The sequence below is a fragment of the Corylus avellana genome, chromosome 8 (assembly GCF_965113065.1).
Source record: "Corylus avellana chromosome 8, dhCorAvel1.hap1.2, whole genome shotgun sequence".
In the NCBI taxonomy this organism is placed as follows: Eukaryota; Viridiplantae; Streptophyta; class Magnoliopsida; order Fagales; family Betulaceae; genus Corylus; species Corylus avellana.
This window is the reverse complement of record NC_142497.1, coordinates 22038362-22178149: the sequence shown is the minus strand read 5'-3', so window position 1 is coordinate 22178149 and position 139788 is coordinate 22038362. Positions and strand designations below refer to the sequence as shown.

The 139788-nt window shown below is 35.5% G+C and overlaps 15 protein-coding genes and 5 pseudogenes across 28 annotated transcripts; 10 read left to right on the top strand and 10 right to left on the bottom strand.

Moving 5' to 3' along the window:
- Nucleotides 1–4975: 4975 nt before the first annotated feature.
- Nucleotides 4976–10136, bottom strand: LOC132163509 (Double Clp-N motif-containing P-loop nucleoside triphosphate hydrolases superfamily protein). Its single transcript, XM_059573819.2, has 3 exons — nt 8428–10136; nt 7233–7479; nt 4976–7031 (listed from the first exon to the last, which is right to left on the bottom strand). The coding sequence occupies exons 1-3, from the start codon at nt 9579–9581 to the stop codon at nt 5148–5150; spliced, it is 3285 nt and encodes a 1094-aa protein (XP_059429802.2). The 5' UTR covers nt 9582–10136; the 3' UTR covers nt 4976–5147.
- Nucleotides 10137–21254: 11118 nt separating this feature from the next.
- LOC132163648 (Ribosomal protein S18) lies at nt 21255–24361 on the top strand. Its single transcript, XM_059574017.1, has 5 exons — nt 21255–21415; nt 21774–22291; nt 22772–22867; nt 23859–23918; nt 24098–24361. The coding sequence occupies exons 1-5, from the start codon at nt 21313–21315 to the stop codon at nt 24314–24316; spliced, it is 996 nt and encodes a 331-aa protein (XP_059430000.1). The 5' UTR covers nt 21255–21312; the 3' UTR covers nt 24317–24361.
- A 2435-nt stretch (nt 24362–26796) lies between these two features.
- On the top strand, nt 26797–29180 carry LOC132164549 (putative serine/threonine-protein kinase-like protein CCR3 pseudogene; annotated as a pseudogene).
- Nucleotides 29181–31254: 2074 nt separating this feature from the next.
- LOC132163152 (phosphoinositide phospholipase C 1-like) lies at nt 31255–35993 on the bottom strand (annotated as a pseudogene).
- A 3492-nt stretch (nt 35994–39485) lies between these two features.
- Nucleotides 39486–45700, bottom strand: LOC132163151 (phosphoinositide phospholipase C 2-like). Of its 4 annotated transcripts, none has more exons than XM_088518987.1 (9): nt 45392–45700; nt 44278–44474; nt 43851–43986; nt 43534–43746; nt 43171–43373; nt 42288–42405; nt 41096–41251; nt 40704–40790; nt 39486–39782 (listed from the first exon to the last, which is right to left on the bottom strand). In XM_088518987.1, exons 1-9 carry the CDS (start codon nt 45698–45700, stop codon nt 39486–39488), a joined length of 1716 nt encoding a protein of 571 aa, XP_088375113.1. The 4 variants fall into 4 exon arrangements, with proteins under 4 accessions (XP_088375113.1, XP_088375114.1, XP_088375116.1 ...); XM_088518988.1 differs by having other exon boundaries at nt 43171–43364; XM_088518990.1 differs by having other exon boundaries at nt 43546–43746.
- Nucleotides 45701–47873: 2173 nt separating this feature from the next.
- Nucleotides 47874–53554, bottom strand: LOC132163482 (phosphoinositide phospholipase C 4). Its single transcript, XM_059573785.2, has 9 exons — nt 52801–53554; nt 51675–51874; nt 51028–51163; nt 50739–50939; nt 50402–50637; nt 50147–50264; nt 48826–48978; nt 48649–48735; nt 47874–48403 (listed from the first exon to the last, which is right to left on the bottom strand). The coding sequence occupies exons 1-9, from the start codon at nt 53116–53118 to the stop codon at nt 48107–48109; spliced, it is 1746 nt and encodes a 581-aa protein (XP_059429768.2). The 5' UTR covers nt 53119–53554; the 3' UTR covers nt 47874–48106.
- A 2585-nt stretch (nt 53555–56139) lies between these two features.
- Nucleotides 56140–58061, top strand: LOC132164254 (Pentatricopeptide repeat (PPR) superfamily protein). Its single transcript, XM_059574724.2, has one exon. It carries the CDS (start codon nt 56155–56157, stop codon nt 57976–57978), a length of 1824 nt encoding a protein of 607 aa, XP_059430707.2. The 5' UTR covers nt 56140–56154; the 3' UTR covers nt 57979–58061.
- A 1331-nt stretch (nt 58062–59392) lies between these two features.
- On the bottom strand, nt 59393–60671 carry LOC132163898 (putative pyridoxal 5'-phosphate synthase subunit PDX1). Its single transcript, XM_059574275.2, has one exon. The coding sequence runs from the start codon at nt 60544–60546 to the stop codon at nt 59611–59613; it is 936 nt and encodes a 311-aa protein (XP_059430258.1). The 5' UTR covers nt 60547–60671; the 3' UTR covers nt 59393–59610.
- A 1562-nt stretch (nt 60672–62233) lies between these two features.
- On the bottom strand, nt 62234–66346 carry LOC132163790 (O-glucosyltransferase rumi-like protein (DUF821)). Its single transcript, XM_059574161.2, has 6 exons — nt 66009–66346; nt 65310–65890; nt 64612–64801; nt 64435–64499; nt 63752–63962; nt 62234–62786 (listed from the first exon to the last, which is right to left on the bottom strand). The coding sequence occupies exons 1-6, from the start codon at nt 66108–66110 to the stop codon at nt 62439–62441; spliced, it is 1497 nt and encodes a 498-aa protein (XP_059430144.1). The 5' UTR covers nt 66111–66346; the 3' UTR covers nt 62234–62438.
- A 943-nt stretch (nt 66347–67289) lies between these two features.
- Nucleotides 67290–72740, bottom strand: LOC132164806 (E3 ubiquitin-protein ligase APD2). 9 transcript variants are annotated; one of them, XM_088518993.1, is made up of 12 exons: nt 72505–72740; nt 72024–72255; nt 71297–71406; nt 71039–71164; nt 70756–70852; nt 70046–70120; nt 69860–69942; nt 69040–69093; nt 68737–68883; nt 68527–68596; nt 68088–68442; nt 67290–67674 (listed from the first exon to the last, which is right to left on the bottom strand). In XM_088518993.1, the coding sequence occupies exons 1-12, from the start codon at nt 72673–72675 to the stop codon at nt 67599–67601; spliced, it is 1596 nt and encodes a 531-aa protein (XP_088375119.1). In that variant the 5' UTR covers nt 72676–72740; the 3' UTR covers nt 67290–67598. The 9 variants fall into 9 exon arrangements, with proteins under 9 accessions (XP_088375119.1, XP_088375120.1, XP_088375122.1 ...); XM_088518994.1 differs by having other exon boundaries at nt 71297–71403; XM_088518996.1 differs by having other exon boundaries at nt 67291–67674; nt 72024–72370; nt 72505–72607.
- Nucleotides 72741–74714: 1974 nt separating this feature from the next.
- On the top strand, nt 74715–77862 carry ROC7 (rotamase CYP 7). The gene is made up of 7 exons (XM_059575373.2): nt 74715–74828; nt 75018–75096; nt 75956–76003; nt 76116–76139; nt 76611–76793; nt 76890–76965; nt 77587–77862. The coding sequence occupies exons 1-7, from the start codon at nt 74763–74765 to the stop codon at nt 77723–77725; spliced, it is 615 nt and encodes a 204-aa protein (XP_059431356.1). The 5' UTR covers nt 74715–74762; the 3' UTR covers nt 77726–77862.
- A 2354-nt stretch (nt 77863–80216) lies between these two features.
- LOC132164805 (cytochrome P450 71D9-like) lies at nt 80217–82479 on the top strand. Its single transcript, XM_059575366.2, has 2 exons — nt 80217–81185; nt 81751–82479. Exons 1-2 carry the CDS (start codon nt 80217–80219, stop codon nt 82375–82377), a joined length of 1596 nt encoding a protein of 531 aa, XP_059431349.2. The 3' UTR covers nt 82378–82479.
- Nucleotides 82480–83320: 841 nt separating this feature from the next.
- LOC132164696 (disease resistance protein RPV1-like) lies at nt 83321–88851 on the top strand (annotated as a pseudogene). Its single transcript, XR_015912972.1, has 6 exons — nt 83321–83486; nt 83857–84359; nt 85083–86181; nt 86550–86827; nt 86959–87865; nt 87996–88851. The product of XR_015912972.1 is annotated as a disease resistance protein RPV1-like (transcript).
- A 3390-nt stretch (nt 88852–92241) lies between these two features.
- LOC132164283 (cytochrome P450 71D9) lies at nt 92242–94113 on the top strand. Its single transcript, XM_059574769.2, has 2 exons — nt 92242–93204; nt 93373–94113. The coding sequence occupies exons 1-2, from the start codon at nt 92290–92292 to the stop codon at nt 93997–93999; spliced, it is 1542 nt and encodes a 513-aa protein (XP_059430752.2). The 5' UTR covers nt 92242–92289; the 3' UTR covers nt 94000–94113.
- Nucleotides 94114–99833: 5720 nt separating this feature from the next.
- LOC132163398 (smr (Small MutS Related) domain-containing protein) lies at nt 99834–107306 on the bottom strand. Its single transcript, XM_059573682.2, has 11 exons — nt 106542–107306; nt 105395–105420; nt 104559–104681; nt 103835–103920; nt 102954–103186; nt 102467–102543; nt 102289–102345; nt 101568–101635; nt 101361–101467; nt 101174–101244; nt 99834–100212 (listed from the first exon to the last, which is right to left on the bottom strand). The coding sequence occupies exons 1-11, from the start codon at nt 107080–107082 to the stop codon at nt 100090–100092; spliced, it is 1512 nt and encodes a 503-aa protein (XP_059429665.2). The 5' UTR covers nt 107083–107306; the 3' UTR covers nt 99834–100089.
- A 4713-nt stretch (nt 107307–112019) lies between these two features.
- LOC132163149 (mitogen-activated protein kinase kinase kinase 20 pseudogene) lies at nt 112020–112946 on the top strand (annotated as a pseudogene).
- A 2817-nt stretch (nt 112947–115763) lies between these two features.
- Nucleotides 115764–117194, top strand: LOC132163148 (uncharacterized; annotated as a pseudogene).
- A 1466-nt stretch (nt 117195–118660) lies between these two features.
- Nucleotides 118661–122291, bottom strand: MIK (pfkB-like carbohydrate kinase family protein). The gene is made up of 2 exons (XM_059574124.2): nt 121170–122291; nt 118661–119107 (listed from the first exon to the last, which is right to left on the bottom strand). Exons 1-2 carry the CDS (start codon nt 122040–122042, stop codon nt 118856–118858), a joined length of 1125 nt encoding a protein of 374 aa, XP_059430107.2. The 5' UTR covers nt 122043–122291; the 3' UTR covers nt 118661–118855.
- On the bottom strand, nt 119019–126719 carry LOC132163753 (HSP20-like chaperones superfamily protein). 2 transcript variants are annotated; one of them, XM_088518848.1, is made up of 6 exons: nt 126527–126719; nt 126293–126441; nt 126146–126194; nt 125651–125793; nt 124454–124561; nt 119019–119107 (listed from the first exon to the last, which is right to left on the bottom strand). In XM_088518848.1, exons 1-5 carry the CDS (start codon nt 126573–126575, stop codon nt 124475–124477), a joined length of 477 nt encoding a protein of 158 aa, XP_088374974.1. In that variant the 5' UTR covers nt 126576–126719; the 3' UTR covers nt 119019–119107; nt 124454–124474. The 2 variants fall into 2 exon arrangements, with proteins under 2 accessions (XP_088374974.1, XP_059430108.2); XM_059574125.2 differs by lacking the exon at nt 119019–119107 and having other exon boundaries at nt 124316–124561.
- A 6770-nt stretch (nt 126720–133489) lies between these two features.
- Nucleotides 133490–138126, top strand: LOC132164237 (vacuolar cation/proton exchanger 3). The gene is made up of 11 exons (XM_059574703.2): nt 133490–133875; nt 134363–134430; nt 134555–134583; nt 134698–134894; nt 135016–135231; nt 135913–136026; nt 136288–136404; nt 136480–136533; nt 136828–136944; nt 137064–137160; nt 137553–138126. Exons 1-11 carry the CDS (start codon nt 133615–133617, stop codon nt 137609–137611), a joined length of 1329 nt encoding a protein of 442 aa, XP_059430686.2. The 5' UTR covers nt 133490–133614; the 3' UTR covers nt 137612–138126.
- Nucleotides 138127–139788: the final 1662 nt, after the last annotated feature.

The window sequence follows — 139788 nt, the reverse complement described above, 5'->3', positions numbered from 1 at the left end:
TGTTCTAAGATTATATGTTAGTATAATATAGTGAATTAATAGAATTTCTTTCCTACTCATTTAAAGAAAAACCTTGCCTAAAGGGAAAAAAAAAAAAAACAACTTCCCATCTAAGATTTTGCAGTTAATTCAAAAAAAAAAAATCCAATAATAAGCATTAATTGAGATGGGTTTGGTGGATTTTCACACATCATTTTTGGATTTGGTGGATTTTCTCATATCCAGTGCCCCAATTAATAGATACACTAACCTATCAGATTAGATTGTGTAATTAGATATCGCGATACAATCACATCACACCTCAATTTTATTATTATTTTTTTTGAATAAAGACAGATCTTATTTAAATAAACTTGAGAATAATAAAACATCTAGAGCCAAAGCTTTAAACAACAAGAGCAGATTGCTCTAAAGAAACTACATCATGAATAATATCTGGAACCTCTTCCATCCAAATTCTAAAAACACCAACATTCTCCGGTACTCCTACCAAGCTATGAGCCGCTTCAATTAGGTAATATACAAGTTCAAATATAATGAAAATAACTATTTAGGATAAAAACATCATCGTCAGGTTCATGACACATTTTTCTTCTCAATCTATTAAATTGGCATCTATTTTTAGTCTATTAAATTGACTAATGTATTTAGAGCATGTGATTTTCATATGATTGAAAAACAAAGAAATTATAGGGACGAACTTGAAAATTGTAATTGGAGAGAGAGAGAGAGAGAGAGGGATTTGAAGTTTAGCTCAAAGACAAAGACTAAATGGATAAGCATAAATACTTCAAAGGACGCTCCCCTTTCTTGTCCCCTTCTCTCCGTTTTTCTGAGCTATTGGGGCCATTGTGATGTATGATTGAAAATCGCAACGGGTCAAACATTTTGAACGGTTGAGATTACATGTCACAAAAGGCCAATTGACTCCGACCCTGTCAAGCTTTAGAAAAGTCGACGGTGTGCGATCCGTTCCAATACCATCCCACAGAAAACACAAAACGACATTGAAGATGGCATATAAGATATGGTGGAGTCACTGGAGTGGGACATGTGAAAATAACACTCACGCAGAATAGAGGTGTTTGGTGTCGTTTTCATGGTAGGAAAAGAAGGCATTCGGTGTCGTTTTCGTGGGTAGAAAAAAGAGGCATTTGATTTCCCACGAGTCGCACGACCATATGACACCCTATTCGGCCATCACTAGACTCTCATTAGTCATTAAATGTTTGGAAAAAATAAAATAAAAGGTGTTTGGCCCGTCTAATGGAGAAAAAAATCAAGTAGGTGTTTACCCTAATTCGATTGAATAGCTCATACGTTTAAAATCGCACTTTGGACCTACAAAACCAATATGTCTTGTCCCCGCTTTCTATTTTTCGGAAAGCGATTTCTTTTCATTCATTGATTGATTCAAGGTAGTTGTAACTTGCTTCCCATTTCAAGCGCTAGTGGTAGAAGATAGTCGCCGAAAGCAAACTTCCGGGCCGGGAAGGAGCCAAAAACAGTGAGTCCCCTTGCAATCTTTCTAAACCCTATATTATAATATTAATAAAGACACCTTAGCCTAGAAATGGATAACCCTGATTAGGGTTTGGAGCTTGTAATGAATACACTTCATTAAGTTTTCTAAATATAGGCTGCATTTCCTTCATCTCTACATTTTTTTTCTTGCAATCCCTATTCAATCAAATCAAAAGGAATTGCTTTTGCATGTATTTTGAATTAAGCAAATTACTAAATTATTATCATAATCTTCTTCATTAAACCTCTGTGAAAAATGAGCATTTAAAAGCTTAAACCTTGAGACAGGCAAGTGTACAGCTGAAAGAATAGAAAATTCCACCTTTTTTGGGTTGTAGATTGTAGTGGAATGGAACCAAACCACTAGGAATCCATATACTGAGTATAAACAGGAACCACCCCAGGAATCCATGAAAAGCTAGCTGTTCCAAGTGGTATGTGATAGCAACCCCACTATCAAAAGCAATTGGTTTTTTTTAAAAATTTTCTCTTCAAGATTCTTAAAATCGATATAAAAGGAATTATTATATATATATATCCTATGAAGAAATAGTGGCATATAGGCTCAGCAAAAACAAAAAATAGTGACCAAGAATAAACTAAATTGACTATTTGAGCTGTCTTACTCAGACACGTGGATCTCATTTAGATTTTCTCACAATGTGCTAACCAGACAACAAATTGTTAGAGTTCTCGATCCAAACTCTTGAGCTCTATTTAATATCATGATAAATCACTAGTTATCAGAGGCATAATCATTCTTGCCTTTTGGGGTCTTGGCTCGACTAAATTTTAGAAATACTGCAAAAAATTGAAAATTTCTCCTAAATTTTATGTATTTTTATAAAATAGACCCTACAAATTAATTTTTTAAGAGAAACTTCATTTAACCATCATGAACTTTCATCACATTAATTTACAATTATCTTCTTAAACTTCAAAAACTCTCAATTTAGTGTATTCATCTTTCAATTTTTTTCAATTTCACCCCTCCATTAGAATTTTTCGTTAAATCCTAATAGAGAATCATCAAAAATTTCAAAATAATTGTTTTTTCTTTTTCTTTTTTTTTTAAATGTAAGAATTTAGGCTTTGCCTAAAGTCGTTCAACCAGATTCTCATGGTCTTTGTCACAACTGGATAAATCTTATTGTTAATATCGTCGTTGTTGGCATCATTGTATGACTAACTCCAGCACATGAGACATGAGTGCCCCACTGACAACCCCATTGCCTACTTACTTTAAATCTCCATCTTTGAAGCTGTTATATCTGTTCCACTCAAACTCTAACCCTAAAAACATTTCTCTAAATTACCTTATTTGATCTAAATTGTTTCTTTTACTTTTGACTACTTTGTTTGTACGAAGTACAATATTAGCTTTGCTTTCTAGATACCGACTGCTAAAGAGAAAGAAAATAGTTTAAACTTGGCCAGGCTAAACCCAAAGGCAGCCCATTAGCCTCGAAGCCCATTAGCCTCGACGCATGGGAGCTCCCGAGAAATGGTGTTGTAGGAGATAATTGTCTTGACACCTCACCTTAATTGTTTTTTACATTCTCGACCGGACATCAAGGAACAACTACACCATAGCTACAATACCCAATTCACAACTCGACATACAATAATATAATTCGATACTATTACCTTATTCAAGCTGTATTATATCAGCAGACGACACCTGACAAGAGACATACCCCCATCAAATTTAGTAATCAAACATCACACCCAACGAAGATGCTGAAAAAAAAAGTTTATAATCAAACGTATTTCCTAGAAGCTCCCCGGACAAGTCTTTTTACTTACCCAATTCCTTTAATTGCTGGATTTCGATGTGTCATCAAAACTAAACCTAATCCAACGTGGTAAACGAGGACATAGAGTAGAAAAAGAAGAAGAGGAAACTTGATGGAAATCACCAGATGCACGAGGCAAGGGAGACAAGACATTTCTAGTAGTACTAGAAATGATGATGTTGCACGATCAAGCTTTGGTTGATCCTACTTGATTCGTACAGTATAGCCAATCTTTTTTGTGCTGCATTAAAAATGTGTTTGTTTAACCTTTAAGGCAGGCAATAGGCCGGCGGTGTAGGATACCTGACCATTATTGTCATCTCTGGTTTTGGCAATAAACCTACAAAATAAGAAGGGACTAAATTGGAAAATAGAGCAAGAACAGCTACAGCACCAGGACGTGCAAGGTTTGGGATATGACATTTTACATGCCCAAAACAGCAATGACATCATTGCTTAGTTCAGCACTTCGGTTGGGTTATGAGCCATTACTGTAACACCCTTTAACTAGAACTCGCAATCTTTTTAAAGTAGGAGAAACTTCACTAAGGATCTCAAAACTTTCACCCATTTTAAAATATCTCTCATAAACTTTAAAATCTCTCAATTTAGTCCCCTGAACTTTCAATTGCTCTCAATTTGGACCCTTCTGTTAATTTTAGCCGTTAAAAATTTTAAAAAAAAAGACCAAAATATCCCTGATTTTTGTTTTTTTTTTTTAAATAAAAAAACGTTTTAGAAGTTGAAATTTTATACAAAAATCAGGAGTATAAACGTCATGTGACTTTTAAAATCTGACGGAGGAGTCCAAATTGAAAGCAATTAAAAGTTCAGGGGACTAAATTGAGAGATTTTGAAGTTTAGAGGGGTATTTCAAAACGGGTGAAAGTTTGAGGGTCCTTAGTGAAGTTTCTCCTTTAAAGTACTAATACATATATGACTAGACATTTTTTTAAATTGTTACAAATTATGTCAAATTTATCTAATAATGTCGTGTGGTACTTGAATCCCGCATTATAAATGACTTATTAAGTGGCAAAAGGATTTTCTCCCGTTCAAAATGAATAGAAGAATATTCGGTTATATTATATCACAAGGGTAACATTGTCATTTTACATTAAAAAAAAATTGATACTCTTCTGTTCATTGCATGGGAAAAAATATTAGTCATACTCAACTTTATATGTGATTTTATAAAATATTAATTATAATTTAACTAATATTTTAGAAATATAGTACATTAGTCAACCAAAGTCTGCCCTTCCCTCACCTACTCCCCCCCCCCCCAACTTGTTTTTTATTTTCCTAAGCAAAGTCTGATTTCTCTACGACCTTTAGTCCTTATCCAAAAAGCCCCTTGGACCAAAAAGCAAGAGATAAATAAATGTTGTCTTCACACGACACGTGGTTTCATTGTTGAGAAACATCAGGCCCAACAGCAATGCAGACCCCCACAAATACAATGGTGGTTTGGGATACCTGCAAATTTTAAGAAGCCAATAGGCTTCGTCATGGGCAGCTAGGTCAACTGATCCATAATTGTTTTGGGTGCAAAGTGAATTGTTTCAAGAATGGAGAGAAACTATGGGTGAAAAGGATATGTAAATTTTGTGAAGAGATTGAGTACCCCAAGCATTTTTCCATTATAAACTGTATTGTTTGTAGAACAAGTAGAAAATTATACATTCTGCCATACATGATAGAATACAACACAATGGTTGCACAAAAAATTTACTTGGATTGCCAAACAAGGCCCACTTTCAAATGCCAAAAGCTATATGCTAAAAGCTACAGTATACATATACTTACAGGAAGAGAGCAAAAAAATTATTTTAAATTAATTCTAGCAGGAAGGCACACTCCTGAAGAGTGGTCTTCCAGAAAAGAGCCTTCACAAGTGACTAGTTTAACAACAGACTGAGCAGAGGGGTGGTACTTCTGCTGGGCTTCGGCAAAGCTCCTGCAGAGGACCTGTTCAACCCATTCCTCCACTGTTCTATTCTTCTCTGATAACCAAGCAGCTGCAAGTATTTGCACCATAACTTTGTAATCAATCTCCAGCATAACCTCTGATCCAAATGTCCTCTGAAATTGGAGGCTAATATCTTTCATTATTTTTCCAGCATGTGCATCAAAATCAAATGGTTTAAAGACCACTTTTTCGTCTACTTGATCAAACAACTCTTCCAACCAAGCTTCCGAGTTTTCGGAGATGGAGTCACTGTCACAGTCTCCATAATTGATGTTCTCCTCCAGCTCCTCCTCCTCTACAGGCAGATTCAAATCCAAATAGGATCTGGACACCTTTTGCGCTCGTTTCTGTGCCCAAAAGGTTTCCATATCCCCCTCAGAGTCACAGGTCTCAATCAGCTTCCTTTTATTTACAGAGCCAGCATTTGGTGTTCCATTTTTAATTGTTACTCTGACATTCATGCCATTGCTTCTGCTGCCATCCCCAGCAACACGTTCAATTAGTATCTGCATTTGATATCTTTTGGCTTTGAGTATTCTTTCCTCAGAAAATTCCATAGGTTCCTTACTAGGAAGGACAGTTCTGTTGCCCTTCGTGATAGTTGAGGTTATCACAAAGATCGTATTGTTGATGCTGATTTCTCTCCCATGTGAGTCTGCCAATTTACCGGTCTTAATGGCCTGGGATAACCTAGTTTGGGCCAAAGGATCAGCCTTATCTACGTTTTGAAGGAAGACAACTGAATGGGGCTTCTTGCTCAACTCCCCAGCGATGTAATCAACAACAGTCTTTGCTCTAAACTTCACATCATAACCGTCAAGTTCTTGGTGTCCAAACATTGAGTTTGATTGGCAGACCCCGTCTTGGGAGCCAAAATCCGCACAGATCAGGCTGCCAAACATTATCTCAGCTAGTGCTGAAGCAATTCTCCTCTTTCCAACTTTGTCAGGTCCAAGGAAAGTAAGCCAAATGTGTCCTTTGAGACTTGAGCCACCACGCCTTCCATTACCAGATCTGCAGCAGGATACAACTTCACTAATAGAACATATGGCTTCATCTTGCCAACAAACCTTTTCTGTGAGAAATCTCCTAAGGGACTTAAAATCTCTTGGATCAGACTGCCCTCCCATATTAGCACCGAAGCAGGAAGAGGAATGGGCAATACGGCGTGAAGTATTTTCACTCACTGCATCAACCTCATTCGAAATGGAACCTGAAAAGTGCTGAAGACGCTCTTTGCGACCTGGTAATTTTGGACTGTCTGGCTCCTGACTGGTAGATGCATATAGTGTTCCCAGCCCCAAATCTGTGGTAACAGAAGTTACAGATGAAGATGATGTGTGGTCAGGGGGCGGACTCACATTGGGCATAGAGTTTGTAGAAAGCCAGGGGTGCTCCATCTCAATTTGCCGACTCCTTGAAACTTTTCCTAATAGCTTAGATTGAATATTAGCATTTTCGGCATCAGAATCCACTGGTAGTTGTATGTTCTGATTTAATGGGACAGGTTTTTTCAAGTCGGTGGGTGTACGATGGCTTGGATCTGCACATTGGCTTCCATTTGGAGATGTATGCGCAGATCCAAAAGGAAAGCCCTCCGCAGATGGAACTTGGGACCAGGCATGGGAAATATCTAATTTAGGAAACTGTTGTACTTGATGGAGATGTTGGCAGATATCGTTCCATTTCTTTTGCAGCCCCAAAATTTTGGCATTCAACATTGTTTCATCATCTTTGGTCTGCACTGAATGAAACACACTCTTACATGAATATTGTCACCACCTAGTTAATGGAATACAGCAAATAGATAAAAAAAAAAAAAAATTAACCAGCAATGCAACACACGTGTTAAACTCTCTGTTCTGAGTGTTCGTTTGTGAGCATACACACGTATGTAACACACGTGAGTCATAGAAATTTAATTTTGAAGAGTTACACACCTTTGCCACATTCACTCCCTCGCCTGTGTCAAGTTCAGCCATTCGTAACCACGAAGGAATGCTTTCTGAATGCTGATCAGCGACAGAAATAGTTGATCCTCCCTTCTGAATAACAGCAACATCTTGCTCATACTTTTCAGTGCAAAGTTTACAACGACTAAATGGTTGCTTTGTGCTACTAAATGGATATTTGAAATCTGATGGTGTTGAAAAGAACCCACCCAATGGAACAAAGGAACCCAGCAAGCTGCAAGTATATCATGAGCAGGGAACTGTGAGATCCAATAGGCACCGAAAAGTCAGAAGCTAAATTGTTCATGTTAACTAATACATGTGAGCATTTATATAGCATGAGTTTTAATAGCACTAGCAACTTAAACGCCCCATACACCCTGCATGTGACATATCTACAGTAACTCTGATCTAGCCTTCCCAATAGGAGTTGTAAAAATAAAATCTAAGTATTATTCCTTTAAGCATCATCATACTCATAACATGACCTCACCTAGGGGCTGCTTCAGCTTGGAAACCAGACACTTATCTCTAGCTAGAGGCAAAAGACAAGTAGAAACAATGGCTACTGTAACAAAATCAAATTGGCTTGACAGAAGCTGGAAACAAGTGCAATGTAACTAATCTCTTATTTGTCATGAAATTTATGGACTGAAGCCCGCTTTATAGGATTGAAAAAGGAGAACACAGTATCTTTAAGCAAGAACAATTATCGAAGTATGGCTGAGCTTTGATACTTAGTACCAATACACAGTGCAACAGTATAATATAGGACTCCATCCAAATTAACCTTGCATGTAAAGTTTACCATGAGCTCATGCTTCTCTGTTCTTCCCCCCTCCCTTCCCCCCTTTTTTTATATCAAGTATTGTTTTAAAGTGAGAGAAAAGCAAGCCTCTTAAGATCTCAACTACAAACATAGGAATGAATTTCATCTCAAACATAAAAGTTTCGAACATATAGAAAGATGAGTTACTTACAAGACATATAAATAATGTATCTAAAAAGCAGCAACAACAACCTAAGGAACATAACCTCTTTATTTCCTAGCATGACACATCTCAAATATACAATAAGAAATCTCACAATATGGTACAAAACAGAGAAAAGTTGCATTCAGTTATTTAAATTGCAAGCCGTGAATCCTGAAATCAATTATAAAGAACAAGGGCAGTGTACCCACCTGGACTTAGAGCAAAACCCATCACTGGAAGGCTTCGAAGAAGTGATGGTCAAAGGATGCAAATCCCAGTCCTTCTCTATACTCGGAAACCGACCCAAAAGCTTCAAATAAGTCTCGTCCGTCCCCGCCGCACCCATCAACCACAATTTCTCACCGTGAAGCTCCACCAACCTCGTCAACTGCGAGACCACAAAGCTCACAGCCTCACCAAACGCACCGTCTTCGCTCAACGCCTTCAAGTCCCCCAAGCTCACCACAATCCCAGGCCCCAAGCATTGCTCACCCAGCTCCTTAAACCTCAAGCCCATCTTCTCCTCGGTCCCACTGCCCTTAACAAACTCTGAAATCTCACTCTCTACGCAGATTACGCTCAGCCCAGAGAGTTCATTAGGCAGAGCACTGCCTCCACCTTTGTTCACACACTCTACGAAGCTCCGAAGCGCATCGACTGCATAGACTCCGACTAGCACGGGGTTCTTCCCACTCTTTCTGAGCAAAACCTGGGCGATTCTTCGAGAATTCTCGTCCCCGGAGACCTCCAATCCGAAACTGCGTCGTAAGGGGTCCGAGTCCGTCAAGTTACAGAGGAAAACGGGGGGGCATCGGTTCCGGGGGAACCGAGACACCATAGGCGGGTGGATAATCGCCAGCTTGATATCGCAGCTCCGAAAACCCGCTTCCCCTAATACCCGACTCACGATCGGGTCGTCAAGAATGGAGAGAATGAAGTGCTTGAGCTCGACCTTCAAAAGCGAAGTCGTTTGCTGTGGGTTGTTCTGAAGGATTTGATGGTGCAAGTGAAAGCTCTCCGGGTGGCGCCTCTGGTTGGCCTGGGACCGCTTGATCGCGGCCATGAGTGAGTTCGACACCGGCGGCTCGTCCAGGGACCGGGACGACGATGGCAACCGGTCAAGTGAGACTCCGACCGAGAGCTCTAGTGCTCGGAACTGAAGCCGTGGCGAGTACGCGCTGCAGCGCGCGCGTGCGCATGCCTCCCGGAGAGTCGACGATGGCAAACCCAGTAGCGCCGAGACCGCGTGCAACGACGTAGTCTGCGCGTGACTCCTCCTACGCGCCACCGCCACCGCGTCATCAAGCGCACGCGCCGCCTCCTCCGTCAAGCATTGCCTCGCTGAGCTAACCGGCGTCGGCATCGCCGGCGAGCATATAATAAATATCCTTCACACCACTCTCTCTCTCTCTCTCTCTCTCTATATATATATATATATAAATATAAATATAAATATATATCTCCCTTATCTCCCCCGAATATAATATAGACAAATAAAAATTTCCAAAGATGGGTTTATTTCAGAAACTTTTGGATAGTTTATTTATTCAGTAGGCCAAGACAAGAGCTAGGCAGTTAAGTTAAAAAAAGAAAAACTCAACTATAAAAAGCGAGAGAGAAAGAGAGAGAGAGAGACACAGAGAGAGAGAGAAACATCGTTTAGTGTTGTAGTTGTTGTCGTCGTCGTCTTCGTCGTGCTTGTTTGGTTTTTGAGTGAAGTGGGTCCGGTGTCATTGGCAATCGAACAAACACATGGCGAGCAGGCACAGATTCTCTAATCTTCGGCTCTATAAAGAAAGATCTCCCTGCTTCTTTGGGTTGGGGCTTTATACTTTTATTGCTCCGGCTGTGTAGACCTTTTTGGAGAGAGAGAGATGCCGTGTCCACTGAACGCAAATGGGCCAACGAGGGCGGTCCCTGTTGGTGTGGGGTCTCAATATTTGAGTTTTTTTTTTTTTTTTTTTCTTTAGAAAGAAATGCCTGCGATAAGGTGGAGGAAAATGGCGCAACTAAATATACATCGTTGGTTGGGTCTCCCGCTCACCCACCACCACACGTATTACGTATTGAGAAATGCTTTGTCTGTCACCATCGGGAACCAAATGGCGTTATCACATATTTTGTTATCGCTAGCTTTTTGTGAGCACTGTTCAAATAATCTCTGAAACTATTTTTTTTATTCAAAAAAATCCCAATAATAAACACTATTTGCTCTTTCAGAGATAAAACATGGAAGAACAGAGGTGTCAAATGTCAGTGCATGTCTTTCTCACTCTTCTATAATAATTATGATAAGCGGCCTATTTGACAACTACATGAACTCTGAGATTAACTTTTCTAGAAACCTTGGTTACAGACTTACGGAAGATTAAGATAAATAACATCTTCAATGTTAATTAACGTGTGAAGTATTAGTTGGTTGTATACGAACCCCAAGCCAAGAGAGCTTGTAAAAAAAAAAAAAAAAAGGAAAATGATCAAACATATAAGAACTTTTTGGGTGTATTAGCAGAAAATCACTTTGATGCTTGAGTCAATATTTGGTTCAAGTGAATGGAGTGTTCAAATGAGGCTCAAGGAAAACGTTATGTACCTTGATGCTTCTCTATGGATCTTCGTTCATGCTCATAGCTTGCACCTTAATTTGTTTTTATTCCATAAACCATTATCAAACCATGTCATGAGCCTTTAATCAAAAAGTTTAAGCTTATAAGTTTGTGTTCAACAATGTTATATTAATCACTCATACTTCTTATATCTTTTTACTATGAGATTGTCATGACTATGATTTCTCATGAATGTAATTTTTCTGAGACTCATGGATCTGCTTTCCTAGGTCGGTGTGGCATGTCCACGTTATTAGGTAGGCCTACATTGTTTAGCATCCTATCATTAAGTGGGGGTTATTTTTGAGTTAATCAACATGTTTTGAGGATGCTTTTTTATTTTTGGTTTGAATAAGTGTTTTGACGTGATATAATTTATGATGAATATTGATTTGGTATTTTTACGTACGAGTGTCTAGTGTTTGTTTGAATTAGTTGTTAATATTTTTGTTTGTTATTCAAGAAAATGGTTTAGTGCTTTTTAGGTTTCATCTTTTATCAAACTACTCATAGCCTCATATAACTTATCAAACGACTCCTAAAGGGTCCCATTGTTATCAAATAACTCATTCTATGCCGGTTCCATTAACTCTTTAATTATACTGAGTGATATGCTACTATTAAACCATAAAATATCTAATAAAAAACAAACATGCATGCAGAATGCATGTACCATGTCAATGACACATCAATTATTGAACTTTATAAAATGCTATCAAAGGAGTAGTTGCACATTTATTTGTTCTCAGAACACATGGAAATGGCCACCCCTCTTCACAATATAGGGGTGGTCGCGACCACCTCTCTCACAAAAGATGATTAGAATGGCACGTGGCCACCATCCTCAAGAAATGGATGAGGTGACTACACCCTTTCACATCGAAGGGTGAGTGATCATGTGGCCCTTCTACATTATAGGATGATATAACATGTGTGCTATTAAATTTGTATACTATGAAATAAATTAAGAAATAGATCTTCTCTATTTATTAGAATTAAGATGAAATAAAAATGTTTCAATTCAATTTATTAAACTAAAACTTGCACTCATAGTACGTGATGAACGGTTCAAATTATATTTCTATCAGCTGCTGCCACCTTTATTAATTAATTAATTACTTAATTAATTAGTAGTAACTAAGCTCTTGTCGAAGCCTTGGGAGGCTTTTGATGGAATTGACGTTATAGTACCACAAAAATTAAAACTATATATATATATGTGCTGCCACGCAACAATCTAGACAGCTTTCAAAAGGAGGTCCACGTCTTTGAATGCCTTTTGTGCGATTGGACATGTCGTGACAGGCGGGTGGCTGTAAACAAAGCGGGAACAAAACTTTAGGGGAAGAAATACAAAACTTTGTTATTTAAAAGATCAAATATGTTCTTACAAAAAAAAAAAAAAAAAAAAGATCAAATATGTATATGTCAATTAACAAAATAATATTTTAAATTAATACGAAATTTAATAAAAACTGTTAATAATCATAAAACTGAATGTTTGTGGTAAAAATTTTTGACATTAAATGTCATAAAATAATTATTCTTATCTTTTTTTGTTTGAAGTGATAAAAGAATTGCAAAGATGTTATTTTTATAAAAAATAAATAAATAAATAACGCTTGAATTTTTATAATTTTGTATTTTATATTTTTATAATAAAAAATAGGTAATATTTAACAGAAATTTTTAACCGAAAGAAATTGAAAGTTGAATACATTTAATTGATAATTTATGAACTTTAAAAGTGTATGTAAAAGTTGATAAGAGTTTTGTGAGATTTTTCCTAAAATATCAATAATATAATGCTCTTGCATCACAAAGCGTAAATCATAGCAAAAAATTACGAGATTATAAAATCATAAATACAATCAAAATTTTTTTACAATCAAGTATTATTTATGACTTCAGCTTCCACTAAACCATGTATTATAGTGATAAAACAGATCTGCTCTCGACAGACTAGATTTAAGACATGAGTAACCCAAATTTTTAAATTTTATTTTTTGGCCGTGAGAGATAATTTTCGCACCGATCTACTCGTCATCGGCCTAAAAGGTCAAGAAAATAACTCACGTCATCGACCCAATGACCAAGACAAAAATGACAAAAAATGAAAACTAAAAAAAAATAAAAAAAAATAAAAAATTTCCAATACAAGTAGTAGCGGGAGAATACGACATCGTAGACATTCCTGAAAAAACACATCTTGGTTGGTGAAGACAAATATAACTAAGTTTAAAAAATTAGATCTACAAATTATATGTAAAACAAAGCTGTCAAAAACAAAGCCTGAAAGATACTTCAGAAAAAAACACAGAGAAAAGGGGGACAGGGGGGAAGGCCTCATCTTTTATTAAAAAAAAATAAAAAAAAAATCATACAAGTCTTTAAAGTCCAACTAATGAATTGTCATTTGGACCCAATAAAATGAAGACATATATACAACATGACACCAGGCATATCTCAAATGATTACTATGTTTAGAATTAGTGTTCCAAATCTTCTATTAACCTAAAATTAATAAAAACAAAATTGACTTGTAAATTGTAACTAAGGATAACTCCAAAGCAACAGAGAATCGTCTGTAGCTCAACAAATGGCAGTCGGATGATTAGACCGAAGCCAAATTGGCTTCTTTCTCTCCAACTTCAAAAGAGTGATGGAAAAGAAAGCGTTTGATTTGACTGCCCTTTTCCTTGTCTATTCCCTCAACAATTCATCATCTTTTGCCTCCCCCAATCAAAAAAGTAGATATTTACTGCTTAGCAATAATGACCGAATATTTTTTATTGGAGGAGCTCCACATTTTCCATCCCCCTTTAAAAAGTTTGATATTGCTAACAAAAAAGGAAAAACCAATTAGATATTACATCCTATCAATCACAGCAAAAATGCTCGTCACTTTCCTTTTGTTCCTATTTCACCAAAAATGTAAACAGTCTTTGATTCTTTCTTTTAAACAAAATTTAAAGCTGATTGAAACCATCTAATGGAGGAATCAGCTTTTTTCACGTTTATAAAAAGAAAAATGCTAGATATTTTTTTAGTGTCTTAATTGTAATTTGAATTTTAAAATTATTGTTAAATTTGAGATTATTATTACTTACTTTTAATTTATTGATGATTTTAAAAGTCATATCACAATTGAAAAGATATTAAGAAAACACTAGAAAAACTCCTTATAAAAAGTAGTAAAATAAAAGGGTAAATCATCTAACCATCTAGGAAATGACGAGATCATTATTGACGGGACTAGATATATAAAATACTTTTTTTATAATAATTTTTTTAAAAGAAAAAAAAAAATTAGGGTTACCGAAGAGCTCCCAACCGTATTAGTAGGTGATGTAGGTCCACCCCTAACATTACCTGCCATTTTAACGGAGTGTAATAATTGCGAGATAAAAATATAGTTTTTAGCATTACTCTATCAATAACGATTCAATATGATTTTTGTTTTGAGAAAGAGTAATACTAAGAATTACAGTTTTATCTCGTAAATATCTCACAATGCTGATGTGGCTGCCATAACCGACCATTGGGCCGGTCATTATTGTAAGAAAAAGAAAAAAAAAAGAATAAAGGATTAGTTAGAATGGTCGCTTCATTATTATAAGATATTAATGAGATAAAAGTATAATTTTTAACGTTTTTAAAAGTGGTAACTACTAATAATGACCGAATATGAGATTGAAACTAGACATCATATTCCCATATCTAAAAATAAAGCACCCTATGTAAAGGCAATATTGACTTTTAAGTATGAATGCATCCTTCTTAAGAATATATCCCCTTTTTGGGCACCTCTCATTATTTGATCCATTGGAATAATACTGCGCACATCTTTATCTTTCAAAGTTTGAATCTTTGAAAGCTTGGTCATTGTTGTTCAAGTTTTTTATTTTGTTGTCTATTGTTCTTGTTCTTCAAATGAAAATAAAAATATTAACAAATAATTCTAAAAATGAAAACACAAAATACTCTTAAAAATACTAATATAGTTTTTATCTTTACGTCACATTATAACACTTTTTTTTTAACTTAAAAGAAAAAAAAAAAAAAAAAATCTCTAAAACACATAGACAAACACACCCTTTGGAACATATTTGTTAAAACATTAATTTAACGGACTAAATTCATCATTTTCGTAGTAGTTTAAATTTTTTAAAAAATTTGTGTTTTAACATGATATCACTTGTTAATAAAGAGTTCAAACTTACACAATAGTAAAAGTATTAAAATATTAATTAATTAATTAATTATATATATATAATGAATTTCATTTGCCAAAAAAAAAAAAATCTTTGGACTCATACTATATGATTATTATTATTATTATTATTATTGTAAGAGCATACTATATTATTGGACTAGTGCTATTTTGTAAGATTCTAAGTAATATATAGTTTCAGATGGTTAAATAGACCGGATGGGAGCTAGTTCTTGTTAAAGTAGAAGCAAAATTGTCTCTCTTTTTTTTTTTGACAATTCTACCCCTATGCTAGAGATAACCGATTTCCCTTCGGTCCATTTAGACTAAAGAAGATCCAGTCATGAATGAACGGCTATACATATTAAACCCTAAACAAAGACCCGCTTAGAAAAGAAAAAAAATTATTAGTATAATGCTCTCACTTTGCATTAAACAAATTTTATAAGAGAAATCCACCACAAATAAATAAAAAAATAATAATTCCCAATACTTTATTAATTGTGCGTCATCTTTATCACATGAGTGAAGGGCTCGAGACATAAGGACTCCTTCCTTAGGGTCCAATAAATAAATCATTTTAAAAGTCAAATGTGTCTTCGGATAAGCATTTTTTGTTATAAGGCTGGCTGAATTTAATAGCATAAAAACTCAGCATACCTCACTGTTTGACAGCTTAGAATGCGAGACTTAGAGCTTGTTTGAGTGTGTGTTTAAAGAGTTTAAAACTGCATTTAACACTCAAAAAGTTTGTTTGAAGAAAGTATGCGTTTGATAAAAAAAAATTAAAAGCGTTTTTAAGGGTCCAAAAAATCTAAAAATAATCGAAACGCATTTTTGGCAAAAACTTAAAAATGAAGTTTTTGTCCGAAAATATTTTTTTTAACTTAAAAGCTTTATTTCTCAAACGCAATTCTAAACATACACTTACTTGTTTGAATCAAGTGGTTCTACAACTTTTTCTTAAAAACTTTTCAAATTTTTGTATTATTTGAGCAGCTTAATAATACGAGTACTACAATTTATATTATAAACTAATACGACAATTTTTGATCGGTGAAACAAAATTTATTTCCTAAAGCAATTTTAAACAGATTCTAAGCAAAATATGTGACTAACTTGTAAATAATACAGTCTTAATTATTTTATCAATTATTAGCTATTACACTAATTTTGTATGAAAATTGTAATAACCCAAATATTTTTCTTATTTAAAACATCATGGTATTGGTGATTCTATATATGCCCATTTAGATTAATCTCTTACTTTTATCAAATAGTGTTTGACTTTGTTTATTGAACCATTCTCATCCTCACTTTTGCTTTTTATTTAAAAAATAAAAATCTTGACAAATAACCCAAATCAAAATTATTCTTACCTTTATATCACATCACACCATTTTTTTTTTTTAAAAAAACATCATTCAAGATAAAACAAGTTAACAAACATAATCACCATATCTTAATCTCAAAGCTTTGTGTAAATATAATAAAAAATAAAGTTGACCACTTTCCAATCTCTCTCTCTCCTATAATGCCATGTTTGGATGGCTATGGATCTTGGGCTAAATCTTACATCGCTTTCACCCACGATTGCCTTCTCAACGTCCCTAAAGGCCGAACGCCACTCTCCCAAAAGCTTTTTGCTCGTGACAGCTTATTTGGACTTGCCCGAATCAACTTGCAAAAATTAAGCACTCCCACCTGCCAGACGCCTAATGGCCCGTGTAATGCACGTACGGATGCGCTGCACAAATAGCCAAATAAGGCAACTAGCAGTAAGGGGGCATGAGCGCGTGCGTTACTGATGCGCGAGTGGTACCGAACTTTCCGTATCTTGGATGCCAAATTTCTTGAAAAGCAGCTTTTGCTTGAAATTATTTCATTCCAATGCCCCTCCCCAAATCTAGTACCCTTCTCTTTTAAGGCCAGACCAAATGGCCTACACTTCGGGTCAATGATCTTGCAAGTTTTATGCTCTAATTCTATTATATTTATTTATTTTAGATCCAATTTATTGATTTCAAATTTAAGTGTTAAATTTTGATCATTTTTAAGGTCTGTTTGGAATTGCGTTTGAAATGCCTAAAAGTGTTTTTAACACTCAAAAAGTGAATTTGAAGAAAAAAAATATTCGTTTGGTAAAAAAATTAAAAGCGTTTTTAATGGTTAAAAAGCTTAAAAATTGTTAAAACCCACTTTTGACAAAAGCTTTAAAATTATGTTTTTGCCTAAAAATTCTTTTTGACTTAAAAACTATATTTCTCAAATGCAATTCCAAACAGACTCTTAAAATATAATAAATATTGAATTTGCGAAATTGTTTGATAGCGTATGGATCTACCTACAAAGAAAAAACTTATTAAATTTTTATTGACTTAAATTTTTAGTTTTTAAATCCGACTACTAACTCTCTCTTTTATATTTTTATTTTTATGGTATTTTACTCCGCTATTTTCGTCCAAAATTGCCTAACACTATTTAGGTGACATTAACCCTGTTTTAGTGCCACTTAAACAGTTTTGCTACTTTGAGGGGTAGCAGCCCACAAAGGGGAGCAACCACCTTTGTTTTGGGTGGCTATGCGAGCCACCAATCTATTTGGGGTGGTCGTGCTGCCCTTCTGCTAGAGTGTTGTCTCCCTTCATAGTCACTCTTCCCATATGATTTTTTTTTTTTTTAAAAAAAAAGAATTATTTTGTTGAGATGTATTTTTTAATTAACAAATTACTTTTTAACCGATGTTCTTTTTTTTTTTTTTTTGAAATTAACCGATGTTCTAAAACCACTTACGTAGTATTAATTTCATTAATGCTATCTAAGTAGTTTTAGATGGAAGATATTCGTGAAAAAATATGAAAAATTTAAGGAGTTAAAAATCGGATTTAAAAATCAGAGGAGTAAACTGAAATTGCATGAATACTAAGGGAATTATTTTGTATTTTCATTCTATTTTTACTCTAATTTCCATACAAAGGAGTGGATTGATTGGTTGAATTAGTGGGTGATTATGTTAATTTCAATAAAAGTAATTCTATAAATTATATTTTTATTCATTTTTAGTGAAATAGAATAGACTAATGCTATAAATTACATTTTCATCTCATAATAGTAATGTAATAATTTCGACAAGCCTTTGGATTCATTGCATTGTAAAATTAATAATAATTATGATATAAAAATATGGTGCATACCATTTCTCTTTCCCAGATAGAATAGGACTCCACCTCTAGCTTTGACCAAGTACTCAATGAGACAAAAACTACATAGAATAATTTTTAAGCTTTTGTAAAAAGTGTCTTTTGATAATTTTTAAACTTTTTTATCATTAAAAGCGTTTTGAATCTTTTTTTTTTTTATTATCAAACATGTGTTTTTTTCTTCAAACAAGCTTTTTGAGTGTTAAACGTATTTTTAAGCCCTCAAACGCACACCCAAACCGGCCCTAAGTGAACTCTGTAAAGGCTTTGCCATTTTTATTGTTTAAATTATTAACGGTCTAAATAAATAAATTATTGAGAATCCAAACATTTGTTGTTGCAAAAACTATGGTAAATTATTGAGTAACCATTAAAGGGGAAACAAATTAATCAATTATGAATAAGATAGGGCACTTGGTAATGACGTGACACCATTCCTTGTAAAAGGGACTTGAACGGTGAGATAAAGTTGAGAGAAATTATGAATGGGTCGGCCTGTGGGGGACCGATCACCATTCTATTTTGTAAGATTCTTGATGAACATATTCATCCTTCCACTCACTTTCCCATTGAAAACTACTCATCAACTTGCATATATTGCTTAATCGAATTCCACCCTATCTACAACATATTCAACCAACATCAAATATTATTGACAAAATTAATAGAATAATCTCTCTAGAATATCATTCATTTAATCCATATATATATATATGATTTTCAATAAGAATTTTGCTTATTTTAAAAATTAAGATTAGTGTAAGAATATGAATAAATGAGTGTACTTTTCATAGAAAATGGGTGTTTCTTTTTAGACTTTTATTTTATTTTATTTTTTTAAAAAAAAAGGCTATATTTGTTAATGTGTTTTGGATGTTATTTTTTGTTTTTCAAGTTTTTGAGTGTTTTGTGAATGTTTTCGGTTCTAGGTTGTTTGTTAATAATGTTTTTGTTTTGAAAATATAAAACCAAAGAGAGAATAAAATTTTTTTAACAAATGAGAAATGGTAGGTGTCAATATTTTTTCAATCTCATCTTAAAAATCAATTATTAGATTTGTAGACTTATATGGACCCCACAAATGTAATGGTTGATCTATTGAATTTGTAGAAGAATATGGATCAAATATAGAGAACTTATTGACCCCTAACATTTTTCTTAATAAATAGAGCCAAGATATTTAATTTATGATTGAGAACGGGTTTTTCAGATCATATAATTCCAATTTTAAAAGACTCGGAGATCAAAGAAAATAAGTAGATTTTACTTTTTTTTTTTCCGTTATTTATTTGCTTACAAATTTGAAATGGTTCAATATAGTTTTATTTTAGGGTAAAGTCCATATACCCCCCTCAAACTATCATCAAATTGATAATATACCATCCAAATTTTTAATTGTGATAATGTCCCTCGCTAACTACCAAAGCATTGTAAAGTCCCTCCTAAAGCTAGCAAAAAGATAAAAATGCCCCTATATATTTCTCAATAAGACAAAAATACTCCTATAAATTCAAAAAAATAAAAAATAAAATAAAATTTTCATTAAAGAAAAATAATTAATTTTTTATTTTTTTAAATGGAAATTTTTATTTTAAAAAAAAGTTTTTCTTTTTTTAAAATTTGTTGTTAAAAACGAAAATTTTGATTTTTTAAAACGAAATTAAAAAAAAATGAAATTTTTATTTAAATAAAATTTTTAAAAAACGAAATTTTTTCAATTTGTATTAAGAAAAAATCTAAATTTTTAAATTTTTTTCCTTATAAAACGGATTTTTTTCGTTTCAATTTTCTATAAGTAAGTTTTAGTGTATATATATATTTAATTTTACTAAGGTTAGTTTCGTCATTGAGGGGACATTGTCAATTATATGATAGTTTGAGAGAAGCATGTGGACTTTTCTCTATATTTTACTTATATGGCATTGTCATTATCATAAACTTTTATTATAAATAAATCACAATATCATGTTGATAGATGTATTACAAGCCTCTCATAAATGAGAAATGATTCATTTTCTCTCTCGATCTTTTTCTCACCTTCTCAATTTTCAAAACTATCGTAACATGTGGCCTGATACTTGCATTCTATATATTCAACACGAGTTTTGAAAATTAGGAAGATGGGTGGAGGACGGAGGAGGATGTATAGCACATCACCTTATAAATTGATATGACGGCTAACTAATTGACCTTACATGTCAATCTATTTTTTTCACCCATATGAGCATTAGCAACAGCTTTCCTTTGATTTTTCATAAGTTGAAGGTACAAAACTACTTTTTGCTTCCCTATGAAAATATATTTCATAATAGCTTCACTTACCTTTATCTATACCATTTAAATATTATTTATTTACAAAATACAAGTTTCCTACATACTCTCACTTTTTTTTTCACAAAATCTCAACACAATCCCAAATTAAAGAGAAAAAGATAAAGAAAAAGAAGAAAGACAAATGTTTATATTAAAATAATATATAGGAAACCATTTTTGGTTCCCTACACATTGGAAAACACTGTAGCAACCATTGAGAGTTAGTTAAATGTAGGGAATATGATATGAGTAGTTTTTTTTATTTTTTATTTTGAAATTTTTCCTAAATATAAGGAAGAGAATGACATATATGACATTTGCTCTGACATGACTATCATGCGAAGTTTAGAAGAGGGTTGCAATTAAAGTCGTTGTACACTAAGCTTTTTTTGATGATAAAATTCAATTGAGTAATGTTACTCTTTACACCTATTTATTATATTTATTTTATATTAAGACTAATATAATGGGTTTTAAGTGACTTAAAAAAAAAAAAAAACACTTTTGTCAAAGATTGAATACAAAGCATTAAAAAAAGGAAGCTATTTCAGGCTTTTGTCCGTAAATCATAATCTTAGCCTTCTCTCTTGGGCCAAAGAAGACACATTGAGAGGCCCTAAAAAGGCCTTAAGCCCAATTAACAATTTCATGCCAAGTGGTTCCCTTTCCACCTAAAACCCTAAAAAAGCGTTTCATTTCTAAATCCCGGATTTGAGAGAACACTTCCAGAAGTAGTAGAGCGCGCAAAGCTCAAAACCAGAAATGAAAATCGTCTCTTTCGCGCTGCGTTCATGTCAAAATGGCTTATCGCGCCGATCTCCGCGACCCCATGTTGTCCGAACTCTCTCTACAGATGCAACTTCAGGTGTTCTCTTTGTATATTTCACTTCTAGATTCGCATATTGCTTGATCCTTTTGTTGGATGATGAGATTAATGTGTGTATGTAAAGGAGAAAATTTATGAAGACTTTCGTGATGGGTTATGTTGTTCCAAGGTGTATTGCTTGTTACTGTTTTATTTTTGGGCAAATCGTTATGAAATTAATGTGTGCGTGTGTGTATTATGGAGAAATTTTGTGAAGGTTTTCGTGATGGGGTTATGTTGTTTCGAGGTTTAGCATAATGGGTTGTTTTCTGTATGCTATGTTCTACTAGAGTTTTGGTGGTACGACCGTGTGAGCTTCTGAATTTATTGTTTTGATTGTCTTCGACCTTTTGAACAGGTAGTGGTGGGGTTGATGATTATAAGCAAACAAACTCATTTGAGCCAACTGATGAGTCTGAGAGGCGGATGTTTGGTGACTCTTCTGGGGGCAATGCTAAGTCCGATGCCTTTTTCCAAAAGTTGGATAGATTAGGGGGTCGCAACAGATTGGGTCCGAGAACAGGTGGTGGTGGGGTTGATGATTATAAGCAAACAAACTCATTTGAGCCAACTGATGAGTTTGAGAGGTCGATTTTTGGTGACTCTTCTGGGGGCAATGCTAAGTCCGATTCCTTTTTCCAAAAGCTTGATAGACCAGGGGGTCACTACAGATTGGGTCCGAGAGTGAGTGAAGGAAGTAATTCCCAGACACTGGATGGCCTAGACGAAAGTTTCAACACTTTGTCCGATGGATTGGATGGGAGGTTGAAGGAAGCAGCCGCATATTTTCAGTTTGATTCGGACGAAATAATGCAAGACAATTACTCGTTTAGAGCGGATATCAATGCTGATCATGGAATGACTTATGAGACAAAGGTATTGTAGTGCACGCAGCTGAGGCCTCTATTATTCTGCCTTTCCAGTATTCCATAACAATGGTTTTGGGTTTATTTTGGAAATGCTAAAGATTGCCTTTTGAGCTGATCCTGTTTGTTTGGAGTGTATAATGTATTCTATGAGGATGTAAGGATTGAGCACCATGGAATTCACATGTGCCATTTGTTCAAGATTTATATATATTAAAAATTATTTACAAATTGAGTCAAATGAATTGATGCTCTGATTCTTGATTCATGAGATGATTGTCCTGGAAAATCCCGTGCTCATTTCTTTTTATCAGTTAAATAGGGAATTCTTAACAGCTATATGCTAGTGAATATTACAATTGTGTTTACTGTATATGTTTTTCATTCCAGTTTACTGTGTAACCTTTATTACTGGTGCTATGATGGTGTTTTCTTTTTCCATTAACCTATTTTTATTTTTCTCATTTAAGCACTGCATGACCTTATGCAGGATCTTGATCTTAGACGGCCAGGAGTGTGGAAACCTTCCAAAAAGTATGAATTTGAAACTACTACAAAGGAGGTTCTACAAAAAGCTGATTTTAGGGTGAGCTTATCTGTATTTAATACATACCTCCACATATGATGACTATCGATGTACTTTGTGGAAAGATTTTACATTCTTTTGAATGCGGTCATTGAAGTAGGATTACTGTTGCTTTGGATTACTAGTTGCAATCACATCCCATGCTTATGACTTATATTGATCGATATCTAAATAAGAGTGATGACTTTATAATGATTAGGATTTTCAATTCCTGATCTTGTAAGAGCTGCCCCATCAGTGGTTGTGATCACTGAATTGGAAGGATAGTGCATTTCACAATTTGAGGTCTTTAAAGTTGGGTTTTTTGTCCATTGTTTTTTCTATCAATTTTAATTAATTGTTTATGGTCATTGGATCAAATGACATCTCCTCCCATAAACAAGAGTGGGGACCTATTACTCTTGGATAGTTTAAACCTTTTGGAGTACGGTGTAGGATAATTTTGAAGTACTGACTGGTTGGATATTGATTGATACAGCCAAGATACTTTCAGGGATCTGGATGGGATACTTTTAGGGTTAAAACTAATGTCTTTAATAAAAAAAAAATGGGGCTTCTTTGGCAATGTAATGTCATTGGGCAATAATTGAAAAAAGAAAAAATAACTGATGAATTATGTATTGTTGTCCTAGACTCCTGAACGGTAAAAGGATATATGGAGGTGGGTGTAAACAAATCGTGGCCAGATTATGTTGTATTTTGATGTCATGATTTTTCTTGTCTGCTACCAGACTGTTCAAAAGTGGATTTTACCCTTTGTTTTTGGTCCAAGGGCTATTTGAGAGTCGACTATGCTGCTGCCCTTTGAAGTGGGCTTACGCTTATAGTATTCATATGGCATACTGCAGTATTTTTAATATCAGATAAAGTATGTCTATCCTTCTTGATCTTTCTTACCTATTCTATGCAGAATGTTAGATTCCTCGCAAACTTCATAACTGTGGCTGGAATATGTCTATCCTTCTTGATCTTTCTTATCTATTCTATGCAGAATGTTAGATTCCTCGCAAACTTCATAACGGAGGCTGGGATTATTATCAAGAGGAGCAAGGTAAAAATGAGACCGTATACAAGGATTAATGCGCGTGTGGAATTCATGTAGCATGTAGCTTCAATAGATTGGATTTGATAGAACTGATGTTTACACACGAATCTTCCTTCTGTTTTCCTTGTTTATTGAGCCAAATTTACGGGTAAATCTTCCCTTTATTTTCTTTGTTCATCGAACAGACTCGCATTAGTGCCAAGGCCCAGAGGAAGGTTGCCAGAGAGATCAAAACAGCCCGAGCTTTTGGTTTAATGCCTTTCACAACCATGGGGACAAAATCGTTTGTTTTTGGAAAAACCATGGAAAATCTTGATGGGGATTTCGAATATGAAAGTTATGATAGCCAGATGATTGCTGATGCAGATGGTAGGGACCCTCTGGAAGCTTTTGGTAGGAGGTGAATGTTACATTTCTATCATCTTTTTGTCAACAGCCCACATTGAGTACCCTTGGCAAAAGAAAAATATGAAGAAAAAAAAATCTTGATAATTGGTTGTGTTGAATTCTCTCTTTCCTGTAACTCAATGGTCTTGTTGGTATGTCATGTAAATCAATGTTTTTGTTACCATACATCAACTGCAATCACAACATTATCATTAGCCCGAGTGACTCGTGGATGTGAGGATTCTTCATTTTGATTAAGTGAACATAATTTATTCTGTTACTTAGTGTTGTTTTACTTGGTATGTAGTATATTCACTGCAGTAAAAATTGTCAACATTGTCTTGACTATTTATGCCTTTGGTGATTCATCTTTTTGATTTTATAGTCATTTTAGCATATTTATTTTGTTTTTCTTTTTTGGTTATTCTTGTCTGGGAAACTATACTTACCCTTCTTAATCTACCATGTCCCGTCAATCTTTTAATTAGTTTTATTTTTATATCACATAAATTTTTATTCAATATTAAAAAATATTAACACACAAAACCTTTGTCTTACCCTTTATGTTTGGAATTTTTCTGTGGGGGGTTCACGGTTTCAAGCTCATTCTAAGTTTTTAGCTTGGGTTCCCACATATTAATTAACTAATTATCAATCATAATTATCATTAAAAAGAATCTATTGTTTATGAGTCAATGTGACAGCCCATCTAATCAAATTATAATTGTCTACTCGCTACTGTCTCATTAGAGCAAATGATTAGTGGTAGACCCTTAAAAAAATTCGTCATTTTTTTAGTCAAATTTTTGTTATTTAATTTTTTTTTACCATTAAAATACTGTCGCATAAATTTGTACGGAGATTGTAGTACTTCAAATGTTTATTACAATCCTAAGGGGCTTCAATAGTTTAAGTGCAATTTTAACTATATAAACATAAGATCTTAGTTACCTTTCCCTTGTAAACTAGTTTTTAGGAGTGAGTTTCACTCAAAGTTTGTACCATTTGGTATTTGTAGAGTCGCCAACACGTTGAGTATGAGATTAGACGCAACTCATAAAGTATGGAACCGAATGTGTTGCGGCTTTGTGGTCGCCCGGAGGCTGATTAAAATATCGTACTACTATATATGAGTATATTATTAAGTCATTGAATATTGATAGATGAATGAAGCCACCAAAAACAAAATAGTTACTATCGGGTCAGTGTTGATAAATTAGGCTATTGTAAACATCGACTGCTGATAATATGTTATAATACCTAATAAATTTTTAAAAGTAAATTCTACCTAAATAAATTTGTATCAACATTTTCTTCCTCCTAATTTCACAGACCTTCCCAAAAATAAGGAAAAGAAACAAGAAAAAAAAAAAAACTAAAAACAGCACAAATTCTTTGCACAAATATTTATTCAGCTTTCATGTTTATGGACTCTAAATTTTTTAAACTATATATAGATAATATTTTGTTGGAAGCAGCAACCATTGCAAGTGTCGTTGTTCCTACGGCTAATAAATAGCTCCAAGGGGTTGAGCTGTGAGCTTTTTGCTGGCATTGAATCTCCTTAAAACTCCTTAATTAAGGCTCAACGCAATTACTTAACCAATCCAAACTATATACGTCACTTTCCTTGCTTTTCATGCAACGACTTCTTAACTACCCACTTCATTGACTATTGCCACTCACTTTTTGCTCCACAAGTAGCAAATTAGTTTTACATCCTATACGTCAAAAAAAAAAAAAAGTTTTACATCCTATAGCTTATTAGGCCCCTAAACATCACCAATATTTGTTTGGGAAAAATTAAATTTAGTCCTTAGGGTTTTACGCAATTTGAATATTGTCTTTCGGTTTTTTAATTTTGACAATTAGGTCTTTTAGTTTTTCGTTAATTTTAAATAGGTAACTTTATTAATCTACCATATAATGTCACATTAGACTAATCAACCAATGTCATGTGACTCTTGTTTGAAACGCCATGTGCCAACGGTATGTGTCACGTGGCATAGTTATTTTCAATAACCAGAGAGGGCAGCTGACTACCACTAATTAGTGAGGGGGGCCGCCTTTCACCACATAATAGATTCATCTCAATTTCAAATGAAATAGATAGTAATAATTTCATGATCAGAATTTAAAGTTGATGCATCTATTAATATATATGAAGTAATTGTTTAAATGTAAATGATTTAAAAATTTTAAATAATACAACTAAAATGATCAAATAGTCAACTTTAAGTGTCACGTCATCCTAATTATATGATGATAGGATGAAAGTCAACTAAGCACCATTACTCTTTAATTAATATTTCACCCCATCTTTCCTTACGCATATTAAATATGGGGGCAAGTTTATGTTAACTTGATTATAATCAACCTCTCTATTTTGTTTTTCTTAATCTTCATCTTCTTCATCTTCTTCTTCTTCTTCTTCCTCAACTTCTCTCTCTCTCTCTCTCTCAATGAAGAAGAAAAAACAACTGTCAACATCTTTCAAATGACAATTCCACCTTCTTTCTTCACCATCACTCTCTTCCTCATCACCTTCATACCTCTCTCGCTTCCAACTGTCGTTAACGGACTCGGCTCGGCCTCCACCGCCGCCATCACCTACGGCACCACCACAGTCTGCGGAATCATTGCCGCCGAGCCCACCCAGAGAGTCCAATGCTACCAAAACGGCCAAGTCATCTCAGTCCAACCCAATATCTCCTTCGAAGCCATCTCAGGTGGCGGCAACTTCTTCTGCGGCCTCCGGTCCGGCGGCTCCAGCCTCCTCTGCTGGGACACTAGCCCATCATACTCGAGCTTCGAGCCAAGACGTATATATTACAGCGACACGGTCAAGCTGACTGATCTAACTGTCGGCGATACTCAAGTTTGCGCCAGAGAGATCAACTCCGGCATCGCCAGGTGTTGGAGAGGAAGTAATAAAGGTGGGTTTAACTTCTCATCACCCCGGGAAGCATTGAGGTTCCGTTCGATGACATCTGGAAGTGGGTTTTCATGCGGCATTTTGAAGAACGACAGCTCTGTTTTATGTTGGGGTAATGGTAATTACATCGGATCCGAGATTCAGAGACAGTTCGGGAATTTGTCAATGTCAAGCTTAGTCGCCGGAGAGTCTCATGCCTGTGGCTTGACGACGACAGGGACGTTGGTTTGTAAAGGGAACAATGGTTCTGGTCAGCTGGATGTTCCTTTTAGCTCCGCTTCTGAGTTTTCTGGTTTGGCATTGGGAAGCAATTTTACTTGTGCTATGCGGGCAAGAAATGGATTGGTGGCATGTTGGGGAGGAAGCAATCGATTTGAATTCGACAGCAATGCGATTGAAAACATTTCCTTCGAGTCGATTGTTGCAGGTTTAGATTTTGCGTGCGGATTAACGTCGAGCAATTTATCGATGATTTGTTGGGGACCCGGGTGGCCCAGTATATCCAGTGAGCTTCCATTAAGAATTGTTCTTCCGGGTCCATGTGTTTATTCTTCATGTAACGCATGCGGTGTATATCCAAATTCTGAGGCTCTGTGTGATGGGTCTGGGAATATATGCAAGTCTTGCCAGATTGAGCTGCCGGTTGCCGTTCCGCTTCTGCCGAAGGCATCATCACCGCCGTCAAAGCAGCCGGTTTCTCCCCCAACAACCAAAGGCAGGAACAAGTTTTCATTGGCGTTTGTGATTGTTGGATCGGTCGGCGGTTTTGCAGGCATTTGCAGCATTGCCTTTTGCGTATGGGCTGGAGTGCTTAGTTTGTTGCGCAAGAACAATTCTAATTCTGTGCAACCCAACAACGTGGATGCTGTCACTGTCACTGATTCAATTGCCCCAACTCCAAGCTCATTGAAAAGGCAGAGAAGTGGGTCGTCAACAGCATCCAAGCACATGGACAGGACGCGGACATTTTCTTTCTCAGAGCTTTCCTCTGCCGCCAACAACTTCTCAATGGAAAGCAAGATTGGCGCTGGGAGCTTCGGCAGTGTTTACAAAGGCAAGCTCGTGGACGGCCGCGAAGTAGCCATCAAAAGGGGAGAAACATCTATCAGAACAAAGAAATTTCAGGAAAAAGAAATCGCCTTTGATTCTGAATTGGCGTTGTTGTCTAGGATTCACCACAAGCATTTAGTTGGGTTGGTCGGATTCTGTGAAGAGAACGACGAGAGGCTTCTGGTTTACGAGTACATGAGCAATGGCGCCCTCCATGATCATCTGCATAACAAGAACAATGTTGAAAAAAGTAGCAGCGTTTTGAATTGTTGGCAAATGAGGATCAAAATCGCATTAGACGCCGCCAGAGGAATTGAATATCTGCACAGTTATGCAGTGCCACCGATCATTCACAGAGACATTAAATCCTCAAACATACTTTTAGACGCGAATTGGACTGCAAGAGTGTCGGATTTTGGATTATCACTAATATTGAGGCCAGAATCTGAACATGAATCCATGTCTTCCAAGGCTGTCGGAACGGTCGGCTACATTGATCCTGAGTACTATGTACTAAACGTTTTGACAGCAAAGAGTGATGTCTATGGCGTAGGTGTGGTCTTGTTGGAGCTTTTGACAGGGAAGAGAGCTGTCTTCAGGAATGAAGAGGACGTGACGGCGGGTCCAATTGGCGTGGTGGAGCATGCCGCCCCGCTGATATTGGCAGGGGAGCTACAAAAGGTGGTGGATCCAAGGGTTGGGCTGCCAGAACTGCACGAGGCGGCGGCAGTTCAGGTGTTGGCTTACACTGCTGCACGTTGCGTGAGCTTGGAGGGAAAGGAGAGGCCTAGCATGAGTGACATTGTTGCCAATTTGGAAAGGGCATTGGCCCTTTGTGAGGAGAACCCCGGCAGCCTCTCCCCTGCTACATTGTCCACTCGTTCAGAATGAGATTTCTGGCCACAAAGAAGAACACAATTAATGGAAATTCCTTTTTTCTTTTTCCTTCTTTGTTTGTTTTTTTTTTTTTTAATTTTAATTTTATTTTTTAATTTTAATTTTTTTAAATTTTATATATATATATATATATTCTTTTTAGGGAAAGATTTTTTAACTAAATTTTCCTTCTGGGTTGTACTCAAATTTTCCACTGAAAACAAAATTGCCAGGAGTGAGTTCTAGTGGTGACTAACATATTCATCCTCCCTATTATCTTCTTTTGGTATCAAAAGTTAGCTTGCTGCCATGAGTAATACAATTTCTATTACAAATTCTTTATGGCTGTCCGGGTTTGATTGCAAATTGAAAGCGTGGGCAATTTACGGCACGATTCACGAACATATTCGGGTTGAGTTATAGTTGATCAATATAGTCTTATATCAATGTCTAAACACAACCCGTCTTTCTTTTGCACCTGAAATCTTGGAGTAACTTTAATTCTCTTTGCACTTGTCTTGGTCGTCTTGTTTTGCACGGGTTGTTTTGGTATAATATTGACAGGTATTCATCTTTTGCGCCTAAAAGGGTACAATCTTGTTTGTTGGTCTGAGAGAGATGGGGCCATAAAAAGATCCATCTTGAGATTCCAAACAAATTCACTAGTGTGGCCGTATTATGGGATCCAAATCACGTTCATCCAAATCAGATCTACTAGATTTTCATTTGAACAGAACAGTTAAGGTTAAACTATCTTGGGTCTTGGCCAACCAAGAAGAAAAAAAAAAAAAAACATGGGACAACGTTATTACTCAGAAGTGGATCAAGATCTGGCCTAGGTTTGCGCACACTCGTGCAGATCATGATTCTGAAAAATGTTTGTTAAAGAATGCTATAGTTTAGCAATAGAAAATTCGTGATTTTGTATTGAGTTTGAGTTGTATCGAGAATGAATATAACATAATAAAGGTTAACTTTAATGTACTAATCTCGAGGTGTCAATACATACATATAAAACTACGTAGGAGAAAGGCCAGAGCTTTCAAGCCAACATAGAATTCTTTTTGACAATGGGCTCGTGAGTGGTCAGTGGACGAGTTGAGACGTGGGTACAAGTACAAGATAGATCAATCACAGGCTGTACTGCTAGCTGTGGGTTTCGTCAACTATCTACTGAACATAGGATTTAAATATTGCTCTTCAAATGTCAATTTACTATTTTAGTCAGGACAAGGGCATGTGACTCAGCAGTGAGCTACTAAATATGGAAACTAAAATTACAAAGTTTTTACACCAAACATGTGAAAATTCAGTTATTTAAGGGCAGATGTTGATTTAAATTTAGGGATAGTGATATGGGTTTGGATCGAGAACCGACTTATTTAATTAAATAAATTAAATTTTTAAGTTTAACTCGTTAATTTCGTGTTGAGTTTGTGTCGAGTTTGTGAATTGTGTAAAAATTGTCAGCCCTAAGTTTAGTAAATTATTGAAGGATTTTTCTCTAGCTCAATTAAAAAAAAAAAAAAAAAACTTTATTCAAATTAATGTAAAATAGGCGTGGACAAACTATGAAAACTAGCATTCAATTTGTTCGTTTTTAATTTGGTCCAAGTCATTAAGAGTGTCAAGACTTCATATAAACATAATAATTATTTTTATTTTTATTTTATGTTTTAAAAATTAGAAACATTAAAGCCATTAACATTATGATGGAATCCAAACTAACAACCACAATGAAGTCAGTCTGGTCTTTTGACTTTTGCTGCTACCACGTACAACACCCGCCTGCACCAAATAATAGATATGCCCACACAAGCCTTATTCATAGCAATTAGCAAACAATGATGACGCGTATTTAGCAATTATCACACCATAATAAGTGTAGTCATTCCCACACTTAATTATTTTTATGAAAAGTGACAACTTTCATGAAGTTTAAAGAATAAACAAAGAGTTGCATTATGGTTTATATATTTGGGTTTGGAAGCAAATTTGATTCATTCTCCAACATTCGTTCTCTTTGTTTTCCCCATAGATTTCTACCTTCAACAGGATTTAACCTTTTAAATATTTGCATTCTTGAAGCCTTGTTTATAATATCTGCTCTGATATCATGATTAAATACCATATCCATATATAGTGAACTCCAATATTTACATCCAAGTTGTTTAAGACAAATTGAAATCGCATAAGAAGCCTTACATTTTTGAATTTGTCTCCCTTTTTATTATATAATGGAATTGCTCGAATACCGCTTTTCAACTCTGATACCGGTAGATATATCTGGCCTCCGAAGTTATTTTTTCCTAATAGGTCATACTCAAGAACTTCAATCCAGAGAATAGCTAACTCGAGAACCCTCAGTGAAAATTCAAACTCCTCAATCCACATCGGTAGCCAATCATCCTTAATTACTTCTGTCTTCTTCATATGATCTTGATCAGTTGGGATGCCAGCAATTCCAAGCTGCAGTAAATTTCTTACTTAGTTAGCACGTACACGGCTCGTGTATTTGACACGAATTCAAAACAAAATTAGCAAGCTAAGATTGAGATGTTTGAACTATTTAATTAAATGAATCAAATTAAAGTTGACCGTCTTATAATACGACCCAAATCCGATACGCGATAAGTTTCAACAGCATCAAGACAGTCAAATAATGATGCACACTAGTTAATTGTTTCATGCATTCTCATGAAACAATTAATTGATTTATCTTAGACAAAAATAACTTTTGATCAACTTACTCTCACAAAAAAGTCGGGTGGTGAATATCGATAAAAGTGTGTGCGACCGAAATCACTATGCCACCCTTCTCCCGTGTAGTCTTTTACCTGTTTGTCACCATAAGACAACCCAGATGAGCAAAGCTACTAAAACGAAAGGAAAGAAGGAAATAGACTTAATCATTTAAATTAATATTATAACACTTCCTTAAGCATGTGTGAGCGTTTAAACCTTTCCTTATAAATAAGTGAGCAAAAAACGTAAAATATTTAACTGAAATGTAGGTAATTATAGAGTCAGGTTCGAACTCATCTAAAAAACTTGAACTTAATCATTTAAATTAATAATCTAACAATTAGGGCCTAAAACCTCTCACCGCCAACGTTGTCTTAATTGGTAGCGGCTCAAGAGGATTAAAGACTTCATTACCTGGATGATCAGCCGGCAACAAAAATTGAGGTTTTTTCACATAACCGCAACCACCATTGGCTCTGAACATTCCTTGCATAATCCAAAGGAACTTCCCATGTCCCTGTCAAGGAAAAGTGGGGGAAAACATTAGCATTGAGAGCACGTGGACTCCTTCCCAAATTGAATTTATCCCAATTGGCTTCAATAATTAAGAATTAATAATAGACGTTAATAGAAATTATTTAACCATATGACAAATTAATGATATCATTTTTCATATCTTTCCAGCTCCAAAGGCACAAATTTACAAGACTTATTATATTGTCAATCAAGTTTTTGTTAAATCATAACTTATCCTAAAAACTTAAGTTAATAGGAAGATGTAAATTTAATTATGATCGGTTTGTTTCGGCATAAAATGATTTCTAGAAAATATTTTTCGTATGTTTTGGTGTTTGGTGCGACGGAAAATATTTTCGTTTGACCGAAAAAAATCTTCTTTAATTTTCAAAAAATGATTTCTATTTTTGAAAACCGTAAACTATTTTTCAAGTTTGAGCATCTCATTCTCAAATTGACAAACTTAGTCAGGACATTGCCGAGACTTCACCGGACCACAGTCAGGACCTGGTCGAGACCATGCCAGGTTGTTTTGCATAATGTTAAGTGATAGAGTTGTTTTGCATACCTCTCATTCCTTTCATGAAATTACACGCAGCACTCTTTGTACGTCAAGGTAGAACACATTTCCTAAGAAGTCTTACCTGCATATTAAGTGCAACCATTTGAGCTCCATGCATCCATCCCAGCATAGGATCGTAATTAGATGAGTCCAAGCACGTACCTTTAGGGAAAACCCTCAGCAAGTTTTTTTTGGGTAAACCTAGAGCAGAAAGCATCAGATATTAAGATTATTATGTTCAGGGGCGGAATCAGGATTTTTTGCGAGCATCAGATATCATCGATCATTATTATACTCAAGGGCAAACCATGATATTTTGCGTGGATCCGAACCTGTGAAAATAAATAAATACATAGATATATACAAAAAAGTAGTAGAGTAGAAGGTTAAATCATATAGCCATCTGGGGGTGAAAAAGTCATTATTGACGGAGCTATATATGATATAGAAAATTATCTTTTTATAATATATATATATATTTTTTTAAAAAAATTGGGGTTGCCAAAGACCCCCAACCTTAGAGAGAAGTTCACCCCCGATAATACTGATGATGTTATGTTATGGTAATGGATCATATCATTAACATGGTATAAAGTAATGTTATTCTATACATATGGATCATATAGGATCCTTATGCACAAAGCTACCATTTGAGAGAGAGAGAGAGAGCTTGCGCAAGAACAATTAGTTACCTGACAATATCAGTTCCATGTGTTTTTACAGCATTTTCAAGCTCTTGCTCACTCAAGCTAAGATGTCCAACTTTATTAATTAGGATCAGGAAGCCAGATATTTGATGCACCTTTCGGCTTTCCTGCATGAATGGCAAGTAAACTCCTATTTGCATTATTAGCCCTTTCCTTGTTTTCATCCTCATCATTCGGCTCATATGCTGCCAAGCGGATAGAGAGTGTTAGAATATAAATTAAATGATTAAATTTATCTATTTTTATAAGCATAAATTTTTTGAATAAATGGTGATTTCGTGCGTTTAGCATAGCAGCACATGCAATTATGTAATCTATTTCATTAGCACCTTATCAGTGGCTCCAAGTTCTATTTTGGCATCCTCTGCGGAATCTTTCTGCTTTTGTAAATCTCTTTCCATGCTACTCTGAACTTCAAGGTATTCCGTTGGTGGCCGGTTTAGTAGAAATCAAAACCCTTTTCTTCAATGATTCCGGTGAAGGGAATTCCGTTATGTATTCCGATTCAAGGCGATATAGCATGGCTACAAATGTTTTAGTGACCATCTATGAGAAGAAAATTCATGGCAAGTCGTAAAAATGGTTAAAATGAATAGAAAAGTGATGCATTTTGCTCACCTTGGCTACTTTGGCTTGAAGATCTGCAGTCAGGTGGCCTTCAAAAGTAATCACAACAGGTTAGTCAGAAGCAGAAAATGCATTTTTCTTAATAGCTTGCAAACAGTCGGTGAGTTCCACTGGACTAGTCAGAGTACTCCTGCAGCTCCAAACAAAATCCATCAATTAAACTAAAAGCTACCTTTTGTTTTTATTTTTCTTCTTCTCGGGCTCTTCCTTAATGGTGAACCTATGTATCTAACACCCAATTACCCAAAAATGCTTTGTCTCTATTTTCTATTATTCCGCTATTTTCTTTATTTTTCCATTTCATTGCAAATAAACATAATTCATACCCTCCATGACGAACTTCCACATCGTCTGTGCTGGAGTTTTGCCACGAATCCAATTTAATTACTCTTACACCTCTTTTTAGTGCGTCTTTAATTGGTTCCACACCGCTGTCACCGATGAGTTGATTACCAGTTAAGTAGGAGTAATTATGGCCTGTGAATAGGAAATAATGAGCAAGTGGAGCATTCATATCGTACGTGGTGCACCTGCATATATACAAACAGGTAAGTTTATCAAGGAATTTGCTTCAATATTTTTGTTTTCCATAAAAATTCTTACAAAATGGTTATACAACTTGTAACCTCTTTTTATTTTATTTTTATATGATTAAATTAATCATTTTTTAAATGGTAATTTAACATGATCGTATTAAAGTATATATCATTTTCTATCGACTTAAGCTTTTGAGATAAGTGATTATTTAATGGTTATTCAGAAAATAACCCAATGCATGCCCCAAGCACTTAACCAATAAGTGACAAAATGCACCATATTAGAAGAAGTGATCATGACCTTAAAAGCGGAGAACGAAAACCTTTAGATGCAAGGCATTGCTAGGATTATTTTTTTCTAATTAAGTGGCGGAAAGAGTTACAAGAGATGATCTTTTTTCTTGATCCGGATGAAAGAGAGAATGGGAGATCCTATGAGAATACTTCCAAAAACAAGATCAAAAGCGGCCAACTTTACTAAAGATTGTGTTTTGAAATTGGCACATCGAGAAATTTTCACAGTAAACCAGCTATGAAAGGAAGAGAGTTCCAAACTAACATCATAAATAAGGATCAAAAGGGCATCCCCTTCAAGTAAGAAATTGTTGCAACTGAAAGAGACAACTAATCTAGTAGCGAGAAGAGTTGCAAACGCTTCACCAAGAAGGACACGATGATACCGATAGAGACATGATGAAGGAATATCAATTCTCATATTAAGATAGAAACAATCATGGGAAAGAGAAAACAAGTTAACTAGTTTTATCACTTCTTATTTAAGTTTTTGAGAAAACTGGCGATTTAAGAGTTAAAAAGAGTAAGATTGAAGATTACCCCGCGATGATGGAGAGGGAAATTAAGATCTCCGAGAAGATATCGGAAGAAAGCTTCAAGATGGAGGCCCTTCCGCTGGAAGATGTTGAGATGCTTGAGGCTGTTGAAGATGGCCTGAGCATGGCCCTTGGTAGCATTATGATCTCCTTGAACATGAATCAGGAAGTCTAGCAGTTTATCAATGCTCATGATGCCATTCTCAGAGTATTCTTCAAATAGCTTCTTGATTTCTTCCGGAGGCTCAGCCACCCTGAGCTTGAACGTTCTCCTGAAACAGAAGCACACCTTGTAATGCTGCTTAGACATTGTTTGTTTATACGTGCACAGAAACAAGGATTGAATTACTATCAGTCGATCCTTTGTTTTGTGTTTAAATATGGATGAAATAGAGAGAGAGTGATTGAAGCTAGCTTGCCCTTGATATTGCTTGATGTTTTCCTCGTATATTCTGTCTTTTCTCATACATTAATGCTTCCGGGCAAGGTGAGAATCAGTTCCTAAGATGCATCATGTACAAGAAAGGTCAAAAAGAAAAGAAAAGAAAACACGTCACCTCAAACACTGTTAAATAATTTTTAAATTTTTTTTTATTATGAGTAACACATGTCGTGATTTTATTGGCGATTTTATTGGCTCTGATTTGGAATATTAGTAGAATCCGTCAAGTTTTTTTACGAAATTTTATAGGATGAAGTAATTTGTAATTTATGCATACACTAAGAATCTCTCAAAACATTTTGATACCAGAAAAAGCATATTGTAAATTAAATAAACCACGTGGATAGATTTTGAATATTTTCTTGTAAAAAAAAACACAAGCATGTGTAGAGCTAACTTCTTACAAGAGAGAGTGGTCGTATGGCCCCTAGCTATCGATCAGTTGAGCGGCCACCTCTAACCAGAATATATAGTTAGGGTGGCCGTCCTCTCCCTTGTTGGAGGTGGCTCTTTCTAATATTTTATTATTATTATTTTTAAATTAAGTAATAAGTAAGCCTCTTTAGTTGAAAAACTATGCGTACGTATGTTTTCTCAAAAATTAAAATATTTCTATAAGGTGTGAAAAGTACTTGGGATAATTATCCTTTCTCTCATGAATTACCACTTGATTACCATATACCCCTATAAACTACCAACTTTACATTACGACCCCATTAAACTACTCTTTCGTTACCAAAACCCCCATTTATGTTAGTCAAGATCGTGAATTCGGACGATTAACCCATCACATGCGCGTCACATGCCTTGAATGTGTATGCATTTTTTTGGGGGGTAATTATCATTTCGTCCATGAATTACCATTCGATTACCATATACTCCCATCAACTATCAACTTTACGCGCACGTGATGGGTTGACCGTCCGACTTAATGACCTTGACTGACAGAAATGTGGTTTTGATAACGAAATGGTAGTTTGATGGGGTTGTAATGTAAAGTTGGTAGTTGATGTGGGTATATGGTAATCGATTGGTAGTTGATGGGAGAAAATAAAATTACCCTAAAATATTTTGTATTTTAAATTGTTTGTTAATAATTTTGAGAAAACTGTATTTTTGATTGTAAAAGTAGAAAACCTTTTTGGGTTGTTAACTGTCTAGGTTCTTTTCTTTCGGACAGTCTCTCTCTTTCACTCGTCTTTTTCCTTCTATATTCTTTAACTATTTCATCCATATCATGTATTTTAAATTAAAGTTAACAGATATAATAAACGGATATACAATTAACAATACTGATGAGAGATCTATATTCTATAAAGTCATACAAAGAATATTACACTAGTAATCTTCTCTCTCTCTTTCTCTGGTTACAAAGCAAGAGATTACTTGTCTAAGGTCTGAGCTGTAAAGGAATTAATTAAGCAGCGAACAATTGGGGGGATCTATGCCCAAGATGCTTGGCATCCAGGGTTCGAAAAGTAAGTCGCACAAAGAGAAGAATAAAACTCCCACCATATAATTCCATGTCACGCATTGCTTTCTTTCTCACTCTCTCCCCTCATGTGTAATCTTAACCTAATGGTAGAGCTGATAAATTTTGACACGAATTCAATACGGAACTAGTGGATAAGGGTTAAGGGATTTGACTTGTTTAAATAAATGAGTCAAGTTATGACTAACCTATATAATCTTATACTCATATCTTGACACGAATACAATCTGATATATATGCAAACACAAATTGCCACCATTACCTAATGGTCGGTTTTTGCTTTTTCAAATTTTTTGTGCAACCAGGAATTAGCCCATAATCTCATAGAAATGCAGGACCCTCGGTAATGAGGCAATGCTAGTATTAAATTCTGAAGACCACCCCCACAGTGATGTGGCTGTAACATCTTATGAGAATGTATTAGTAAATGTATCAAGAACCACAATGTGGAGAGTAAGAAATACATATCGCTCATTACAGGAAGTGGTTTTTCATTTGCACCATTTACCTTATAATTAGCATGATAATCAAAATCTGATTCTGCCGAGATCACTATCCATTCATAAACCGTATCTCTAGTATAGTTGAAAACGTTTGGTTTCTATCTTTTGTCCATTTCCGCACAAGAGATTGGCAAATTTACCATTAAACATGTAAAACTACATGTGAGTCCCACAAATTCAATGATAAATTTATAAAAAAATAGACAAATTAAAAGATATGCAAGAGATGAATATATAACACTTCTAAGTACGTATCGTTTGATATGTATTACTTTTATAAAAAAAACACTCCAAATTAGATTAAGAAACATACCCAAAGGCCAAAGCTTACAGCCAACATAGAATTCAGTTATAGATCAATTGCAGGCTGTACTGCTAGCTGTGGGTTTCAATTCGTCAACCATCTACTGAACATAGGATTTAAATATTGCTCTTCAAATGTCAATTTACTGTTTTAGTCAGGACAAGGACTTGTGATTCAGCAGTGAGCTACTAAATATGGAAACTAAAATTACAAAGTTTTACACCAAACATGTGAGAATTCAGTTCTTTAAGGGCAGATGTTGGTTTAAATTTAGGGATACAATTAGTGATCATATGGGTTTGGATCGTATTGAGATCTGACTTATTTAATTAAACGAATCAAACCCTCAAACCTAATTCGTTAATTTCATGTTGGGTTCGTATCAGGTTTGCGAATTGTGTAAAAAATTGTCATCCCTAATTTCAATAAATTATTGAAGGATTTTTGTCTAACCCAATTTAAATGAAAACTTTATTCAAATTAAAAAAGATAAAATTAAAATAAAATAGACGTGGAAAAGCTATGAAAACTAGCATTCAATTTGTTCTGTTTTAATTTGCTCTATAAGTCTTTGAGAGTGTCAAGACTACATACAAACATGATAATTATTCGGTTAAATGTATAATAATTATTTTTATTTTTATTTTATGTTTTAACAATTAGAAACATTAAAGCCATTACCATTATGATGGAATCCAAGCGCGCTAACAACCATAATGAAGTCAGTGTGGTCTTTGCTGCTCCAAATAATAGATGCCCACACAAGCCAGATTATTCATAGGCTCATAGCAAACAATGATGTGGTCATTCTCACACTTAATTATTTTCATGAAGCACGACAAGATTTTTGAAGTTTAAAGGAAAAACAATGCAACTTTACGGTTTTTATATTAAGAGTTGGAGGACGAATTTGATTCATTCACCAACGTGTAGATTTCTACTCTCACACGATTTTATCCTTCTAAACACTTGCTTGCATTATCATGAGTAAATGCCATATACATATATAATACATGTAAAAGGCATATATAGTGAAGTCCAATACAAGCGTCCAAGTTGTTTTAGACAAATTGAAATCCCATAAGAAGCCTTACATTTTTGAATTTGTCTCCCTTTTTATCATGCAAGGGAACTGCTCGAATACCGCTTCTCAACTCTGATACCGGTAGACATGTCTGGCCTGCGAAGTCATTTTTTCCTGATGTGTCATACTCTGGAACTTCAATCCGAAGAATAGCTAACTCAGGAACCCTCAGTGGGAATATAAACTCCTCATTCCACACCGGTAGCCACTCATCCTCAATTACTTGTGTTTGCTTCATATGATCTTGATCAGCTGGGACTCCAGCAATTCCCACCTGCAGTCAACTATTTGCTTAGTAACCGCATACATGTATTTCATGTTCATGGTCCAAGTAGAGATGACAATTTTTGATACGATTTGAGAATTCGATATAAACTCAACACGAAATTAGCGGGTTAAGATTGAGGGATTTGAAGTGTTTAATTAAATTGGTTGAATTAAGGTTGACAATCTTATACTATGCCTCAACATGAAATGTATCTAACATGCGATAACCTCCAAGAGCATCGGGACAGTCAGTAATGATGCACACTAGTTAATGTAAGAAACTTTTTATTTTGGCACTAAATGATGCTGATAGCTAGGGTGTATGTGGGCAGATATTAACCACCTACATCCACTATCCGCACATGTGGATGCGGTTAGCAAAAATCACTATTTACATATACGGATGCGAATAATTGCTTTAGGGTATGTGGATGCTATAATAATCGCATTCGCATTCTCTTTATAATTAACATATATTTTTATATTTAATAAATTTACTAAAACGATAACGTTTTGGATTAGGTACATGTTATGTTTACGTTGTTTAAGTTTTTTTCTTCACATTTCATTCATTCACTTGGGTAAAAAGGCAAAAGTAATATGAAATCAATATATTTTCAAAAAATTAGGGCTTAAAAAAATTAATACAAGTCCAAAATTAAAAACCAACTCAAATTATTTTCAAAATCGTTTAAAATAGGATATAATAGAAACCCCAAAAAGGCATACGAAACTAAAATATGCCCATTACCTAAAATACAAATAGCAGATAATAACCGCATTTAATAATCATGTGGATGCCGATACGAATACGAATATTTAAAAGTAGTATTCACATTTTCCACATGTACACCTCTAGTTCATAGATCATTTTCATGAAACAATTAATTGATTTATCTTAGACAAAAATAACTTTTGATCAACTTACTCTCACAAAAAAGTCGGGTGGTGAATATCGATCAAAGTGTGTGCGGCGGAAATCAAAATGCCACCCTTCTCCCATGTAGACTTTTACCTGTTGGTCACCATAAAGATAACCCAGATGAGCACAGCTACTAAAACGAAAGGAAAGAAGGAAACATGGGAATTAATTATTTAAATTAATATTATAACATTTATTTATGTGTGTTTAAACTTTTTTCTCAACAAACGAGAGCAAAAAAAGTAAAATATTTAATTGAAATATAGGTAACTATGATCCTATATTATTCAAATATTTAAGTCAGGTTCGAACTCGTCTAAAAAATTTGAACTAATAAGAGATAGTGAACTTAATCATTTAAATTAATAATCTAACAATTTGGGCCTAAAACCTCTCACCACCAACGTTGTCTTAATTGGTAGCGGCTCAAGAGGATTAAAGACTTCAGTATCTGGATGATCAGCCGGCAACAAAAATTGAGGTTTTTTCACATAACCACAACCACCATTGGCTCTGAACATTCCTTGCATAATCCAAAGGAACTTCCCATGTCCCTGTCAAGGAAAAGTGGTGGAAAAGATTAATTAGTTTAGAGAGCATGGGAAATTGTTCTCAAATCGTCCATATATCCTCCTCAAATTACTACTTAAATGATAATGTCTCTTCCAAACTTTTAATTGTGATAATGTCTTCCTCAAACTACCAAAACATTGTCAATGTCTTACCTAACAAAAAGATATAAATGTCTCTATATATTTCTCAACAAGACAAAAATACTCCTATAAATTCGAAAATAATAATAATAATAATATTTTTATAAAAAAATTAATTAAAAAAACATTTTTTTTTATAAAAAATAAAAAAATAAAAAAGGATTTTTTTTTTTAAATTTTGTTTTAAAAACCGATTTTTTTTTTTTTAAAATGGAAATTTTTATTTAAAAAAATTATAAAACAATTTTTTATAAAAAAAAATAAAAATTTTCAATTAAAAGATCGATTTTATTATTTTTATTTTTTTCTTAGAAAAATGATTTTTTTTTTTTTTAATTTTAAATTTGGTCACCCCTTGAAATTTTATTATTATTTTTTTAAAAAAAGTTTTAGTTTTTATTTATTTATTTTTTTTTTTGAAGTCTTAGTATTTTTGTTTTTATTTTGCTAAGGGTACGTAGTTTCGTTATTGGGGAGGACATTAACAATATTTTAGTAGTTTGGAGAGGGCATTATTACAATTGAAAGTTTGAGTAGGACATTATCAATTGAATGATAGTTTAAGAGGGATATGTGAACTTTACCCTAGAATTTATTTTACCATATGACAAATTAATAATCATCTGTACTCAATCAATCATTCAGTATAGCACAGTAGCTTAAAACTTAACCTGCTTAATTGTTTTATGATATCATTTCTTCTAGAAAACTCATATTTCCAGCTCAAAAGGCACAAATTTGCATGACTATTATATTGTCATAGGTTGTTTTGCATAATGTTAAGCGATAGTTGTTTTGCATACTTCTCATTCCTTTCATGAAATAACATGCAACACTCTGTACATCAAGGTAGCACACATTCCCTAAGAAGTCTTACCTGCATATTAAGTGCAACCATTTGAGCTCCAAGCATCCATCCCAGCATAGGATCGTAATTAGATGAGTCCAAGCGCAAACCTTTTGGGTACACCCTCAGCAAGTTTTTTTGGGTAAACCTAGAAAGCATCCGATATTATTATTATTATTATTATTTGGTAAAAATTATTATTATTTTTTAATTTTTTTAAGGAGTAGCAACATTTGAACAGTGCAAAGCGTCACCTTTCAAAAAAGTGAAGCACATTATATATTCACACGTCGCCTTCTAAAAGGCGACGTGTGAATAGTGGCAACGTCACCTTCTCACATCACCTTTTAGAATGTGACATTAATTTGGGCTTAAATGTCGCCTTGTAGCGACATTTTCACTGTTCAAATGTCTTCAATTTTGAATCCAGTCACTATGTTTAAGGGCATTTTGAAAATATCACTATATCAATAGTAACATTTTTGGGGCTACAAACGTCACCTTCTACGTGTCACTATTTTAGCCTTTTTTTGTAGTGAGTTAAGATTTTTTGCGTAGGGTTTGAACCTATGTAAATAAATAAATACATAGATACAAAGTGTAGTAGAGTAGAAAACTAAATCATCTAGCCATCTAGGGATGAAAAAAGTCGTCATTGACAGAGCTAGCTATTATATAGAAAAACGTATTTTTATAAAAAAAAATTTAAAAAAATTTTGGGTTACCAAAGACCCTCCAACTTTACAGGTAAGTCCGCCTACTGATGTTATGTTATGGCAGTGGATCATAACCTTAACATGGTATAAAGTAATATTATTCTATATATACATATGGATCATAGGATCCTTATGCACAAAGCTACCATTTGAGAGAGAGAGAGAGAGCTAGAGCTTGCACAAGAACAATTAGTTACCTGACAATATGAGATGCATGTGCTTTTACAGCATTTTCAAGCTCTTGCTCGCTCAAGCTAAGACGTCTAACTTTATTAGGATCAGGAAGCCAGATATTTGATGCACCTTTCGGCTTTCCTGCATGAATGGCAATTAAACTCCTATATTCATTATTAGCCTTTTCCTCGTCTTCATCTTCATCCTCATTATTTGGCTCAACTTGCTGTCAAGTGGGTAGAGAGCGTTAGAATATAAATTAAATGATTAAATTTATCAATTTGAACTAGTTTGAAGTTTTTGAATAAATTGTGATTTCATGCGCTTAGCAAGTTAGCATAGGCTCATAGCCCCACACGCAACAATGTGATCTATTTCATTTGCACCTTACTAGAGACTCCAAGTTCTGTTTTGGCATTCTCTGCTGAATCTTTCTGCCTTTGTGAATCTTTTTCCATTGTACTCTGAACTTCAAGGTATTCCTTTGGTGGTTTAGTCGAAATCAAAACCCTTTTCTTCAATGATTCCGGTGAAGGGAATTCCGTTATGTATTCCGATTCAGGGCGATATAGCATGGCTCCAAATGTTTTAGTGACCATCTATGAGAAGAAAATTCATGACAAGTACTCATGGAGGCAGGTTATATATTTAAACAATAAGAATGGTTATAAAAATCAATAGAAAAGTGATGCATTTTGCTCACCTTGGCTACTTTGGCTTGAAGAATTGCATTCAGGTGGTCTTCAAAAGTAATCACAACAGGGTATTCAGAAGCAGAAAATGCATTGTCCTTAATAGCTTTCAAACATGTGATGAGTTCCACTGGACTAGTCAGAGTCCTACATCTCCAAACAAAATCCATCAATTCAACTAAAACCTACCTTTTGTTTTTATTTTTCTTCTTCCTTAAGATATTAACCCCTATAATATATATATATAAGCCCCTTTTGGGCTCTTCTTTAATGGTGGACGTATGTTTCTAACACCGAACTACCCAAAAATACTTTGTCTCTATTTTCTATTATTCCGTTATTTTCTTTATTTTTCCATTTCATTATGAGTTTCTTCTCCGTACTATATATATATTAAAGTTAGGGCACAAATGCAAATAAACATAATTCAATTCATACCCTCCATGACGAACTTCCACATCGTCTTTGGTGGAGTTTGGCCACAAATCCAATTCAATTACCCTTACTCCTCTTTGTAGTGCGTCTTTAATAGGATCCACACTGCTGTCACTGCTGAGTTGATTACCAGTTAAGTAGGAGTTATGGCCTGTGAATAGGAAGTAATGAGCAAGTGGAGCTTTCATGTCGTGGTGCACCTGCATATATACAAACAGATAAGTTTATCATGTTTTGGCTTTCCATAAAAATTATTACAAAATGGTTATACAACTTGTAATTTTCTCCTACTTAATTGAGTTATTAGGTTTATTTCTCGGTAGGGATCACCTGCCAGGTTATTGTTATAATATTAAGGGGTAATTTCACTTTAAATCTCTGAATTACCAAGCGATTTGAGAAGCTTTTCCAAACTTCAAAGTCTCTTAATTCGGACCCTTGAACTTTCAATGACACTCCTCTGTCAGATTTTAAACGTTAAAAGTGAGACAATGACGTTTATATCCCTGAATTTTTTTATAAAATTTCAAATTTACCCTTAATTCCAATTTTTTTTTTTATAAAAAAAATAGGGATATTTTTTTTGGTCTTTTTGGGGGTAAATCAGGGAAGTTAATGGTTAAATATGATGGATGAGTTCAAATTAACTGCAATTGAAAGTTTAGAGATCCAAATTAAGAGGTTTTGAAGTTTGGGAGGGCTTCTCAAATTGCGTAGTAATTCAATGATTTAAAATAAAGTTACTCATAATATTAATTAGAGGATTAAATTAATCATTTCTTAAGCAATGATTTAACATGGCAGTATTAAAACATATATCATTTTCTACAAATATAAACTTTTGAGGTAATCCCCAAGCACTTAATTAGATATGAATCAACCATAAGCGACAAGATAGCTCATATTAGAAGAAGTGAATGGAAACCTTTAGATGCAAGGCATTGCTAGGTTGACTGCACAATCATACACATAGATTACATGGGACTCTCAAGATCAAGATAACTGGTAACTTAACATGCTATCAAATTTTGGGTTTGAGTTTGATCTATATATGTTTCCGTAATTCACTTCTCATTTAAATTTTTAAGAGTTTAAATAGAGGAAGATTGAAGATTACCCCGCGAGGATGGAGAGGGGAATTAAGATCGCCGAGAAGATATCGGAAGAAAGCTTCAAGATGGAGGCCCTTCCGTTGGAAGATGTTGAGATGCTTGAGGCTGTTGAAGATGGCCTGAGCATGGTCCTTGGTAGCATTATGATCTCCTTGAACCCGAATCAGGAATTCTTGCAGTTTATCAATGCTCATGGTCCCATTCTCAGAGTATCCTTCAAATAGCATCTTGATTTCTTCCGGAGGTTCAGCCATGTCCCTGTGCTTGAACATTCTCCTGAAACAGAAGCACACCTTGTAATGCTGCTTCGACATTGTTTGTTTATACGTACAGAAACAAGGATTGAATTGCTATCAGTCGATCCTTTTGTTTGTGTTTAAATTGAAGCTTGCCATTGATATAGCTTGATGTTTTCCTCCTATCTTCTATCTTTTCTCATACAATGCTTCCGGGCAAAGTGAGAATCTGTTCTCATGCATCATCTACAAGGAATGTCAAAAAGAAAAGAAAAGGTGTCCACTCCACATTCCCTACTTTAATCCTGAGTAAGAAGACACCCTGTTTTAATAATCTTAGTGTTTTAAGTGTTTTTTCATATTAGTTACTTAAAATTAAAAAAAAAAAAAAAAAAAAAAAACTTCACTTTGGACCCCTGAATTACCACCCATTTTGACCTGCTCTCAAACTTCAAAACATCTTAATTTGGATCACTGAACTTTCAATTGTAGTCAATTTGAATCACTCCATCAATTTTTGCCGTTAAAACCCTTAAAAAAACAAAATTACCCTTCAATTTTCTTTTATTAAAAAAAAAATTGAAAAAATTGAAGAAAAAAATGAAAAAAAAGGGTCACAAGGTGGCCTAATCGTGGGTCACCTTGTATTTTTTTTTAATATATATATATATAATTTTTAATTTGAAATTAAGAGTAAATTTAAAATTTTATAAAAAAGTCAAGGGTATAAATGTCATTGTTTAACTTTTAATGTTTAAAATCTAACGAATGGATTCAAAATAATAAAAATTGAAAGTTCAGGGGTTCAAAGTGAGAGGTTTTGAAGTTTGGGGGGCATGTCAAAAAGGGGAGGTAATTCAGGGGTCCAAAGTAATTTTTTTTTAAAAAAAAACCACTTAAATCGGTATAAAATAAGTGTGATAAATGTTTTTTTTTTTTTTTTTTTCCTTTTAGTTTTTGTATATTTATAATTTTTTAAAGTAACAAGTTAGCCTCTTTACTTGAAAAACTATGCATATGTTTTTTCAAAAATCAAAAAATTTCTATAAGAAAGTGTGAAAAGTATTTCATATTTAGATTGTTTGTTAATAATTTTTGAGAAAAAATGTATTTTTGGTTGTAAAAATAGAAAACCATTTAGAGACGAGCCTTAACTTTCTAGGTCCTTCTCTTTCTGACAGTTTCTCTCTCTATTCTCTTTCTTCTATATTCTTCAACTTTTTCATCCATATCATTTATTTTGAATTAAAGTTGATAGATATCATAAGTGGATATACAATAAACAAAACTGATGGGAGATCTATATTAAAGTCATGCAAAGAATACACTAGAAATCTTCTCTCTCTCTCTCTCTCTTTCTCAGGGTACAAAGCAAGAGATTGCTTGTCTCAGGTCTCAGCTGTAAAGGAAGCAGGGAACAAGTTGTGGGGAATGGTGGGGGCAGGGACAGTAAACCCACCTCTATCAAGACATTCAGTTTGTCAATTCAAATGGGAATGTCTAATGATCATCTTATTCTATGCCCAAGATGCTTGGCACCTAGGGTTCGAAAAGTAAGCCACACAAAGAGAAGAATAAAACTCCCACCATAATTCCTTGTTATGTATCCCCTCCCCTGCTTTCTTTCTCATTCTCTTATCATCTATGTAACCTTGACCCTAATGGTAGGGCCAATAAATTTTGACACAAACTCAACACGAAATTAGTAGATTATGGTCGAGGGATTTGACTCGTTTAATTAAATGAGTCGGATTATGGTTAACCTAAATAATTTATATCCATGCCTCGACACGAATCAAATCTAATACGCAAACACAAATTATCACCGTTACCTAATTTTTCAAATCCTTTGTGCAACCAGGAATTAGTCCATAACCTCAGAGAAATCCAGGACCCTCGGTGATAAAATAAAAAATGAGGCAATGCTAGTATTAAATTCTGAAGACCACCCTCACGATGATGTGGCAGTAACATCTTATGAGAAATGTATTGGTAAATGTATCAAGAACCACAATGTGGAGAGTAAGAAATGTATTTCACCCACCTACAGGAAGTGGTTTTTCATTTGCACCACTTACCTTATTAGGATATCAAAATCTGTTTCTGCTGAGATCACTATCCATTCATAGACAGTATCCTATGTTGATTTGTTCTCCAGTATAGTTTGATATGTATTACTTTTCTGATATCATTCAAAACGGTCACATTCTACTATAAATAGGCCTGACTTGTGTATAGTTGAATCATCACAAAAAATACTTTTCTTTAGTTATTTATTCTACAAGGTCAAACATCCTGCTTTATTTGAAGAACACAAACTCAAGTGCATGTTTGAGTCCATAAATCACTTACAATAGTTGAGAGTAACAGCTTTATAATCTTGAAAGTAAAAAACTGATAGAGAGAGAAAGAAAGAATAAGACTATATTACATGCAAATAGCAGAGACATTGGATAGGGGGAGAACTCAACCAAAATAATATGTTCAGTCGAACTCAAATCGCAAAAGAAGCCTTACAGAGTTGTACTTCTCTCCTTTACGATCAAAAAGGGGAACTGCACGGATCCCTGGCTGCAATTCCCAAACTGGCAAACAAGTTTGGCCACCGAAATCACCCTTCCCGGTGGACATGTCGTCCTCGTACACTTCGACTCGAAGCAAAGCCACTTCAGGAACAGTCAATGGAAATGTGAACTCTTCATCCCAAACAGGAGTCCAGTCATCCTCTATTTTCTTTGTTTCCTTCATTATCTTATCAGCTGGCACTCCTGCTATGCCAATCTGCCGTACAAATTCAAAAACAAGTTCATGCAAGAGAATTTAGGAAAATAAAAACCTCAGAGCTCAGACACACTGTGCATTGTGCATGTTTGGCTGCTAACTACAAATAGTAAGTTCCAGGAACATTTCTATATTCCAAAAAACTTGAACCTTAGTGATATATCTGTAGATTGAGACAATCATTTGAGGATAATAGGAAACATGAGATTTATATTTTATTCCACAGCTAAGGTCCATAAACTAACCCTGGTGTAAAAATCTGGCGGAGAAAACTTGTCAAAGTGTGTTTGTGTAAAATCCAAATTCCATCCATCTCCCATATATACTTTCACCTGCCAGGTAAAATAAAATTAAGAGTCTATAGAAAAAAGGAAAAAGTTACAGAGAGTGGAGAACTGACTTTACTTTGACAATGAGCTCACCTTTAAGGTCTTCTTTACTTCCAATTTTGCTTTAGGATCAAACACCTGACTATTTGGACCCACTTCCATGAGAAGATCAGGCTTTTTCACATAACCACAACCCCCGTTGGATCTAAACATCCCATGCATTAACCAAAGATATTTACCATGTCCCTGCAGTTGAACAATACCAATGGCGGTCTTACTAGGGCAACAGAAAATAGTTCAATTCAACAAAAATTAATCTATGTTACAACTCATCCTTCACATATAACTTTCCTTTCAGGAATTCTTTTCTTTTAGAGTGTTTCAACTACTTTTTTTTGGATGAATGAGTTATTTTCATTGATCACAACAAATAATAAAACCTCACTTCTAGCAGCACAGCTAGAACACCAGCAGAAACAACAGGAAACCTCCACAATTACAAACAATCAACCTAACAACTTCCCAATTACAACCAGAAAGAAGCAAATAATCTATCTACTGAGATTAACTACTAACAATGCAGAATGTCAAGGTCAAGGCCCCAACTTTCACAAAGAGTAATATTTACATCAGACTTACTGAATTTCCCTTTCTGACGGATTCTATCCTGCAATATTTGTTCCTCAACTTTCACAAAGAGCAATATTTACTTCAATGACTAATATATGCATGCTAGTCATTATAAAAGAGACTTCTCATCCCTCCATCCTTTTCTATATTTTAGTAAATGGACTTCTGTATGAGTTGAGTTCAATTTTATTCATTTTATTAGGAAAACTTTACCTGTTTGTTCTTTTTTTTTTAATAAATTGAAACAAGAAAAACTAAGTAAATGAATGCCACTGTCATTTGCAGCTCATGTATGACATGAAGAAATTAGAGACCAAATACTAGCCAATATTGGGGACTTGAGACGATCCTCAAATAACAAGAGTACTGGAGATTTTTTTTCTCTCCTGTTTATCTTAATTGTTCACAATAGGGCAATCCTGCTGTGAATAGAGGAAGTGAGGAAAGCCTTTACCAACGCACTAAATGGCTCAGTGACTTCAAAATAGAAATTGAAAGGCAATTAATGTCATAAGGAATAGAAAGCTTCTAAAAGGAATACCACTTCAAGACAATAAGCGATGTCTCATACTCTCACTTCCAATCTAACCACAGGCAACCTTCTGACATTTCTTAATGCTCATTGTACGATAGCACAGCATTAGCAAACAATGAATTGAGGAATGAAATCAAGTTTAAATATTTAAACACACTGAGCGAAAATGAAAAGTAAAAAGAAAAAGTTTGCTGCATTAAATTACATTGTTATTTGGTCAATTAGCGAAAGACGAAAACTGAACCAAACCTGCATATTAAATGCAACCATTTGAGCTCCATGCATCCAACCAATTAGCGGGTTGTAGTTGGAGGAGTTAAATCGAGTGCCCTTGGGGTACACCCTCAAGAAATTTCTCTGTGTAAATCTATATATACATGGGAATTGCAAGCATCAGTGTTGGAAAACTTTGTCGAAACAACCAAAAAAAGGCAGAAATCCTCAAATATAGTTGTCATATGAGAAAATGATTTCAAAGCTTTTTGCTAGAAAATTAATTAGTACCTTACAACTTCCATTCCATGAGATGAAATAGCCTTTTCAAGTGCTTGTTCACTCAAGCTAAGACGTCTAACTTTATCGGCCTCAACTTTTAATGCCTCCTTTAGACCACCCTTGGGTCTTCCGGCTTGAATGGTAATTAGACTCTTGTATGTACATGCAACTGGTGGACGTGATTCATGATCAACGTCATCCTTATCCTCATCATCCTGATTGTGTTCACTTGAATCACTATCACTCTGCAAGAAAATAGAGCAAAATTTATCAAATTAAAAAACTAGTAGGTGGGATATCAGGTAGAAATGAATTTCAAAAGTGGTAAATTTAGTTCTCAGTGCACCGTATGATCATCGTCTTCATCAAAATCCTTTTCCTTCAGTGAATTATCTCTGTTTCCCTGCTTACTTTTAGCTGCAAGGTATTCCTTTGGAGGTTTGGTTGAAATAATAATCCGATACTTCAATTCTTCTGGCGAAGGGACCTCTTCTAAACATTCAGATTCAGGGTAAAACAACATATCTTCAAATGTTTGAGTGATCATCTAAAAAATAAGAATGCAATTGTTAGATAATTCTGAACAAGAATGGTGGTTAATTGGTTCTACTTAATAGAAGACATTGAAAAATCACCTGGGCTACTTTAGCCTGGAGATCCGGGGTAAGGTGGTCTTCAAGAGTTATTATGACAGGGTATGGTGAGGCAGAAAAGGCATGCTCTCTAATGGATTTTAAGCATTCAATAAGTTCCACCGGGGTTGTCAGTGTCCTACATTTATAAATGCAAGCTTTAGACAAAATCCGAGCATGATTTGAAAATTAACAAAAAAAATAATAATAATTCCAGGAATAAGAACAATGAACAGAGTTCCATAATAAATTAAGAAAAATAATATTCTTTTCTATGATGATAGTGTACTAAATCTATTAGTATAAAGCTTAATACTCAAAAGACAAAATTCGTTGCATGGTTAACAAGGAATTTCTTCTGTAATTACAGTTTCTTAAAACAGAAGTTTACTATCATGCATAAAAGTATTTACTATAGCACCTTTGGAGTTGATCAAGGTAGGAATCGATGAAACCAGGACACTTAACAAGTATTTACGACCCAATTCTCAAAAACATAGAAGATTTCTGTAAATTTCCATGGGCTTCAGAGTCCCCTCCAATCCATTTTAATAATGATAAAGCCATGAAGGGAAGCTCTTGTATTACAATAGAGATAATCAAATGCCATGATGGCAGAAAATGAGAGTTTAGGATTATAATTCACATACCATCCATGATAAACATGAACACCATCTTTTGTTTCGTTGTTCGGCCAAATATCAAGCTCCACCACTCTTACACCTCTCTTCAGTGCGTTTATAATTGGGAGAATACTGCAGTCACTATTGAGCTGGTTACCAGTCAGGTATGAATTGTGACCAGTATAGATGAAATAATGAGACGATGGAGCTGTCATATCCTGGTGAATCTGAAAAGAAATATGCATTTATACTGTCAAACAGCAATGCACTCCATGATAAGTTCAGCTGGCACTTGATCTCTTAGTAAACATTAGTGTTGATAATTTTTGACACGATACACAAACTTGATAAAAACCCAACACGAGATTAGCAGTTTGAATTGACGGGTCTGACCCTTTTATATATTCTTATACTTATGCATCAATGTGCAATATTTATGGCTTAACAATTTTTGACACAGACACAAAATTAGTAGGTTATCATTGAGGGTTCTAACCTATTTAAGTAAATGGGTTGAGATAGAGTTAACCTATATAGTCTTATATCCATGACTTGATAAGATCCAAACCCGAAATGCCACTCCCGGTATATAACAAGACTAAGATCAAAAATAGAAAGAAAAACCACCATGGTATAAGGCTTCTTTAAATGTCAAATTTGCAACTGACTTAGACAACAAAACTAAACCTTAAACCATAAACCTCAAATGTTCTTATCTAATTAACTAGCCTACTCAAGATCCTATAATGTCACAAGCTTTCGGTTACATACACCATAAATTGCCGATGAAATTGGTTCCTCGGACCACAAATTGACTACAGACTAAACAAACCAATTTAAACCCACTTCTGTAATTGCTCAAATTGAACTCTTCGATGTCTCTCCTGCTCTAACTACATCATTTCCTTACTGTTTGCTCACTGAGAAAACACAGGAAATTGAAACAGAGTTTGAGGTTTGCTTTTCTAAAGTGGGAAACTTCTCTAGCTCACATGATCACACGATTGTAATAATCTCACTCTGAGCAAAATGACACGTTTTCCTTGCGTTTCCCACATTTCCTGAGCAGCCAAACAGAACCCCACAACCTATTTCCTTTTCCCTCGACAACTAACAAAGACCCCCAAGAAACAAGAGCAAACATAAACAGTACCTTGTCTACTATAGGCGGATTAAGCTCAGCAGAGAACAAGTAATGGTGAAAATCATCAAGCGTGAGAGTGCGTTTCCTGGTGTACTTGGCAATATGGTGCCGCTTCTGCAAGACCTGCTCCACAGTCCCCTCCGCGTCTGAGATCGACGCGCCACTCTTACCCTGAACCTCCACCAAGAACCGCCGCAACTGCTCCGCCGTCATGTGGGAGCCACCCTCCGCGTACTTCTTAAACGCTCCCTTGACGTCCGCCGGCGGCTCCGCCTCCGTGGCCTTAAACCTCCTCTTAAAGCACACGCACATCCTATACGTCCCCATGTTGCTGGAACTCCCAGAAACTCAAAAAGGCTCCCGATTTTTCCCTCGGTGGATCAAAGTCAAAGCATGTGAAAACAGAGAGAAACAGAGGCTCAGTATATATAAAGAAAATCTTCGTAGGTTAAAATGGAGTAGCTATAACAGTCAGTCTCTGCGTTTGAGTGTTTCTGCGACTTATTTTATTATTTGTGTTGGTTGTTAAAAAGATTTTTTTTATTTTTTATTTTTGGATGTTCCATTGATCTTTCATTTCTCAGTTCTCACAGCCTTTTCCATCGATGACTTAGCTTTGGCGCGTCTTTGTCGCGTCTTTGTTAATTCCCCACATGTTGAATCGTTGATGGCGTGGGTTATGAAACCGAGGTGGTCTTATTTCGTGTATATTTCTTCGTGTATTAGAGAGGGCGAAACTGTGCTCCACACAGCAACATTAACGTTGATGGGGATGATTGATGGCAATGCAGTCACTTGCTTCTTAGTCAACGGGATGTTATTCACATGTACAAGTTGTTAACCTCGTCAACGGACCATGAAGTTCTCTGTTCGGATTGCAGTTAATTATGGATTGTCATTGCAATTCCTCAATAGCAATTCAAACAGCAAATTATACAGGTTCATATAAGCTCATACATTTTTTTTCAAGTTAATTAAAGTTCTAATCTTTTGATGGAATACTAAAATTTGAGATGAGTTTTATTAGAATATTACAAATTTTATTATAAATAAACTGGAAAAAAGAAAAAGAAAAGAATCACTGATAGGTATATATTTGGAAAAAAATCAAAACTTGATCCAATGGCTTTATGTATTGCTGAAAATGACTATACTTCAAGCTCCAATATAACCTGTGTTTGTCTTTTATCTTGAAAATAATTATGTTAAATTATGGGTTGTTTTAAGAGTTAAGTTAATGAGCCGAGCGGTGATTTAATATAATATTAAAACAAACGTCTTGAGTTTGAATATTTTTTTTAAAATTATTTATCTCACTTTAACTTGACCTTCACACGTAAGAAAATATAATATTAATTAAATAATTAAATCAACTATATTTTAGGAGGATAACTTTGAAATGATAAAATAATGTTGCAATTACATAAAAGACAAAAATGCCTCACAAGTTTGTTTTCCAGAAAACTTCAAATGGTGATGCAAATGGGAATTATTGACTCTAAAAGCATGGATTAAGAAAGCAATAAAGAAGGACCTTTTAGCAAGTCTTTTACAATATTTAAAGCTTTCACATGGGACATCTGTGTTTTCCTTTGTTTAGTGGCTGCCACTCCTGCTCGAGTATGAGTAGGATTGGGTTTTTTAATAATTTTGTTTTTTGGGCAGTACCGTAAATATAAAAGAATAGCTCATTTCTTATTTAGCAGGTGAGTTTTATAGTGATTTTTTTTATATTTATTATTCGAATTGAATCTCTACTATTAGAATAATGATTTGTCTGTATTGTATGTAATATATATGAACACTTAGAGGTGTAAATTCGATTATAATTAGTGGTTATTAACTAAAATCACTAGTCAGAACTGTGATAACCAATTAGTCAATTTTAAAAACTGAAACCGAGTACCCAGTTACTCCCTACGTGAGGGTAGGTCTATTTTGATGTACGAAAAGATTAATTGAATTGGTATCTGGTGAAAGTCGTTTATGATATTGATAAGATGTTGACCAAAAAATATATAGTACAGAACTGTCAATTTTATATATATATATATATACCAAAATATATAGTACATCATGTAAATCCAAATATAAAGTAAAGTAATGTCTGAAAAGGTGTATGTGTGTGTGAAATTTGAATGACAAGGTTGATAAAGTTGGTAAAATGAGTTTGAAAGGTATGCATCCTGGCCCCTGGTGGCTGGTAGGACCCCAACAACAAGTCTTGGGTGGCATTTTTCTAGAGGAGAGGAACCCATGATATGATTGGCACGAGGTTAATGATGAAATGAATTCCCGTGAGCCGCGCAAATATTTAATTTTCTTTTTTTTTAAAAAAAAAAAGACTATTTTTAGATATTTGTTTAAAACTTGAAAATGGTTTGAAACATATTTTTTTTGACATTTTGGGTTGTATGAAAAATTGCCAAATATTTTTATATAATATGGGGAGTTGAGAGGAAAAGAGAGACAACAAAGATGAGCCATGGAAGATGATAGTGTGTGAGTAAAAGACAGAACTAGGAAATTTTATGAGAGGGTCTAGCCAATTTATTTATTTATTTATTTTTCAGATTTTTAGAATTTTTTTTAAACAAAAAAATATTTTGGTTGTTTTTTATGAACTAAAAACTACCGTAAGGGCAAAAAAAAAAAAAAAATTAATGGGTATGGCCCAAAAAAATTAAGAATAGGGTCAAAAATTTTTATTGGATAGGACAAAAATTTTTAAAATAGGGCCAAAATTTTGTTGGGGAACCAAATGACTAAAATTAAAACTTTATTTTTTATTTTTACTTATAATTTTTTTTCCTTTATTTTTTTGGGGTGGGTGAGGCATGGCTACCCGGTATACCTTATTGCATACTAAAATAGAAGGTATACATATGTGTGATTGAAATTCAGTGCAATTACCTACCTATATAACTTGCAATTTGAGTATGTAATTGTGAAAAGGTCTTTGTGGAACCTATATACCAAAGCAGGTGTTCAAGCAACAAAAAAAAAAAAGTGTTCAAGCAAATTGATACGTGCTTAGACAGGTAGGCCCCATAAAAGGCGCTCTTACAATTGCTTGCCTAGAAAGAGAGCGTGGTAAAATTGTTTGCACAAATAAGAAGCGTAAACTATTTGCGCCTCGTAAATGTTATTTTCTTTTGTTAAATCTTTTACATCATACTAAATACTCAAAAATTAAAAATTATATATATATATACACGTAAAAATAAACGGGTCCTAAGTTAAAAGCTTCTAGTTATTAAATTTCACGCCATCATGCAAAAACAATAAATCAGGATGACTAGAAATGGAACACTCGAATCCGTTAGGGTTACGTTAATTATCGTAAACAATAAACAATAACTCATGACCTTAGGCTATGCCTCATGCTTGAGGCAAAAATTCAAGCTTTGGCCCAGACTTGTTAACCCAAAACACTACTCTACGTTCTCAGAGGACCAGAATCTCATTTCTCTTTTGAAATCTTGCAAGAAAACCTCAGAAACCTCTCAAGTCCATGGCTTTATGGTCAAGACTGGCCTTGACCGTGTCCCCTTCACTCTTAGCAAGCTTCTCGCGTGTTCCATCAATGACATGGAATACGCAGCCTCTCTTTTCAGTTATATACAGAATCCCAATTTGTACATGTTCAATACCATGCTCAGAGGCTATTCCATTGGTGATGACCCAAAGCAAACTTTTGGTGTTTTCAGTCATTTGAGGGCTCAAGGAATTACGCTAGACCAGTTTTCTTTTATTGCTACTCTTAAAGCATGTGCTCGTGTATTGGCCATTGGAACTGGGCAAGGGATTCATGGGGTGGTTGTGAGGTCTGGGCATGGGCTGTTTATCGATGTAAAGAATACCCTTCTGTATTTGTATTGTGCTTGTGCGAGAATTGGGGATGCCCATAAGTTGTTTGGTGAATTTCCTCAATATGATTTGGTTTCATGGAACACTATGATGAGTGGCTATCTTCATATGTCTCAGCCTACTATGGTATTGGATTTGTTCTGGCAGATGTGTAGGAGTGCTTTGAGAGCCAGTGTCACCACAATTTTGAGTGTTTTATCTGCTATTGGTGATTTTGGAAATTTACATGGAGGAGAGTCTCTTCATGGGCATTGCATTAAAGTTGGCTTTTGTTCTGATTTAAATTTGGTTACTGCTTTGATTGATATGTATGCAAAAACTGGGAATATTGAATTAGGGCGTAGGATTTTCAATGAAGCTGCTGAAAAGGATGTTGTTACATGGAATTGTATAATAGATAAGTATGCAAGAAGTGGCATGGTAGAAAATGCGGTAGCTCTATTACATGATATGAAACTTCATGGAGCGAAGTCGAACTCGTCTACATTGGCAGGATTGCTTTCAGCTTGTGCTGCCTCTGGAGCCATAAATATAGGCCGACGCATTAATGACTATGTGGAAGAGGAGGAAATGGTGTTGGATGAGGTTCTTGGAACGGCTTTGGTTGATATGTATGCTAAATGTGGGTTCTTAGAGAAGGCTATAGACATCTTTGATAGGATGGAGAGCAAAGATGTGAAATCTTGGACAGCCATGATTTCTGGTTATGGCGTTCATGGGCAGGCGAGAGATGCCATTACGCTATTCCACAGGATGACACAGGTGGGCTGTAGACCTAATGAAGTCACTTTCTTGGCAATTTTAAGTGCTTGTAGCCATGGAGGGTTGGTGACAGAGGGCATGAGATGTTTTGAGGGGATGGTATGTGAATATGGCCTATCACCAAAGGTTGAACATTACGGATGTATGATTGATCTTTTAGGTCGTGCTGGATTGCTAGAGGAAGCACATAAGTTAATCAAGAGCTTGCCCATTAGGGGTGATGCTACTGCATGGCGTTCACTGCTTGCAGCTTGTAGAGTCTATGGGAATGTTAAATTGGGGGAATGTGTGAAGAGAGTATTAGTCAAAATATACAATGAACACCCCACCGATTCAATCCTTCTCTCTAGCACTTATGCCATTGCTGGAAGGTTGCCAGAAGAAAGAAGAATGCAGGAAATGAAGGAAGAAAAGATAATGAAAGGAGTGAAATGTAATTCAGTTGGAACAGAGGAAGAAAAGGTGATGAAGGAAGCTGGATGTAGCATAATTGAGATGGACTCTCACTGGTGGCCTGGTGGGCACCTAGTTGGGGAAATGAGAGTAATCGACTGACTGGTATTCGTTCTCTGCCCAAGGGAACATTAGCACTTTTTCCCTTTATGATAAATGTTTTTGACAAACTGACCCAATAAGAATGCATGTTATTTTCTCTAGTTGAAATAAGAGAGACGACCATTCTAGATCTTGCAAATTCAAGTTCTTCCCGGTTGGCGCTGTGAAGAAAAAGACATGAAGGAGGAGGGGAAACTCACCGGTGAAGATCTCTCCTTTTTTCCTTTTTTTTTTTTTTTTTTTTAATTAAAAAAGTGTAGTGTGATTACTGTGTGAGGTATAGCATTAATTTTTCCATATACATCCTATAAGGCATGTACCAGTTGATGTATAAATGACGTGAGGGCTTATTTAAATCTCATTTTTCTGCACCTACTCTCTGGCAAAATAGACTGCCTCCTTATGAAAGCATTCTCATCTACTCCATCTTCGTTTATCAATTTGGCTAGGTGGTGAAAAAGACCCCTTGTTGATTTCTTTTTGATCTCTGTTCTTTTGTACTCTTACCCAAAAATAAATAATAAATAATTAAAAAAGCCTGAAAGGGAGTATGAAGAAAACGAGAAGCACATACTCAAACCTGGTTTCTTATCACTGGTTCGTAACACGGGCTGGACCCATATACTAACCGCTGCTACTGGTGGCCCAAGACATGAAATTGGATCATTGACTCATTTGGTCGAACAATTGGTGTACTTTGACCAATTTGACATTGCAACTTTATAACAAAAAACCAAATCGGGGAAAGTAGATTGTTTGAGATTGCATTTTTAAAAAATTACAATTTGAAAAACTTAAAAAAAGAAAAAAGAAAAAAGAAAAGAAGCATGCTTAATTGCATTTTTTAAAATTACCCATGGATTCATCAGGAACAAACACATCATTTAAAAAAGCATTGTATATAATAAAGCAAAGTTGGGCACATAAAAACTTATAAGAAATTTGAACTATATCAATACAAACGCAAAATTCAAGCTTCAGGTTCACATCTAGTCTAACTCAATAAGAAAGGTACCACAAGAGAGAAGCTTCAAGTCAATCAAATTAGCTAACATGCAAAACCCATAAGCACGATCGCCCAACTCAACCAATACACATTTCATGTATGTTAAAACTAGCTTCTAAACGGTCGAGGGAAATTCAAAATTGTTCCGGTACTACAGTTTTTAAGACTTAAGAATTTAAGTGACACTGTCGTGACAATCAAATTTAATTGTTTAGTAGGCAACATGATGACGGTCAATTTGGGGTACCACGAGTTTTCCTCAAAGTATTAAAAGCCAATTTGAGGGTACCATTGCATCATTGCCTACATAACAATGTCGCCAACTGCCATAAGAGTTATTCAAAACACAACAGGAAGGCAATCATTTCCAGAATTAGAATAAGCTTATATCAGAACCATCCATTCTCATAGACCAAAAAAATATGTAGTTCTTTCAATTAAGCTACCAACAATTATACTTGAAAATAACACAAACCATTTCCAGAATTACAGAACAAGTAAAAAGCGACGACCCCATGAGCCCCTAAATCGTCTTCAACCCAGAAATACATCCATTACAAAGAAAAACTATTTCATTTTTCTAGGCATATTGTTTATAATCTTCCAAGAGAACCCATGATTTTCTTCTACTCAGACCGATTCGCGTACCTCTCAACCTTATCATCATTGAGATTAATCCCCACCATAGCCTCACCCAACCCACAACTCACCTCCGCAAGCATGTCAGGGTCGCTATAATGAGTCACGGCCTGAACGATCGCCCGGGCACGCCTTGCCGGGTCGCCGCTCTTGAACACGCCGGAGCCGACGAACACGCCGTCGCAGCCGAGTTGCATCATCAGCGCCGCGTCTGCGGGAGTTGCAACCCCGCCGGCGGCGAAGTGCACGACGGGGAGCCTCCCGAGCTGCTTGGTCTGCATGACCAGATCGTAGGGCGCGGATATTTTCTTCGCGAACGCGAACACCTCGTCGTCGTCCATGTTCCTCAGCACCCTGATGTCCCCCATCACGGAGCGCACGTGCCTGACAGCCTCGACGACGTTTCCGGTGCCGGCCTCACCCTTGGTGCGTATCATCGCCGCGCCCTCGCGGATGCGCCGGAGAGCCTCGCCGAGGTTCCGGCAGCCACAGACAAATGGGACCCGGAAGTTGTGCTTGTTGATGTGGTTATCCTCGTCGGCGACGGTGAGCACCTCCGACTCATCCACATAATCGACCCCAATGGCCTCGAGGATCTGCGCCTCCACGAAGTGGCCGATGCGAGCCTTAGCCATGACTGGAATAGTCACGGCCTGCTTGATCTCCTTGATGAGCTGAGGGTCACTCATGCGGGCCACGCCACCCTGTGCCCGTATATCTGCGGGCACACGCTCCAGCGCCATCACGGCGCAAGCGCCTGCCTCCTCAGCCACCCTGGCCTGTTCGGCGTTCACCACGTCCATGATAACTCCGCCGCGAAGCATCTGGGCCAGGCCCACCTTCACAGAGAACGGCGATTTCTTCGCTGTCGTCTCATATATCGCGCCGTTTCCATACACAGTAACTACTCCGGTGTCAGCCATTCTTTGAGAGAAAGAGAGGAAGGCTTTGTGTTTGTGTTTATGATTGTGAGAAATGAACGGCTGGGAGTGGAATATAAAGAAGAGAGTCGAGCGGGTAGGGATTGCTTTCTTTCGGTGGCCTTGAATTTTGGGCTTCGTGTATTTAATCTTGATAGCTTTTATGGTATGCAATTGAAAGACGTGTCTCGCAGATACTGATTTTTGCAGTTATTTTTGTCACCAAGTGAGCAAAATGTTTTGGCTTTACAATAAAAGATTTGCTTTGCACCCCTTTAGATAATGTTTTCCAAGTAATTAATAACTTTTATTTGGTATAAAATATTATTGATTAATGCTTTAATAAGAAAAAATAAATGTTTCATATTTTACTGATTTAACATTATTATATTTACATAGCTAATGATTTATTATAAGTTTACAAAATTAGAACCGATAACTAATTATGGACCGTCACATTGGTACTCATATACTGTAATAGAAGAGTTTGTAGTCTTTAAGAGGTAGCTCAATCGGTTCGGTTATTAGTCTGAATGTCTTCTCTCATTTTCTTCCACGGAACATGTAATAAATAAATAAATTTATGAAGAGATTAAAAGTCTTAGATAGAAAGAGTTAAATAAGTTGTTAGGTGAAAAAAAGAAAACCCATTTTAGAGCACCACAAGTAAAATTGGGTTTGATATGTTGGAAAAGGGTGAAAAATTGCATATTAAAATAATATACGGGGAGGGCGGAAAGCCGCCCGTTTCCGATTTCCACTGCCTTCCACACAAATGTTTGCCAAATTAAAAGACAAAAGAAGTGCTTTCAACCCCCACACACTTTTGGAGTGCCCATTGAAAGCAATCCCGTGTGTTGATTTTCCAGTTTCCACTTGGATGGTTGGATACCCAGTAATATGAGGCCTTCATGCACATATGAGTCTATTGCCACTTCCATCACTTTCTCACCCTTTTATTTTATTTTATCTTTTCCTTCTATACTCCCTAATATGGTGGGTTAAACGGTTGGATTGAAATCTCCTAAAATTTTCTTTAAATTTAAGATTCTTAAATTCTTAAATCTCAGTCGTTCATCTTATCTAACCGTTTAAAATAAGCCATATTTCAGTATTTAATGAGGAAGCTACTAAAAATACATTTGCATGAAGGTAACTTACTCATTAAATGCTGAAACATAACTTATTTTAGACGGTTAGATGAGATGAATGGTTGAGATTTATATCAAATTTAAAGAAAATTTTAGAGGATCTCAATCCTGTTAAACTTGCTAAATTAATAGTGCGTGCATACCTTGGTTATTACAAAGATTATTAATTTTAAATATTACGGATCAAGATCTTAAAATTGTAAATTCTTAAATTATAAAATTTAGGTCATTTTTAAGTATTAAAACGCTTTAAAAATATCACTTATTAAAATGTTACATGTCAGGGTCAAAAATTAAGTATTAGAGGTATTCCCAATCCTAAATTCAGCAGGCAGATTTTAACATCATCAATACTAATTTCTTATTTGATAAACTAGAATAATGAGCTTGTTCGAAGGTTCGGGGTGAGGATTGCACGTGCTGAATGGTGCTAAATGACTGTGTGGCAATGATCGCAGACTTCCTAATTACATTTTACTATTACTAATCACTCTTATCATCTTCACTTATGTTCCGGAAGGCAAATAAGAAATCCCACATGCACAAGACACATTGCAGCCTTAAAATCAAAACTACTACGTGTTGGGGAGTTCAATTTTTATGAAGAGTTCAAAAGAAAGAAAAAATGAATATTAAGAAAAATTTAAGGTCCTCAAAAAATAAAAAAACTAGTAAAAGGCAAGTTATAAGAAACTATAATACTGCGAAATTTAATTTTACTTTATAACCGCAATGAGAGGCACCCTAATGTGAACGTCTCTGCACTTTCAACTTCTCCATATCTTCCACATCCATGATGCTTTTGTTTTTCTGTTGTATTAAGCCCTTGATGAGATTACTATCGGCAGACTGGAGGGAGCATGGTGGTGCTTCTGAAGGGAAGGCAGTTGATTTTTCCAGGAATTGCCTCTGCTTGTCATCAGCTAAGCAAAGCAGGGATTTTGGACACACTTCTAGGGCAGAAGATGGAGGGACTGGCTTGAAGTTCTGCAGCTTCGAGTACTCTGTGATGAGATGAAACATGTAATCATAGACCCTATCCATGCTTAGGGTTTCCATTAAAGTCTGACCTTCTTTTCCTATTGCCTTAGCCTGATCAGCCATATTTTACATAAATTAGTAAACCATTAGAAATTATGTCATCAACGAATGAGTCTTAATCCATAAGCACAAATATTATGAACAAACAACACTAGGTAAGCCAATTCAGCCATAAAACTGATGAAAAATAATAATAGGGAATAGGCGTTCAGACAGCACCACCTAAGCTGCTGAAAATAGGATGGTTCTATTTTACATTCAATGCCATCTTGTAAAGGTTTATTTTCTCTATCTTTAGTTCAGATTTCACCAACAGCAAAAACCATTACTCTAGTTGTTAAGAATATACTGCAGTACCAAATCTTGTAGGAAAGTGAGTTGCAATGCACACATCCAAGCTTGGAATAAAAAAAGCTGACATTGCTAAAGATGGTCACCATGGTCAACAGAAAACTTCATTACCAGCATATGATGTGGAGTGATAAACCTCATGTACAACTCACCATTGAAAACCGACTTGCAAAGGCGGACACTTAGGATTGTAATATGATGTTGGATAGTATTCATAATGCTGTAAATCAAAGCTCCATTGTGTTTTTCATGAGATTTTTACAAATATCTTTTTTCTTGGCATGACTGGTAACATAGCCAACAGTTTTGTACTACTAGAGTTAGTGGTACTGTTGCTCCTGTGGTCATTGTGCTGTAGTCACCATTTTTTTCATTGTTCCTGTTGTCGTTTTCATGATAGTTTGGTGAGTGTGGTACCCTATGAAGCTTGAAGAAAACCACCTTGTTAAGCTACAACAAGCACCAGCTCTTGTAATGCTACCACTAACTACTGCTACTATCGATTACTACTAGTATTGCTGTTAATACCGGAAAGCATGAAACAGGATTCAAAAAAGATCGGACACATTAACAAAAACTCCTACGCTAGATATGGCCATACCAGTTTTTATCAAAGCATTGAAATAACTAGAAGAGACATAATAGAAATTTAAGTCAAAACATACCTCAGATGGGTGTTCATTACCCCAGTCAACAGCGTACTTTAAAGAATGACACAAATTGGTAGGAGAGACCGGCCAATAGTTTTTCTTGGGAATGAGACCACGACTGAAGAAATCTTCATACTGAGGGGATATTATTAGAGAAAGAGAACCACAAGATAGAATATACTTCAAGCTCACAGACCAAGCATAGCCTTCTGCATAGATTTTATACCTGCAGAAGAAGAGGGAGGAAAATGAGGGGACATAAATAATCAGCTGCAAGTTGAGTGCATACCCTATCAGAGGAAAGTAGGTCAATAGAGTACATTATCCTAAAAGATATTAAAACTCTACAGCTCGACACTGCACGCAAGACTTGCTGAGCCCCACAAGGACAATCCTAGTTTAAGTCTTAAAACTCAAATGATGAATTTCTTCAATGAGTACATTTGTTATACAGTTCTGACCACAAAAGGTTACATGCAATCTTAAGGATGAAAATGATCAAAAGCACAAAGAGGTCTTAATTGATTTCCCAAAATAAAAACCACATACAAAACTGTCTAATAATTTAGTCCAGTCACTGTCGAATTATGTTCTGAAACCACCTGGATCAGTCTATCAGTCTATGCAGTTTTTCAGACAGTCCATTAAAGCATGAGGGTCCCCTATCCAAACGTGACGTTACTAAGAGAAGTACTCACCGGTAATCACACTGCCTTGACAATTTGGATTGCTCATAACCAATTCTTGCTTCTTCTTCCCAATCCTGCAATGTAAAGCAACAACACAACATCAAAACTAAATCTTTCAGGCATTTAGTCCATTACTTCAATATGTTTAACTCGAGAAAACAGTCCACATGGTAACTACAACTCCACCTGACGCATAATTTTTGCTCGCCAAATCCTAGAGTGATTACATTGCACTAACGCTGTACGAACAAGAGAACCAACATTGGGATTTCCTTTCCAGTATGCACGGGGCAGCTTCTTCGACCAACTTAGACTTTGAGAGCCTCTTTTAATGTCTCGAAACTCCTCATCCCAGGGCCTTACATTTGTCTCTGGCCTGCACAAGAATCAATTTCATCTAACACATTCACAACAAACCAAATCATGCCCAGACACGAAAGTAATGTCATTTCCAAATGCATAAGCTATGATTCCCAAAAGGGACACAGGAAATTAAGCTAGTGGGCATAAATGTTTCAGCATAATAATTATTTAGACTTTCATTTTAGCATCTCGGGTATGTTTGCTAATATGTTGTGGTGGTATTTTTTGTTTTTGGTTTAAAAAAAGCGTATATGTGTCATAAAACTAAAAATTGTTTTTGGTTTTTGAATTGTTTGTTAATATTTGTCTTAGAGGCCAGAAAACAAATACATAAACAATTCTTAATTTTTCTTTAATTCGTTATATCTCACTAACTTCAGTGCTGAGTAGGTCGAATCTGAACCATTTAAATAAAAATAATAATTAGGATTTTAAGAAATCAACAAAATTAATAAAAACAAAAAACACTCACGATTTTCTTTTCTTTTCCTTCATTTTTTTTTTCTCTCTCTAATACTTACCAACCCCAGAAAGACCAATCAGGAAACGGGATGTCGTAGTGATCCTTGGTGGTGCAATACCGAAACAGCGGCAACGGCATGGAGCTATACTCGGTCCGGTTGACAATAGGCTTATCCATGCAATCAAACATCAAATCCACATCAGGTACCATCCCAGGATACCTCTTGAGAAGCTGCAACAACCCCCATATCGTGAACATCGCTCGGCTCTGCACGCACGCGTAAAGCAAGTCCACGTAGAGCTTCCCCGCAACGATTACGACACGGAGAGCCGCGAATTTCTGGGCTTCAGCCATATGGGTCAGCGAAATCCCGGTCGTAGCCCAGGGCTCGAGGTCGTGGTGGATCCACCGGAAGAAATCCGGGCATGTCTCGCTCGGTTGAGAGGGGTGAAAACGGTGTCGTTCGGGGGTGGTGTTGGGGTTGGTGGCTGAGTGACAAGCGAGGTAAGAGCAGTGTATGATTTTGTACGTTTTCAGGTGGGTTTGCTCGCCGAAACTCCTGGGTGGGAAGAGGTGCCAAGGCGTGGGGTCTAGGTTGTGGCCCGCGAGGGTCTTGGTTTGGGAAGCGAAGTCGTCCACCTGTTCGATCAAAAGCCACAAAGAGATTCAGAATCAGCAAAACGTAGAAAAAGATAAAGAGTAGAGCACTTGTTTGATGAAATGCCGCAACGAAATATGTAGAGAGGGGGAGAGAGACCTTGTAGAGGAGGAGGGCGGTGACGGAAAAGGTGGCCAAGGCAATGACGCAATGGAGGAGATAGGCGGGCGCGCGGGGTGTGTTTCTAGGGGACAATCCCATGGCGTTTTGGCTGGCATTGCCATTTGCGTCTTTCCCATCTTTCTATTCGTTTTTGGTGCTGTCTTTTCGCCGATTTCGCATTTGCTTTCCGTTTTCCGAATGATTTTTGTTTAGCTTCTCTTTCTTCTGTTGGGATCCACCGCCCTTTTTTCCGTCCACGTGGCTACTTTTCCCTGGAAGGGAAGAGACCTTTTCTCGACCCATAACAGACTGGCAGCGTTGATTGCTCTCATGCAGTCTCCATTCTTTATTTTATTTTATTTTTTTTTTCGAATTTATCAAATTGTTGGATCTTAACGTTACTCTAGGTACTAATGTACTATAGTGTCTTTGGCAAAGGACTAAAAAAAAACTCAACTATTTCTCTCAAAATTAATTTTAATATTCTTACTTTTACATTATATCACATTAATAACTTTTTATTACTATTCAAATAAAAAAATTACTATAAAACAATTTTTTTTTTATTATTTTTTTTTTCATATCAATCAAATCTGTTACAATTTCAGTCTACTTCATTTTTCAAGTCCTTTGCCAAACACAACTTATGTTATCCGGATCGGGATGCCCAGCAACGGGAAAAAATTGCCAGCCAAAAATTTTACAAATCCTGGCCTTCAATGTCATCCAAGGATTCACAACAAGTCACGTGTTCCACTAATAATAAAATAATAAAATATTATTTAAATTTTTAAAAATATATATAAAACAAAATAATAAAAAATATATTGGGTTGCAGGCCACCCCATTTTTGCCATAGGAGGGGGCGGCCACTCCAGCTGAGCCATGAAGCCACCCCCAAGGGCCCTAGGGGATGGCCGACAGGTATAGTGCTACAAAATTTAGTATATATTCTATCACATAAGATTTTTTAGATCTAAAAGAACCCCCATGTTCCATTTTAATAAATGTTTGAGTGGAAAATTAAATATATTAAGAAACAATTATTTTGATTTATTTATTTATTTTTGCTTTTTTTTTTTTTTTTTTTTTTTTGTTAAGACTGAATGGATTCTAATTTTTTTTTAATATTAATTTAATCTTTAATCTTTATATATTACTCATTCATGCTGGGGCCCTTTCTGATAAAAAGTTTCTAGCTCCATCCATATGCTTTAACATAATCATTGTCACCACTCACCACAACACAGAGACAACAAGAAATTAGTAGTCATCAGCCAACTAAGAGAGAAGGGCACATCAAACTTTCCAGTCATATGAAATCATTAACTTCTGTTTATGAACACTTATCATATAATTCAAATCAAACCAATTCAAATGAAAAATGATATACAGACAAGCAAAACCTTTAGTCAACATCTCTTGAACCCTAACATATATATTTTTTTTATACAATCTAATTCAACATTTACTTTCTACAAGTGCATATAAACTGAATCCACACTGTGAGTGAAAAATATTCTACAGGGGACCAAAAAGAGTTGCACTACCAGAGAGCCTCTCCATAACATTACTCATGTACATAGCTCAAACCGTAAAAATCTTCCTCACTTTCTTCATCTTCCTTCGGCATATGGGACAATTACCGGCCTCTATTGCAATCCTGTAGAGTTTAAAGATTTGAACATCTAACTTTCTGCCGAATTTCGACGAGATACAAATGGTTGGAAACAAAATCATATGTGACATTCATGAACATTGAGCACATGTACAGCTTATATTTGAAAAATATCTACATATGTAGCAGTAATTTGTAAAGGACTATATGTATTGCTGTTGGAAACTGAGATATGAATTGTAAGCATTTGATGACCTAATGTGCTTTCCGCTTAATTAAGGCCTCATGGAACCTAATGAGCTTTAATCCCAACATATTGGGATTGGATCCATGAACCTTTTTCAACTACATGGGTTTGCCTACATGTATCAACCATCTATTGCTGCTCACATCAAAGTCTGAAGTCATAATTTATCCTATCTAGATTCCTTAAAATAGTAAGTGTAATTTATATTTACCTTGTTGCACAAGCAAAACAGGCAGCACAGTGTCCACATGGAAGAAAGAAGCAGTCTCTAGGGGCATCAAAGCAAATGACACAGAGACGCCGGGTATTGTTGATGTTTTCTTCCCCTTCTGTTATTTGCTGTCCTTCAGTACTACTTGCTGCAAGCTGCTCTTCCAGATCCTCGTCATCATGTGAGACAGAATCATAAGATGAATCCCAACTAGAAACATCATCATCTTTGTGCAAAAGCAATGGGGCTCGTTCAGTTCTCACTTCCCCTGCTTGAAATCCTGTTCTATCTTCAGCTGTAGTGTGGGACATGTTGAAGAATCTGAAGACAAGTAAGATGAGTACAGTCATTACACCTGCATGCAAAAAAGTGGTGAATATGAATATGGACATTTCCTTATTTCTGCCATGAGAAGGATATAAATGCAAGTCAAAAGAACCTGATCCAACAAAATATGTGATCCATCGAGGTCCATAAGACAGTCTGACGTACCAGTCATCATTAGTACCCTGAGAGAACCAAAACATGTCCATATTCTCATAAAAATTAGAAAGTTTTTATAATCGGGATCCAAAGAACGAATAAACTTCTCACAAAGGAATTGAAGTTGCATGGTACTCATAAAAGTCAGAAAGTGGGAGTCTTTTACCTCTTTAGGATGTGGAGAAGTTAAGACAGCAACATTTGTTCCTAGAAGAAAAAGCTTCAAACTGCATAAATGGTTACCCAGGGAGCATTTGTAATATGCCTGAGTTGTGTTATAAAGGAAAGCATTTATGGTCACCGTCAACTCTACCTGTATGATGCCACATTATAGCAGATAAAATATCTTATGATCTGATGGTGTTTGTGCGTACATGTAAAATATTAGACCATAACCATAACCATCAGTAAGCTTAACAAACCAGAAAGAATCCATCCATTTTCTGTTTTAAACTTAAAAAAGCATTACTAGCAGCAGGTGTTGAGTCTCTTCGGTGCAGTTTGCAGCACTCCAACAACATACCTGTATGAATATTTTAAATAAAGATACAAATAGTGCGTGGGCAATATAGTTTTCATTAGGGAGTATATGCAATGATCAATTTCACTAGGGAGTTTCAGTTATATGGCTCTGGCCAATTCTGTATCCTACCTCTCATTGTGCAATATAAAGTAGACTTTTTTGGATGGATTACTGGCACAACCCAATTCATTAGAGAGGCTCTTACCATCAACCAAATAAATTGTCACATTCAACATATTAACACAGTGGCTACAATTCCTAATATCAAACCTGAGGCCCCCAAGAAAGTGCACCAGATGCAACTGAGTCACAAGGCTTCTGGTAAACTTGTAATATCACAAAGGGTTTTAATCTTTCACACAGTAATCATTTGGAACAGGCGGAAATCACCAAATCAGCTGAGGGAACCCCATGGAATAATATTTACAGAAGCAGCAGTCATGCCTTTTCCAATGATTACTGCAAGGAGGACATTTCATTTTTCCCTTCCCCAAAAAGAGGAGGGGGGGGGGGGGGGGGGGGGTTGTGTGGGGGTCGGTCAAATGAAGTTCCTCAGAATCTGTCAGTACACTACATTAAAACTTGTCACATATCTCGTTAAACTAACACTACTAAGCATGTGCCCTGGCCTATAATACAATCCTAAAAAAAAATTCATAGGCGCAGCCGCGCAGATCTTGTCATTTTGTATATCATAACAAGAAGCCCAAAAAAGTAGTGAAATGATTTTGTAGTGATATCGTGCAGTAAACATTTGAATAATTACCTCGACCTCTTCAGAGTTCAAGTTCCCCACTGCAATATAGTAATTGGAGGACTTTGGAATTTGCTGTTGGATCTTACCACTTCCTGCCATGCAGAGGGGTTTTAAACATCTTAACTTATGCCCGCGGGGGGGGGGGGGGAGGGTGTGGGTGGCGCGGGGGGTGGGTGGTATATTAATGAAATTTACCATATATAATATTCCAAGACAAAGTTGTATTAGGATATGATGGGTCCTCTATCCACTCATCGAGGCTTTCTCTACCTGCATATTTAGACAAAATTAAGATAGGATATATAAATTAAAGAACATGGTTAGTACCAATGTTTCTGTTAAACTTTGCATTCCAACTACTAGTTAAGCATAAAGCCAAAACCTGATTGATCATCCTATAGTAGGACACAGGTCCAGCTTATTGTGTACTTATCAATGTAAACTTACTTTATGTACCACCAGTGAACTAGTTGGATCCCATTCCCTAGGACATATTTCCAGCTTATTATGTACTTATCAATATAATGTTACTTGATGTTCCACTTGCGGACTAGTTGGATCCCATCGCCTAAGACATACTTTCAGCTTACTGTGTAATTATCAATGTAGAGTAACATGATGTTCCACTTATGAACTAGTAAGATTCTTATGTGCAGTTGCTATACATCTTATAACTGTAGTAGATGCAATGATAGGTCTAAATTGAATGGCAACCTTAAAACTGAAAAATTCGAAGCTATTCCAGAAATACTTTTCCAATTCTTCTAGCAATTTAATTTTGGTTCCATTAAAAGAGTCTACCGAGATTAAAACTGGCATGTAATTATAAGTATTTCATTCTAAACAAAAAAGAACAAACAATACTATTGAATTTAAGGATCAAGAAGCTGGAATTTGGAAAATACCTTGTGCAATCACAAGGGATAAAGGCGAGGAACCTGGAGATTTTACATTGTATAAGATATCCATTCTTGATCCTTTGTTTAGGAAGTATATCAACTCCTACAACATGAGAAGAACTCCAAATTTACTCCATCAATCCAAACATCTAGTATGCTCTCAGTGTGCAGCTCATGCACATCTATTACTTAGAAGTACAAAAGAGGAATGTGGCAAACAATTGAAATTTCAATAAAACAATGCAAAAAAAGGATTAAGAAAGAGAAAGTATAGGTAGTGGGAATGTGCCTTGCGGAAAATGGCCGGTACAATTGCATTAAGTGTTTCAGTCCAGGTGATCTCAACATCCAGGGGAGGAGGTTCATAAAACCCATATAGAATTGGCCCACGTTTTGGTTCAACCATTTCCTCAGCCTGTTTGCAAACAAAATGAGATCAGTGCAGACCAACTATGGCAGCAGAAGGAAGAAAAACACCAAATGAGAATAGTATGATGAACAGATTATCTTAAGTATCATAAAAATAAAAAATAAAAAATCTAATTACCTGAATAGACTGCACAAAGAAAGGGTTAGTTTGTATTAGGCGTGAGCAATTCGGTCCCAAGTGTGTATTCACAGATCCATAAAAACCGAAAATCAGAGTCATGGATGCTGCTGGTGAGGAATACAAAAACCAAAACTGAACCAAATCAGCAAGATTCTTAAGTCATGAGAAATCAATTAATCATAAGATATCAGATAAAAAATTAGAAAGGTGAAGGCTCTGCTTTGTTTCTTTGAAAAATGTTGAGATAACCATTAACACATTTGAAATCTTAGGTATCAGACCACTTTTTCTTATACAAGCAAAATTGCAACATCTGCTCTGGTATACAACTACATTCAATCAAAATATTTATGTTTTTCCAGGCCAGAAAAGAAAAGTCAAAGATTTCCTTTTTCTATTTTCCCTCAAAATTTCATTTCATATAGCTTTTGCTCAATTTTCCTTGCATGCAACTTAAGGGTCCATTTAGTTCTTGGAAACAGCGTGGGAGAGTGAAGAAAAACGATGAATAATCATCTATAACCATTTAAGCATTCACATTTCGTTTAGCTAGAAAGGAATCAATATTGATAACCATTTTCCTTTCATTTCCCCTTTCGTTCCCAGATGTAGACAGGCGTAAACAAACACAAAAATGCAAACAAATAATAACATTATTAGAGAGAGAGAGAGAGAGAGAGAGAGAGAGAGAGAGAGCAAAAATGTAAATCAGGATGAAACTGACCGAAGAACCAAAAGGTGACGAGCACAACAAGGCAAGACCACATATCATCCCTCATCTCAGTAGACGCAGCGTCAGGCATCGATATGTTCATCCGATAGGATACAATAGAAGGCCGATGATGTTGTTGGAGTCGGTTGAGAAGGATGTGATGATGGTGGTGATGGTGGTGGGGGTGATGGTTGTCTCCATTTTCTTGTCTTTCATTTTCTTCCACTTCTTCTTCTTCTTGAACCTGAGAAGTAGAGGGTGAAGAAGAAGATGGACCATCGGTGGAGGTTGTAGCAGAAAAAGAAGAAGAAGAAGAAGAAAGCCCAGGTTCATGTTGGCTAAGTTGTGGTTCTTCCATTCTGAAAGGAATCAGATTTGGCAAATGGGTTTTCTATGAAACTCTGTATGGAAAACCATAGAAAACCAGAACTAATATAGATACACGAATTTAGCTTAAACTCATAAGAAATGAGAAAATCAATAACCCAATTACCTCTTTTTCCCACTTTGTTACCATCGAAATTTTGGCATGAATGAGCCATTGGAAATGCAAGGGCGGTGGTGGAGTGGCGCTGCGACACCCACCAAGCAGTCTTCTCTCATATTCTCTATTTTCTATTCCTAGGAATGTTAGTTGAGTGACAGTTAGTTGGTTGTGTCCCATCCTTTCTGCTTCAGAGTTTAAGTTGGAACCAATCAGAGGAATCCTAGGAAATTACTCCTCCAGACAACATTGGATCTACTTTTTGGCACAACAAAAAAGGTAAGAGTTCGAATGAAATCGTGGACGTTGATTTGTTAATACCTCTAATTTTGGATAATGGGTAGGTCAGAAAAGAAAGCCCATCATTAGGGTGCCAACTAACACGAACAGCAAGCCATTGTCAATAGTGTTTTGACCATGAAAGCAAAGTCACGAGAGCATTAAAAAAGCTCAATTATCTTACATTACATACATACCTTGCTTGGACTTGAAATAAAAATTGATCTGAAAATGAGTGTTCTTCAAAGATGCATGTCAACTTACCTAAATTAATGAAAAAAGACAACAAAGTGGACTTGTTAACTTATCTGTCACAGTAAAATATACAAACACATGATGTGCATCAATCTAGAATCCAATCAATAGAGCCTAGCAAATCAAGGGATAACATATATTGATACATTAAATATAACTTCCAAAAGCTGTAATATTTATTATTATCAAGTTATACATGTAGTGATAGGTTTTGAATCTACCACAGTATCTTCCACTTTATTCGTAACGCCATTTATAATGTCACATTCGACAAAGCATGGAATGATGTATTTGACAAGAATAACGCTACCTACCATATTTTTTATTTCACAATATGATGAAGTGGCAACCTTAATAAATTATTGTTTTTAGAAATTTGCTATTTGTTCTTCTCATGCCCCATATTTCATACAACTTTCTTAAAAATCATGCATAAAATTTGTAGGGTTCATGTGAATGAATGAATGAGGGAATGCCGAACTATATGACATTACTCATTTGACGGATGTTGAAGAGGATGTGAAACTATAGTGTCAAAAAAAAGCACAAGACGAAGTCCAAATCCAAACAACACATATCGTGATTCATTTTTATGGTATTTGTAATAGCATACAATATATGTTATCATATGTTAAATATGTTACCATGTCATTATATAACAAAATAAAGAGTAATATTACTCTTTACACTCATTTATTACACTAGCTACCATGACATGTTAAATAGCTTCTCACCGCTTAAATTAAAAATTAAAAAAAAAAAAAATGGAGAAATGATAGAATTCATTATATTTTTAACAAGAAATGTATGGGTAAATATTTTCTTCATATTTGGTCTATCTCATCTTACAAATCAACCATTATATTTGTGAAATTATATGAACCACACATAAGTCAATGGTGAACCCCATAAATTTAATAGTTGATCTATTGAATTTGTAAAAAAATATGAACTATATATGAAAAATTTATTGACCCGTAGCATTTCTCATTTTTAACTATCTCCATAGTGAATGGATAAATCCACCATTGAATTTGTGTGGGATTCACATGAGTTTATAAATATAATGATTGATATATTGATTTGTAGGATGGGATGAGGAGTTGTTGAAAACAATATTAACGGGAATCATTTCTAAAAAAAAAAGCAACAAAAAAAAAAGTTACTTATAATATGTTAAGTTAGCCGGTAGGATATAAATGCAATAAAAAAAAGTTACTTATAATACGTTAGTTATGCTCCGTTAAGTAATTCTAGAAATCCCTCTTGTGTCATTCAAAAAATGATGTGGTTTTTAAAATTATCATTTGATCAAAATTCAATAATGATCAATCACAAGCCCAATGGTGATTTTAGAAGCCACATCATTCTTGGAGCGACATAAGAGTGACATAAGAAGGACTCGTAGCTTTACTCGTGTTCCGTTTGATTATTCCAACTTCAAAGGACCTGACTTCACAAGCAAGTACTGATTGGGAGCCCAAAATTGGCCCATTATCCAATTAGCAGGCCCAACTTCCTTTGAGTCCAAACCACCAACCAAAAACGAAAAAGGCCGAAACAAGCTACGTGTCAAATGGCACCAACCAATGGGATCGAGCTAAAAAGCACAACTAGCTACGTGTCAAACGCGGATTAGATCGGCATACATGTCTTTTAGCCTCTATATATTATAGAGGATACACTGGCCGGCGCAACCGAGGAGTGAGATTTTGCAGCAGGGATTTTTAGAGATGGCAAGAACGTCGACGTTTCTTCTCTGTACTCTCGTCCTCTTCGGAACCCTAGCTCTCATTCAGGTAAAAAAAAAAATTCTCTCATTTCTCTTAGCGTCGATTCTGATCCGATAAGATTAATCTTAAAGCGTAAAAGAATTCCCAAAATTCTTGAACAGGCATAGGCTCCGATGAAGATCGATCTAATAAAAACATATTAAAAGTTACTTGTCTCGTTCTATGTATGGAATTCATAAGTGATTGATGTTTCAGGCTAAGAAGTCGAATGAAGATTTGAAGGAAGTGACTCATAAAGTTTTCTTTGATGTTGAGATTGCTGGAAAGCCAGCTGGTATGCTCTAACTACCATATAACAATTCTCATTCAATAATTTCATTTTGTTTTTGTAATTTTTCCGAATTAATGTATGGCCGTTTAATTACAATCTATAATGTTGTTAAGTATGTAGAGTGAGATTTAGGGATCGGATGATTCATCATATAGTAGAGTTCTTCAAATTCTAGTCATTATTTTTAATTAAATAGTTTTGATTTTTTATCTTAGCATTCGACTTAGTTAATACAATGAATTAAGGAAAAATCCTCTAGAGGTGGCAAAATCTGAACCATTTATAAAATTGTTTTTTCTTATGAAAAAAACATACATTATTCTTTTTATAAACTAATCGAAATATCAAAAAAAAAAAAAAAAAGCGGAAAAGCTTAACTCGTACATAAGAAGTATATTAGAGAATATCTAGCTTGGAGAAAAAAGAACAAGAAAATCCTGAAAACTAAGCAAATTAGAAAAGACAAACGCAACTGTCTAAAGGTAAAGAGAGCATACTCCACTACCCGTCTTCTCGCGGTTACTATAACTTCTATCATTTCTTTCCCTCCAAAGATATCACGAAAGCTCCCCAAAAAATACATTATTACTTTTGAGAGTATAGTAGTATTTTGCTGAAAGCTTGAAGCCATGTTGCCAAAAATACATTATTACTTTGAGAGTGTAGCAGTATTTTGCTGAAAGCTTGAAGCCATGTTGGAATTCTCTGTTTTACTTGGATACACCTTAGAGTGATGAGTGTCAAAGGTTTTTCACCCAACACCATGATATTAAGCGTTTATTGAAAAATATCGAAGTGATGATGTCAAGGATATAATATTGGTATTGACACTCTTTTATCTTTGTGATGTGTGATCTTTCAGGTCGAGTTGTGATGGGTCTGTTTGGGAAGGCGGTTCCTAAAACCGCAGGTATGGTTGTGTACATCTAATTGGAAGACACTGGATTAGATATAGTACATCCTTTCAAACTTTATACATAATACAACTATTTACTTACACCTTCACTTTTATTTATTTGCAGAAAACTTCCGAGCACTCTGCACAGGTGAGCCAGTGACCTCAGCCTCTTTGCTGTTATTATTATTATTATTGTTTTCCTCTTCTTTTTTTTTTTGGAAGTTTATCTGCAGATCAAATTTCCATCTCCTACACATTTTGTTTCAGCTGGAAATATGTTATGTGGTATTTTATGTTTTGGGGTTCAACAATGAGATTTAGCTCAAATGGTATTTCCTCCCTTTGTAGCAAGGTGGAGGGTGAGGTTGTGTGCCACCGAGTGCATGTGTAATGTACCAATAAAGAAAGAAGAAGACATTTTGGGGTTCATCATGGCCATTATGTTAAAACTAGGCATAACTCCATCTTTAAAGTCAATTACAACCGAGTGTGACCAGTTGAAGAGTGTAAAGTATTTGTGAGATACTACTAAAGGATTGAACCATATACTGATCTTGGCCTGATCACAGCAAATCTTCTTAGAAGTTAGTTTATACCACCTATTTTTTAATCATTTCAGGGGAGAAAGGTGTTGGAAAGAGTGGAAAACCTCTCCACTACAAGGGTAGTACATTCCACAGGATTATTCCCAGCTTCATGATCCAGGGAGGTGATTTTACACTGGGTGACGGAAGAGGTGGAGAATCAATCTACGGAGAGAAGTTTGCTGATGAAAACTTCAAACTGAAGCATACTGGACCAGGTAGGACTAGCCTCCTTCCTTCCAGCCCACTCCCTGATTCGAGTAATCCTGGAACTAACATTCCTCTGTTTTTTTTTTTTTTTTAACTGTGTACAGGGTTTCTGTCAATGGCAAATGCTGGCCCTGACACAAATGGTTCACAATTCTTCATTACAACTGTGACAACTAGCTGGTAATTAGATTTCCACCCAGATTTGATCGGAGAAAGAAAATATATAATCTAATATGTCTTTTGTTCATATATTCTGACAGATTTTTGTCTAAAATTTTTCTTGAATATATTTGTTTGCTATTTTCTGTGGGGAGTATTAGGCTTTTTGGATTCATACTAGTATAGTGGACATGGATCAAATCAGCAGCATGATCAACTTGCACTTCTAGCACCCAAGAGAAACCTTGTCCTTACCCTCACAACTTCCCACCTCCCCTCTCATTTTGTGTGTGTGTGAGAGAGAGAGAGCTGAGAGCTGACATATGTTTCTAAATATCCCAACTTTTTTTTTTTTTAATGATTTGGAACCTCAACAATGCAAGGCCCTTCGGACCTACCCTGGGGAGTAAATCCCGGATACACAACTCCACCTGTCAAAACCGTGTATTAGGTAATTCAGGAGAATTCCTAGCGCAGAATCGAAACTAGGATGTTCGAGTCTACAGCTCATCTTAAGTCCACCCTTTAACCGCTAGGCTTCACTTGACGGGTTAAATATCCGAACATTGATATGTGTAGACATGGATTAATCAATGCCATTATGATTTTTTGTTTGGTACTAATCTTGCGATCAATTTACAGGTTGGATGGTAGACATGTTGTATTTGGAAAAGTGCTATCAGGAATGGACGTAGTTTACAAGATGGAAGCCGAAGGAAAGCAAAGTGGCACACCCAAGAGCAAAGTCGTTATTGCAGACAGTGGTGAACTTCCACTATGATTGTCTTTAATTTTCTTCGGACATATCTAGTGATGTCATAGTTAATTTGCTCTTTCAGTTTCCTGTATGAGACCATTTCATATAAAACCGATGATTTACCAGTAGGTATTTCATCTTAAAGTGGCTGTGTTTCTTTTCTTGACTGTTTTTTCCTCTCGTATCTAGTAGTAATAGCTGCTCTAGCTTGTCTTTCCATTTCCTTGTTAAGAAAAAAACAGGTTTTTGCACCATTTTTTTTCATAGATCCTGTATCCTACCTCAGCCAAATTCAGTTCCAACAAGTATTAAGGCCTAAATCATGGGTCACTTTCCTGAGGTTGTTTAAAGAAATAGACCACTCAACCTAAGCGCTTACCGCAATAATTGCTTTAGATAAATGTATTGGGTGCTCAGAAAGTGGTATCTCAAACTCTTCTGTCGTTTTAATGGCCAGTTTGTAGAAATTTATCTTAATAATTGCTTGATATCTCTAGGATGGTAGATTTTATGTATGCAGAGAACATCGTGACTTGTAGTCACTTGCAAATCCTTTTTGTGGCCATGTTTAGAGTTTTATACCAATAATTGCTCCATATGCGTAGGATGGAGGATTCTACGCATCTTCAAAAGGACGTCTTGTTAACAGGAAAAGAAAGGGGTATACCATCAATAAACCAGTAGTATTGTTTGGTTTAATGGTTTCAAAATCTGTTTGGAAAAACAACAATGTCAAAATGTCAATAATGAAAATGCAACTTTTAAAAACATGATAAAATTGCGGTAGCAAGTTAAAGCTAGTGTTTGTTAAACAACACACAACTCCCATACATTATTCACTTTATTTTTTTAAAAAGAAAATCATCAAAAACATTATTACTTTTATATTACATTATTTACTTTTTCCTACTATTCAAATAAAAAAATCACTACAAAACAAAATTTTTCTCTATTCAATAACAGTTTTTCACTTTTCTATACCAATAATTATTTTCTGTTTTTATTTTTTTTATTGTGAACAGTGTCTTGGAAAAGCCCTTGTTTGTTAATACATTTTGAAAAATGCACTCCTTGCCTTTAGTTTGAAACAAGATACTTTTTGTGATTTTGTTTAAAAATAGATGTTTGTCCTGAGAAATTACGGGTTAAACACATTCTAAGATTAAGGTTCTTAAATTAGGTTGGTAATTCAAAGTCATTTTTCAACAATGCAACTCATCTTGTAGAAGTAGCACAATCAAGGTGGTCGCCCCCCACAAAAAAAGGTTGGGGCCTGGGGGTAGCCGCACCACCCCCGATGCCCTCGATGGTGGCTATGGCCACTCCAGATTTGCTTCAGGGGTGGCCATGTCACTCTTGGAGCTCCTCTGGGGTGGTTGCGGAATGCCCTTGGTGGTGGTTAGCCACCCACTTTTTTTTTTTTTTTTTAATTTTTAATATGAGTTATATATATGAGTTTTTAGTAATTTTGATTCAATTCTAGTTAGAGTATGTGTTTTGTTTTCAAATTAAAGAATATGAATAACTATTTTATTTCGCTCTCCTTTATTTCCAACAATAACTATTTTATTTCCTAATAAAATACGCGAACTAAATGAACCCTTAAGGGCCGGCACCAATCCCAGCGCCCATTAAAACATGAATTTCGTATTAGCCGCATGGGATAAATGAATCTGGGGATAGTCGTTAATTGGGCCGACAACCAACAAAATTTACACATAAAGACCGGAAGACCGCCTCGTAGGTCCAAGGTGGCTCCGAAACCCAAATCCTATTCTACGTGCATAACAGGGAATCCTTTTTCAAACCAAGAAGTGCGTCCTAACTCCTAAGGTAAATGATCATCCACGAACCCACAACTTGAGGAACATCCTCAAATTGAGGAACACAAACTACTCAAAAATAGGCCATTAAGGAGAATATTCACACGTAACAATTGGAGTCACGAAGACGGTTAGGCCGAGATCTCTATAAAAGGTTGTTGGAACTTTTGATCCTAAATTCAAAACTCCGACTAATGGCATTTATGTCTCTTTGACATTGACTTTTGACTTAAGCATAGATCTTTCTCCCGTAGGAGGCTCTAGAAATTGTCCTAAAAAAAAGATAAAAGTTTCTTTTTTGAAAAAAATATTCTCCAACCCATTTAAAATAGTATAAAGTGTTTATAAACATTTAAAATACACAATAAATTTAGTCTAAGTTAGTAAACTGTTATTAATTATATTAATAATTTAATGTGCATTTTAAATGTTTATAAACATTTGACACTATCTTAAATAGGTTGGTAGATATTTCCTCCAAACTGGTTTGTAGAAAATTTCTATCCCTAAAAAAATGCATTAAATAAACATTAATTTTGACCAAGTTTTTTGGTGTGGTCTTATCCGTCTATCCCTAGCTATACTTGGAAACTAATCAAATATTCAGCCTTGTAGCTAAACCGCTAACCTTGAACAAAAACTATTAATAGGGATAGAAGAAGCCTATATTGAAAGGGTGTTGGTGTATAAATATGTATACATTGCATAACATTCCAATCAAGACAAGAGAAGTAGGAGACACAGTAGAGAGATTTCTTCTCATGGAGCTCCAAGTCTTATCATTCCCAACCCTTTTCTCCTTCCTGCTGTTTATGTTTATGGTAGTGAAAATATTGAAGAGATTCAAAAGCCGCCACTCTTTAAGTCTACCCCCAGGGCCATGGAAGCTACCCATCTTTGGAAACATGCACAACTTCGCATCAGGCTCTCCACCACATCGTGCTTTGAAAGAGTTGTCCAAGAAACATGGACCTTTGATGCTGCTTCGGCTCGGAGAAGTTTCGACGGTTGTGGTTTCATCGGCGGAGTACGCGAAAGAGGTGATGAAAACCCATGATGCTATCTTTGCATCAAGACCTAGTGTTCTGTCGGCAGAGATCTTGTCATATGATTGTACAAACATTGGCTTTTCACCCTTAGGGGATTACTGGAGACAGCTAAGAAAAATTTGTGTTCTAGAGCTTTTAAGTCCAAAACGTGTTGAATCTTACAGACCACTTAGAGAAGAAGAGCTATCAAATTTCATCAAGTGGGTTGCTTCAAAAGCTGGATCTCCTGTCAATCTTTCTAGCAAAGTGTTTTCATTAGTATATGGTATTACTTCAAGGGCGGCCTTTGGTAAGAAAAGCCAAGACCAAGAACAATTCATACAGATTGTGAAGGAAGTTATCGAGTTTGCATCAGGTTTCAATATTGCAGATTTCTTTCCTTCTATCAAACTGCTTCATGTGATCAGTGGGGTGAGGCCTAAACTTGAGAAAATGCACAAGGATGCTGACAGGATTATGGAAAAAATCATCACTGAACATAAGGCAAGGACAGCAGCAAAAGCAGAGGAGGCTGCAACAGAGGAAGATTTGCTAGATGTTCTCCTCAAATTTCATGAGCACCGTGACAGTGAGTTTTCCTTGACTAACAACAACATCAAGGCTGTAATTCTGGTAATTATTTTCACCTTCTGCTCATATCATGCTTTGGTTCCACACAATATATATATATATATATATATATATATATATATATATATATAGATATTGTTCTTTTTGGTTATAATTGCTTTATTTATTTATTTTTATAATCGGGGTATGCGGAGCTTCACCCCACCAAGAAACTGTGCAATCTGCAATCTGCGACGGGGTTGGGTAAAGCTCGGGCGTCTCCTCAAATATTTGTTATATTATAGCTTATATTAACACGTCAAAGCCTTAATAGACTACATATTTTTTTGATATATAATTTGAGTGTATAACTCTATTTATAGAGTTTTACATGTGATTTAAAATATTTAAAATATAAACATACTCTTTAAATCAGGATTAACAAATATTATCTAAATCCTTGATTTAGGGAATACAAAATCAAAATTTATTACAACAGATTTATATCCTTTAACATTTGTTTGCACTCAAGGGGACATCAGAGCCAAATGATTTACTGCTCGAGCAAACTCTTGGGGTTTTTAACTGCCTAATTAACTCAAAGTTGTTTCCATTTCACTGATTTCAGGACATTTTTTCTGCTGGGAGTGAGACATCAGCCATAACCGTAGTTTGGGCTATGGCAGAAATGATGAAAAATCCAGAAGTGATGAAGAAGGCACAAGCTGAGGTGAGGGAAGTGTTTGATAGAAAAGGGAGGGTTGATGAAACAGTCATTAATGAGATGAAATATTTGAAGTTGCTTGTGAAGGAGACCCTGCGATCCCACCCTCCATCTGCTCTGTTACTTCCCAGAGAATCTAGAGAGAGGTGTGAAATTAATGGGTATGAAATTCCTGCAAAAACAAAAGTTATTGTTAATGCTTGGGCAATTGCAAGAGATCCCAAATATTGGACTGAACCTGAGAGCTTTATCCCAGAGAGATTCCTATTTGATACCACTCATGACTTTAAGGGGACAAATTTCGAATATCTCCCATTTGGAGCTGGAAGGAGGGTTTGCCCAGGCTATACATTTGCCCTAGTCATTGTTGAGTACACAATTGCTCTGCTTTTGTACCATTTTGATTGGACACTTCCCAATGGAATGAAGCATCAAGATCTGGACATGACTGATATCGCCGGCGCTACAGTAGGAAGAAAGGAAGATCTGGTCTTGATTCCAACTGTTCATGATAATCCATTGCCTGTCTAATAAGCTTGTAATTTCTTCTTCAGATAGATATATAGTATATATATAAGATGATTACCTAGTCGGAATAAGATCTCAACTTTGTATTAATGGGTATTGTGTTAATAAATAATCTAATGCCATGTTACATCTTCCCCATTACTCTAATCCTTTCCATCTAACATACTAACTGCAACAACTGGAGCATAATGAACTGACAATCGACACAATGACTCTGCTTGTTAACATGTTTCGTGGGATGTTTTTATACTCGTAAAATGTTTTCTGCGATGTCATTCAAAAGCAGTGCAGCTGTTCAACACATGCTGGAAATGATTAATCTATATAGTAGTTGATGATTAGCTACTTTCCTAATCCAAGTTACTGACCTGATCATATTATAGAACTTGACATTGCCATTGAGCTCTAGCACAAAAGCAGGATGAAAGCTTTTACTTACTGCATTGCTTGCTTAACATGTTGCCCATGTAAATCAATTGTTATCACATTTTCTATGTCCTCGTTTCTGCATATCAGAAGAAATAGCTCACACTCTCTGTATGTCCATGTTGTGTGATTGGGCATGTGCAAAATACAAAGTATTCTTTATTCAACCACACCAAGCTAAAGCATATTGTGATGACAACTTCAATCTATGGACCAGGTAGGACTAGCCTACTCCTTCCTTCCTGGAACTAAGATTCCTCTGTTTTTTCTTTTTACTGTGTACAGTGCTTCTGTAAATGGTAAATGCTGGCACCGACACAAACCGTTCACAAAAAGTGTTTTGCCGATTAACCTACTAATTATTCACGTTATAAACTTTTTTTTTATTATTATTTTTTTTCACTTTCTTTCTTTTTACTCTCAATCCTCATTTTTCTTTCGCACATTTTTCCGCACAAAATAATATTTAAAAAAACTAAAGAGTAAATGAAAACCTAATCCAAGTCTCCGCCATCAAACTCCACATTTCTTACTTTTCCCCTAGCTATCTTTCACTCAAACACCCATGGATCGCGACGAGGGCCAAGCCACCCGTGCGAGACCAATGAAGCGGAAGCTGGAGCCTGAATTCCAAGACCAAAACCAGGCTCGCAAGATTCTCGTCCTCCAAGACCCAAACAAAGACGGTACTGTTTTCGCCCATCAAATAGAAATGGTTAGGTGTATGCATATTTATTTGATTGAGTACTTTATTTGGCATAGTTGTGTGATCTAGATGCTCCCGCAAAATTTAGAAGAGAATTCCAGAGAGAGAGAGAGAGAGAGAGAGGGAGTCTCACTTCCATAAAAAGAATTTGCGTTTGTTTAATGAGTTTTTTGCCCGTTATACAGGCTCTACCCCAGAGAGAGAGAGAGACCCATTTGAGAGATTGATAGAAAATTTTCATTTTCAGTCTCACTTCCATAAAAAGAATTTGCGTTTGTTTAATGAGTTTTTCGCCCGGTATACAGGCTCTACCCCTCCTGTTAACACACAGGATTTCCCTACTTTTTCAGTCCAATCAAACTCAACCACAACAAGTACCTCCTTTTCCGGACCTCATTGGAATTACGACGTTTTCCTAAGTTTTAGAGGTGAAGACACTCGTAAGAGTTTCACCGATCACCTATACTCCGCCTTGGTGCGAGTCGGAATTTGTACCTTTCGAGATGACGAGGAGCTTCGAAGAGGAAGGACCATCTGTAACGAACTACTCAATGTGATTCGTGGAACGAGAATTTCCATTGTGGTATTCTCAAAAGGCTATGCTTCTTCCACGTGGTGCCTTGATGAACTTGTAGAGATTGTGCACCGTAGGAATACCATGGGCCACATTCTTCTTCCCATATTTTATTATGTGGACCCCTCAGATGTTCGAAAACAAACCAAAACTTTTGCGGAAGTATTTGTTAGGCATGAAGAGCAGTTGCAAACCGATATGGAGAGGGTGCAAAGGTGGAGAGTAGCTCTTACTGAAGCTGCAAATTGTTCTGGCTGGAATCTTGAGTCTTGCAAATGGGTATTATGCTACAGTCTTGTGTTTTTCTTTTTTTATATGTTTTTTGTCCTTTTCTTTTCTTTTAAATTTTATGTTAAAAGTGATTTGGAAAAATTAATGTTTAGCTAACATGGAGTGGCAAAAATTAGTTTTTAAGTTAAATTCGTTGAACGTTTTCTGTTCCATCCCACTCTACTAGTATATAAAGATAATGCCACTTAAAGAGAAATATTGATTCTAGAATTATGAAGTTTAGGATGATCTTTTATATAAAATGTCACACACGTGAGATGAATGATACGGTAACAATGTAACACTCCAGTACCACATTGGAAAGATGATTAGCTTACCTAAAGTGGGTGGATAATAAAGAAGTTCATAGCTGTCCCACATTGGTTCCTTACTATGTGAGATTGAACTTATATAAACAATTTAGAGAGCTCCAATTGCAACTTAACTAGTCTTTTTGGAGTGAGAACGCAAATGTGGCTAGATCTTTCTCTGTGCCATAACAAATGGGATTAAAACAACCTAGTAACTCCATGTAGTACTCTTCCACATTGGGAAGATGATAGATGATTAAGCTCACAAAAATTCTTAATAAATTTGATAGAACTTAATTGCTTGTCATCACATATTAGTTTCAAATGATTGAGATGGCAACGTCCTTTTGATGCTAATGATTCATAATTTTATTTCTTTGTGCTTATTTTAGTGTTTTATTTCCTTTGATTTAATGACCAGGCATGAATCAAGCTTCATTGAGAAGATTGTTACACAAGTTTCGTGTGAAGTGGAACCCACTCGCTTGAATGTTGCCAAACACCCAATAGGAATAAATTATCGTATTGATCGAGTTAAAGATTTGTTAAATTTTGGAACAAGTGACTTTCGCATTGTAGGCATTTATGGGATGGGTGGAATAGGTAAAACAACACTAGCAAAAGCTATCTATAACCAAATATGTTATGGATTTGAAGGAAGTAGTTGTCTTTTAAATATTCAGGAAATTTCAAAACAACCTAATGGTTTAGTTCGTTTACAAGAACAACTTCTTTTTGATATATTAAAAACAAAGAATTTGAGGATTGATAATGTTGATCAAGGAATCAATTTGATTGAGAAAAGAATTCATGGAAAGAGAGTTCTTGTTGTTCTTGATGATGTGGATGACTTGAAACAGTTACATGCATTAGTCGGAAACTCAGAATGGTTTGGTCTAGGAAGTAGAATCATTGCAACAACCAGAGATGAACATCTACTAATTCAACTTGGAGTACATGGAAAATATAAGGTTGAAGAATTGGGAGAGGAGGAGTCTCTTCAACTTTTCAATTTGAATGCCTTCAGGATGCGTCATCCAAAGGAAGATTACTTGGAGCTTTCAATTGGTGCAGTGAAGAATTGTGGAGGAGTTCCATTATCTCTTAAAGTTTTGGGTTCTTTTTTATTAGGAAGAAGCATTGTTGAATGGAAAAGTGAATTGGAAAAATTACAAAAAATTCCTCACCACCAGATTCAAGATATACTTCGAATAAGTCTAAAATCACTAGATGATAGTACGAAGGACATATTTCTTGATATTGCATGTTTCTTTATCGGTATGGATAAAGAGTATGTCATCAAAGCACTCGATGGTTGTGGTTTCTTTCCAGTTATTGGTATCAATATCCTCACTTAGAGATCCCTTGTGACAATTGATAACAAAAATAAGTTAAGGATGCATGATCTTATTCGAGATATGGGAAGGGAGATTATTCGTGAAAAGTCACCCAATTTTCCAGGAAAACGTAGTAGGTTGTGGTTTCATGAGGATGTCTTAAATGTATTATGCAAACAAACGGTAAGAGGCATATATATATATACACATGCACATGCACATAATATGTCTTATGTAGGTATACATGAACATTTTTTCTTTTTGGCAAGCATGCAACATAGTCCCAAAAATATATCAATATAACCCATAATTGAATAATTTTTATCCAAATCTTCCCTAAATCAAGTCAACAACTGATACTTAACAATATTCAAGAGGTCTACAAGAAAGTTTCAATTAATTCTAATAATGTCTGAATTAATTTAGTGTTTTTTTTTTTTAAAAAAAAAAGAATTATGATGAGGGTATATAGGCTTATTATAGCTCAAAGTTGTTCTAACTTTATGCAAGATGAGGATTTGTATTGCTAATCCAACTGTCTATTTTGCTAGGGAACTGAAACAGTTGAGGGTCTCATTTTAAAAGCATATGAAGATGTGCACTTGATCAAAACTGAAGCATTTACACATATGAAGAATTTGAGATTACTCCAAATCAATACTATACTATGCATCTCACGGGATCCTATGAACATCTCTCTAAGGAGTTAAGATGGCTTTGTTGGCATAAATGCCCTATTAAATTTCTGCCACAGAATTTCTATCTAGAGAACCTTGTTATTCTTGACATGCAGCATAGTAATATCAAACAAGTTTGGAAGAAAAACCAAGTATGACAAATCTTACCAAAAGCTTTTTTTTTTTTTTTCTCTCTCTCTCTCTCTCTCTCTCTCTCTATATATATGTTAATTGTATATCTAACAAGAACTTCTCCTTCATTTATTCTTTTGTGTTTTCATAGATACTCAACAAGTTGAAGGTCATTAATCTCAGCAATTCCAAATATCTCACCAAATCACCAGACTTATCTCACGTGCCACAATTAGAGATACTAATATTTGAAAGTTGCATAAGCTTGGTTCAGGTTCATGAGTCAATTGGAAATCTAAAAAGACTTGTTTCGCTAAATTTAGAAGGATGTAAGAATTTTAAGAATCTTCCAAGAAGCATTTCAAATTTAAAATCTCTTGAAACTCTTAACGTGTCTAGTTGTTTAAAAATTGACAAGTTACCAGAAGAATTGGGGAATATGATAGCTTTAAAGCAGCTGCTTGCAAATAGAACTGCTATTAAACAACTACCATCCTCTGTTGGTCTTTTGAAGAATCTTAAAACTGTATCATTATCTGGATGTAAAGAACAATCCTCAAAATCTTGGTTGTCACTTCTCTCACCATGGATATCACCAAAAAGCTTGAACCCAGTAAGTTTGCTACCAACTTTCATTTCTGGATTACGTTCTTTGACAAAACTATATCTTGCTGATCGCAATTTGTCTGAAGATGGGATTCCTGTTGATTTTGGGGGTTTATCTTCACTCCAAATTTTGGATTTATCAAGAAACAATTTTCGTAACCTAGCTACCTGATTGCATCAGTTGCCTTCCTGAATTGTACAGTTTGAGTTTGCGTGAGTGTATGGCTCTTCAAACAATTTCAGGACTCTCTGCATCTGTCTTGGATGCAAGTGGCTGCACATCAATGGAAAGACTCTCAATTTCGTCTAACCATAAAAGAAAACAATTTTCTTCCCTTCGTAATTGCCACAAATTGATTGAGATTCAAGGTTTGGAGAATTTGGAATTTGGTTCAGAGATTCTCGCAGAAGGGTGTAACAATCTAGGATACGATTTTAGGAGTCATCTCCAGGTTCCTCTCTCTCTCTCTTTCTCTCCTTTTATGATGTGAGTTTGTTTGTTTGTTTTTTTTTTTTTCCTTTTGAATAGTCAGTCAATCATGTGTGATGATCAGCATTCTTGTCGTTTTTTTTTTTGAATAGTGTCAGTCAATCATGCGTGATGATCAGCATCGTGTCATTTACCTCCCTGGAAGTGAGGTTCCAAATTGGTTCAGCTATCAGAGAATTGGGTCATCAATATCCTTCCATGTACCTTCAATTTCAAAGGGTCAAATCCTTTGGTTGCTTGTTTGTGCTGTTTATGCAGGCAACAAAGAAAACAAGAAGCGTTGGCCAACAAGAGTTGATAAAGTGAGATTCCATGATAAAACTAGAGGCTACCAGCACATTCTTTGGGCAGCACTCTTCTTTCACGGTCCTGTAACCTGTGAAGATCATGTCTTTCTATATCAGACGCCACTCATAAGAAATGAATTGGAGATCGAAAGTGGAGAGGAAATTGAGGTGTCCATCCAACTTTGGAAAGCAGCTACTGTGAAGAAGTGTGGAATTCATGTCCTTTTTGATGAGCCAAATCGCCCAAATGTAATGGAAGAATCTCCATTCTGATGCAGCTAATGATCGATGATGCTGGCCATGGAGAGAAGGTCTCTGAAGATCATTAAGGACTGATGATTGAAGTGATGATCCATCTGCAACCCAAGGCACGATCCTCCCAAATATGGCAATGGTGGTGGAAAAGGATGAGAAATAATCCTTGGTATTACTCAAAAGAACTTTCGAGTAGTTACAAATAGCCACATGGCATTATTAAGCTCTATCAAGGTGCATATGTATATAACTCATATTAAGCTCTATCAAGTTTGCATGAGTGCTTATATATGCTTGCTGGATTTGGCTGCTATCTAGCTATAACATGCCTAGCCAGTACAACATGTTCGCATGCACCAAAAGTTATGCTAACAATACAAAGATTGGAAGACTACAATAATTCTCATTCCATATATATAGTTCTCCAAAATATCCAACTTTGGTCGTTCTGCAACAAACATAAAAAGGAATATATCTGCTTAACATTTTATTCTGGAACATCCTCAAGAGAAACAAAACCCTCTGCCATTGTCCCACCATGTCATATGTGATAAGCAACAATTGGACAGCTTAAGACCATTAGGCTTGTGAATCACCCCACAATAAAATTACAGATGCACATAAAATCAAAACCAACACACTGTAGATCAACAGAGCATCAAAAGGAACCTAAATCTAAAATGTCAAGAGTTCAAGGCAGCCATTAAATATGTTGGCAGAAGTTAGGTGTTAAATGGGCAATAACGTTAATTCTGTACAACAAAATAAAATAAAATAAAATAAATTCCAGTAACACTCTAGCAACCTGTGAACCAATGCATTTTCTTTCAAGTTTATAATAAGTTAGAATTTGTATCATAAAGTGTTCTAAGCCACACAGAAAGCTAAAACTATCTTACAGCTTCTGATAGCAAGATCTCCTTGAATCCCATTGTTGCTTTGCAGATTTTCTGAACACATGATTTTCCTCTCCTTTAGCTACAACAAAGTATCTCATCACCGTAAACAAACAGATGGAAAAGAATCTTTTTTCAATGACACCAAGCTGAAGCATATTGTGATGAGAACTTCAAACTATGGACCAGGTAGGACTAGCCTCCTCCAATTCCTTTCTGCCCACTCCCTAATTCAATCAATGGCAAATGCAGGCCCCGACACAAACGGTTCACAATTCTTCATTACAACTGTGACAACTAACTGGTAATTAGATTTCCACCCAGATTTGATCGGAGAAAGACAACAAATAATCTAAAATATGTCTTTTGTTCATATATTTTGACAGATTTTTGTCAGAACATGCATTTTCTTGAATATATTTGTTTGCTATTTTCTGCGGGGAGTAAAAGGCTTTTTGGATTCATACTAGTGTAGTGGACGTGGATCAGATCAGCAGCATGATCAACTTGCACTTCTAGCATCCAAGAGAAACTTGCTAAAGTATTTGATTAAATGATTAAATTTACTTCTTTTTATCGGCTTAAGTTTTCTAGACAAGTGGTGAGTCATTACCACATTAGTTGAGTATGTAGGAAAATGCAAAATAATATTTCTCTCTTGGGCATTGAATTCTTTCAATCTTTCAACCTGCAAAATATATATATATATATAAGTTTGACGCCCTAAATATTAGTCAATATATAACACTAATATATGTTTTATATATATATATATATATATATATATATAACATATATTAGTGTTATATATTGACTAATATTTAGGGCGTCAAACATTTATTTTATTCTAGAAAGAGCCTCAACTGTATTGCTACTATTTAGTAGTCTTATTCTATTACAGGACTTGGACGGTTAGACTTATTCACCATTTGTTAACGTGTTTTGGAAAACTTTTTTTTTTTTTTTGAAATATATATATTTCAAAAAAGAAGAAGTTATATATATATATATATATATATATATATATATATATATATTTTTAACATGTCCATACAAGAGAAGGGGGAGGGGGAATTTGAATTAATGACATCCGCTTCATGAGGCGGTGACATGTCCATACAAGGGAAGGGGGAAGGAGAATTCAAATTAGTGACCTCCGCTTTATGAGGCATAGTTCACAGCCGATTGAGTTACCCTTTGAAGGACATCATCATAGTTATATGGTAATAGTATGAAAGACTACTAAATATCCACACAAAAAATAGTCAAGATGTTTATAGTTTATTTAATGCATATTAAAGAACTTCATATGTCAAGAACACTTTTTCAACTTTTATGCTACACGGGAAGTGGGAACATTTTTTTGAACCAAAGAATAAAAATAGTTTTGGGTCTCCATAGAATAAAATAAAAATCGTGTTGAATAAGTATAGAAGAGATTGGGGTCTCCATAGGAAGCGCCGATTTATCACTTTTATAAATATGAGCCACCAGTTTCGACATTTACTTAGCATTTTAACTACTATTTTTATTATTCTATTTAAATATTATTTTTAAAGAAATATTTATTCTTTTTCTATTTTTTTCGAAAATTCTTGGAAAATAAGATCAGGGAGTCTCAAAGACTCGATCAGAGCGTTTGGAAGTCTTGTGAGGGGTTGTTGCATATGGAATGGGATGGAGACCTTGGTTAGTCAAACAGGAAGAATTTTGAAGTCTTGATGCATCTGCAATTCTTCACCCATCCTCTATGACGTCTGATTGCGTGGAGATGACGAAATAGGATGAAGAAAAAAAAAATTGAGAGGAGAGATAATGGTTTGTAGTTTTTTAATTTTCTTTTTTATTATGAGCATACACCGTCGTTTTATCTTCAAAGTTGGGTGTAACTTTTAAAATTATTATTAAATTTATAATAAATTATTGTTAATTTTTTATCAAATGATGATTTTAAAAGGTACATTAATTTTGAAGATAAAACAATGGTGTATAGCATTACTCTTATTATTTGTGTGATTGAACAATACTCACCAAATTTGGTGACCACCGTTCACACTCACCAAATTCTTCAGTAGACCGGTGAGTTGGATATAGAGCTAAAAGAGTCGAGAGTCATTTTAATATTTTGGCTCACCAAAATAACTTTTTTAGCAAATTGGCGAGTTGGATGCGAGTGCTCAAGTTGAGTAAACTATTGATTTTTTTTAGTAGAACTCGTCTTCTTGAGCCATATTTCCGTACAAAGTAGTGCTAGAAGGAGAACTAGAGTCTTTTTTGTATCTTTTCAAATGTAATATGATTTTTAAAATCACCAATAAATCAAAATTTAATAATGATTATCTCAACGCACACCCAATACCTTTGTTCTCATAGAGTATTCTTATTCCTCGTTCTAGCATTACTCCTCTTTACAAGATCTGATTCATGATATGGTAGTGAAAATTAGTCATTAGATCAATGAGGGCTTATAACAAGAAAAAATCAATGGTCAATTTTTATTGTTCCATCATCATAGTTATATTGCACTAGTATGAGAGTCTACTAAATAACACTTCTCTAGATGGACCCTATATTTAAAGGTGTTGCGGTCTTATCCCTCTAATGACTAAACAAGTATTCTCTATATAAATTTTATGGCCACGATAAAAAGTTTGTGTATCTAACGATTTATATAAAATTAATGGTTTTTTTTTTTTTTTTGACATGTCTGCACAAGAAAGGGGAGGGGGATTCGAACTAGAAACCTCCGTTTTATGAGACGTGGTTCCTAGTTGATTGAGCTACCCCTTAGGGACCTATAAAATCAATGTTGACACGTTGTTAATGTCTTCCCTCTATTCAATTTTGCTATAAATACGTATACATGTCTGCATAACATTCCAAGCAGGACAAGAGAAGTAAGAGACAAAGTAGAGAGGTTGTGGTATTTTCTATAGAGATTTCTTCTCATGGAGCTCGAAGTCTTATCATTCCCAATCCTTTTCTCCTTCGTGCTGTTTATGTTCATGGTTGTGAATATATTAGGGAAGAGCTTCAAAACCCACCACTCTTCAAGTCTTCCCCCAGGGCCATGGAAGCTACCCATCTTTGGAAACATGCACAACTTCTCATCACGCTCTCCACCACATCATGCGTTGAGAGACTTGGCCACGAAACACGGGCCGTTGATGCTGCTTCGGCTCGGAGAAGTTTCGACGGTCGTGGTTTCATCGGCGGAGTACGCGAAAGAGGTGTTGAAAACCCATGATGCAATCTTTGCGTCGAGACCCCGTGTTCTGATATCGGAGATCTTGTCGTATGATTGTTCAAGCATTGGCTTTTCACCCTTAGGGGATTACTGGAGACAGCTACGAAAAATCTGTGTTCTAGAGCTTTTAAGTCAAAAACGTGTTGAATCTTACCGTTCACTCAGAGAAGAAGAGCTATCAAATTTCATCGAGTGGATAAGGATTGCTGCAAAAGCTGGATCCCCTGTCAATCTTTCCAGCAAAGTGTTTTCAATAGTATATGGTATTACTTCAAGGGCAGCCTTCGGTAAGAAATGCCAAGACCAAGAAAAATTCATACAAATTGTGAAGGATGTTATCGATTTCGCATCAGCTTTCAATATTGCAGATTTCTTTCCTTCTATTAAGCTGCTTCATGTGATCAGTGGGGTGAGGCCTAAACTTGAGAAAATGCACAAGGATGCTGACAGGATTATGGAAAGAATCATCACTGAACATATGGCAAAGGCAACAACAGCAAAAGCAGGGGAGGCTGCAGCAGAAGAAGATTTGATAGATGTTCTCCTCAAATTTCATGACGAGCATGGTGACACTGAGTTTTCTTTAACTAAGAACAACATCAAGGCTGTAATCCTGGTAATTATATTCACCTTCTGCTCATAGATATCATATCATGCTTGAGATTCCGACATTATAAATTTTTAAACTTTGCAGGTATGATTGCAAAAAAGTTTTCGCATATAAATGTTTTTCTTTTCCTTTTGGTTATAACAGCTTAATTAACTCAACTTTTTTCCATTTCAGGACATTTTCTCTGCTGGGAGTGAGACATCAGCCATAACCATAATTTGGGCAATGGCTGAAATGATGAAAAATCCAGAAGTGATGAAGAAGGCACAAAGTGAGGTGAGGGAAGTGTTTGATAGAAAAGGGAGGGTTGATGAAACAGCCATTAATGAGATGAAATATTTGAAGGCACTTGTTAAGGAGACCCTGCGGGCAAGGCCACCGTCTCCTCTGTTACTTCCTAGAGAATCTACAGAGAGGTGTGAAATTAATGGGTATGAAATTCCTGCAAAAACTAAAGTTCTTGTTAATGTGTGGGCAATTGCAAGAGATCCCAAATATTGGACTGAACCTGAGAGCTTTAAACCTGAGAGATTCCTTGATAGCTCTATTGACTTTAAGGGGAATAATTTTGAATATCTCCCATTTGGAGCTGGAAGGAGGGTATGCCCAGGCTATACATTTGCCCTAGTCATTGTTGAGTACACAATTGCTCTGCTTTTGTACCATTTTGATTGGACACTTCCCAATGGAATGAAGCATGAAGATCTGGACATGACTGAAATTGCTTCAGCTACAGCTGGAAGAAAGGAAGATCTGGTCTTGATTCCAACTGTTCATGATAATCCCTTGCCGGTTGAATAAGCTTGTAATTTCTTCTTCAGATAGATATATAGTATATATGATGATTATCTAGTTGGAATAAGATCTCCACTTTGTATTTGTATTGAGTTAAGAACTATCTAATGCTACTTTACATCTTCCCCATTACTCTAATCCTTTCCATCTAGAGAAATGTTAAATTTTTTTGGTTATAGGCCATGTCACATCAACTTTGGGGATAGAAAAAAGATATTTGTCCCGTGTATAGCATTTCTCTTGCATCTAACATACTAACTGCAACAACTTCAGCAGCATGATGAACTGATAATCCATACAACAACTCTGTTTGTTAACATGTTTTGTGGGATGTTTTGTGTTGTTTCTTAATATATTTTTTTTTGGGAAAAATATAAAAAAGCCCCCCAAACTATCAGCCGTTTTTTATTTAGCCCCTTAATGTTCCAAAAGTGATAAAATAGCCCTCCAAACTACCAAACTATTGCATTTTGGCCACTCTGTTAGTCAAAGCCGTCAGTTTGGACGTAAATTCAAAATGCTGTCGTTTTGTTGGGGGCTACTTTATCACTTTCTGAACATTAGGGGGTTAAAATGAAAACGGCTGGTAGTTTGGGAGACTTTTATATTTTTCCCAATTTTTTTTTTTTTTTTTTTTTTTCATAAAAGGGCATTGTAGTAACTTACCCATAACGAAACAACGTCGTTTTGCAGTTTCCGTCCAAACTGACTGTTTTGACTAACGGAGTGGCCAAAATGCAATAGTTTGGTAGTTTGGAAGGTTACTTTATCACTTTTGAAATATTAGAGGGCTAAATCGAAAACGACTAGTAGTTTAGGAGGCTCTTTTATATTTATCCCTTCTTTTTTATTTTATTTTAGGCAATCAGATTTGAGAGCATGTATTCTAACCATGCAGCACATGCAAATCGCTTGGGGGCATTAATTAGCTTCTATGGTATTTGGGTTATGTTCAGAATTCTGTGTTGGTGAATTTCCGTACAGCAAAAAACATGTCACAAGTTGTGGTTTAAGTCCTGTTCCATATGTTGAAGATCTTGTACACGCTTTCATAAAGCGTATGGACCATGAATTGCTCTCACATGTAAATACATTCAAACGATGATGATGGCTTTTCTGAACCCAAGTTCAACTGGACTGCCAATGATGCCTTTTTGCCTAGAGAAAGAGTTATAACATGACATTTCTATAGACCGACAGAAACGTCAAATGAAAATTCCGTGCCGTGCCGTCCATCGAGTCTTTGACCGAACATTACAAAATTTCTAAGACTATATGATTAAATAAAAATGCTAATGGTACAAAGAAAAGTTTGCATACGGACGTGACAAGTGATGCGGTGCTGCCACGAATCAGATCTTGTAAAAAGGAGTAATGCTAGAACAAGGAATAAGAATACTCTAGGAGAACAAAGGTATTGGGTGTCTGTTGAAATAATCATTATTAAATTTTGATTTATCGGTAATTTTAAAAGTCACATTACATTTGGGAAAACACAAGGAAGACTCTAGTTCTCTTTCTAGCACTACTTACGGAAATATGGCTCAAGAAGACGAGTTCTGCTAAAAAAAATCAACAATTTACTCAACTTTGAGTACTCGCATCCAACTCGCCAGTTTGTTGAATAGTTTGGTGAGTATGAACGGTGGTCACCAAATTTGGTGAGCATTGTTCAATCACACAAATAATACAAGTAATGTTATACACCATTGATTTATCTTCAAAGTTGATGTGCTTTTTAAAATCATCATTCGATAAAAAATTAACACTAATTTATTTTAAATTTATGAAAAAATATAAAAGGACCCCCCAAACTACCAGTCATTTGTAATTTAGCCCCCCAATGTTCAAAATGTAATAAAGTAGCCCCCCAAACTACCAACCAGTTGCAATTTGGCGACTCCATTAGTCAGCACCGTCAAAATGGATGGAAAAGTAAAAATGACATCGTTTTGTTGAGGCAAAGTTACTAAAATGCCCTTTTAAGAAAAAAAAAATCAAACTAAAAAAAAGGCCACTAAATATTGTCGTTTTGCTTTCAAAAAAAAAAAAACCTTACACAACAACTATATCAGACTTCCGTCCAGCATTAAAGCACTCGTCTTCTTCATTAGGAACGCTCTAGTTCGTCACTTCCCAAAACGATAGTCTAGTTCCGCCCAACCTTTAGACCCATAATTGAAACCTAAAACCCAGTACAAGTAGTGTGTCCATGCCTGGAGAATTTCTTAAATTAACTCTTTAACAAACTGAAACTACAGAAGTGGACCCAAAAAAAAAAAACCAAAAACACAAAATTGATATCGTAAGTTTGAAATTTGAAGTGCATCTATGTTAAACTCTTTTGTCAGTTTTTGGCATCTAGAAGTCACCCATCATCCTCGTTTGTGTACCCTTGTTTTGATCATGTGCGTGATTGATCATGGATGTTGCCTATGGATCTAAACGGTGTGCTCGAAAAAATTTTTGCCCCATTTTGGAGCATGCACAATCTTCTGTTTCAGATAATGGAGTTGTTTGTGTGTAGCATGCACAAAACATTTTCTAAAACAGAGGACCATTTCTCAATTTTAAGCAACAATTAAGGCTGGTATTGCGAGTTGCAGATGACAAATAGTCCTCTATTCGCACACTATAGAACATGGGAGAACAGAGGGTTCTCTACAGTGTAGACAATTCTTATTATAGTTCAAATCTTTGCTAACTAGCTTGAGGAATATAATTATTGGATCAAATAGCATTATTTACTGTGTGCTTTAAGGCCTTGGATTTGCCTCAAAATTTTCAATAAGAGATTAATGAATTTTTGTAAAGACATAAAAAGGACTCCAACCCAAATATATTTAGCGAATGCTGGACATGAAAACTTCCTCAAATTTGAAAGAGGAAGGATAAAGCAGCAGACAACTTTGAAAGAGTTGTATGGATATTATGATTATACCACAACTTTGAAAGAGTTGTGTGGATATGAAAATTTCCACAACTTTGTGTTTATTTTCTTTACTCCGTCATGTCTTTATTTTTCTATTTGATTATCTTTTATCTCATCCTTTAGAAAGTTCAACAGCTTACTAGTCATGAACATGACATTCAACATCAACACAAAAAAATTGTCTGTCCCACTCCATACGCCTGGGACAGACCAATCTTTTCATATTGAAGTTTCAACCTTCGCTCCTAGTTTACACGCTTGTTCCCTCAATCTTTCATATTGAAGTTTTGCGAGTCATAAACATTGTTTTCATAAGCATTGTTTGGTCTCCAATGAGTTCTCGAAAAAAGAAAAGAAATTTGATGATTTTAGTGTATTTAAGAAGTGATTTCTCAACAATTAAATGCATTATTTAACTAATTTATTGTTTGTATTGTAAGATTGACTAGGAACTTTTCTGCATTTCTTTGATGCCCAAATTGACATGGGTGTTGAACATACACGCCCAAATGAAAGTGGTATCTCATTCTAATAAGTTATGATGGACATAGGGCCGAAAGTATTTCTTTCAAGTCTCATACAATTTTTATGTAAATTTACAAAATTTTGAACATACACGCCCAAAAATTGCGAACAGAGCACCATTTCAAAAAAAAATTTGTTCATGCTACACATAGACAACTCCATTATCTGAAATAGAAGATTGTGCATGCTACAAAATGGGGCAAAAAAATTTCGAGCACACCGTTTAGATCCATAGGCAACATCCATGCCACCATCAATCATGCACATGATCAGAACAAGGGTACACAAACGAGGATGATGGGCGACTTCTAGATGCCAAAAACTAGCAAAAGAGTTTAACATAGATGCACTTCAAACTTACGATACCAATTTTTTTTTTTTTTTTTGGGGGGTGGGGGGTCCACTTATGTAGTTTCAATTTGTTAAAGAGTTAATTTAAGAAATTCTCCATGCATCGACACAGTACCTATACTAGGTTTTAGGTTTCAATTATGGGTCTAAAGGTTGGGCGGAATTGGATTGTCGTTTTGGGAAGTGACGAATTGGAGCGTTCCTGATGAAGAAGACGAGTGCTTCAATGCTGGATGGAAGTCTGATGTAGTTGTCGTGCAAGGATTTTTTTTTTAAGCAAAACGACAATATTTAGTGGGATTTTTTTAATTTGATTTTTTTTTCCTAAAAGGGCATTTTAGTAACTTTACCTTAACAAAACGACATCATTTTTACTTTTTCATCCATTTTGACGGTGTTGATTAACGGAGTGGCCAAATTGCAACTGGTTGGTAGTTTGAAGGGCTACTTTATTACATTTTGAACATTGAGGGGCTAAATTACAAATGACTGATAGTTTGAGGAGTCATTTTATATTTTTTCCTTAAATTTAATAATAATTTTAAAAGTTACACCCAACTTTGAAGATAAAACGACGGTGTATACTCATAATTAAAAAACTACAAACCATTATCTCTCCTCTCAATTTTTTTTTTCTTCTTCCTATTTCGTCATCTCCACGCAGTCGGACGTCATATAGGATGGGTGAAGAATTGCAGATGCATCAAGACTTTAAAATTCTTCCTGTTTGACTCACCAAGGTCTCCATCCCATTCCATATGCAACAACCCCTCACAAGACTTCCAAACGCTCTGATCGAGTCTTTGAGACTCCCTGATCTTATTTTCCTAGAATTTTTGAAAAAAATAGAAAAAGAATAAATGTTTCTTTAAAAATAATATTTAAATAGAATAATAAAAATGGTAGTTAAAATGCTAAGTAAATAATAAATATAACGTTTTTCGCTTAAATAAAAAGTAAATTTGATGAGTCGGACGTAAATGCCGCCTTGGGAGTCAATTTGAATTTTTACGAAAAAAATAAACCACTTCTTCCACAATTTCAGAAATTTATGTAGCAAAGTGATAAATCGGCGCTTCCTATGGAGACCCAAATCTCTTTTATACTTATTCAACACGATTTTTTCAAAAAAAATAAATAATAAATAAAAAATTGGATTTTTTGAGCCTGAGGTTGAAATTTGATGAGAGGATGGAAGTCTTGTGCCGTACGTTAGGGTGATGACAGAAGAAATTGTCACGAAAACCTTGCATTCGTCAATTGTCATGGCCATGAAACTTCAAAGTCGCCTTTGTGCCGTTAAAAACGGCCAACAAAAGCAGGTTTGAATTTGAATATGGACAACAACAGAGACCCTGAAAACGGAAAGTGAAGAACTATTTTATTTATTTAATATAAATAAATAAATTATTTATTTGGGCATTTCAAATAATTAGGAAATATCTAAAAAGTTTGATGTGCATTTAATTGAAAAACTTCCTTCTTTCAAGTTAATACAAAATTTGAAGTGCAGGAAGAATTAATATCTCCAACAATTTGCAGTCCAAATTATTAAGTAGTACATATATGGTAATTTATATGAAACGCATCTATTCAAAAAAATATAAGTTCTCTCACAATTTTGACAACAAATTGCCAGCAATTTGAGCAATCCCCTTGTTACCACCCACCCAAATACTTAGTAGGGTTTTGTCCAATTAGTGTTACTTTTAAGTTTCAAAGCTAGAAAAATCATGGGACTAGTCCTTCAAAGTAAGAATTAAAAGAGCATTGTTATTTTGGTCTACTACAGTAGTCAATAATGAGGTTCCAAATCGGTTCAACCATAAGAGAATTGGATCTTCAATATCCTTCCGTGTAGCTTCAATTCCAAAGGGTCAAGTCCTTCGGTTACTCGTTTGTGTAGTTTATGCAGCCAACGAAGAATAGAATGAGACCAAGCATCAGCTAGAGACTAGAAGCACATTCTTTGGAGTTGGACAATAATCTCAATTCATCCAAATGTAACAAACGGTCATATGCATCATGTCACTTTGAACAAATACGTTAGTCTTTATTAAGGTAATAGAGAATTGAATACAGACAGCAGCATAGGCATCAGCTAATTTACAATTAAGTTGCCTTTCTTCCCCACCTACCTATGGAAAGAAAAAGCTTTAATAATATTATAAACAACTGGAACCTATGCAAGGATACTAAACACATGTAAATCTCTATTGTTACACAACAAACTTTGACAAGAAAAGGAAAAACTAGTGGTGAGTACTACAGAACTAAGTTTGGTAAAGTTACTCGGCATCACTATCAGAATCCATAAAGCTGAACTCTCTATATCCATTGAGCTTGATTAGCAATGTCCCCTGGTTCTCTTCGCTCCATTCTATACCTTCCTTCTGCATAAGTTTAATAACCTGCATGCAGCCAGAGGGGGCACAACCGAATTATAGTCCAAAAACTCCGGAAAAAGATATCGTATATAATACAAGCCAAATAACTTTGTTTCCCACTAAAGATGAAGCAAGGTCTAATGGGCTAGAGAAATTATAAGAATTCAGTCACCTCCGGAAGGCCTACAGAGTAAACTTAGGGCTTCTGTAATCCAGATAAGCAGAAACTTATTTTTCAGCTTCTCAGATCCATAGTACTTAAAAAAAAAAAAATAATGAGGATGGAGAAAGATTTATTTTGTTATTCCCTTGCCACAGATCAGGACAAAGATGGCAAGGGTAACTGCAATGAATTCCTATCCATCCACTATAGTTGGGGGCAAAACTCAATTATTTATTAATCAGTCTACTCTATAAATTAATGGAAAAAAAGGAGTTTAGTTCACTTACAAATAGCCACATGGCATTGTTAAGCTCTATCAAGGTGCATATGTATAACTCAAAGTTTGCATGAGTGCTTATGCTTGCTGGATTTGGCTGCTATCTATAACATGCCTAGCCAGTACAACATTTTTTCTATGACTAGCCAGTACAGCATGTTCGCACCAAAAGTTATGCTAACAATAGAATGGTGCCTCTCCAACATTTTTTTTTATAAGTAATTAGCCCTAAGGGGGGAGAGGAGAGATTCGAACTAGTAACGTTAGCTTGAGGCGTGGTCTCTAATTGATTGAAGTACTCCTCGGGATTCAGTGCCACTCTCCAACATATTCAAAGATTGCAAGACTACAATAATTCTCATTGCATATAGTTCTCAAAATATCCAACTTGGTCGTTTTGCTACGCACCACAGCCCAAGTTAACAACGAGACCAGTATGCAACAAACAGAAAAAGATCTAACCCCTTAAAATTTTGCTGTCACTAGTTTCCAGAGTAGAGGACACAACATAACAGATGGAAGTCAGATGATTAGGAAACCCATACCGATTGTTTCACCTTTGCCTTCCCTACGCCATGTGACCCACATCCTGTGATAACCCTGAGAGTTTGAATTGCTGGAGCAGACCAATAAAAGTAATCAAATAATTAGAACACTATAAAGTCTGCAATTTTTAATTTTTACAAAATAAAGAAGAGAAAAAAATACAGATGGGAGCCCAGCGTCACTTACAGGGCACATATGTTCCAAGCAGGATGAGAGTTTTTACATACTGCATTGCTTGCTTAACATGTTGGCCGTGTAAATCAATTGTTATCACATTTTCTATGTCCTCGTTTCTGCAGATCAGAAGAAATAGCTTAGTGAAATAAAGAACACTAAAAGCTGAGGTAAAATGAACACAGAATTTTTGTGCTGATCTTTTAACCAATGACCAACCTAGCTTTAAATATATCATGCCTCGCCTTTTCATCTGCCTTTCGAGCCAATTTTGTTTGTACCTTGCCCTATACAAATGGAATATAATCTGATTAACATTTTATCCTGGAACATCCTCAAGAGAAACGCAGCATTAAATTATGGCCATGACAAACCAAAACAATAGGACAGCTAAGACCATTGGGCTTGTGAATCACCCCACAAATAAAATTACAAAAGCACATAAGAATCAAAACTAACAGACTGTAGATCAACTGGCATCAAGAGAGCATCAAAAGGAACCTAAATCTAAAAAGTAAAGAATTCAAAGCAGCCATTAAATATGTTGGCAGAAGTTAGTGTTAAATGGGCAATAACGTTCTTTACAAACAAAAAAAATAAAATAAAAGTATAATAAAAATATATAAATTCCAGAAACACTCAAGCAACCTGTGAAGGAAAACATTAAACAAGGAAAGCCACATGAAAAAGTAAATGAATTTACTGAGGAAAGAACTCCACACTCTTGCCAAAGCCTTATGTAATGCTTTCTTGTATGCAATCGGGTATGTAGCTACAATATTACGTTAACCACTCCTCCATATGGTGGCTTACAGATTTTGTGGCATGCAGAGTGGAAGTACATCAAAGAAAACTAAGCAGATGCAAGATGTAAAACAGATCTACACTCACAAACATAGATACATTAAATTTCAATGTTCTTTGCTGAAGCAGAACAAACCTGCTCAGAAAGGTAGGCTGCATACTCTCGTTCTCCCTTTGAAAATGCCACTGCAGCCTGCAGAAGAATGACGTCATCAGATTCTTTTCTTTATATGTATACAAGTAAAAAAATTAAAATAAGTTAGAATTGGTATCAAAAGTATTCTAAACCACACAAAGAGCTAAAACTATCTTACTTTCTGATAGTAAGACCTCATTGAATCCCAGTGTTGCTTTGAAGATTTTCTGAATGCATGATATTCCTCTCCTTTAGCTACAATGCCAGGAAAAAAAAAAAAGCCAATAGTCAAGAGATCGATATGTTTACAATAATTATACATTTATTACAAAAAAAAAAATCTATTATTAAGAAGGATGTATTCTTTTTTTTTTTTTTTTTTTTTGAACAACTCACTTAAAAGTAAATGTTAAAACTGTGACCAAAAAGAAGTGATTTAACCTCCCAAACAACTATCCAGTATTTTCCATTCTAGTCATAACAAAAGAAGCACTTTTGAATAGGATTGGCTTAAATACTAATAAATTTCACTTTGTGTACACTCTTGTCGGATAAATTGTGAAATGGCTAAAAAACAGCATCTCAGTAATTAAGTTTCTAAAGATTATTAACATGGACACACAATAGCAAGTGCAATAAAGCATTATGAAATTAAGGGGGAATACCACAAGTATCCTGCTGGAGTTCTGTAACACTAGAAGGACAAACATCAAACCCAGGTCCCAATAGCTGCAGTTTCTTTACTACATTCCTCCAATTCATTGTCTTTGGAACGTATTCAGGACTCTTGGAGACATTAAACAATGATTCCAACACCTTTTGAGGGAGATTTGACTCGTTTCTTCTTGCGCTAGTTGGAAAATCAGCTTCAGGACTAGTAAGAACCTTAGCATAACTCCTAAAATGAACAAGACAACTCAACTAAGCACGTAGAATCAGGTTGCAAATATTAGCATCCTCAATGGAAGGAAATTGGTATTAAAAATTATCTGCTTAGCTTAAATATAAACTTCTCTTCGGCCTTTATAAAACACAATTTCCACTGTTCAAGGGATCAAAAACAACTTGCTATTTTTTTCTCACAAATTGTATGATTATGGCCAGTTGCAATAAGACACTTTGATCAGATATTACAGCTTCCAAAGCACTAAAACATCACCTAAGACCAAAAAGCAAGTCACACCAAATGCAGTGTATGATCATCACATATATTTCATGGTGCTACAATTGACATCGGATTAGGTCGTTACTCATTTTGCCTGTTAATCCGCATTTTAATTAATTTGAAATAGTAACATTGACATTTTCAGCTTCGTGCCCTTCAACCTATGCATACATGGCATGATAATATAAATTAGTACAATTTAATTCTTCATTGAAATAAATTAATCAAGCCATATTGTATGGGCTAAAACCCTGCTCAAATTTCTCTCATATTTCACTTTAAGCTCAATACCCAAGTCTATAATAAAATTGAATAATATATTCTGATTCCATATAAAAATAAATAAGTAAAGAAACAAAATTATATATCACAATGAATTACCTGAAACCATGCCCCACAGACCATATACTATCCTGGACGTCACTTTCAGATGAACGGGAAGTGCAATCAGAAGCCACATCTGTAAACTGTTCAAAAATTTACATGATTACTACATAAGGCACATAGCCAAATGGCGAATTCAAAATGAGAATATTTTCAACATTATTGGGAGCCAATATTACTATAAACTACATGCTTCAATATCAGAAGTTAATCCTTCAGGAAACCATATGACTTTGATAGCAAGAAGAAATTTTTTTTTGATAAGTATATATATATATATATATATATATATATATATAATTTTGAGATATTTATTCATTGAGCAAAACTCTAGAAAGTCAACAACCATGTTGAGTGTAATATAATGAAAATACCCCAAAAATTAACCCACCATTGGATAGAGAATCTAGGGCCAGATTCAATTGTGGAAGCATCAAAACCTACCCGATTAGACCCTAGCATGTCTTTTTGACAAGTGAACGAGATCATGCCATGTTTGATTCCATCAAAACCTGGAACTAATCTCCTATTTATATAACAAGAGAAAGAAGGGAAAAGGAAGAGGGGGATATTGTAATAACTACAGAATAGATGTAAGAAGCTGCAGCTCTTCTAGGAGAGAAAAGTCTAATAACCTTGTGAATATGCATGTAAACTCAAAATCATTCCATTCACCACAGCCTCCATAAACAAAATCAAGCAATAAAATAATATTACTTACACTGTCTTTGCGTTCAATAAGAAATCTTATATCTTCATTATGGTTAACACTATTGTCAAGGTAGCTACCATTCCTGTACTGCTCAAAGGTAGGAGCAGATAATTCAAGCAATGCATCCAAGGCCTGAAAAGCAAATAAATTCCCTTTACTCCTTTATTTAATATCAAATGTAAGATATGTTGGGAAATATTTTCAATATTATTCTACATAGTAAAGACTGCACATTGATGCTTTTTGGAGTTTAAAGTTGAATGGTAGACCAAAAAATCAACCTTTTCTGTTTCAATTCTTTGACCTTCAGTGAGGGGTTTTGGAATTATTTGGCTCTCTCTCTCTCTCTCTCTCTCTCTCTCTCCCCCCCTGGGGCTCGAACAGGCATGTTCCTCTACTTCTCTTAATGTGTGGGTTCTGTTTGGGAGAGCCTGTTTGTTTGATGAAGGCCACATGGGGAGGATTTTTTTTTTTTTTTTTTTTTGTAGAATCAAAACCATTGGCTAGAGTATAAAATAGTGAAGGTTTCATTCGTAAGTTCAGAAATTCTTATAGCGCCTTCTTGGGTCAGCGTTGCAGTAATTCCCACGGGAGTTACATGGCCATTAAAGAGAAAGGAATCGTTGCCTCTTTGACGACTGCGAGTCCTATGTGCTCGGTTTAGATCGTGTTAACTTTTTAGATTTCAAATATCTTTAGGGTAGTTGTCTTTCTTGTATACTTTTTATGTACGAGGGCTTCGCCTTCTTTATTTAATAAATTATTATTCATCAAAAAAAAAAAAAAAATACAACATCAATTTGGAAAGAACTTAAACAAAATCCAAGTCACAAAACTCAAATTACCTTTTCAACATTATATTCACATTGACCTGCAAAAAGAAATTTCGGGATCATGAGATGAAAAAATGATAAATAAACTCTTCAGTATAGTCTGCCAATCAGTTACAACTTACACCATTCAACCATTGATTAGAAAGCCTCTTTTGCACAAGACGAAGATAGACATATGGTGGCATGATTGATATATAGACAATAAGACTATAACTGGGGGAGGTAACAATTGAAGCCTAAGTTATAAATAAATAGTAACTGCATGCACATAGATGCACACACATACATGCATGTTTGTATAGCCAAAGGCTGAAGCCTTTGTATGCTGTTGAAACAGAAAATAGTTTACATAGAGAAAGTAAAACTCTAAGTACTCCCTTTCCATAGTAGCGGGCTCAAAATGCAATTTCAGAAAAAATAATAAAAGTTCCCCCTTGGTTCTCTTCCATCAGATCATTTCTATCCCTACCCTTCACATTCAAAACTGAACTTCACCACCAAACACCTTTGATCCAAAACAAAGTGGTCTTTCAATTCACATATGTAGTTACACAAATGGAATAAGTTTACCTCGAAGCACAATCTTCCCTAGTCCTCCAACTCCCTAAGATGATTCAAAAATTCTACTTGGAACACTTACAGGCATTCCCTCAGCCATGTACATAGACATCAAAGAAATTCCACAAAACCAAACAATAATAAAGTAACAGAACAACGAAACCCACTCGGCTAAGCTAAACAAGCATTTCAAAACTTATCAAAGCCAGAGCCCATAGGTATAAAACTCAGTCAACTTGAACTTAGTGAACCTCTTAACAATACACTTTCTTACTCCAAGCTATCACTCCAACCTTCAAATTCATTATGCTTAGCCCCCACTTATCAATAATCAACATTCTATACGTTTTCACATTAGGTGAATGGACTGTGATGGCGTTGCATAATTCCTATGTGGTTGTGTACTGTGTGAAACTAGGCTACATAAGTTATTTCAGGAGCTCCAAAACGGCCTAGTCCATTAGGGTATCGCGAATATTCCTTTGGTCATGACAAAATTTCTGCTACATAAACTTTAAACAAAACAGAATTCCATACAACACAAACTCAATATAACTCACAAAACAAAATCATTCAGAAACAAACTGTAGTAGGTACTTACAGAGCACGTCTCTAACAACAGCCAGGCTGAGCTCGCACTCATCACCAAGCATCGAACACAGAAACTGCTCAGCGTCTACTTCCTGAACGACCTCATTGCTAAACCCTCTGGATTTGGCCCAACCACTCCTCGGGCACGGGCACGGGCTTGCCTTCACGTAATCCTTCCCCAACACCGTCGAAACCGTCCCAGTCACCGCAATAATTCTCTTCTGCTTACTCCCCCTCAAACCCTTCCCGTTCATCACGTTCTCCACAAACCCCGCCTCCACAAACCCCTCCGACGAGCCCGAACCCGACCCCGAACTCGAACCGTAACTCGAGCTCGTCGAGGGGTCTTCGGCACCATAGGCGGCTCTTTCAGGATCGCTGTTCGCTTCTCGGTAGGCCGAAACGGCGTCGTCCAGGGAAGCCAAAGAGAAGGTCTCGGATAACTCGTTGACCTTGCTCTTTTCGTCTTTTTCGTTCGCTTCGACGGCTTTGGCGACGGGATCGGAAGCTCGGGGCCTTCTTCTCCTCTTCTTCTGCCTCGCGTTCTTCATCTTTGTATCGAATCAAAGATCAACGGCGAAAATTTTACGATCGGCAGCAATTGAAACAGTGTGGTTAGGTTTTCTCGGAGACTGGAAAACTGGATAGCCGACGAGGATGAAAGTGAAATAGAAAGTCGGGAGTTTGGGTGGTTTTACAATTTCTGTAAATAACAGACGGGCGGTGGGGGTGGGGTCGTTGAGACTGCGGAGAGGGATTCTTCATTGTTTGACAAAGAGTAAAAATCTAAACGATGCACCTTATAAAGAAAGAGAGAGAAATCCTAAAGTGTTCTGTTGGTTATTGACTTATTGTTGGATATTATTTTTTTTAAAAATAAATTATGGATATTAATTTTTTTAATAAAAAATATATAAAAAAAATACTATGGGTCAATATTTGGTCAATATCATATTACAAATCAATAACTAGATTTATAGACTTATGCAGACTTCACATAAGTCAATGGTAAACTCTACAAATCTAATGATTAATATATTGAATTGAACAGAAATTTTCTTCAAACCAGTATGAAAGAAATATCTTAAAACTCATGTAAAATAGTGTCAAGTGTTTATAAATATTTAAAAGACAAATTAAATTTAATCTAAATTAATAAACTGATATTAATGAGGTTAAGAATTTAATATGAATTTTAAATATTTATAGACACTTGACACTATTTTACATAGTTTGAGGATATTTCCTTCATACCAATTTAGAAGAACTTTTTGTCCTAATTGAATTTGTATGAGAATATGAGTCAAATATAAAGAACTTATTGACTTATAACATTGATAAAAAAAAAAAAATAATAAAAAAAAAAATAAAAAAACTATAACTCTTTTTCTCTTAAAAAAATAGTAATAACGTAGAACTAGAAAAACACAAAAGAGAATATATAACATTTCTCTAAAAAAAAAAAAAAAAAAAGGATTTTTTTTTTAAAAAAAGAAAAATTCGTAAATATATGAGAAAGTGTTTTAACCGACGCGCTTTCAAGGGATCGGTGGGCCACGCTCAATCATTTGTTTTGTTTGTGTCGGGAATAGTGCTATCTTCTTGGCCAGGTACTTATCTTTTTTTTTTTTTTTTTTTTTTTAAAGGTAAACTTTGAGGCTTTCATAAATTATAATATGACTTTTAAAAAAGATTTTTTAAAAAAAAAAAATTGTACGAAAAAGTGAAAAAAATAATGATTTTTTTTTCATTTAAATAGTAATTAAAAAATAATTTATGTGACATAAAAAGTAAAAATATGTGAGAGTTGAACAACTTTTTTTTTTTTTGCCTTAGCCAAACAAGGCCTAACTCTCGCACCCTTTACAGTTTTCATGTTTTATGCTTTTATAGTTTTATTCGATGCATGTGCATATATTGGCCTTTAATCAAAAGGCGTCGGCTAAAGCCTATAGTTCCTGTCTATTGCGCGTCTCGTCCTTGCATTATATATTCCATGAAGATATAGAACATGACAATTCCTCAGTTTAAAAAAATAAATAAATAACAAATAAGGAAGGATGATGCAATAAATTTTTAATGTAATCTACTCTTTTACCCTCTATTTATATATATATCCTAATAATTTTAGGATTAGGAATTGTAGAATTGTGTATCATGTAAGGATTATGCGTCCTAATCTTTCTCTATTGCCAATTCTAGTCTCTATTTCTTTATTGTGAGTTCGTTAGTGATATAATATAAATAGTCATTTTTATAATATAAAACTGATGATATTAATTTTTATAGGGGTAACTTCACTTTAGACTCTTGAATTATCACACGATTTAACAAGCCTCTAAACTTTAAAATCTCTCAATTTAAATCTTTGAACTCCTCCATCAGATTTAGCGGTTAACTTCTAATGACAATACCTAAAAAGACCAAAATATCTCTAATTTTCTTTTAAAAAAAAAATAAATTTGAAATTTTATAAAAAGTCAGGGGTATAAACGTCATTGTCTCACTTTTAACTTTTAAAATCTGACCGATGTGTTCAAATTGACAGCAATTGAAAGTTTAGGGGTTCAAATTAAGAGGTTTTAAAGTTTGGAGGACTTGTTAAATCGCGTGGTAATTCAAGAATCTAAAGTGAAGTTATGCCTAATCATATATACATATAAAAGCCAAATCACTCTTAAAAATGCCTCAATATTGCGACATGTAGCATGAACCCTTTTTATTTTAATGTTGAACCAGTTTTTTAAGGTATAATTTGTGAACTAGTTTTTTAATAGTGAACCGGTTAAAAACAATCATTAAATTAGCGTAGTTAATAGCATTTAATTATATTTCAAGAGTTTTCCATATATAAATTATTTTATAAATTAAGTATTATCAATGCCCAAATCAAATAAGGAAATAAATAATACAAATCAAATCATATATCATATATAATAGCCGAAACCTTCTTTGAAGTGCCTTCAAATCACGACATGTGATGTGAACTCATTTTTTTAAAGACTAAACTGATTTTTTAACTCATTATTTTAAAAGGTGAACAGTTAAAAATTAAAATATGTCCATATTTTTGTTCTATCTCTCTCATTGTCTCTCTTTTTTTTTCTTTTTTTTTTTCAAGTCTTTCACTCTCATTCCACGTCTCTCTCTCTCTCTCTCTCTCTCTCTCTCCCCCTCTCCACTTTCCAACATTAACATCTCTCCTCTTTTTTCTCTCCACCTCTTTCTCTTTCTCCACTCTCCAACATTAACAAAAACATAATTTATTGGCCTAAAAATTCATCTTGGAGGTAATTATTCTTCTTAACCTTTTATTTTATTTTTATTTTAACATATTCTAATTTATATAAATTAAACTTGTTGGGAATAAATTCACACTACAAGCCCACCAAATTCTGGGCCCAATGGCCAATGATAGGCCCATGAAGATATTAATTAAATAGCAATGACTATTTAATTAATTGATAGTCTTATATTCCAATTAGGATAATATTGAAATAAAGACGTCCTACTTATCTCTAGAAGATAACGACTTAAGATTATCTCTACATGATATCTGTTGAATGTTTATCTTTACATGATAGCTGTTGAGTTCTATCTCAACTCTGGACTCTCAAACCAATTCAAATAAGAAGATCCAGTCCAAGTCTACTTCATCTCTCCGAGCCTATAAATAGACCCCGACACAAGGTACTAAAGGATCGGAAATATACTGAAATATTCTCACATATTATTGAGTTAGAAACTTTCTGACTTTGGCATCGGAGTGTCCCCGGTTCCCGGGGACCCCCTTGACAATATTGTCTTTTTTTGCAGTGATTTGAAGTGCATGACGAGGTATTGAAGACCCCAAAGAAAGAGCATCCACCGTGTTGAAAACTGTTCTAACAAAACTAAAAGTAAAGGTCTTATATTTTAATTCATTTGAATGTTTATGGATTTTTTTTTTTTTTTTTTTTGTGTAATTTACTTAGATTTTCAAGCATATTTTTAAGTGTCTTTTTTTTTTTTCTCTGCTTTTGAAAGCAATATAAGACAAATCGATACTAACTTAAGCACCAATACACTTGACAATATATCAACCTCTTTTTTTTTTCTTTTTTTTTTTCTTTTTTTTTTTTCGCTTTTGGAAGTATTTTTCATATAAAAATTCTTTCAGAACACCAAACCGATAATTAAGTAACGAACTTGATGTGAAATGATTTATTTGATTGAATTAAATGTTGAATGAAAAAATTTCTTTTATTTTGTATTCCTAAAAAAAAACAGAGTTTGTTTATTTTCCTTTGTATTTTTTTATTATTTGGAATTATATAGGTTTTATTTGTATTGAAATAAGATAGATGATTATTTGATTGCATTAAATCTTGATTGAAAGATTTTATTTTATTTTATATTCATAATTTTTTTTTTTTTTCAAATGTTCAGAATTATGTGAATTTTATTTGTATTTAAATATAACCTTTAGCAGGTCTTTTTATTGAAAGAGCCATGATTAATTTTTTAACATGACTATTTTAGCCTGTAATAAAAAAAGAAAAAAGAAAAATGAAGACACGTTTATTTAATTGCATTAAATATTGAGTGGAATGTGTGCTTTATTTTGTATTAAAAAAAAAAAAGGAAAAAATTTTATTTATTTTACTCTGTATTTTTCTGAACTAATTATAACTTTATGGGTTTTATTTGTATTGCAATATAATAAGTATCACATGAACAATATCAGAGTTTCCTACTAATTTTCTATTAATAATTGAATAACTGACGTAAAATGGTTTTCGTCGAAAAATATTTTCAGGAAAGCCATTTTCCCTGAAAAATATTTTATGTCGAAAACATTTTACAGCGTTTACCACGCACACGAAAAAAAAGAATATAAGGAAAAAATGCAAAATTTATCATTTTGGTTTACTTGATTTGCAATTAGCTCTCTATGATATCACAAGTGAACCTAAGGAGGTATGTTAAAAATTAATTTACTCTCAATAGTCGAATTACATACCAAAGTCAATAAAATTGTGACACGTGTCTTATTTAATTAAGTCATTATCATACTAACAAAATTGGTTAAATCAATGGACTAATTTTTTTATGTTTTTTTTTAATACCACATTGAGCTAATTGTAAATAAGATAAATTTGAATTCAACAACTAGATAAAGATAACACTTTCCTTATTCAATTAGGAAAAAAAAAAAAAAAAAACATAACCCAACTTCTCAACATATTATCCAATCAGAATAATATTAAAAATATTTTTCAAAAAAATAGGATTAAGTGGATTTATCCGAAATTGATTTTCAAAAAAAAAAAAAAAAAAAGAGAAAAACAGAGCCCTATTGCTAATCTAACACTGAGAGTCGGTGATTTGAGTCGGTGGTTTATGTTAAACCGACTTAAGGTAGCTATATATACAAGCAACTCTGCTCACATCAAATTTGTCCACAGCTCACATCAAATTTCTTCTTTGCTCCCAAATTTCTTGATCAATGGATGCGATCCAATGGTTCAAGATTAAATTTCTTGGGAGAGGATCGTATGGTACGGTCCACCTAGCAAAGTCCAGAAACAGGTATGGTTCTTCTTGGTTAATGGCAGTGAAGTCTGCGCCTATTGAGCGCTCTTCTTCGCTGATGAAGGAGGCGCGGATTCTCCAAGAATTCGTCAATTGTCCTCAAGTTGTTCGTGGGTTGGGGTTTGATGTCACCCTTGAAGGCGGCTTATGGTTCTACAATTTATTTCTAGAGTATGCACCGGGAGGCACTCTTCATGATTTAATCCGAAGGAGTGGAGGAAAGTTGGATGAACGTGACGTTATAAAATTTACTCGAATGATACTCAAAGGCCTTCGTTGCATCCACGAAAAGGGTTACGTTCATTGCGATCTCAAGCCAGAGAACATTCTTGTTTTCCCTTCTCCAGACGGCCGTGGAAGCAGCGTCAAGATCACCGACTTTGGGCTGTCCAAGATTCCCGGAGATTTAAACGAGCTCGTGACAAAAAGGTACGAGTTCCGTGGAACACCGCTTTACATGCCCCCAGAATGTTTTCTAGTCGGTGAAATCAAAGGTAGTTTGGATATATGGTCTCTCGGTTGCGTCGTGGTTGAGATGATTACCGGAAAGCGAGTGTGGGATTGGACAGGCGGCGTGGGTGGTTTGACGGCTCAACTTATTACGGAGGCGCCCAAAATACCTGAAACCATGTCCGAGATTGGGAAGGATTTCTTGCGGAAGTGTTTTACAAGGGAGTCAAGTGACAGGTGGACCGCAGAGATGCTACTGCGTCATCCGTTTATCCTTGAGACTGATCAAGGTCCGCCGCCATCTACAAGAGCTGGCCTTGGTTTTTCTGTACCATCAAAGAACCTGCCTCCTCTTCCTCATGGGTTTTCTTCCAGAAGAATCCTTGCATAACTGCGATCTAGATTGACTTATCAGTGTGTTCTTTACTGTTGTACCACCTTGAATATTTTTTGATCTTTTAGAATAATGATCAAATCATTCCTTGTAATTTCTTATTATAAATGAAGTTGAAGTTTTCTTTATTCAGATTACTGTTTTCTTGTAGAAATTCTATTCATTTGTATTTCTCTGCTTCAGTGAAATTAATAACTTGTTCATCCAATCAAGAAAATATATATCATATGAAATTAATAACTTGCATGCATGCATGGTCTTTGGTTTCATATGACCTTGTCTGTTTCAATGGCTTGCGTTGAACAAGTGGAAAAAAACAGAACAAGCCAATTAAAATGAAACTCAATAAATTAACCACCTTAAAAACCCACCTTGTTAAAAATTGAATAATCATAGGTTGCATTTGCATCAGCCTTTGGCGATCAAGTTATTGCACTCCTTCAATATTGGTTAGACGTACAATGACACATCTCCTCTGTTGCTTTTGGTTCTCTCTAAATTAACCTTAATTAGCACAGGAAATTACAATGAGGTTAATTTCATGACAGGGACCAATCTAAATGCAAGCATACCACATTGTGTGTCTTGTTTGCAAAATTGCAATTCCCCTGCCCACAGAGGATGAGAGAGCAGGGAAATTGTAGAAAAAAATTGGGAGAGAGGGCGCCATGAAATTGATTCAATCCCACACCCACATTTGTTCTCCTTTAATTTTCCTCAGTGAAAGGAGGAAGGCCTGGAAGGGAAAAGCTAGCTCTAGTTCTGCTTTTCTCACTAGGCATGGGCCATATGCAATTGGTGCACACCATCCTTGAAGAGCCCAAAGGCTGATGCATGTCCATGACACACCTTCTAGGCTTCTATGGAGCAGTTTTTTATTTTTTGATGAACACTTAACAGAAGGCCCTGAACCCACTTCAAGGCTCGTGGCTTGGGCTCAAGGGCTTTATGGGTCAGCTGGCCAGCAAGAATTAGGTCCATTTGTGACCATCAACATTGTTTTCACAACTGGGAAGTTTTTTTTTTTTTTTGAAAGGCACAACTGGGAAGTTCAATGCAGCCAACCTTGCCATCTTTGGCAGAAATGCAGCTTGGCAACCGCCAAGTGAGATGCCAATCATTGGTGGGATTGACTGTCCTTTCCGGATCGGGATATGGGTACCTAGCAATTTGCTGCTCGGATTACTAAGATATGTATGTGAGAAAATTTTTTAGGCGTACTGACTCAACAAGTGGGCGGGTTGCTTAAAACTTGTTCAAGCAAGTAGATCTTATAAAGACTTTTTTTGTTTGTCGCCAAAATTGCTAGTAAATTCAAATAACAAAATTGTATTCTTCGTCATTTTGACTTTAAGATCTCAATTTTCAATTTGATATATTTGAGATATAGAAATTGAGTATATTCTAAATTCAATACCTTTGTCAGCTTTTCTTCAAATAAATAACATAAATGAAATGAAAATACAATTATTCGCCATGATAAACAAAATTAAAAACAAAGAATAAAAAAAAAACTATGGGTGACATGACCAATGATGGCTAGGTCATCTCCCAATTACTCACAGGAGTAAGAGTTCAGAAGTTTTCAAGCTTCTTTTTGGTTTTGCAGTCTCCCCCAGGTTTTCGACAGGGAAAGGTGGTGAATCGGTTGAGCACATTGTGGAGATCCCTTCTGTTTACAAGTGGGAGATGATGAACAGGGCTCTTCATGCTGCTGCTAGAGGAGGAAATTTGAAGGTCTTACAGGACCTTCTTTCTGATTGCTCTGATATTTTGGCTTACAGAGATATTCAGGGCTCAACTATCCTACATGCAGAAGCTGGCAAAGGGTAGGTTGAGGTGAGACTCTTTGCTACCATGTGCTCCTGCAACCACTTCCTTTTTGCTCTTGTACACCAGTTTTTTGTTGTTGACTAAATTATTCATCTGTTGGTACTTTACTACTGTATAGAAGCTTATTTCCATTTTTCCACTAAAACAATAACGTGAGTGGTTATAAAACGCATCATGATTTCTAATGCAAAATCCTTTCATTTATTTATCTTGCTTTGAGTGATTCAGTCACCTTAAATTGCTGATTGTTCCTTTACCATACCTACTTAATGATATGTGATCATGGAAGTGAAGCTTGAGCAACAGGATACGAAATGCTTGAAATAATCACAGAAACTCTTGAACCCTTTCTAGGACCTAGAAGCCCACCAGGAAGTAGCTTCAAACTCTCAATCGAACCACCTCTCTCCTTTCCCAGGCTTATGCTCATCCAAATATTGTAAATGCAGTAGGTCACCAATCATTTACCTATGAATTGCTAAGAAGTTTAAGCCCTGGTCGTCTCTTGAATGCTATAAATGTTGGCTTTCGCCTTTTAGTGGCTCAGCGGATGCCCCTTCTATTGGATAAGAAAGGCTGCATGCACTAATCAGTTAACCTGAACAAAAATAGGTATTGTATCAATAACATCTATAAACTCTTCTGCATGCACTATTTCATCTTAAAGTTCATTTCTCCTCCATAGAGTTGTGTCCCAGGTTGAAAATGAATCAGATAAGAGTAAACATGCAAACATAGATATTTCTTATAAAAAGGCTCTTCCCAAAATCCTGCTTTCCAACTCTTAGATTTGAGTTTACCACACAAAGTAGATGGCGGCAGATGCATATTAAGTTTGCTTGCGGTATGAAATAAATTCAATAATTCTAAACCTTTATCGATATCTGCAAAGCTCTGATTTAAACTAAAAATATTGGCCCACATGAGGTTTCCCCTTACATGGTGCACCTGTAGGAAAAACGTTTCTTTGTTTTCCCTCTCTCTCTCTCTGTCTCTCAAATTCAACTATTGCAACGCTCTCATCATTTCACTTCAAAAAATATAATCTTGCTATCTTGTTATTAATGCAGGTAGTTAAGTATCTAATAGCATCCTTTGATATTATCAATGCCACTGACCATCAGGGCAATACAGCATTGCATGTGGCTGCTGACAGGGGCCAATTATCTGCAGCTGAAGCTCTAATATCTGCATCTCCTTCATCCATCTCTCTGAAAAACTGTTCAGGAGAAACTTTTCTCCATAAGGCTGTGTCTGGTTTCTAGACGCTTTTTCCGGAGGCTAGACCGACAAATTGAGCTTATGAAGCAGTTGGTATGTGGGAACCTTTTCACCATGAAAGATGTCATCAATGCCAAAACTAATGATGGAAGGACTGCTCTTCACATGGCCATCATCGGAAACGTTCACCCTGACCTTGTGAAACTTATGATGACCGCTCCATCAATCAATGTGAATGTCCATGATGTAGATGGCCTGACGCCACTTGATTACCTTAGGCAACAGCCACATTCTGCGTCATCAGATATACTAATTCGACAGTTGATTTCAGCAGGAGGAATATTTAGCAGTCAGGATTATACTGTAAGAAGAGCAATTGCTTCCCGCATAAAAATGCAAGGTAATGGTAGCAGTCCTGGAACTTCGTTCAGAATCTGTGACACAGAAATATTCTTGTATACAGCCTACAGGCATTGAGAATGCCTCAGATGCAATTGCTGAACAGGGTAGTGCAGGAATGAGTTCATCGTCGATAGAGTTAAGTCCACACGATTCAACCAATGAGCACAACAGCTCACTAACTAACAAGAAACCAGATTCTGTGAATACTACAGGACAACGACTGAAATCTGTCCTTCTATGGCCCCAGACGAAAGCAAAGAAACCTAAGGTGTTCAAAAAATCTATCAATGAGGAGGGTTCAGGGAATCATACAAGAAATGCAACAGTTCAGATGATACTCCAACCCCACTTAGACTCAGATTTTTGAAGCCTTCATCACTTCCTAACAACAAACAGACACTTTCTGTGAGGAGTAATCAATCGAGTCCATCTGCCAAGAAAAGATTTGCTTTAGGGCTAGTGCATGGTGTTGTACAGGCCATGCCGCATATTTCCGTGCCACGCCGAGCTCGTTCAAGTTCATTCCCAAAATCATCACTTTCTTCACCTAATTCGTTGGATAAACAAAAAGGTGTTCTTGTTGAAGATGATGTGGCAGGACCATCTTGCTCAAATCAACTATTTACTGATATAACACCAAATTCGATTAAACAAAGCTCCACTAGTAAGAGTTTGAGGAGCCAGTATTTCTGTTGTGGTACAGCAGGCGTATCTGTGAAAGCCCCAGCAAGCACGCAGTTGCAACAGCAAGGCCAGATTTACAAGTGTCCCGTTGTTTCAGTGGCTTGATTCACTTGAAGAGAAGACTTGGGTATGGTGATGCAGGCCTCAAACGGCAGAAAATAATTATTTGTCATGAAACCATGCCAAAAAAAAAAAAAAAAAAAAAAAAAAGGCACTAACTTGATTTGCAATTAGCTCCCTATGATAACACGAAATATTTTCAAGGACCCAACTGGGACTTAACCAGGACCCGCCCAAGACCTAGCCAGGACCCGCTTAGGACCCAACTGGGACCTACCCGGTACTTGACTGGGATTCCGCCGGGACTTGACCAGGATCCGCTCGGGACCTGACCGGGACTTGCCCGAGATACGCCTAGGACCCGTCCGGGACTTGCTCGGGACTCGCCCAGGACTTGCCCGAGACCTGCCCGGGACATGCTTGAGACTTGATCGGAACACCGCCGGGACCTGCCCAGGACTTGACAGGGACCTCGCTGGGACTTAACTGGGACCTGCCCGGGACTTGACTGAGACTTGCCTGGTACCCGCCTAGGACTTGACCAAACCTGCCTTGGACTTGATCGGGACTTGCCCGGGACCCCGTCGGGACTTGACCGAGTTTTGATCGAACCTGCCCGGGACTTGCCTGGTCAGGTCCTAGGCGGGTCCCGGTCAAGTCCCAGCGGGGTCTCGGGCGGGTCCTGGTTAGGTCCCGATCAAGTCTCGGTCAAATCCTGGGCTGGTCCCGGCGGGGTCCCGAGTGGGTCCTCGTCAAGTTCTGGGCAGGTCCAAGCAAGGTCCCAAACAAGTCTTGGTCAAGTCCTGGTGGGATCCTGGGCATGTCCCTGCAGGGTCCCAAACAAGTCCCGTGCAAGTCTTTGCGGGGACCTTATTGGAAAAAATATTTTAAAAAAAATTATTTTCCGTGTGCGTGGTAAACGTCGTAAAATGTTTTCGACAGAAACTATTTTCAGAGAAAATGGCTTCCCTAAAAATATTTTCCGATGAAAACCATTTTACATCTAAGTAAACGGAGCCTTACAAGAAAATATAAGCAATGACAAAATATTTATTTTATGAAAAATTATAGTTTACCCCCCCAAAGTTGACAGCGTTTTTCAATTCGAACATCAAAGTTTCAATTTTTACAATCCACCCCCACAAAGTTCCAATTTTTTTCAATTCGACCAATATCATCCCAAAATTCCCATATTGCCCATGATTTATTTTTTTATTTTATTATTTTTTATGAAAACGAAAACAAATTTGGGGGTGCAAAAATGACCAGATGACCAAAGAGCCACCCCGAATTTTTTTAAAATTTTTTTTATAAAAAAATAAAAATAAATAAAAATTAGGGGCAATATGGGAAGTTTTGGATAAAATTGGTCAAATTGCAAAAATTTGGAACTTTGGGGGAGTAGATTGCAAAAAATTGAAACTTTGGTGTTCGAATTGAAAAACGCCGTCATTCCCTTATTTTATATAAGAAATAATAAATTAATTAAACAATTTGTGAACAAACTTGAATTATTCAAAACAAAATTAAACCAACGAAATTCAAAACATTGAATACACGGCTAGATTAGAGCCCTACACAAGACTAACAAGCTTTCTTGCTACAAGGCATTTACTGCTTTAACTTGTCATATTGAGTGATTTGTGAATTTCTAAGCGAAGAACTAACAAACAAAAACCTCCATGGAAAGAGATCTCTATGCTAGCTCAATCATCTAATACAGAAAAAGGAGATGTACTGGGGCGTTTACCCTCAACTGTTTGAATTTGTCTGGGAGGAGAGCTTGGAAGATCCCATGGACATTCAGGAACCACACAGGCGGGTGTCAGTTTGGCTGCATCAAGGGATGCATGGAACTGTGCATGCCCTGCTGGCTTCGTGAACCTCAGCTCATCATCCTGTCTTTCATTGCAGCTGATGCACTGCATCTTCCTCCTCTGCACCTCATCCTTAACTCTCTGGAAAGGAAAAAAGGAAAGCCATGTTTGTGTTATACTCTCCATAAACATGCTCATTTTTCGCCTAGAAGAAAAAAATCATACTCATTTCTCAAGCCAACGTGACAAATTTAAACTACTCCTGGTATCACAACTGTACAAGAACCTATAAAAGAACAAATACTACCATATGATCAATTTCTTCTCCATGGAGACGTCCGTCATCTTTGGAAATTTTACTTTTAATGATGCAACAAATGATATTCAGTATATAAGATTACCCGGAACACCCGGGGGGGGGGGGGGGGGGGGGATTCAACTGAAACCAAATTAATTTTTTATTTCTATGAGCTCAAAAAATATCCCCAAAACCTTCCCTTTCCCAAAGTTATAAGAGCATTTTCCAGCAGCAATTTCCTAAAACAGCAGATACTACTCTGTGGTTAAGGAAGTTCGTCATAAAAAAAATTTTATGATTGGGAACCCTAGGTAAGGCCATGTCGTATACCCACTTCTGTCAGGCAAAACCCCCGGATCCATACAAACCGCCCCTTCACACGAATCGAAGCTGGCGTGGCTCCAAGGAATTGTTTGCATTTAAGGGGATTTGAACTTAAGACCTAATGTAGATACTACCAAGACCCTTACCACTTGAGCCAATCCTTAGCAATATTTAATTTGGCAATAGCTCAAATGCAAAACCTGAGAATTTTCAGGTAAGCTTAACACCAGAAATTTCTCTAACAGTTCATCTATATCAGGAATTCATTAATGGATATAAAACTTGATTATCATTAGTTGTGTACAAAAAGCAAATTTAGAATGCTACTAACACACAATAGTAAAAAGCATAAATGGTAAGAAAGTGACGCTTTTATCTCCTGGTCAGGAATGATAGTTAACTCGAGTTATAAACCTAACATATTTGCCAGTTTCTTATTGAAGTGTTCCCCTAATAAAAGGACCACTGTTTGACTCATCTGCTGAAATTATTCAATTGTTTTAATAGATAAAACAAAGTTCACATGCAATTTCAATTTTATAAATGTAGTTTCTATACCCTTATATTGACAGGTTAAATTATCATCTCATATATCTAGCATAAATTAATAGCATCTAGTTCTTGATCATTATCTGCCTGCTTTTCTAATCAACCATCCAAGCGCATAATCTAATGGCTTTTATCTTAATACCCTTGCTACTGGATCAATGCGGCTAAATATTTCAAAGCATACTGGATGGCACTAACAAATCTACGAATAACATTGCACAACTCTAACACAATGATTACTTGCAAAATCACACTCTGAATTCATCAACAATACAACCTCTGAATCTCCTTCCATCTTTAACACTCGGTATGTAAACATTTTATGCCCCAATCAAGCAGAAGTAGATAAATTGATCAAACCAATCAACAAGCAACTATTCTTTCTCAATCGTACCAAAGCACCCCATGAACCAGTCTTATCAATATTAAATTCAAGTGATTTGTTGTTCCAACAGTGTTATCTACATTAAGAAGCAACTATTGTTAATTCCATACCAAAGCACCAATCTCAATTATTCCAATCATCCAAAACAAAAAGAAACAAAGAAAAGCTCATTTATTCTATCATTAGCTACCCCATCATATTTATCTGAAACCAAATTCCAATCTATAAACGTCTGAGATGGTATTCGCTAGAAGTCCTATTCAAATCTTTAAAACGTTTTTGCCAAGGGATGACTTCTCAATAAATTGGCAGCTTTAATTAAAGGTCCTCAGCAGAAGCTAAACGACCAAAACTTTAGTCAGTTGATGCTGGTGGTGGCAGGACTCTATTGCATTCCTAAGTTTCATGTATCTCCAATGCCTAATATGCCTAACAACAACTATGCCGCTCAACAAGCATGTTCTCAAAATCTGAAACTTTCTTCGTGTACATATATATTTTCCATTCTTTCTTTATCAAAACCTCAATGTCACCCTATTTTGAAAGTTAGGTCCCAAAACATAAAACATATATTAGATAGTAAATACATGCGGCATGCCCCAGCAACAAAAAACATTGAAACCAAAAAGGATTTCTCAGAAACAAACCTGCAACAGCCTGGAATCGAACTTGGGCAGCCCAATTTGCCCAACAGTGAGCGATCCAAACAAGTTCCCAACCAATGCAGCATCAGGCACAGCCAACCCATGAACCAGACCCGCCACAAACCCACCTAAAAAACTATCCCCAGCTCCCGTCGGGTCAACCTGGTTCGTCACAAACGGCGCTATTTCCAATTCCCCATCCTTCCAATACACCGTGCACCCGTCCTTCCCATGCGTCACCACCACACAGCACCACTTCCTCACCTCCTCCACATCCATAAACAAAGCCTCCTCCGCCGAAGCCTTCAGAAACCCAATACGCGGTAAAAGCCGAAAGAACCGAGTCTCGTTCAACCCCACAAGCCTCACGGTCCCGTCTACGCCGTCGAATTCTCGGATCAGAGCTTGGATATCCACGAACACGACATTGCAAATGTCGAGCATTCGCTCGAGCGTCTCGGGCGATATCTCGCCGCCAACACCGACCGCCATCCCGAAATCGAACCTCGTCTCGGGGAGATCCGACGGACAAATCGGGTCGCAGGCGGCGCCCCGTTTCAGGATCCTGTCCTGGTGCCCGTCCCCTTCGACCTCCGAGTCGAAATGCGCGTGGAAGAGAGTGGTTCTCGAAGTGGGTATCACAATCGGGCTACAACTAGTTGTATAGGCAAAGTCCGGGCCAACCTTGGAGACCAGATTGTACGAGACGGATACCCCGTCGAGTACCGCGGAGATGAAGGAGACGGCCCCACCGAGAGTCTCACCCATAACGACGCCGTCTCGGCTCAGCACATCGTGGCAGTAGTTCCCCACAATTAGGCCACGGTGAGAGAGATTTGCTTCTATGGTTTGTGGGTCATTTCGGTCTCTCCCCATGACTGTTTGGGCGGTTCAGGATCGTAATTTGATCGTGTAAATTGTGGGTTAGCTCAGGGTTCATGGGTGTTTAAGCTTGTACTGTGGGAGACCATGAAAAGCCAGAGGGAAATACAAATCTATAGCAGAGATATTTCGGCAATGGAAGACAGACAAAAATGGCGTTGTTCGTGTTCGTTGGAGGAGTGAAATATGTGTCGCGCCAAAGAGAGGGATTTTGTTTATAAAGTGATGATCTTATTCCTTTGGTTTTGAGAAACCTTCGAAAGTGATTGATGAGATTTTTAGTTTGTTTTTATTATTATTATTATTATTTATTTTTCTCCCCAGGCAGCCAACTTTCAAACCCGTCAATCGAACCCGATTTTGACAAAACGGAGTTTGAGATTTGGCTTGACACGTCACTTTTTTTCCTTTTCAGCCGCCAACCTCTCCACCGTATTCAATAGTCTCACTACCACCCTCGCCGCTCCACCACCACTGCTAGTTTTCTTCTGTTATCATTATCGCAACTACTACCAATTTTCTCGTTCATGCAAAACTCTTCATGTATTTTTAAACCGTTTTAAGTTTATAATGATATATTGAAATTTGGATTAATGAATTATTTTAAATGAATAATCTGAATTAAAAGTATTGTTCAAGGTACGATACCTAGCACCCGATCTCAATCTTTAAAAATGCACAAGTGGATGTGATATTCCCGTATTCTGTGCGGCCAAAAATATAGACAATTAGACCAAAAAAATATGAATGATGGGCTTTACAAAATATTAGTGGACGGGTCAGTGAAAAAACAAAATGTGATAATTGATTCATAATACATAAACTGAGTTAGAAGAATGGGAGAAAAACTTTACCCAAAGTCCACTATAACGTCAACCGTCCGATTGGTCTAACAAGCTTTAGCAATCTACAATATCTACGGCACCACGGTACATGGGAATGTGATTCTACTTCATTTACAACCGTTTTAAGTGTGTACCCTTCCATTGTCTCAGCCAGTGATTTAGAATGTGATTCTGCTTGATGAGCAAAACGTGTGCCGTCCATGATTTGCATTTTGTTCAAAGTGCAGTGAGTTTTCTATTAGCAAAGAAAGAACAAAATCCAGTTGTAAAGATTTATCAACTTTATTAGGGGTTTATTTTATATCGTTGGATCTTACAAGTGCTACGATGGCTATCTTCCAATCAAATCCGTCATATTTCAACCTCATCTCACTCCTTTGTCGACATATTCAAGCAATAAGCATGATTTGGGAGAGTTGGTGGATGAGAAAAGATGGCATATTTCTTTTGCCATTTGCGAAAAGCTTTACTCATAATGAAAATAGCGACTTATCATTCATATAATTAACATTTTGGTGGGTCAAGCAGTAGCTATTGCCATCAGCGGTCTTATCATTCATATAATTAACATTTTGGTGGGTCAAGCAGCAGCTATTGCCTTCAGCAGTGGCACCCGTGGCAGAGGAGAGGGAGTTTTCGGCAACGGGAAATGAGGATGGAGGAGAAGTGATGGTGGACTTGGTGGAGGGAGGTGTAGATTTGGAGGAGGTGGGTTGGGTTAGTGGTGGCGTTGAGCTATTTTCCTTGCTCTTTCTTTCTCTGATTAGGTCTTTTGTTTTTTGTTATCCTCGTTTTCGTATATCATGACCAACCAATCTATTATGTGGAGATATCCAGTTATTTTATTAAATAGATGAAAAAAAGAAAAAAAAAGGAATGGAATGAAACTTCAACCAAGATTTTTTTTCCTATTCTCTTCAACCATGATGTTAATTCAACCAAATGCAGCCACTCTAATATCCAGCACCATAAAAGTTAAGGTTCTTGTTAGTTCCAGGTCATTATCTTTCTTTGTTCACTAATTTACACTCACCCTGCCATTTTTTTAAGAGTAATGTTACTTTTCACACCCATTTATCACACATGTTTTACACTGGCTGACTTTGTGTGTTTTAAATGGCTTTCCTTTTATTTTTTTTAAAAAAGGAGACATAGGAAGTCACTTAAAACACACTACGCAACCAACCTGGGTGAAATGAGTGTGATAAATAGGTGTAAAATATAACATTACTCTTTTCTTAATCTGTCTAGCTTCAACTCCGATCCACCTGACCAAATAGATGAATTCTAACAGACAGGGTCGTAAGTCGTATTGTCAGGAACGCAAGGGTACAAACACTAGATGGTGAACCATATAATGGGATCCTCTATGATACATTTATAATGAGAAACAGAAAATTGGAATAAACAAGCAGCCACAAATGCTATGCGATGTTCTTGCAGATATTTGCATTAAGACTGGTGGATAAACTATCACATTATCTCATGCCCACGATTAAGTGGGGAACAAGCACATAAAACCATTTAATTTACTAGATCTCAAACATTAATATAAGTTACCAATTCACCATGCCAAGATTGTCAACCAGTGCGAATCCCACCCATAAAGGTCCTTGGATCAGGACAGTCTCCAGTAAATTGAGCTTGTGAGAAGTCGAAACCTGGGTTCTGCAGAAAGAAACAATCGTTACCAGAACAAGGGCAAAAGAGTATTCATGATACCAAGCATGTCAAGACACGAGAACACGTCTCATACAATTAGACAAAGAAATATCGCCAGTTCCATTCCTGTTTGGTTTATGAAATCCCAGTATTGAATGTGAGAAAGTCATTGACACAGGGTATGACTCATAATATAGATGAAGTATATTCATTCTTCACTATCATACAAAGTACACGACTTGAGAATATCACTGTTTGCTAAGAGGCTCCAGGTTGAGGTATGTACACTGCAAGATGAAATAACTCAGAGGCATATCCTTTGTATGAAAAAAAGAAAATTAATACTTCGGAGAATAGATGCTGGAGTTTTAGTTGGCTTAAAATACTTTTCAAACATCTTATTCTTGGGCTGCTATAACTGCCAAAACAATTGCTTGAAATAATCTCACAACAACACTGAGCTGACAGAAGCCACAGAAAAGCAATCCACCCAAAAACATCATATATAATGAGCTCAAACAGAAGAGTGTGTGATAAGCACCCTCATCTCCTAGACCTGATACATAACAAAGTATCTGCCATCTCAAATAAAGAAAACCTTAACCTTAATTGTTTCTTAATTAGTTGAATGAAACAAAATTACAACCAACAATATAAGGTGGCAAATTCAAGAACTTGTACTAGATCCTCTGAAATTCCACTCCTTATTTGAAATGGATCTCCTGGATATGAAATGAAAAAATGTCTAATTGGACAGCTAAGATCACACTGAAATCTCAAAAACTGATGCAAATTTAATTCATGAGCTACAGGTTCAACTAAAAATGTACCGACTCACGTTGATAACAAAAGGGAGGCTATGAAGTAACAATGGGAACAACTAACAACAAAAATCTGTCAGAACCAAATAGCTGGACCTTACCCATGAACAAGGGCCATTAAGTTTCAAGGTTCGAGACAAAATTCATACTCAGATACAAACGAACTGGTGGACCCCAAAAATATATTCATCAAGCATAATAGAGTGAACTTAACAAGCATTATGAATCCAGACTGCGATATCTATTACAAGAGTATGAAGAATAAGCAATTCACCTCTTCTTGAAATCTCTGAAGCATGAGACGCTTCTGCTCAAGATCAGAGGAGTAAGGATCCAGCTGGCCCTCACCCAATATGGGTGAAGACCAGGTCTGACCTTTGTCCCTCTTCTGCAGGGTTATGTGCATTATATCATCCTCTGCCAAACAAAACCCCCATTTAGCGCACAATATGTGAAGAAACTATATATATACACTATTTCCAATCAATTACTGAAATATTAAAGGGCAACAAAAGCGAACACAGGTTGTTTATCATTTTAGACCTCAAAAACAACAAAACCCTCCAACCCACTTGAGCTAAACAGTTTCTCTAGAAACAATGTTCTCTGAATCTGTTCCTAGTTTTCATTTCAAAAACAACAAAGCAAACCCATACAAATAAATAGAATTCTCATTTTCTCATACTTTCTCCTACATTTTCGTCGGGAAACAAGCGGGTCCCTTGCATGCTATCACAAAAACAGTAATCTGAGGCAGACAAGATATTACCTAGAGTCCAGAAAGAAGAGTCCGTCTTCACAGGACATGCGAGATCGTGCTGCGAAACCAAAACCCAACAATTAAATACATCAGAGAACCCACACGAACCCATTTAATAAAACACGAATCAAAAGCAAAAGGAAATGAGAAACAGACATTGAGGTACGGAGGGTTGCCCTTGATGCCGACCTCAACGTGCTTCGACTGAACCTTGCAATAGAATTGCTTCGCATGAACGTTTGGCGGAAGGTCTATGTACATGTTCACCTCGTCCAAAGTCTGGTCCCACTCGAACACCTTCTGACCTGAAACAAATCAAACGGAAATTGAGAAAACCCCAAACACAGTTTTCAATCGCCGAAACCCCAAAATCAAACAAAAGCAACAGACCGTTGTGGATGAAGCTGTGGCGCGTCTCTGGTGCCAATTTCTCCGCCATTTTTTCTAGGGTTTGCTAATTTGCTTCGTTTTTCGCGCGGTTTTCGCTGATTGATCCCTATACACTCTAATTGATTTCCCTGTTGCTCTGTTCGCACTAAGCCCTGCTTTTCGGTTTGTCTTGAAGCTTCTAATACGAAAGTTTGGATATTTGTTCGTGGAGAGCTGCTACTATACGGAGGTTACCACTCAACAGCTGACACATCAGCAATTTAAGAAAATTGCAACAAATCAAAATGAGAACAAAACACCATATTATTTCTCCCAAATTTGATCGGCCTTTGCCACATGCCGTCACGGGAACCACAGCCAGCCTCCATTTCTCTCTCATTCGGCCACGTGGGGTGGCGTGCGGCCACCCCAGCCACCCATGGGGTGGTCAGCAAGCCACCCCAAAATTGCTGGGGTGGCTCGTGGCCACCCTAGATGTGGCCGGCAAGTCACATCTGGGATGACTCATATACAAACTGACTTTTTGAGCCGTTTAAAAGTACTTAAAGTTTAAATTTATAATAATAAAAAATTTAATTTAATTTAAGAGCTCGGTTCGACTTATTTTGAGCTCGAGCTCGGGCTCGATTTTTTGGCTCGTCCTTAAATTGAAGCTCGAGTAAAATTTAAACGAGCTAAACCTAAACAATGAAAGCTTGCTCAGGCTCGGATCATTTACACCCCTAATTTTGGTGTTCATAAATTTATTTGTTTAATGTGTAGCTAACGTAAACATATTAAGTGGCAAATATTAGAGATTAATAGGTGAATTTGTAAGAAATTTATGGTAAAAAATGTAACAATCTTTTCTTTCGCAATTATTAGGTAATTTAGGTTGTAGACGCAGTCAAAGAGGTTAAGGAAATAGTCGCGCCCTTTTCTTAGTTAGTAATATATATTGAAACAAATAATTGGTTTGTTAGCTAGGTACTCAAATTGAACTACTTATCTGTCTTTTTAGTAGAGAGATTAACTTTTAAAAAGCTGTTCAAAATTTGTCGAAATTTCCTATTGGTTGAGTATGAATTTGGGCAATCTACGACTTTACGTGTAAACATAAACCATGTTAATGGAGTTTAATTATAAGGCAAAGATATTGAAGCGGGCAAGCAAACTATGGAATCCCCGGAAGATACTAATTAATTACACGGAGATGTTGCTAATTAGCCTATAATATAACGATGGAGACTAATACAAAACTTATGTGACAAGGTAATGTTACTCTTCACAGTCATTTTATATTAATTGACGTTACATATTTGAAGTGACTTTTCAAGTCGGCTACTAAAAAATGAGAAAACAAAAAGTTACTTAAAATATGTCATACCAGCCAATATGAAATGTGTACGATAAATAGATGTAAAGAGTAGCGTTATTCTATGTGATAACGCCAAATTTGAGATTGTACATACAATCCACTTCTGATCCTCTAATATTGTTAGGGCAATGAAATGAGAAAAATTCTTATACATTTATAATAACATGCATGGTTGGCCCTAGTACAAACCAAATGACAAACTAATCCAAGTTGATATATAGTTGTTAACTCATGATATTGACTCCCTTTCTTTTCATAACTCACCTTTTAAATGAAAACCTAATGTGTTTGATGCTTGGATTGGGATACACTGCAATTTTTAGGTTCTTAATGGATGGTTGAGAACGAGCCATACATAAAAGAAGTGCTGCCTCTCAATCTTAATTTTTTTGGGATGGTCAGACCGCCTCAAAAGCAATTTTAAGATAATTCAATGTGGCACTACAAATCAGTCATTAGATCAAATAAGATAAAAGTGTTGTGTTTATCATTTCATTATCTTTTATTTGTGTCATATATGAAACATATTGAGGTAAAACACAAGTATGGTAGAGAGTAAAAGCCCTAGTACTAAGTACGTTTCCCAGCACAAATGCACAATGTTGCCTTCTTCCTACCTTCGTAGCAAGTGTTGTAATATGGCAGTATATATATATATATATCAAATATGTATAAAATCCGGCCCATTCGGGTCACACGGCCGGGTCACCCATCGATCTTGGACGGAAAGAATGAGAAGAGTTTGAGGAAGCTTCGTCCAGCCTCCTTTTCAAACCCAAATCAAGTAAATGGCTATTCATGCTTTTGTCCATGCTTTGCTGATTAATCTCACAAAAATATGACGACCGTTTGATTCTCTTCTAGTATATATGCCTTGAAAATTCCACGAAATTTCTAACCATGGGGTACGGTTTAAGGTACTAATATTAATGCTGCTTCCTAAAGGATCCCCAATTGCACTGTTTTTTTTTTTTTTAATGAAAAAATATTATTGACATTACATTAAAGATTAGGCTTTCATCCCGTTCTCATGTTATTGAATAGAGTAATGTTATTTAGTAAATTATTATATAATTGTTATACAATTAAGATAACATAGCAGTAAAAATCAGTATTTAAATAAGGAATGACTTTGTAAAATAGAAAAATTAAGGGTTAATTTTTACATCCCGTTATTTTTATGTTATTGAATAGAGTATTTATTAGGCTACTATATTACTGCCATATAATTGAGATGATATGAGAGTAAAAATTAACCTTTTGATCAACAAAAGCTTGTAAAAAAAGAAAAAATTATTATTACGTCATTTCAATTATATGACAGTCGTATATCAATCTATTAAATATTATTTCTCTATTGGATGTCACCGTTCAAGACATCTTCAAACATTAAATGAATTTATGCTAGTAGAATATATAGTTGGTTTTAACCTTAACTCCATATTCATTAATCGAGTAATGCTAAAAATTACTTTTTTATCATACAAATTATCCCTCAATGATGGTAATCTCAACCAACCCTTTGATCAATCATAGTTAAAAAGAAAAATTAAAGAGTTAATTGAAACGACACATTAACATTGTAACATAATTGTGAGATAAAAAAAAATGGTACATATCATATAATTACTATATTCAATAACAAAATATATCTTATTATTGAAGAGTAATGCTAGCTAGTAACCACATTTTTATTCCACAATGTTGATGTAGCAATCTCGATTAGAACCAAAATCAATCATTGTCAAAAATTACATTTTTATCTCACAACTATTTCACAATGCTAATGTGACAATCTTAATTAACTATTAATTTTTTTTAGTAAAAACTTTTGTAACATTACTCTATTGACCAATAAGATGCAGATACAAGCCAAATTAACTCTATATTTAATAACGTTTTTTTTAAGCTAAGTTTTGAACAGAAGAATGAACGACCCATCGCTTTAATTACCTTACTAGTTTTACCCATTAAAAATAAAAAAATAAAAAAATTACCTTAATATGTAGTGACAAGCGGCACAAGCCAATGTTTGGAGGGTAGTAGGCTGCCGTTGATAATACTCCAGTCCTTTGATCCACGTACGTAACACCGACCACAATTGGCATCCCATGCACAACGTACGTGCAGCTTCCCATGAGCCACGTTTTTATACGTGCCGTCAACTTTTATCTGCAGGGGCAAACAAATTCTTGGTGGTTAATGGGAAAAACGACAACTCTAATCAATGGAACAAGATCCTTCCCTTTTTACAGAGGGACTATTTATGATTAATATTTTATTTTATTATATTTAATAATGTACATTAAAGTATGTAGTAAATAAATTGTTACGTTATTTAAATAAAATTTAAATGGAATAGAATATAAAGAGAACTAGAGTTTTCATATAGTCATCTCAGGTGTGACGTGGCTTTTAAAATTACCATTGTATTTGAGATAATCATTATATCATTAGAGTTCTCATATAGCTAAATCACATTTGGGATGACTCTAAAAGAATTTCTGTCCTCCTTATATTACTACTCCATTTAAATGACTTAATTTTATAGACATGATTAGATGCAATAAAATAAACTATTAATTATAAAATTAATCATCTCTATTTAAAGTGAGATAGAGAGGATTATTGTCCCTAATCAGTGGTGCTATCACCACTCACCAAGCTACCATGGAATCAAGATCCTCTTTGTGACTTATTTTCAAGCGAAATGGAAATGATTTATTTTGTAATTAAGATTCAATCATGTTGCATGAAATGATGTACATGGTGCCACATTATTTAAAAAATTTAAATAATATCACAACATATCACATGGTAGCATATATACTATTAAATTTTTGAAATGATTGGTTTTCTTCATTTAATCGAGGTTAGTAGTTTAGAAGCCTCATGTTATCTTTATGGATCGTGATCGAGTGTAATTAATTACCGATAGGCAATGTGAGAGGGCACCTGCTCGAGCACATGCCTACTTTGGCTGCGCCTATTGCAGGCATGCAATACAGACAATTAATTACACCTAATCCAAATCCCGGTTTTTATAGGATTTTATGATTAGCATATCCTTGATAGTTGGGGTAGATGTTCTTTTAACTATTATTAGGCTACTAATATGGATTCAACCTTGTAACTCTTAGAGCTTGTTACCTTGAGATATCAGAAGTGATAATGCTAACATGAGTAACAATAAATCCTGTTGGCAGAACAATCTTGAGTGGAAGAAGAATGTTATGGGTCGTTTCTTCTCCTACCTCTATAGGGTGTTTGAGAAATAGAGCTTTTAAGTCAAAAATCGTTTTTTGGCAAAAACTTAAAAATTAAGTTTTTGCCAATAGTACGTTTTGGCAATTTTAGAGTAAAAAAGTCAAAGAAGTACTTTGAAATTTTTTACCAAACATGTTAGCTTTTAGTTTGACACATTTTTTTAAGTATTAAAAGTACTTTTTACCCTTTATAACGCAATTTCAAACAAACTCTTAAACTTCTCTTACCTTTTTGGCTCATAACCTTTTTTCTTTTTTCTTTTTTAAATGTCACCACTCAATGTACGCGTCAAGCATGGAAAGTTCACTCTCTCACGTACAGAATGTTCATCCATTTCATGATTTCAAGAAAGAAAACATTTTTTAGTAAATTGTAAAGCTTCAGTACTCCATTTCCGGAAGATGAATGGTACTTCATAAATCGTGAGTAAATTATAAAAATACACTCATAGTTTTATATTATTTTTTTATTATTATATAAGATTGTATTTTATAACTGATTTAAAAAAAAAACTCTAAATTGACCACTCACTTTAGAATGACATTGCAAATGTGGTTAGTGTTTTTCCTTTGATCATTACATGATATTAGAGAAACATAATACTGTCATGCGGTGCTAGAGCACTATATCACATAGCCCTAACAAAGATGTTAGAAATTTTGAGGAGTAGGAAAATGTAAGACTCCAGAGAATAACTCAGGACATAGAGTGAGTAAATTATAAATTAAGGCACTCATGTGTTCTAATATTTAAGGTCTTTTTAATTTTATTTTTTAAATTTGGCCCCTAAATAAAAATTTCAATGTAGTCCACCCTTAAAGTTCAATTTCTAGATCGGTCCCTGCATATGGACATTTTTTTTTACAGAATTTTCTAATTATCTGTGACATAGAATACTGTCATGTAATTAGTAGCATGCTACATATATGTGTACTAAACAGTCATCATTGTCATTTTTGGACGTTGAATAATATTGCATTAGTGGCTTTTACGCTGCAAAGGCAATTAGCATCCATGATATATACTTGTATGGACATGACATGTTAACAGGAACATCATGAAGTGTAAGAATTATATTTAATTTAGGATTAAGAATATCATTTTTCTTTTTTGTCTTTTTGGATATTGATTAACCCTTAATTAAGCAAACATTATTCTGTGTACATGGTAGATCCCACCACTGGAACCCATCATGGGACCCACCCTTATGCGAAGGGAGAAATGTTATACATCTTTTCACTTGCACACTTTTAAGTGAACGCACTGTATGTTCTTTGATGTGACACTAAAAATTATTATTTAATCAAAATTCAATAGTAATCCATCCAAAATGTAATAGTAAGTTTTAATGCAACGTTAAAGAGTATGTATTTACGAGTATATATGTATAGCATTTCTCGAGTGTTGGGAGTCATTGCATTTATTTGCACCCAATAATTTCTCCTAATTATCAACAATAATTTGTCTTGGAGATCATGCGAAAATGATAACAATACCATTTTTTTTTTTTTTTTGAAAGTAACAATATCATCCTTTTAATTACCCATTAACTCAAAGGAAAGTAGTATTTGGTGACAATAAAAAGAATATGTCAATCAAATCCTGTTCATCAAGGTGAAAGTTAAGTGACACATTGTTCGAAAATTAATTAAATATTAAATTCACATTTCATATTATGCTAATGTGGCATAATCTAGTGGTCATTGGATTTCTCTTTTTTTTTTTTTTTTTCTTTTTTTTTTTAATGGCTGATTTAATTACACCTTGTCACGTCAGCATAATGAGACAAAAGTGAAATAATGTGCGGTGGCCCCTCCAACTAAAAAATTTATTTTTATGCATCAAATGTTATGGAGGACCACGCCACATTAGCTTTTTGAGAATAAAAGGATGGAGTATAAAATTATACTCTAAAGGTGTTTTCTCGTATACAGACCATGACAGTCTTGGATATCAATTACGTAAATACATATCTTTTTTGATAATACTAAAAATTACATTTTTATCTCAACATTATCCCAATCTCATGACATGGCAGTGGCACTCAACCTTTGAAACTCATTCAATGCGATTGACCGAACGAGTCAGGAGATAATAAGTAAAACTGATGTCCTTTTTATCGGTTTGTACTTGTCTATCGTATCTGTGCATGTGCTTTTCTAACGTATAATAACCGCTATATCTGTTTGCCAACTTTGGACGAGGAATCGAGTAGCAACACATATGGGTACGTGGAGGCTCATGCAAGATGGAAACAAGAGGGGGGAAAATTCCCGGAAGCTACATTCACGTTAAATGCAACAGTGCCTCGAGTGTTTCAATCTACAAGAAGCTTGTCCTATATATAACATCCTGAATAATACCACAAAGAGAGAGAAGAGTACTTCCAGGGGACTCTCCCACTCATTTTTACACAAAATTATCACAACTGGCCGGGGCTGCTTCTTGTTTAATTGTGTACAATATGGATATGGAGAACGGAGACTCTAAGGGCTTGATAGTGGAGAAGGAGCACCACCACAACGGGCGGACGATGCCACAAAACGTGTCGTCGACATCGATTTTGCGCAAGAAGTCGGATCCCATGCTTGTATCAAATATTAGGTTCAAAATGCTTAGACAATTCTTGGCTAATCTCCAGGAGGTGATCCTCGGCACCAAGCTCGCCGTTCTCTTCCCCGCTGTTCCCTTGGCAATCGTTGCTGACATGTATAACTTTGGAAGAGTAAGTGCATGCCATTCTAGGAAAACAGGTGGATATATACATCAAGATCGAGAGTAATGTTTTTTTTCACACCGACAGAAATAACGTGTTTTAAGTGATTTTTTATATTAGCCGCTTAAAAAAAATTCATTTATAGTACTCCACAAAGATGACTACTTTTATGAAACTTTCTCTTTCTGTATATTAATTACCACCCAAAATATTCTTGATGGGGCAAAACTATTAAAAAAAAAAAAAAAAATTAGAGAGTTGAAGCCCCAAATCACTAACTTGAGTCCACCCTTAAGTTCATATATAATTAAAAAATTTAACTTAATTATCAATTTAATTAGCTTGGTTGACTTGCATGTGATCAACCATGTACTCTTAATTTTTTTTACCAATTATAAATAATTTCCACATTAATTATATTATCCCAAGCATTTTCCCAATTTTTTTTTTTTGTGCTTGATGTTGTTGATGGATATTCTTTTTCTGACGCATATAGCCTTGGATTTTTGCTTTGAGCTTACTTGGACTCGCGCCGCTTGCTGAACGTGTCAGCTTCCTCACCGAGTACGTTAATTATGAATTTAATCTATATATTAGCCACATTTAAAATAAGTATATATATATATATATATATATATATGTCAAAATTTTCTAATATATATATTTTTTATTTCCTAACAAAACTCAGGCAAATTGCATACTACACTGGTGCAACAGGTATATTTTTGAATCCCATTAATTCCTACATCTATCTAGTTCTTGTTTGATTTATGCATGTTCATCAAAGGATATATATTTAATTAGAATATTGATTATATATTGGATTTGCAGTTGGAGGGCTCCTGAATGCGACATGTGGCAATGCAACAGAGCTAATAATTGCATTATTTGCTCTTCGCCAAAACAAAATACATGTTGTGAAGTATTCCCTTCTGGGTTCCATCCTTTCAAACCTTCTTCTTGTTCTTGGCTCCTCTCTCCTCTGTGGAGGCTTGGCCAACCTTCGAAAGGAACAACGATACGACAGAGTAAGATATTAATTAATCCCGGCCCTTTTTTTTATTCTAAAAATTTAAGCTGATAAAAAAAAGTTTAAACTTAAGACGGTGATTTTAATATCATGTTAAATTATTATTTTTGGGTTAACAGAAACAGGCCGATGTGAACTCGCTCCTTCTGCTGCTTGGATTGCTATGCCACCTGCTGCCATTGATGTTCAGATATGCCACAGCTGGGTTAGAGAATTCCACGGCTCTCTGTACCCTTCAGTTGTCAAGAGCAAGCAGCATTGTCATGCTTGTAGCATACGTTGCATACATCTTCTTCCAATTAAAAACCCACCGGCAATTGTTTGATGCACAAGAGGTGATTAATTAATTCTGTGTTCTAAGTTTAAGGCCAAAACAAGTTTATCCCACCTGCGATTGTAATCATAGCATGTGAGAATTACGTGTTTTAAGAACAGATGTCACGTTCTTTACTAATCCTATTAAAAAGATATATGAGAATTACGTACATATATACTCAAAAGATTTAAGCAAACTTTCTCTAAAAGAAAAAAGATTACTTATTTTTCCACCCCATAAATATTAATCAATTTCCCATATTACCCTTGTGAGAAATTTCTAATATATTCAGGAGGTTGTTCACTAATATTCTACTATTTTTTTCCACTTATATTCTACTACTAAACGACAGGAGAACAATATTGACAAAATTACATGGCTTAATTTTGACGTCTGGAAATGGTAGGTATAGCTTTTTGGACTACTTTTTATCTATTCAAACGAGTCGGAGTGAAATCTAAGGAATCAATATATCATTAATTTCTATTATTTCAATCAAATTAATATTAATTCTCATTAAATTTTATTTTTCACATTTCTTTGGGTTCTGTAAGAATTTGTCGATATTATAGATTAAAGATTCTTATTCATTAAATGATTTAGAATTTAAGGTTTAAAGAATTATATTATTAATTACAGGCTCTTATTACTGATTAAATAATTTTTTTTTTAATTTTTAATTTTTATATGCGATGACTAGGAGGAGGAGGAAGAAGAAAAGGCAGTGCTAGGATTTTGGAGTGCTTTTACTTGGTTGGTTGGCATGACAATTATCATATCTCTTCTATCCGAGTATGTTGTTGGAACAATCGAGGTGTGTAAACCTTTTAATCGTAAAATTTGGTTCTAATTCTCAGCAATTTATTGTTTGGATTGTTAGTAATTTAGACAGTAACCTGTTTGAATGAGAGTGTAAACTGTCTAAGACTTACTTGAGCAGGTGAACTTTTGTTCAAATTGCTAACAATCCGAGCATCAAATTATTGGGGACATGATCTATTTGTAAAACCTTACATTCAATGGCATAGTGCATGCTTTAATTTTAATTAATAATATATCTTAATTTGTCAATCAGGCTGCATCAGATTCTTGGGGAATTTCTGTTAGCTTCATCAGCATTATCTTGCTACCAATCGTTGGAAATGCAGCAGAACATGCTGGATCAATCATATTTGCATTCAAGAACAAATTGGTACGACGTATGATTTAGCTTTGTTTATTTACACCTTAAACGCAATTAACTGATAAAATTCTGGGTGTCATGCAGGATATATCCCTGGGTGTGGCTCTTGGGTCTGCAAGTCAAATTTCCATGTTTGTGGTAAGATTAACGAATTAACCCAAAAGCACTAAAAATGCGTTTGGTTCTGCGATTTTATAGGCCAAACGAATATTAATTATTAAACAAAATTACATAAAGTATTCCATTTAGAAGTGTATGACACAGAAAGTGTTCCATTATAATTTTAAAATTTTAAACCGTGCGTTTTGAAATCGCTAAATTAAACGGACACTGAACTACACCCAAAAAAAGAAAAAAAGAGAGAAAAAAAAAAAATCCTTAATTTACCAAATTGATTACACAGAAAGAAATCTCATTATCTATCAAATTCAGGTTCCTTTGAGCGTAATTGTTGCTTGGATAATGGGTATCGAAATGGATCTTGATTTCAGTCTCCTGGAAACTGGTTCTCTTGCTTTCTCCATAATTGTCACAGCCTTCGCTTTACAGGTTCTTAATTTATAAATTAACTTCCATCGATGTATTTATTATGTTAATTAATTAAATATTGTTAGTCAGTTTTTAGCGATTAATTAACAATAACACATATCTTTCTCTCAATTCTTCAGGATGGAACTTCACATTACATGAAAGGGGTCGTTCTTTTCCTATGCTACATTGTCATTAGTGCTTGCTTTTTTGTTCATAAAATCCCACCGCCAACTAGTAAGTTCCTAGCCAAAACCCAAAATGCATGCAATTTCTCACCTTGCAATTTCAACAATTTATTGTTTAGATTACTTACAATTGGAACGGTATATAAATGTGAGCAAGCTTTTATGGAGCCCATCTGCCCAAACAGGTCTCAGGCAACTCGCCTATTTGTTAGAGTAAATGGGTTTCATCAATCTGGATAGTAAAATTATTGGGGATCTCTCTATCAGTAGAGAAAATTTCTCAAACTCAATCTATTAAATACACATTTATCCTTAGAGTATATGATTCTCATATGCATTTTTAAAGACAGATGTCAATTTAACAATTTCGATTAAAGAAATTTCTTCAAACTGAGTGTATTATTATTATTTCTCCATTAACGTCTGCAATTTTCATGACAGATCAAACAACCGTCAACATAGGAGTTGGACTGTCCTCTGGATCAGGCTTAACCGCTTGATCAGCTGGTTAAGTGGTTTGGGATTTACATCCCAAGCTAGCCATAGGATATTGGTGAAGCAGTGGAAAACTTTGATTAATTAATTCCCAATTTCAATTATAGAGAGTTGTGGGCCAACTGAGAGAGAGAAAAATCAAAGCTATGGAGGGGGGGCTTCTTAAACTTGGACAAGAATGGAAGTTCCTGTTGAAGATGTTTGTTTGTATATAGAGAGTTGTAGCTATCTCTATGTGTCTCTCTGCAGACTGCAATAAGGTTTTGTTTCAAAAAAAATTAGGACATAAGTGGTGGCATATGGCAAAGTGCTTTTGTTTTTGTTTTTGGTTTTTTTTTCAGCTTCTTTTTCATGACCCAAGTTGCATGTTTTAGTTTTTTAAGCTGATCATGATCATATGCTGCTGAAGCAAAGGAAATTGCATTACATCTATCGATCTTTTGATGTACAATAAGAAAATTTGGCCGAGTGTCAGATTCCAATTTTTATATTTAAATAAAATTTCTGGAGTGTTATAAAAGCTTTTGTCTTGTTTTCTTTTCTCTATTTACTTGTCACTCTTGTGGACAACTGTAACTTTGGTCAACCATGCAAAGGTAGATAATATGGGAAAGTGAAAGAGGAAATGCCGGAATTTTATGAGTAATTAAGGTTAGAAATTATATTTTTATTGTATTATATTGTCATATCTTACTAATATATTAGTGTCAGACAGCTTTTAATAAGGGTTGATTTAAAAGTGCCTTTTTAACCTTTGACACACGTCAATATTGACACGTCAAAAAAGGTTTCTGACGTGTCAGTATGCTTGACACGGCAGAAACTTTTGGTCAAGAAAAAAATGTTTTTTAGTAGTGAGGTTGACTAATAGTGCCATTTTTTTTTTGACATGTTCACACAAGAGAAGGGGAAATTGACACTGTCATGTTAAGATATGATACTTGTAATATAAAAATGTGATTTTTAACATTTTTTATTTTATTTTTTAATAATAATTGTGTGACTTATGTCTCTTTCATAAAATGAATTTGTAGGTCTATAAACTTTTTTTTTTTCTCTCTCTCATCGTTTAAAAATTAATCTTTGGATTTTGATCTGTTTAAAAATTGCTATTTAGTATATAGTTATACGACTGCTATATATACACATAGTGACAAAAATCAACTCTTAATTTTTTTTTTCTTCTTTTTTACAAGTGCTGATTTAATAATCGATTTTTATCCAATAACTAATTTTTACTGTCACATCATTAAATTATATATGGTAATTGTACCATATCATCAAGTTATATAGTAGTTATATAACAGTCTACCAAATAGGATATTAGCACAATTAGGAAAAGGCTTTCAAATAAAGAAAGGCCCATCAAGATGGCCCATTCTGAATACAAGTAGAATGAAATTTGATATTTGTTTATAATGTATGTGATTTTGTATCATTTAAAATTAATTAGATAATTTTTTTTTGATAATGTATGTGATTTTTACGTGGATTTTAAGATTGAATGATCACAAGCTCTAGAAATAAATGCTAGTTTAATAAACGGGACGAAAGGAAAGTTTGTCCAACAACTTGTATAAGAATGACTTGTATTTGTAGCTTTACACATGTAATAAACCTCCATGCTACGTTTCTTTCGGATTGGCTATGTAAATAAAATTCATGTAGAATGAAATTTGAAGAATCCCTGGCAGATCCTTCGGTCAATACTCTTTGGTTATGTTTCTTATTTTCTGGACAATCAAAAAGGCCTTTGGGCCTCTCCTGGGTAATGGGTTTGCAGATTGTGCATTACTTCAGCCTTTCAGCCTTGCTTATATAGGGTTTAACAAGTGGTGTACCACTTAATAAGCCCTCAAGAAGCGGGCCTTTTCAGCCCTTTAGCCGGCCCAAGTATGCCCAGTCTCGGTACAACTTTATAGGCCGGTTGGACCCAGCTTGACCAAGAAGGACCGGCTTAAAATAGGCTGTCTATTTTATGCTAAGTACTGTCACTTAAAGTACTGACATTCATTTATTCTCAGAAGCTCAAGAATGTGTGACTAATGGAGTGAAGGCCATAGAATCAATTATGTTAGTCCATGAACCCTCTCTCTCCCCTAACCAACAATGTACAAGAAAACACTCCATAAAAAAGAATGAAAAGAAATCACTCGAAAGATATGTTCAATTCTAGTCAAAC

What these genes read in the sequence shown, in the direction of transcription:
- LOC132163509 (XM_059573819.2), bottom strand. Translation starts at nt 9,581, where the DNA reads ATGCCGACGCCGGTTAGCTCAGCGAGGCAATGCTTGACGGAGGAGGCG. An exon ending in GGGTTTTGCTCTAAGTCCAG is followed by an intron (nt 7,480 to 8,427) that starts GTGGGTACACTG and finishes ATATACTTGCAG; the next exon opens with CTTGCTGGGTTCCTTTGTTC. An exon ending in AGGGAGTGAATGTGGCAAAG is followed by an intron (nt 7,032 to 7,232) that starts GTGTGTAACTCT and finishes CATTCAGTGCAG; the next exon opens with ACCAAAGATGATGAAACAAT.
- LOC132163648 (XM_059574017.1), top strand. Translation starts at nt 21,313, where the DNA reads ATGAAAATCGTCTCTTTCGCGCTGCGTTCATGTCAAAATGGCTTATCG. An exon ending in CTCTACAGATGCAACTTCAG is followed by an intron (nt 21,416 to 21,773) that starts GTGTTCTCTTTG and finishes CCTTTTGAACAG; the next exon opens with GTAGTGGTGGGGTTGATGAT. An exon ending in GAATGACTTATGAGACAAAG is followed by an intron (nt 22,292 to 22,771) that starts GTATTGTAGTGC and finishes GACCTTATGCAG; the next exon opens with GATCTTGATCTTAGACGGCC.
- LOC132163151 (XM_088518987.1), bottom strand. Translation starts at nt 45,700, where the DNA reads ATGTCGAAGCAGCATTACAAGGTGTGCTTCTGTTTCAGGAGAATGTTC. An exon ending in GTGGAAGTTCGTCATGGAGG is followed by an intron (nt 43,987 to 44,277) that starts GTATGAATTGAA and finishes TTGGAGATGTAG; the next exon opens with GACTCTGACTAGTCCAGTGG. An exon ending in CAATTAAGACAACGTTGGTG is followed by an intron (nt 40,791 to 41,095) that starts GTGAGAGGTTTT and finishes GGTGACCAACAG; the next exon opens with GTAAAAGTCTACATGGGAGA.
- LOC132163482 (XM_059573785.2), bottom strand. Translation starts at nt 53,118, where the DNA reads ATGGGGACGTATAGGATGTGCGTGTGCTTTAAGAGGAGGTTTAAGGCC. An exon ending in ATCCGCCTATAGTAGACAAG is followed by an intron (nt 51,875 to 52,800) that starts GTACTGTTTATG and finishes ATTTCTTTTCAG; the next exon opens with ATTCACCAGGATATGACAGC. An exon ending in TGGTTGCATTTAATATGCAG is followed by an intron (nt 48,979 to 50,146) that starts GTTTGGTTCAGT and finishes GTTCAACTGCAG; the next exon opens with GGACATGGTAAATATCTTTG.
- LOC132164254 (XM_059574724.2), top strand. Translation starts at nt 56,155, where the DNA reads ATGACCTTAGGCTATGCCTCATGCTTGAGGCAAAAATTCAAGCTTTGG.
- LOC132163898 (XM_059574275.2), bottom strand. Translation starts at nt 60,546, where the DNA reads ATGGCTGACACCGGAGTAGTTACTGTGTATGGAAACGGCGCGATATAT.
- LOC132163790 (XM_059574161.2), bottom strand. Translation starts at nt 66,110, where the DNA reads ATGGGATTGTCCCCTAGAAACACACCCCGCGCGCCCGCCTATCTCCTC. An exon ending in CCGCCCTCCTCCTCTACAAG is followed by an intron (nt 65,891 to 66,008) that starts GTCTCTCTCCCC and finishes TTGATCGAACAG; the next exon opens with GTGGACGACTTCGCTTCCCA. An exon ending in GATTGGTCTTTCTGGGGTTG is followed by an intron (nt 64,802 to 65,309) that starts GTAAGTATTAGA and finishes ATTCTTGTGCAG; the next exon opens with GCCAGAGACAAATGTAAGGC.
- LOC132164806 (XM_088518993.1), bottom strand. Translation starts at nt 72,675, where the DNA reads ATGGGACACAACCAACTAACTGTCACTCAACTAACATTCCTAGGAATA. An exon ending in TAACAAAGTGGGAAAAAGAG is followed by an intron (nt 72,256 to 72,504) that starts GTAATTGGGTTA and finishes TCTACTTCTCAG; the next exon opens with GTTCAAGAAGAAGAAGAAGT. An exon ending in CACATATTTTGTTGGATCAG is followed by an intron (nt 68,443 to 68,526) that starts GTTCTTTTGACT and finishes TTTTGCATGCAG; the next exon opens with GTGTAATGACTGTACTCATC.
- ROC7 (XM_059575373.2), top strand. Translation starts at nt 74,763, where the DNA reads ATGGCAAGAACGTCGACGTTTCTTCTCTGTACTCTCGTCCTCTTCGGA. An exon ending in GAACCCTAGCTCTCATTCAG is followed by an intron (nt 74,829 to 75,017) that starts GTAAAAAAAAAA and finishes TTGATGTTTCAG; the next exon opens with GCTAAGAAGTCGAATGAAGA. An exon ending in ACAACTGTGACAACTAGCTG is followed by an intron (nt 76,966 to 77,586) that starts GTAATTAGATTT and finishes ATCAATTTACAG; the next exon opens with GTTGGATGGTAGACATGTTG.
- LOC132164805 (XM_059575366.2), top strand. Translation starts at nt 80,217, where the DNA reads ATGTATACATTGCATAACATTCCAATCAAGACAAGAGAAGTAGGAGAC. An exon ending in ACATCAAGGCTGTAATTCTG is followed by an intron (nt 81,186 to 81,750) that starts GTAATTATTTTC and finishes CACTGATTTCAG; the next exon opens with GACATTTTTTCTGCTGGGAG.
- LOC132164283 (XM_059574769.2), top strand. Translation starts at nt 92,290, where the DNA reads ATGGAGCTCGAAGTCTTATCATTCCCAATCCTTTTCTCCTTCGTGCTG. An exon ending in ACATCAAGGCTGTAATCCTG is followed by an intron (nt 93,205 to 93,372) that starts GTAATTATATTC and finishes TTTCCATTTCAG; the next exon opens with GACATTTTCTCTGCTGGGAG.
- LOC132163398 (XM_059573682.2), bottom strand. Translation starts at nt 107,082, where the DNA reads ATGAAGAACGCGAGGCAGAAGAAGAGGAGAAGAAGGCCCCGAGCTTCC. An exon ending in CATGATATATTTAAAGCTAG is followed by an intron (nt 101,468 to 101,567) that starts GTTGGTCATTGG and finishes TCTGATCTGCAG; the next exon opens with AAACGAGGACATAGAAAATG. An exon ending in GCTTGGAACATATGTGCCCT is followed by an intron (nt 101,245 to 101,360) that starts GTAAGTGACGCT and finishes GGTCTGCTCCAG; the next exon opens with CAATTCAAACTCTCAGGGTT.
- MIK (XM_059574124.2), bottom strand. Translation starts at nt 122,042, where the DNA reads ATGGGGAGAGACCGAAATGACCCACAAACCATAGAAGCAAATCTCTCT. An exon ending in TCGATTCCAGGCTGTTGCAG is followed by an intron (nt 119,108 to 121,169) that starts GTTTGTTTCTGA and finishes TTTCCTTTCCAG; the next exon opens with AGAGTTAAGGATGAGGTGCA.
- LOC132163753 (XM_088518848.1), bottom strand. Translation starts at nt 126,575, where the DNA reads ATGGCGGAGAAATTGGCACCAGAGACGCGCCACAGCTTCATCCACAAC. An exon ending in CTCTTCTTTCTGGACTCTAG is followed by an intron (nt 125,794 to 126,145) that starts GTAATATCTTGT and finishes TTTGTTTGGCAG; the next exon opens with AGGATGATATAATGCACATA. An exon ending in TTCAGAGATTTCAAGAAGAG is followed by an intron (nt 124,562 to 125,650) that starts GTGAATTGCTTA and finishes TTCTTTCTGCAG; the next exon opens with AACCCAGGTTTCGACTTCTC.
- LOC132164237 (XM_059574703.2), top strand. Translation starts at nt 133,615, where the DNA reads ATGGATATGGAGAACGGAGACTCTAAGGGCTTGATAGTGGAGAAGGAG. An exon ending in ATGTTGTTGGAACAATCGAG is followed by an intron (nt 136,027 to 136,287) that starts GTGTGTAAACCT and finishes TTTGTCAATCAG; the next exon opens with GCTGCATCAGATTCTTGGGG. An exon ending in TAAAATCCCACCGCCAACTA is followed by an intron (nt 137,161 to 137,552) that starts GTAAGTTCCTAG and finishes TTTTCATGACAG; the next exon opens with ATCAAACAACCGTCAACATA.